This window comes from Gouania willdenowi, chromosome 4 (assembly GCF_900634775.1).
Source record: "Gouania willdenowi chromosome 4, fGouWil2.1, whole genome shotgun sequence".
Classification (NCBI taxonomy): domain Eukaryota; kingdom Metazoa; phylum Chordata; class Actinopteri; order Blenniiformes; family Gobiesocidae; genus Gouania; species Gouania willdenowi.
The window spans coordinates 30,846,873-30,991,051 of record NC_041047.1 but is presented as its reverse complement, the minus strand read 5'-3'; the positions used below and the strand labels follow the sequence as shown (position 1 = coordinate 30,991,051).

The 144,179-nt window shown below is 38.8% G+C and overlaps 4 protein-coding genes across 6 annotated transcripts; 2 read left to right on the top strand and 2 right to left on the bottom strand.

Moving 5' to 3' along the window:
* Window positions 1–644: 644 nt before the first annotated feature.
* On the bottom strand, window positions 645–43,349 carry reps2 (RALBP1 associated Eps domain containing 2). 2 transcript variants are annotated; one of them, XM_028444449.1, is made up of 19 exons: window positions 42,979–43,349; window positions 34,493–34,616; window positions 33,224–33,402; window positions 31,388–31,496; window positions 31,113–31,219; window positions 29,354–29,495; window positions 29,223–29,286; window positions 26,193–26,361; window positions 26,053–26,106; window positions 25,792–25,867; window positions 23,833–23,907; window positions 23,385–23,433; window positions 23,151–23,287; window positions 21,008–21,069; window positions 20,866–20,934; window positions 8,085–8,171; window positions 7,702–7,835; window positions 4,959–5,064; window positions 645–1,177 (listed from the first exon to the last, which is right to left on the bottom strand). In XM_028444449.1, exons 1-19 carry the CDS (start codon window positions 43,162–43,164, stop codon window positions 1,109–1,111), a joined length of 1,998 nt encoding a protein of 665 aa, XP_028300250.1. In that variant the 5' UTR covers window positions 43,165–43,349; the 3' UTR covers window positions 645–1,108. The 2 variants fall into 2 exon arrangements, with proteins under 2 accessions (XP_028300250.1, XP_028300251.1); XM_028444450.1 differs by lacking the exon at window positions 26,053–26,106.
* Window positions 43,350–49,885: 6,536 nt separating this feature from the next.
* Window positions 49,886–58,420, top strand: cltrn (collectrin, amino acid transport regulator). Its single transcript, XM_028445319.1, has 7 exons — window positions 49,886–50,057; window positions 53,099–53,169; window positions 53,474–53,532; window positions 55,396–55,481; window positions 55,648–55,764; window positions 57,582–57,776; window positions 57,845–58,420. Exons 1-7 carry the CDS (start codon window positions 50,044–50,046, stop codon window positions 57,957–57,959), a joined length of 657 nt encoding a protein of 218 aa, XP_028301120.1. The 5' UTR covers window positions 49,886–50,043; the 3' UTR covers window positions 57,960–58,420.
* A 1,943-nt stretch (window positions 58,421–60,363) lies between these two features.
* Window positions 60,364–65,412, top strand: LOC114462271 (homeodomain-interacting protein kinase 1-like). 2 transcript variants are annotated; one of them, XM_028444985.1, is made up of 7 exons: window positions 60,364–60,843; window positions 62,436–62,602; window positions 63,039–63,230; window positions 63,720–63,901; window positions 64,015–64,252; window positions 64,342–64,431; window positions 64,759–65,412. In XM_028444985.1, exons 1-7 carry the CDS (start codon window positions 60,804–60,806, stop codon window positions 65,296–65,298), a joined length of 1,449 nt encoding a protein of 482 aa, XP_028300786.1. In that variant the 5' UTR covers window positions 60,364–60,803; the 3' UTR covers window positions 65,299–65,412. The 2 variants fall into 2 exon arrangements, with proteins under 2 accessions (XP_028300786.1, XP_028300785.1); XM_028444984.1 differs by lacking the exon at window positions 60,364–60,843 and having other exon boundaries at window positions 61,972–62,602.
* An 8,852-nt stretch (window positions 65,413–74,264) lies between these two features.
* On the bottom strand, window positions 74,265–138,213 carry cdh24a (cadherin 24, type 2a). Its single transcript, XM_028445053.1, has 14 exons — window positions 138,167–138,213; window positions 125,643–126,347; window positions 114,513–114,807; window positions 104,300–104,419; window positions 103,764–103,931; window positions 92,473–92,654; window positions 90,894–91,150; window positions 89,398–89,534; window positions 89,133–89,254; window positions 79,562–79,679; window positions 79,145–79,453; window positions 78,808–79,000; window positions 78,325–78,724; window positions 74,265–75,535 (listed from the first exon to the last, which is right to left on the bottom strand). Exons 2-14 carry the CDS (start codon window positions 126,174–126,176, stop codon window positions 74,819–74,821), a joined length of 3,552 nt encoding a protein of 1,183 aa, XP_028300854.1. The 5' UTR covers window positions 126,177–126,347; window positions 138,167–138,213; the 3' UTR covers window positions 74,265–74,818.
* Window positions 138,214–144,179: the final 5,966 nt, after the last annotated feature.

Sequence of the window (144,179 nt, the reverse complement as noted above, 5' to 3'; positions counted from 1 at the left end):
CTCTGCATATCATGAACCCTATATTTACGCCTTGTTTGGCAAGTAGTGTGTGAATGGATGATGGTGTAAAGTGCTGAGGAACTACTAAATTAGTGGTTCTCAACCTTTTCAGCCCGCGACCCCAAAAAATAAAGATGCCAGAGAGCGGGGACCCCCACTGTACCTGAAGGTGGTTGAACACAGACATAAACATTGAAGAACAGTCATGTGGAGACAGGGTCATCTATAAGGGGGAATAAAGGGGAGATATTTTTGGGGACCCCTTCATGAAGTCAGTAAAATGATGGTCCATTGTCCGATGAATCTGTGATAACCACATTTATTTATTTACTGTATCTGAATAATATTCACTTTTTAAAGGAAGTTTATTATTATTTGTGCCATAGTATATAGTCATCTTAAATATGTAAATCCTTGTTTTAATCAGAAATAAAATGGGTTAAAAGTGACCAAAAATGATGGAAAAGGTGGTGAAAGGAGGTTTTAAAAACCACATAAATTGGTTAAAATTTGCAAATTTAGTGGCCAAAAAAAGTGGTAAAAAGGGTTCAAAAATGGTATAAAAAATTGTGAATGTGGTTAAATTGGCAGAAAATAAGCATGAAATATGGTGAAAAGAGGTTAAAAGTGTCAATAATGGTCAACATATGTGACATTAGGTGGGAAAAGTGATGGAAAGGGTTTATAAGTGCCGAAAATGTCTTGAAAGTGGAAAAATGTGCAGAAATGGCATTGAAATTTGATGGCAGGAATGGGAATAATGTCGCCAAAATGCATTAAAAGGAGCAAAACTACGGTGAGAAAAAGAGATGAAAATAGGTTAAAATATGGCAAGTTTGGTGGAGTTGCAGAAAAAGGGTAAAAATAAGCAAAAATGGGTTAAAATTGAAATTATTCTTAGTCTATGAAGGTATCTGGCGACTCCATCCAGTTTCTTATGAACCCAAATGGGGTCCCGACCCCAAGGTTGAGAACCTATACTAAATGATGATAAAATAAATAAAGTCTGTCCATTGGTAATCCTGATTCCTACATTCATTTTTAGTGAACAAACAGCAGCTGTGTCCCAGAGAGCAGCAGGTCAGCCCTGACCAGCGTTCCGGTTCAGTCATGTGGAAGCCAGAGGTCGCACCAGATCCAGCTGTGACTCCAAGGTGACCCTCTCCTGGTGAGCCACCTGTGGGAAACACAGAGGAACGTCACCCCATGATGGCTCTGAGAGGGAGAGGCTTTGCCTGGCATGGGGATGACATGGTTCACACTAAGGTTCCAACCCTGCTGCTGGTGCACACATGTCACAGTGCTCAATGTGTTGACAAATATTATGCACTATTCAATAATTTAGCCATCATGTAACTATTGTATTATAAAACAGCACTGAAGTACCAAACATGGGTTGCAAACAATCATTCATTCATTTGGACACAGATTAAGAATCTTGGGCTTGATAGATTCATGCAGTTCCACTTATTCACACTTAAAATTAACTTTTCTTTAGCACTTCCAGACAGAATAGATGATCTAAAGCAATATGCTCTATGGCAGGGATGAGCAACTATGTCACAGCGGGGGCCACAACCCTGTGATTGTATCTGATCCGAGGGCCAACATTATGTCAGCATTAACACAGGGGAAAAAAACGCTTTTACCTTTTTTTTTGTCTTCGTCTCTGGTTTTGTCAGTTTTTAGCCATTTTGTGTGTTTTTGGAGTCATTATGTGTGTTTTTGTTATTCTTTTGTGTTCTTGTTGTCATTTTGTGTATTTTTCTGTCATTTTTGTTTCTTTTTGGGGTCAATTTCTTTGTTGTAGTTTTCTGTATTTTGTGTAATTTTGTTAACAGTTTGTGCTTTATTGTGTTGTGTTTTTGTGTGTTTTTGTAGTCATTTTGTTTGTTTATGTGGTTGTTGGAGTTTTGTGCACTTTTTTTTTTTTTGCATTTTTTGTGTGTTTTTAGAGTTATTTTTTGTATTATTGTTGGTTTCATAATCCTTCCAATTTTTAGAATTACAATTATGGAGAATTTGCTTTGGGGGCCGCAAAAAATTCCACATGTGGCCCCCTGGCTACAAGTTGCCCGTGTCTGCTATACAGCATTAGACTCACTATATAAGACGCCTAAATGTTAAAAGTTAATATTTACCTCTCTCGCGTCACCACGTTGCTTAACCATTTAACATGACTTTAGGAATGCTTCCAGTAACACAAAGATCAAAATCATTACTGATTTATTAAAATGAACAGTCATCTGCACTAGGCTGGAGGTCAAATCTTAATTTGACAATAAAGAAAAGTGATAAACTCAGCACATTTCTTGAATCCTACCTGGATGAAACTCTGTGGGGTCATTCAGTGACCAACCCGACATAAAGTTAAGAGATAGAGTTACATTTTATGAAGATTGGTCGATTAGCCACCCAACATATGATTTTTTATATTTATTGATTTATTTTCACAAATGATGTAAGGGATTTTTGGATTTTTTTAAGTGATCCAGAATCAGTATATTGATCATGATCCCCTACAAAATTGAATGTAAACTTCCATGATGTGAGGTCCATCTTTGATAAAAACTTAATCTAAATCTGTAACGTTTTGACATAATCCTGCTAACAAGCAAACTAATAAACAAAAAGCGGTGAAAATATGATGTCCTTGGGGGAGGAAACAATGACGTGTAAGACAAGAAGAAAGTGTCTATTTGTACGGTTGCTGCACAGACAACCCCCGGTGCTATTGGTACGGTTACCGAAGTACACGTACGTAGAGGGTTAGGGTTAGGGTTGGGTTATAACCCAATATCGCAACAATTGTTAGGGTTAGGGTTAGACTTAAGGTTAGGTTTAGGATAAGGTTTAATCTAAGTCACGTGACCTAAACTAGCCAATGAGGGGCGCTGCGTACGGATAGAATGTTGTTTATATTGATACGGCAACCGTACGGATAGCCACTGCCAAACAAGAATCCCTTGCACAGGTGTTAAAGGTAGAAAAAGAGAGCAGGTTTGGGGTCAATAACAATTGTAATTGCATAATTGTTGTTTTTGTAATCGTATTAAAATTGTAATTGAGTTCAGGTAATTGAATTTGTAATTGTAATTGTCATAGAAATTTTATAAAAACTGTAATTTAAAGGCAAACCAGGGGCACCATGTTACAGTTCTATGACTTACATAAATGTAGTTAATTATTCAAATGTGTTTCATACCAAGTTTACCAGTTAGTTCTCTTGAGGATCATTTTACCATTTAAAAATAATATAAATAGAGCGCTATACTGACAGAAAACCGCCCACACCAGAATATTAAAATCTATATTTTAACTGATACGGAAACCTAACAAGGTAACCAAGATATGAAAAACAAATTAGATGATAGATAATATTTTTTGTGTATTTTACAGCTTATCAAAAGAGATGCTAACAGAAAGCTAACACAAGGAGAATGATTTGTTTCATGGAATTAACTATTAAAGGCTCAGTAATTATGATTAATTGTAATTAAAAACATAATGTAAAATAATAATTGCAATTGATAAAAAAAAAAGGTTATTCAACGTAATCATAAATGAGCTGTAATTGAACATGGATAATTGAAGACCCAATTGTAATTCAAAAAATGTAATTGACCCCAACCCTGCCATCCGAGTAGGATTAAAACAGGGATGAATAATCCTTTTAAAATCATTGTCCCAATTATTTGAGGATTTTCTCTGCTTTGTATGAATTAACAGCTCCTCAGGACAAGGACAGAAAATAAATCTGCATCAGTGAACAGTTATTATCACTCAGAGGATTTAGGGTTTAAACTAAAGTTTGGATCATTCATTTAATTAATGAGTGAGTGAATTAATTACACTATAAATGAGGATTTGTCATGTTAAATGTGAATACATCCTTTCCCTCTTCACTTGACAATATAAGAGAAAGGTGAAGATGGGGGAAATAATATGGCCATATGGCAGAACTGGGGACTGCTACAGTACAGTACAGTTACCCACATACAGTCTCCTCCACTGCTCTGTGTTATGCGTAAAAGCCAAACTACCAGTTTGAATTAATGGAAACTTCCAACATTTTCCTGAATTTTGTCTATTTAACTCCAGTAAATCTCCAGCCATTTACCTTTGCCTGCTCACACACCCTGTTGTAGTTGGATGCCTGAGAAGCCCAGGCTCCATTTAGAAAGAGACAGTTGTGAATGCCAAAGGCACTATGGCATTTCAACAAGGCTCAAGTCTATATAAAGATACATGTGCCTTTCTCTGCAGAATTCCACACATGCTTTGGTTTAGCTTTAATTCAGCCACTTTGTCAAGCATGTAAATACCTTCCAAGGTGCTGATGGGGCAGAAAACACTGAACACTTAAGTCCTGGTCAGCGTTATTGTTGTAAGTGGCACAATACAGGCCGAGAGTTAGCAGCCGCTTCTTTTAGTCTTTGGTCTCAGTTGCATTCAGGCCATATGAGCGTGAAGGTTTCACTCCTGGGTCGTTTTCTAGCAGAATGACAGGCATGCAGCATGTGCTCCAAATGCGTGTGTGTGTGTGTGACACAGGCAGAGCCCCAATGCAAACAGCCAAGTCTTTGCCATTAGTTCAGCTATGAGTGATGAAGCAGGGCAGCAAACGGTGGAGCTTGAAGCGTTTCACCCACTTGGAGCAGCAGGAACATTTGCTGTTGGTTTGCATACAAGAAGAATTCCTCCTCAGCCATTCAAACCACAGCAGCAGCAGGCTCCAGGGGATGCAGGCTAAACGCTAAATGTAGTTTATCTTGGACTGAACGCAAAGGTTATAAACTTCCTAGTGTACATCAAGTCTGAACCCTTTGGATGAAATGTTTGTTGCACGGTCAGCGATCCCATTTCACAGAGTCAGAGGAGAATATCAGAGGAGCTTAACAAACGCTCATATGCACTAACTTTGGTTTGCAGTGTTAGAAAACAGACACCAGACTAACCTTGAGTTGTTGTTGGAGCTCACTGTTCAGACGAGTCAGCACCGCGTTGGTTTCCTTGTTCTTACGGATGGCCATCTGGATCTCCCTCTTTTGCTTGGACAACAGCCTGGGAGAATAATGTCCAATTTTATCAGCTTTGAAATCAATTTAGACCATCAAAACATAGAATGTACACACATGCTTTTACATGCGCTCAGATATCAGTGTTTATAATAAGAAAAAAAAAATGGATTCCTCTCATAACACAATATCCCATGTAAAAAAGGTTAAAGGAATACCCTCTTAATGTGCCCTGGTTTGCACTTACACATATAAATGATATAGAAATGATAAAGTACGTGAGTATTTCAGTCCCTGCACGATCTTTACTTAAATTTCCCTGATTTTAAGAGTTTGGGGAAATTTCGTGGAATCATTTTAGGAAATTTTCTGGAAGATTTTGGAGAAATTGAGAGTTCCTTACACGATTTGAGATTAAAATGACTGCTGTCATGTGACATAAGAACTGGAAAACTGAGCTCTGCAAATATTGTCATTTTTAATTGAATTTTTGCATTTGGAGGGGCTGAGATATCTACAATAATAATTTAGTTTCAAGTTTTTTTTTTTTTTTACTTTCTCGAGCTGGCCGAATTCAACGTTTTAAAGGGGCAGTGTTATGAAAAATTCACTTTATAATGGTTTTCCTACAGTGATATACATTCCTTTAGCCTCATTCAGAGGGTCAAAGTTCAAAAAGTTCTGTTTCCTCCTTCCCTTGTTATTCCATATTTCGTAAAAAGTCAGCTCCAAACTGGCGACTTGGATTTTTCCCACCAAGTGACGTCACGTAGCGGAAACTCCTCCCCTTGACAATCCTGGCTCCTCCTACCCTATAAGAATGTGAGCTCCTCCCCCTCAAACTACTCACAGGTAAAACAAACACTACAGTTTAATATAGAATATACATTATACTTTATTGTCATATATGTAAGGCTACATAAACAAAATGTGTTCTCTGCATTTAACCCCTCCCTGAGGAGCAGTGGGCAGCCACGGTGTAGCACCTGGGGAGCAGTTACAATCAGTTCCATTTTTAGAAAGAGATGATCTGACATGCAGCAGTCAGACTATCAGATGTGCAATCTGGGGGGGGATATATGGGAGGGGGAGGAGGGGATGGAGCTTTGAGAAAGTCTTGCTAGCTGAAATCATGCTAGCGTTCCAACATTGCCAACTGCATCTTTAAGTGTTCCCACCAATCAAAGGAGCATTGTCACTTTAACCTCCATTTGAAAAAGAAAAAAGAGAAGATAAATACACACTTGACATAACTTGTGCACGTTTTTGACCTGCATATCTAAAGTTTTCAAAAACGTTTTCTGATACCTTGAAGCTCTGAAGCCTACTGGATTCACATCATTGTTATTTGCACATATTTTGGCACATTTTATGAAATCAAAATACAAGATTAAAAAAAGGATCAAAATATTACAGTTTTAAATAATCATGACCTTATTTTAATTTTCTCAGTGAATGTACATAAATTACCTCAAATACACCAAACAGGGGTTCATTTCATTAGATAATGACATTGTGAAGGCCTCATAGATCAATAAATCAATGATCATTTGCTGAAAAAAAGATATACAGTAAAAGGTTAAAATTGCCACTTGGAAGTTCGTTTTCATCCCCTCTGTATACTCAGAGGTTAAATAACATTGTAAGAAAAGTTTTGCGCATTGCATTGTGGGATGTGTGAGGTGTGTTGCATGACGGGGTGTAGTAGAAATGTTAAAGTGTTCAGACGTAGCTGACCATTTTCAAGGATTATATCACAAACTTTCCTGCAATGTTCTGTGCAAATATAATACCTATGATTTCCTTTTACCAATAGGTAGCGCTATGACTATGAATGACGATTGGGTTAAACCATAACTAATTTTATTGGCATACAAATGAAAGCTACTATAATTGATTAGCATCTACTGAGCTCTACAAACTCTTAATAACTTCCATAGGTGTAGCACATCATCCAAGTGAACAGGCTGCTAAGAGGAATACTACAATCTATAAAGATTCAACTTTATTGTCAAGATTGTTTTATAACAAAACCATATAAATGTGTATGTATATTTAAAATAAAAATATGAATGAGTGAAGTACTTTAACAGTGCAGTGTTGGATGCAAGACGTATCTCTCTATAAAAGCAAGGAATCTCTGTCTGTCTGTGTGTGTTGTATTAATGCCACTAAAGGGGGCGCTATTGAGTTATTGTGCCATTCACATGTGCAATTTCCCCAAAATATCAAATTTTACGCCTGTCCCACTATGCGTTCAAATTTTCATGAAATTTTCATGAAAATTTTAACCTGTTAAAGTTCAAAAAACGCGATTCACTTTTTTGTAATAATAATAATAAAAAAAATGACTTGCATTACTACAATAGGGTCCTAACTATGATGTGTCATAATTGTAATTAATTATGCGATAACAGTTATAATTGTCCCAAACGCTGGTAATTTCAACGTTTTACTTGCTTCCTGGCAAATAATCATTTAGTTATTGATCTATGAGGCCTACACTACGTCTTCATCTGGTAATAAAATAAAAATGTAGGTACATTAGAATGGATTGGATCAATTGTAATAGAAGAGTGACTAAGCATAAACTTTATACAGAATAAGTCACGAGGTATATGATACAATAGATCCCTGACATTATGATGTGATATTTGGGGTAACAGATGAAGGTTTGACGGACCTCTGAGTGAGCTTGTTGGGAGGAGGAAACTGCACAGCAGCTGGAGGCACAGCGTCTGGATTGGGAGTCTCTGGGTGGTATTTTCTGCGGGCTGGTTTCTGTGGTGCCTGACTGTGGGAACCAGCAGGAGCCTCCTAGAAAAGAACATGAAACATCTTAAAACTAGCATGAAATTTCTACACAGTTTTTTATTGTGACAAAAATAAATAGTTTTTGTTCTGCATTTTTCCTAAATACAACAAGGAAGAGTATTACAGAAAGTGAGATGCACCACAACAATTATCTCTCTAAGAATAAATTAATATACCACAGTTGCATTCATGGTTTTGCAACAAATACATATTTTCTGACAGCAGTGACCACAAAAAGAGCAAGGCTCAGACCTGTTTGTAGGGATTTGTCAAGTCTTCAGTACTTGGTCCAAATCTGGAGCAAAGTCTTTGTTCATCGGGTTTCTCTGGACTCTCCTCCTGCAACATAAAGTCAAAGTCATGAGCAGCCTTTACCTCAGACAGATCTCACTGACTTTTTCACTGTGGAGAGTTAATAATGAAGCAAAGGCTATTGGAATATCAAAAATCAAAGCGATGCAGTCGGTGGTCAGGGATTGTCATGAACGAGAAACCTGCGTTAATACCACTTCCTTGCTGCCCTCCACTAATGTTCTCTCATCAAATTACTTTTTAAAGCACATGTCCAACTCCAGGCCCGGGGCCATATCCGGCCCTATAGAGCAGTGATTCTCAACTGGTGGGTTGAGACCCAAAAGTGGGTCGCGGACCTGTACCATGTCGGCTATAAACTGAATAAATAAAAATAAATAAATCATGCAATTTTCCTCCAAATGTTCTACAAAATTTGGCCGAATTAAGTAGAAATTGGTCACAAACTTAAGGAAATGAAAATGTAGATTGTGCAGATACTGATATATGTCACTTAGTGCTTTGATATTGTTGGTACCTTACATACTTTACATGTCATTTATACCTGGAAGTGCAAACTAGTGTTAAAATGACTTGTTTTGCTGACCTAAAGGCCCAATCTGTGGCCCACCTTAGATCAAACTGCTCCGTATTTGGCCCATGAACTAAAATTAGTTTGACACCCTTGGTTTAAAGGGGCAGCATTATGAGAAAAATGACTTTATAATGATTTTGCTACAGTGATAAACATTCCTTTAGCCTCATTCAGAGGGCCAAAGTTGAAGAAGTTCTGTTTTCTCCCTCCCTTGCTATTCCACATTTTGTAAAAAGTCAGCTCCAAACGGGCGAGTTGGATTTTTCCCCCAATATTACATCATAAGGTGGAAACTCCTCCATCTGACAATCCTGGCTCCTCCTACCCTATAAGAATGTGAGCACCTCCCTCTCAAACTACCTCATACGTAAAACAAACACTGCGGTTTAATATAGAATATACATTATACTTTATTGTCATATATGTAAAGCTACATACACAAAATTTGTTTTCGGCAACCCCTCCCTGAGGAGCAGTGAGCAGCAACAGTGTAGAACCCAGGAAGCAGTTAGGGTTAATATAAGGGACTGATCAACATCCCACAGTTATGGACCAGGTGAGCATCCCTAGTCCCTTTATCCACAGATAATATCTTCACGTTCGGAATATAGATTATCCAGTATATAGATAACCCGAAGTGCAGAGTGAGCACTCACAATCAGTTCCATTTTTAGTAGCTGTTATACTGTCTCATATTGCCTTTGAGTTTGTGAGCCAATGCGATGCAGCGGTTGGACAAAACAATGGACTATTGTCTTATATGGATTATTCCTGTAGTCAGAATATGTGAGGATGGCAAGAAAGTGACGTAGCAGCTCAGGTGAGTGTTTGAAACAGCTGACAGACACCGCTGCTGATGTGACAAACACACACCGTGGAGCAGCGTTTGTCAAACTCACAATCACAATAGGCACTTAAATAGCCATGTGTTTTGCTGTAATGTGCAGTTTTTTGGCTGAAAACAATAACAAGAGTGTATGTGCATATGCATGAAGGCCTCAAAAACAGCCTGTTTTTAGAAGCGTCAATAAAGTGACTTCTCAGAGGCCTAAAACTCCAGAAATCAGGCGAGTTTGGGAAAATGAACCTCAAATACTACAGTATGTTGTTGGGGTTCTTAGAACAAATGGAGAGAAGTGAAAAATACCATAATATTGGACCTTTAAAGCATTGCAGAGAAAGTCAAGACAAGCCTCACACAATAAGGTCCTTATATTTCCTTACCAGTACTGAAGCGTAGTTGTTCTAAAAGTGGGCTGTGTTTTTTTTTTCTAAGGCAGCACGGCGTCTCCCATCTGTTAATGTTGGATTAAGAGAATTTGATCCACTGATTTCTATGGACTGTCGTCTCCGTTGTGGTGGCAGAAACGTCTGAGCCCTCCTGATGAATTGAGCAGGCCATTGCTGTAAATTGCACCCAATAACCTCACAAGTGCATTCAGCTCCAATGAATGCAAAGGACTCCGTTCTTCTCCACGCCGCTGGTTGTGAAACACAACCGCAGAGTGGAAACAGTTTAAAGACGGAGTATTCCGTCAGTGGTAATAAACCACAGGATCCCCATGAGCAGCGCGTGTGGTCACGTCAGCCGAGGGTCACGGCGTTTCAACGTAAAGGCTGGTGTAACAGTAGAGCAGGATCACTGTCGGGTAGGGAATCTAGTCTGTACAAATCTTGGAAATAATTCAGTTGTTCCAGTAACACGTATAAAACAGTTGAAAATGATCTGTTCTTCCCCTTATAGAATTTTTGTCTGGTGTTTGCAGGGTAAAAACAAAATGTGCCCGAGGCCTTCTGAGTCAACAGCATAGGCATGTCGCTAAAATCAACTTATTAAATGAAAACAATATTTCTGATCAACCAGGAACTGATCGTTCAGTAACAAATTCTGGGAGCTAAATAATAAATTCTTCCTTTCGTACACAAAAGCGGTCCAAATGAAAACAGACAAAAACATAAAACACAGCAAAGACAGACAGAAATCCCCAATAAAAAACAAACAAACAAGTTCAATAGTTTAATAACTTCAATAGTCATTTGATGCAAATCAAATCATACCTGTCAAGTCTCCCGTTTCGGCCAGAAAACTGACATATTTTACCCCTCTTTCGCACCATCCTCCTGTATTAGTATTATCTCATAAATATCCCGTAATATAATATAACAGCAGGAATAAACCCGGAAACAACTCAGAAGATAGATAGATCAAAAAACAACGAATTCGTGTAATTACCTTGGGAAATGGGACATAGAGTTTACCTTCCTAGAGAGGTTTAGGATGGGACACAGTTCTGTAAGATTAATAACTAATTTTAGCGTCTCCAACAGCAAAAGGAACGAAGCAAGTCAGCATGAAAAATCAGACAAGCACAAGCGCCACAAATATACACTCCTTCCCAAAAACTGTGTAAAGGATGTAAAGTCTGTTTAATAAGTCATTAGTGAATGCCAGAGAACTACATCAGTGAGCATGAGAAATTATAAGAAAATATGTAATTAAAATGTACTTCATTTACCCTTTTATGTTTTCATTTAGGCTGTAATTATAATGTAGGAATTGGGGCTGGGCGATATATCGAGATTCAAGATATATCGAGTTTTCTATTTTGGCGATATAGAAAACAACAATATTGCATATATTGATCAGTATATATATTATAGCTTATTTTGTATCAAAAACTCATCTTAGGAGTCGCTGCTTTTACTTCTCAGAACAACATGTAAAGCTCAGTTAGATGTATTTCTGAGTGCGTCCTAACCCAGACCAACAAGTCACACAACAGAACTCACTCACACGTGCTGTCCCTTACAGGAGAAAAACCCAAAAGTGGCACATATTGTGCAGCTGTTTGCTAATAAATGTGCCTGTGTGATATTTTGCATCAGTAAATTTGATTCAGAATTGTCTTTCTGGTCAGACTTCATTTGAAAAAAAATGATTGAAATATAGATATTAATGTTGTATACTGCCATTTTGAGAAAGAATATCGAGAAATGAGTTTTAGTCCATATTGCCCAGCCCTAGTAGGAATGTCCACAGCATTTCAATGTCAACAAAGGTCGACCTACCAGATTCTAATCACATAATTGTATTTAGTAAGGGGTTGACAAGTGGCTATTTTAGAATTTTTGTACACCTGTCTTAAAATATAAGGGATACCGGAGCTTGGTGGGGGTAGTGGGACGGCTCGTAGCGGGCACCAGAAAATTTCTCATATTTTCAAATCGAAAACTTGACAGGTATGGTCCCAATGTCACTTTTTCACTTCCAATATAATATTGGTATTGCAGCCTTGAGTATTGGCTGATACCGATATCAATGCGATACTATATCAACACTTATGTGTTTGTGGAGCAAATATCTCCCCGACACGATATGAGTTCAACCTGAAACTTAGTCAACGGCTTCCAAATACCCCGAGTGTGTACATCTGTTATTTTGGAGTAATTTGGTGTTGCAAAACGTTCATTTCAAGATTACAGCACTCTCGGTAATGTCCACGGAGTCCACTTCCTCCTCCCTCTCCATCTCTGTGCCATGCTATCGTTAGCGTCTCAAACACGAGGCTCTCTGAACAGATATTTTACCGACAAGTTTCCCATTGTTTAAACCATATAACTGTCCGTGTAATTGCTCACTAATGCGCCGTTACACTAGAGTCAGTATTGAACTCAACCAGTTCAACACTCCATATGGAAAAGTGCAGATTCTCTGTGGTGCCACGCTTGGAAGTTAAGCTCTTATCACTCGTTTCGAAGGTAAACAATGACTTTTGTTTTCAAAAAAAGACAGCCGAATTGTAGATTATACTTTAATTTACTTACTCACTCCTGGAGTTTAGAGCTTTACATTTTGTTTTGCGCAGTTTTGTTACTTTTCTGATTGGCGCTACAATGGTTATGGAGTTTGGTCATCAGCGTCTCAAACATTTCACAGGAACACACACACACACACACACACAAAACTGGGAATATTCTCAAATTAAATAAAATTAATAAATAACCCTGTGACCCTGGAAAGGAAGATAAAAATAAAATACAAATTATAAGAAAATGACTTCAATAAATCCATAAAAAACAATGTATATGATATAGGATATTTTATATGCAGGCCAATGTAATCAGATACTCGTTTATTTTGGTGATATTGGACCAATATCATTATCAATATCGGATCAGGACAACCTTAGTAAATAGTATTTTTTTATCAAAATTATAAATGGTTTCATTGCAATTCACATCGTCCTAAATCATTTTGATTGTAAGACGAGAAAGCACAGCGGAGTTTAACCCTAAAATGACATTCCATCCATCCATAGACTACAGCCCTGAGAAACCGACACATGCTCAGTAAGAAGACGTCAACTCTGACCTAAAGTGTTCTGTGCCTGCGTGGGTGCAAACACAACATCCCATAGAGTCAAAGAAAGGCCAGTGAGTGAGACAAGACACAAAACAAGCAAAAATCTTCATGACGCTAAGTAAATACAAACAACTTTCAGAGACTGGAGCAGAGAAAACAAACATTTGCTATCTGTGCATCCAGATTTCTTCATTTAATTGAAACTTAAGACAGCACTGAGAAAATGATTTCCACATAAAAAGCAGAACTTTAGTTCAGTAACTTCTTTCTATGCTGATGCACTCTGATCTAAACTCCAAGCCATGGAAGGATACTTCCTAATATGGTGTGGGCGCATGCTTCCCAGTTTAGACTCCCCAATGGGAGAAAAAAAGGAAATGTAGAAGGTTTCTCATCCACCGTGGTACAAAAAAAGACACAAGGGGAAAAATAGGAGTTAATTTGGATAATGAAAAGTTTAAAAGGGTTCAACTGTGTGTGACTGTAATCGTATTTGTGAATACGGCCCACGGGTGTATGAATATATGTTTTAATTTTGTATTTCATTTTGGTTATTTTATTCAATATTTCCATAGATTTTTTTGGGACCTTTGTCTATATATAATTTGTCCTCATATCTAAGATGAATTGTGCATTTTGTCTCCTAATTTTATGTTCCTTACGACCACACGATTGCAGATCAGGAGCTGGTCGTGAGGTGTTCATCGCTTCTCGTGACTCCATGTATACTACACGATGCACGACACACGATTTAACTGAGACTCGCACGATCCCACAAAATAGACGCACGAGTCGATAATCGGCTCAAAATAGGCCAAAAATCTCAGTGTATGCCCGCCTTTAGAAACATAAATATATGTTTTTGGGAGGGAACTGAAGTATCGGGGGGAAAAAAACAATGCTGACATGGGGAGAACATGCAAACTCCTTAAAGACATCCATCCGAGAGCAAACCAACCTTCTTGTAGTGAGGTCAGACCCAGAATAAGTATGAAAATATGTTAAAGCCAAATAAAAGCAACTTTTTTCCCCCCATTCATTTTCCCATCCACTTCATGGCTGTCACCAGCCAATCACGAGCCAGTAGAGGGAAGTGCTCCCCCCTGATTGGTGGATGACGTCTCAGGTACTCCTGATGAAGTCTCAGGTAGTGTTAATGAAGCCTATAATTACTGGTGTTTGATATTTTTTTTCCTTTCCAAAAATATTGCACTGTATCATTATCGCCAACACCATTATCATCTATCGTATCGTTAACTCAGTGTTTGTCCCACCCCTAATTATTAATATGCACTTTATTATTTATTATATTGTATTTATTATTAACATGTATCAATTTTTTATATGTAATATATATAATAATAGAATTTATATGTCATATCATGTGGTATTGCTAAATTTTCCCATGACTACAATAACTTGTTTATCGTCAGGCTGGTCGACACATGCAAAAACATTGCATGTTGTAACAGGACACAAGCACACACTGAGGCTGGGGATTTGCAACATATCATTTCAGTCATAAATAATCCTGCAATGCATTGGTTTGCCTTCGTTTAGACACTGCTGTCATAAGTGCTCACACTCACCTTCCACTCAGAAATCAACATGAATCCAAAAAAAGTATGATTTTATGAAATTGTTACATTTATGCAAGATATAGGCCTATGTTGTAGGCATACACATGTACAACCTCACAAAGCATTCCTAGGTCATCTATATATGTTGAATGCAACATAATGGGGCTAAAAATGTCTCTTTTATATATTTTTCTTGAATGACAGAGTGCTCTGGAGGGGGTTGGTGCTTGTAAGTGCAGTTCTTGTGCCCTCCGCAGTTTTCTTAATGCCCCCCCCCCCATTTAATAGTGGCTGGCACTGACTGATTGCATTGGTTACATGCAGTGTTGGGTACATTACTTTGAAAAAGTAATTTGTTACAAATATAACAGTTACATTACTCAGTTACTGCCTGAAGAAAGTAACTCTTTACATTACTTTTGGATTACTTCCTTTTATCACAAAAAAGAATCAAATATATATGTTTTATTAAAGCCATTTAAATAAAGGCCAACTACAAAGAAGTTGTTTAAAACTGTCTCAAATGAGAAAATTAAACTAAGGCAATTTAGTCTACAAAACATTTTTTATTTATTTCAAGTTAGGCAATAAAACAAACAAAAAGGTTGTTAAAAAAAACAAGGAAATACATTCAGTGCAAATTAAGTCTGTAAAATAAATGTAAAATCAATAATCAAGGGCATTTTTCTGCCTCAAGGAATCAGCCCCAACCCCCACCTTGAGGCACCCCACCAGAACCGGGCCAGAACCACCGAGGGTAAGCCCCAGGGCAAGGCCCCCCGAAAGATCATGGCCCCCCACCCCCAACCCTCAGACTAGCTGCCATCCAGCAGGGCTGCACAGCCCCAGATGGCGCAAAGAACAGCGACACAGGTCCCGCCCCCCACCAGACAGAATGAGTGCCAATGCAACACCCCCCACCAGTGCGCAACTGACTGATAGCCACCCCCACGAGCAAGAGACACACAAACGCACGCAACCGAAGTGCAGCATCCCACTCACCCATCAGCCTGCAGACAGCAAGACAGACCTATCAGGTGACCGACAGCACCCCAATAACGACCAACAGCGGGCACCATCCACTTTTTCACAAAGCTTTTCCATAAGTTAAAAATGTTGAAATCCAAAGCTGTGAAGAAGAGATCAATCACTACTCTGGAGATAAAGCAGCAGATACCAGAGCAGGAGGTTGATGCGCACCTTGAGGGAGAGGCTGAAGACAGAGGATTCACTCAGGACAGGATGTCCATCTTACCCTCATCTTCAGACGCATCAGTTTGGTGGTAGTAGGAAGACCATAAATCCAAAGACCTATTTAAAAAAGGAATCCTCTTGTCATCACCCTGATGCCATAAAAATAACATTCGACCACACTTTAACTTTCCTGAGCAGCAGCGAGGAGTTCAAAAGCAGGTACAAAGAAGAGAGAATTCTCAGTGAAGGTGGATTTGGACGTGTTTACGCTGGAGAACGTCGATCCGATTCTAAACCTGTGGCCATAAAACACATCCCGAAGAAGTTTGTGCAAGTAAACTGTCAGGGTATCGTTTACGATGAGATCTTGGATGTGGTCCTCATGGATCAGGCGGCCAGTCATCTCTGCGGCGGAAGTTTTGAAAACCGTGCCGTGATTGGCCTCATGGACACCTTTGAACTGGAGAAAGAGGTACTGATCGTCATGGAACGACAGCTGGAGTCAGTGGACATGTTTGATTTCTTAAAAGTCAAACTTATACCAGAGGGCCAGGCCAAGGTTGTCTTCAAACAGATCGTCAACACCACCTTGCTGATGCACAGAAATGGCGTCTTCCACCGGGACTTGAAGATGGCTAATATCCTGGTTCATCGGAACCAAGGAACTTCTGAGGTCTGACTCATTGACTTCGGCTGTGGGAATTTTCTACAACAAGAGCCCTTCAGGTCCTTCACTGGAACTCGAGAATTTGCACCGCCAGAATTTTTTTGTGCAGAAACTTACAAGATGGAGCCGACCACCGTGTGGCAAATCAGAGCCTTGCTGTATATCGTCTGTTCCATGGTCAATTTCATTACAAAGGAGTTCATGAAAACAAAATACAAGGTACTGGAAAATGTATCACAGGAGTGCAACGACTTTTTGGGCCAGTGTCTGGTCCTGAATCCAGAACCCAAGTGGATCTACTCATCCATCCCTGGCTGGAGTGAAATGGCCCCCACGAACCCCAAAGTCCCCCACCCATACTCTCATCTTATCACCAAATCCCACCTTCATTTTTGAATGGGTGACTGTGGATCAGCTCGTCCAATAACTAAAGGGTTGGCAGTTTGAATCCCATTCTCTCCCAGTCTTTGATATCTACCCACATTGCCTCGTATGATGCGTAAGGATGTTGGTGGGAGGGGCAGTAGGACCCAGCCCCACATTAAATCACTTACCCCCAATTTCCACTGGATGCGGCTCCGCTGCGGAACGTCACCGCCGCGTCACCGGAGCTGATAGGTTTCCATTTTAGTCTATGTGATAATTTCCACCGGGTTCCCTGCGGTGCGTGTCTGCTCCTTCCCAGATGCGGTAGTCCGGTGCCCTGCACCAGATAAACGCAGGGCTTCTATTTCTGGCGGACACCGGAGCACGACGCATCAATTAGCACAGAGCAAATGAAGCTAAACAGGAAATTAAGCACGTACTCCGCAATAAAATACCGGGTTACTTTTCAAAATAAAACAGTTAGTTCATGTTTTTCTGGTGCAGTTTTATCTCTTCTCTGTTGGCTGTTGCTAAAAAATGTGTCTATGACAAATCCAGAGTCCAACCTTCTTGTTCTCCTTCGTTAGGAACACTGACCTGTTTGTCTGTTTATTGTTGCGTTTATAACACATACATTTAACTGCGTTCTTGCGCAATTATATAAATATCGTGAGAACTGATCTGTCTCGTGACGTCACAGTCGTTCAACCGGAGCACACTCCAAATGCAACCGGTGTGAATTACCGGACGGTGGACAGCAGTGAAATACCGGATCGGTGCTGTGTGCGGAGATGTATCCAGTGGAAACCCCGGTTACTGACTGTCTTTTCTCTGTTTAATAAAGTTTAATAAACCTGTATTCTATATATAAACTTTTGTTTCATTAGCATTCTGTCAATCTATTTCATAAATAATAAATGAAAAATAAAAGTAGATCAATGTTACGTGTGCTACAACTTAAATGTGTGCACAGCACACTGCTTTTATGCTATTTATAAATATATAAATATTTATCAATTTCCAATCACATCATGCATATCCTATGACTTGGTTTGCTTCATAAACTAGCCAGTGGTCACCAACCTTTCTGAAATTGTGAGCTACTTCATACATACTGTATAGTCCGAAGGGCTACAAGTTTAAATACTAAATGTTCACAGTTTCACGTTAATTAGCGGTAATCTAAAAAGGTATTAATGTTTAAGTTCCAACGTGCAACTCTTGATTTCTCTTAATTTATGCAATTGTTTCATTTTCATTACATTTCGTAGAAAAAGATAATCTTCCTATTTTACGAGCTATGAACAAACAAATTTTAACTAATTGCATAACATTTGTAAAATGTAACAATTACAGTATATCATATTTATGAAAATATACCTTGTGTTTTTAAAAATAGATTATATATATCATATTATACATAACATACCACTCACCATAAACCAAATCTGCAACACTTAAAACATTTGTCACAATGTTTCAGTGAAAATAAAGATTTAAAAATGGTAATGTAATACTAAAACTTCATCACGTGCAGCAGTATTTAATTTTACTTAGTACTAACTGCATCTCTCATATGTATTTATCTTTGCGATTTTGAATCCTGGAAAGTAAATCAGATTTTAGAAGGAGCTCATTGGTGACAAGAGCTCCAGAGGGCACCTCACATGGTCCATGAGGGCTACCTGGGGCCCGCGGGCACCGTGTTGGTGACCCCTGGACTACCCAGTGGGTTCAAAACATTTTTTTCTTCTTCAGATGCACTGAGGAATTTTGACGATGTCATAGATGACTTTGCTGGCATGGAAAACCAGGAAAATAAACTTCTAAAGCTGGACTGAATGACGAATGGTTTGTTTTTAGCTTGTGTTGGTTAATGCTGCTTTATAAAGCACCACCAGAAAAATTACACTATTTTTGCTAAATAGTTTCTCTGTGCAATATCTTAGAAAAGAATAATAAACACTGAAGAATGAAAGAAGAAAAAGAAAAAAATACATCATTAAGTAAGACCTTTGATTAAATAAAGATTAAATACAAGTGCACACATTAAAGGTAGGGTAGGTGATTTTCAAAAGCTAGCATGATTTTAAATGTAGCTTCCCTGACGGCGCCGCCTTTAACCCCCTCCCCCCTCCCCTCTGTGCTCTGTCTCACTCACATGCATGCGCACAGCTGCTGCAGTAGAGGACCCCAGCTCATCGCTTGTATTATGTAGAAACTTCGTTGTCTCATGTCTCATTCAGCAGTAAGTAAACTCTGCTTTAACACTGTCAGTGGTGACACTCTTTCAGTATGAGCTTGTACATGCAAGGGATCGAGAACGAGCAGGGAGACAGGGAGACGTGATTGGTTTAAAAACGATTTGTTTTTTTTACTTTGGCCGAAGATATTACAGATTTACAGCTGCTACAGATGATTTTCTTCGTTCCTTTTTCAAAGCACATAAGATTTCTGTCAGGACATAAAGACAATTTCAATCAAAACCTTAAAAAGTGTATCTGGAGAAAATCACCAACCCTGGATTTAAGGTAGAAAAAATAAAATAAGATAAAAATAACTAGAATATTTGCATTTCTTGAAGACAATGCGAGTGAGGATGCTGGCCTACATCGCACTGCATTAGCTTTATGTTAGCATTAGCATAGCATTCCATTAACCTAGCATTAGCACTAACCAAACATTAACATCAGCCTAGCATTAGCACGAACCGAGCATTAGCATAAGCTTAGCATTAGCATAAACCTAGCATTAGCATTTGCCTGGCAATAGCATTAGCTAAGCATTAAAATAGAAATAGCTGAATATTAGAAATAAGTTTGAAATGGGCTAAAATTAGTTGAAAAAAGTTGAAAATGGTTGAAGGAACTAGCTCCTAGTTTCCCAAAATGGTGTACGCAAATTGACTTAGGGGGTACGTGAAAAAAAAAATTAAAATTAAAACAGCATGACATCATATAAAACTAGAATATAAATAGAGCAGCAGTAAGGAGCCTCCATGCATCGCTACACATTACACATTGCACTCCATAAGACTGGACTCTAGTGGTGACAGAAAAGCAATCTATGTATGTATCTACCTGTAATGCAAGTACAAGTATGAAAAACAAGTGTTTATCAAATTGTCAAATTCTGATTCTGTTAAGTTGTTACATTCTTTTAAAAACGTTACCACATACATCAATAAAAGTGCCCAGTATGTTTTATGAGAATAAAGTGCAATCAACTTCCAAACTAAAATGCAGTGAGGAGTGAGGTAGTTTAACAAGGTCTGATGTGCTTCACTGACACCTAGTGACCGGGAGTTTACATGTTATATGTTTAAGCAATTAAATGTTTTTTTTTTCCTTAAAAGACAAGATTAAAAAAATCAATTTGTAATTTTGTTAGATTGGTACATTAATTGCACAGTGAAATATTGCAACATGTCGCCAAATCGATTTTTTCTTACACCCTTACAGATGACTTTTTTTAAAATTATTATATATTATTCCTCAACAGGATAGGTACAATTCAAAGACAAATTTCACTGTAGGGTTACATTGTATATGACGTTACATTGTGTTTTTCTGAGTTTGCAGGAATAGCTTCAGGTTTAATGTCTAAAGCGGTACAGGACTGTGAGTTTGGAAACCACTGCTCTAGCTGAACATGTTCAGGGTTGAATGGTCAAAATCAGTTGAAGAATGGCTGGGGATGAAGGGCTTAAAAGTTGAAAAAGCTGACATTTCCAATAGAAATTAATGGGAAAGAAAAAAATGTAATAGGTCAAAAGGTATGATAAAAGCACAAGCATAAATCTTGTGAACTTTCTGATTGTCAAAATCAGACAATAGGAGGAGTTAGCAATGAGGGAAGGAAAAAATAACAATAGTGAGGATGCCTCCTGTATCCTCACTAATAATAATACAAATATACAAATAAAATGCAGATATATACAATAATCAAAAATGCTGAAGCAGAAAAATGGGACAAACCTCCTCTCTGAAGTGGGTGAAGTCTGCAAAGTTGGGCTGCTGAACTTTAATCTGCTGCGTTTGAGACACCTGACAAGACAAGAGCAAGAGACTGATTCCCCAAAATAATAATAAAAAATAAAGACATGGCAGAAAGCTTTACCTGTGAGGTAGACGGCCTTGGGGGGAGGGCTGGAGGATGCAGCAACCATCCACTCTTTAGCCCTGAAAACCAATGAGTTACCATGTCATACAATGTGATAAAGATGGAGTTATATCAGTGCTTTAGGGAGTATTTGTGCTCTGTAGCTCATGTTGGGTTTTGTTTATCATCTTTGTTGTATTCTGTTGTCAGATACAATGAGACTGTGCAGCACAGAACAAATGAAAAAAATATTCTTCATCTGATGGCATTGAGAAAGCTTTGATGTTAGCTTCAGTTCAAGTTACTGTACTTTTATACAAAGAGCTTGACCTGCACTGTGTGTCTGCACAGAGAACCGCCCGTCCCCTGTTCTGCTTTTGTCCTCCTCTGAAAGTCCTTCATAAAGAAGCACAATACCTCAGCTAGGAAATAGCCTGTGGCTGTTTGAGTTCAACCTACAGTTACAACGGTGCCTACAACGGTAATTTAAAGCTATTCCTGAGAAAAACATTTTTGTTTAAGTCTTAAGTATTTATTTTTAGACTTAATTCTGTATTTGTAAGGAAGTCGACAAAAATATTCTGCGACTAAATAATAATAATAATAATAACTAATTTTTCAAAATGCTGTTCAAACCACATCATGTCCCTCCCTTTAACTCTGCTCTGTCACTAAAAACAAAAATATTAGTACTATTAGTTGACAAAATGACAATTAATTCAGTCCAAAAATTAGTTGCTGCCGATATTTTTATATTCAATCACAGTCACGGAAAATGTTAAAGGGTACTCGTCATAAAATGTATTTAACAAAAGATTTATTTAATGTATCACCAATATACAAAATATGTGCACTTATTTATATATAAAAAAAACACATTAAAAGGACATTTCAGATTGTAGGACCAACATCCATTGGTCAACAGTGTATGAACAATGGCGGACTGTAAAGCCAATGGTTGCTATAACAACAAGAGACAATCCCCACAGAAATATTTATTTTGCATATCTAAGCCAATTAACAACACTAAGTCAGAGTTATCTAGATGTGGGATCCATAATATCAGTACAGGATACACTATTAAAATGTTCCTCTGGCATAAACTCTCCATAGTTTAGCCAGAAGGTATAAAATCATTCTGAAAAGTCCTTTTTTTTTTTTAAAAAAAAAAAGGTGCACATATTTTCTTTATTGGTAATACATTAAACACATTTTTTGTTATATACATTTTCACTACAGGTACCCTTTAAAGCAGAACTAAGTCACTTTTTCACCTTAATAAATCCTTCTCGTAGTCCCTGTGATGGTAATACAAGTGTTTATGGGGTGATTTCTAATCTCCCTCTGCTGTCTCTGGCCAGAAAACCGTACTTGCAACTTTCCTGCCTCCAACCCGGTGGCAAGACGTACTGCTTTACAGCAGCCCAATACAAACTAATGCTAGATTATGACCAACCCCATGACGGCACACGGTTGTCTACAAACTCACTTTTCTTAAACTTATATCGTGGCAGAGCCAGCAAAACAAAGGCAGAGAAGACCTTTGTCCGAGGAACAGAGCAACTCCACGCAGTGACAGCTCAGCAGCAACACACACAGCAATCACACACACTATTGTCATGGCAAAAGGCATGCACACACACTCATAACCCAGCGCTCCATCAGGCAGCACACACACAAATATCTATCTATCTATCTATCTATCTATCTATCTATCTATCCATCCATCTATCCATTTTCAGAGCAGCTTTGTCAGCTCACAAACAAACACATCACACACATTTCCACACTCCCTTCTGTATTACTCCCACATCATTCATTTATTTTACTTGACTCTCTTCCTCATACTGTTCATGGTCACATGGGACTATATGTGTGAATGCACCCTTAGTGACACTGTTGTATTAGGATTTTTCAGTGATCGGTTGCTGCCGTCTTGGGAGAGCAAAGGTGCGCATGTAGCTGTGGCGTGGGGCGTGGGATGTGGAGTTTTCATGACAGTGACATAACCAAAAGGGACTTTTAGGGGGAGCGCTAAGCGCAAGTCACTTAGTTATGCTTTAAGTGATGTGGATGAATGCAATGGTTAAATGTATTAGTCGTCACAATAGCTGCTTCCAATGATCAGCTGTTGGGACGAGGTTGTGGGTGTGGTTAGTACCTGGAGCGCCTTGCTGGAAGAGCTTGTTCAGGTCCAACGAGGAGGCCCTGGAGTGGGTTTTTTGTGGTCGGGGTGGAGGGGTGGGTGGCTCCTCTGCCTTCTTCATTGCATCTTCAATAGAAGTGCTGGAGTAGGATCTGCAGGTGGAGTCACACAGGTGACAAAACAAATGTGCATCAAACAATATCAGGATCATTTTGACTTATTCTCATACAGGGGTGGCATTAGTTTCACCTTGGCCTAGTTTTTGTCCTCCACTGTGTGTCCAGGTCCTGAGGCGGTTCTATGAAAATGATTACATTGAATAAACAAAGGAGCGTCCAGCTTTTTGCCTCGATTGAGCACTAAACAAGCTCCACTCCCCTTCAGCGACAAGCCATAATGCCATTTAGGAAAATGGACATTCAGACTCAAATACATAGGATTACAAACCTAAATACTTCCACATGCTTGGACAAACTCCAAAGGAGGCACAATCTCTGCTGAAACACATCTCACGCGACCAGCGTCACCAAAGAAAAACAGACCCAGACCAGCAGAATTACTGGGAGTCATTGTTTGTGTATTTGTGGTGCATCAAGAACACTGCCTCATCCTACACTGGCACCACATGATGTGCTAATGCAAAGAAACAGAAAGGTCACTGAAAACATTCCCACAGTAAAATAAGTCAATGCTTCACCCGGCCTCTGAGGAAAAGCAGGGAGCCGGAGAGTCAGGGTCTCTGGAGCAGGTCCCGCTCTTACTGACGCCGTATCTGTGGATACAGTTATTCAAGAATTCAGACAGAAATAAAGAGATATTGGTTTACTTTCATTTCAAGCTTTATAGCATTGCTAAGCTGATATATGCTTTTAGATCCAAAACAGAGGAAAGTTGTGTTCTTCATCTTAGGGTGACCATATTTTGATTTCCAAAAAAAGGAAACTTGGGGCGCACCCGGCAGTATTTGACATTTCTTGAATCTACCTCGCAACGGCAAAATACATTAGAGTAGATAAATAAGTTGTTATTGTCCATAATCTGTCCTTGAAAAATCTCATATAAACCTTCTTAAAATCTCCATCATTAAAACAACGACAAACATATCCTCCTAGAAATTAAAACTCTAACTAAGAAAACCACAAGGTTTACAGAATATTAAATAATCATTAAATATACAATTCAATAAATAACTGTAATCATAACTTCCTATAGGATACGTTTCTCTGAACCTCCATAAAGGTTATATCATCAAGGAGGGTTTTGCTGCATACGTTTTTTTTTTTATGAAATCCACCAGTATTTGGTCTCTTTCAGTCTCTCTTCTCTCTGAGGCGTGTGTCGTTTTTGTCCAAAAATTCCCATAATGAATTGTAAAGTGCAACTCTTTAGCTTTCAGAAACTGGTGGCATTTCTCAGATATTAGCGGAGTTACGGTCTCTTAAATTGGAATGTGTCTATTTGTACGGTTACCGTACGGACAACCCTCGGTGCTATTGGTACGGTTACCGAAGTACAAGTATGTATCGTCTTAGAGTTAAGGTTAGGTTATAACCCAATATCGCAACAATTATTAGGGTTAGGGTTAGGTTTAGGGTAAGGTTTAGTCTTTGTCATGCGCCCTAAACTGACCAATGACTGACCTATCACGTGACCTAAACTGGCCCAATAGGGGAGCTGCGTACGGATAGAATGTCGGTATCAGCCTTTAAATTAGTTTGTTCTTTGAGATGCGTTCAGGGTCCCAGGGAAACCCAGACATTTTCATCTATTTATAAAATTTATAAAAGAAAAGAGGATATGTCCAGGTAAATCCGGATGTATGGTCACCCTATTTCATCTTATATCTGCTCTTAATTTCCTGCAATAGAGTATAACGACAGAATAGACTAATAGTCAAATGAACGTACGCTAATGTAAAGCTGAATGTTCTAAGTAATTAAATAGATGAAGTAATTTATATTCAAAGTTATGAAAAAGTTCTAACTTAATTATGTGAAGCATGAATCATACATCCTTTTTTAAAATTAATAAAATAATAATAATGACTTATTTTGTAGTGTGGAACGTTAGAAAAGGCTTGATAAAGTGATGTTACTCAAACAGAGAACAATAGTCGGTATGAGAAAAACTGACCCGTTTATTATTAACCAATTAGTTATATACATTTTAACCTTCAACATAATATCTACAGTGTTCTACAATTGAATAAAATAAATAAAAAAAATACATTTTGGGAAAGAAAAGAAAATTCAGAAATTTGAGTTTGATATCCGATATTCGTTTTCAGGCTGATATCGAACCGATATCCAATATTGATATCGGATCAGGACACCCCTATATAACATTTTCTTCCCTTTTCAGTAAATTGAACCATATTTGTTTATAAGTAAGCATCTTTTAAACACAACTTAAGTACAACTTCAAAGAATTAAGTTATTACATGCTAAGAATGATAAAGTCCCGTTATTTCTGTTGTTTCAAATAGAGATTATTTAAAACTAAACTTAATTCATATAGCACTATAATTTAACTGTTATCAAAAAAAAAAAAAACAAGTAGCAAGTCATTCAACCTTTTTAGTTGCAATTTAAAAACTTGAGGCAATCGATTTCCTCAATTTTCATAACAATATCTTTTCCCCAAATGTATACTTGACCTTGTTGACTTGACTCTTCTGTCTTATCTTGAGTTTTTGTGGTCGAACCCGACTGGAGCTCTACGATGCTTTGGTCCTGCAGAAACCAAAGACAGAAAACACACATCACTGCATGCAAAGGCCACAACTCTAAAAGCTTTGTGACAATGTCCAAAACTAAAGTCATGCACAACATTTGGCCTGAGTTTGTCTCTGCTCAGCTGGTTAGCTCCATCTACAGGATCACAGTTGTATTACATGCAGGGTATGGATTTGGCTCACCAGTTTACTGGGCCTCGACTCTTCATCCTCAAAGACAATTAAAGGCTCTATACTCTGCCAAAAATGGAGCCTATTTTAAAAAGCTTAATCCTTGATGAATCACTCAGAGCAACCATAGGAGAGACTGTTGTGTTTCTTACTTCAGGCGTGTCAGGGATGTGCTCTTCCTGCTGTGTGAGCCCTGGCTGCAGGCTCACGGGGAGGCTCTCTGGAAGAGGGTAGCCATTCTTACGCGCCACAATCAAGTGAAAGGCCGTGCAGAACTCTGAGAAAGTGAGCGCTCCATCTCTGTCCACGTCACTTAACTCCCTTTAAAATAAGAATGGGAGAGATTGAAAGTAATACAACAACAGTTATGTGAAACAAGATGAAAACACAGAATGGGTGTCTTTTCTCTAAAGGATTATGTATGAGTATAAGGCTGGGTTGGGGTCAATTATATTTTTAATTGCATTATTGATAATTAGAGTAGAGTAGAGAGTATCTGTATTAATCCCACACTGGGGAAACGACATGACAGCTCAAAGTGCGATAAAAAAGACAGAAAACCCAAAAAACACCAGAAAAATACAATAATAGAGGATACTGTATATCTAAATAGAAATAGAAAAATGTATATAAAAAGTATAAAGAATATATATATACACACACATATTTACAGGCGTTGGCAAGGAGAGATGCCCTAGACTGTTTTATTATTTCATCAATTACAATAATGATGTTATTATTATCTATATTGTAATTGCATTTGAAAAAATCTGTTCCAGTTGTAATCATAATTGAGTTGTAATTGTATTTGACTTTGTAATTGTAATGGAAATTCTTTTATTATTTTTTGTATTGTAAATTCTATGAAAACTGTTGGTGCCAAGGCATAAAAATAAAAAAAAAAAATTCTGAGAGAAGGCTTTAAAACCTAGACCTTAAAAACTAGTGTAAATATGATGAGCACACTTAAACTGGGGTGAAAGTTTTACCGTTGTATGGCTCACACATACGGAGTTAACAATCATTAAAATATGTTTCAGATCAACTTTCCCACTACCTGTCAGTTCTCTGCTCAGACGCCCACAACAAAAACATTAATACCAATATTTTAATGAAGGAAGGAAGGAAGTCTAACAAGGTAACCAAGAGATGAAAAACACATTAAATGATAGATAACATTTTTTTGTGTATTTTGCAGCTGATTTAAGACATGAGTCAAACTGATATAAGAGATGCTAACAGAAAGCTAACACAAGAGGAAGGTTACGTTTTATGGGCTTACTGTATTTATTAAAGGCTCAGTAATTGTGATTAATTGAATTTGAACTTTAATATTTGGGAACATAATTGCAATTGACTTTCAGGGGTAAAATATAATAATAATAATAATAATAATAATAATAATAATAATAATAATAATAATAATAATAATAATAATGGCTTAGATTTTTATACAGTGCTTATTTCAAGGAGACTCAAAGCACGTACAAAAATCATTATTCATTCACACCAGTCACTCACATCAGTCATACCGGTGGTGGTAAGCTACAGTGTAGCCACAGCTGCCCTGTGGCATACTGGCTGAAGCGTGGCTGCCATTTTGCGCCTACGGCCCCTCTGACCACCACCAACACTTCTGCACAATTCATACACAATTCATACACATTCATACGAAGCAATGTGGGTAAAGTGCTTTGCCCAAGGACACCATGACTTGGATAGAGCGGGATTCGAACCCCCAACCCTTCGGTTATTGGACGACCTACTCTCATGTAATTTTAATTGCAATTAGAAAAAATGTCGGTCATCGTAATCATAATTGAGTTGTAATTGAACATGGATAATTGAAGACATAATTATAATTGAAAAATGTAAGTCTGTAGTTCCTATGTCTATACCAGGGGTCTGCAACCTTTACTCTCAAAGAAACCATTTAACCTCATCTCACCTGGATTAAATTCAGCCGAAAAAATACCTTCTTAATGAAGACAATAGTGTATTAAATTATATACAGTTAAAATTATATAGAATGTTTGATTTAATTTGACTTGAGTTTTATTGATCATGTAAACAGCGACTTAAAAACACTTTAAAATAAACTAAAATAAATTGACATCAAGAAATAAAACAGTATTTTGCATCTTCAAATTCTTACACATCTCAGTTTACATGAACACAATGTTATATAAAGAACATTTTTTTAGTTAATGTATTTAAAAGTCTACAAAAAGTACCTTGAATTTGATAACATGATCATGTGATCAACACATGCTAATTGCTAATTTCTTGCCACACATAAAACATGCATATTTAACCAGCACATTAGTGGTTAAATGAATCTGTTCCCACACAATTAAAATCTCTATTTTCTTCCAGAAAATAGTGTTTTTGTTGGTTTAGTTATTTTACCAGGGATTTAAAACTTAAGATTAGCCACAGGCTCAGGAAAGTTGATGGTCTGTAGATGAAGTAGGAAGGTGCTGAGTCATTGCACAATGTGATTTATTATTAGGTTAACAAATTGTTGTATCTTGATTTTATTTGTCATTAATATTAATCATTAATAGCCTCTGTAAAAAATAACTCTTTAATTCAATAGTTTTTTTTTATAAAGCTATAGGGAGACATTGCATAAGAGTCAAAGGGCCACATTAGGCTCCAGAGCCGCAGGTTGCAGAATCCTGATGTACGTATATACGTCTGCAAAAACAGAAAGAGTTGCCAGCGGAGGCAGAGGCCCAGTGACAGCGGTAGCAGCACATGTGATTAACCCACTGTTGTGATTGTGGATTGCACGTGAACACCGGCCCTCGCAGCCCAAACATCAGACCGGCCCACCGGGTCCTCCTGATTAGCCATACCAGGCCAGATGTACCTTTTATGTTTTTATGTTTCTAAATATTTTTTACAGTCTTTCTTTTTTTCTGTTCTTACATGTACTAGAATCTTTTTTTTATGGACCTCCTGAAGATTAGCAACTACCACGGTGGAAGCTAATGGAGATCCAATGAACAAATAAACACATAAATAAACAGCAACAATTCAACAATAGCTTAAAGTACATTGGAGTTGGGTTTTTAGATTCAAAGTTGAGTCCTGAATTCACTAAATCTGATCAGAGCAACAGACCCTGACTTAACAGTGATTAAAACAATATCACATCCCAGTTTGACTGCACTCACCAAATGTGGGAGAGCTCTGGGATTGGGAGCTTTGACTTTGTAAAGAAATGTTTAGCCACAGCGCCTGAAAGAGAAAACGTCAGTTGTTTTTGTATTTTAATAAGCATGTGCAGTGTGTGGTGGTGACTTACCAAGTATCAGAGCACCCAAGTCAGGCTGCAAGCTCTTAAATTGATTAGTGTAATACTCTAGCTGTTCTCCTGTGATCCTCCACGGGTCCTCATTACAGTGATAAACTACTGCCTGCTGGTCCAGCCTCTCTACTGAGGAAGCCTGACAGTGAAATAAAATCCATTAAAACACAAACTTTAAATTGTGATAACGAAGCACACGTACGGGGAGTTTTCCAAAATTCATTTGAAAAAATACAATTCTTAATGATGTACATAATATACAATTATTTTAAGTACCATAAAACACATTGACTGTACAAAATAAAAATTAATTCATTTGTTGTTCTTTTAAAAATACAAGTTTTTTTGTGACGCTCGAGTCATGTGACCATCACCAGGCAGTGTCAGCGCCCAATCTCTCCACGGGTCTGATCCTTTCAATGCATGCGCTTGGACTACGTCACTTCCTTCACTCACAATCTTTACCATAGTGATTCTGGGACGTGATATTTGAATGTAAACCGACCATATGACGTTTGTTAGTACACATGTAAATATGTGACTGTTTTGTGGTGTTTTTAATTCCATCCATTCGTTTCCAGACCCACCTGTTCCTGTTTTTTAGGGTCGCGGGAATGTTTTTCATTGTTAATTTTAAATAAAGACAAAAAGACAAAGTTTGTTAAATGTTTTAATAGTACACATGTAAATATGTGACTGTTTTGTAGTGTTTTAAATTGTTAATTAAAAAAAGACAAAAAGTCGACGTTTGTTAAATATTTTAATTGTACACATGTAAATATGTGACTGTTTTGTAGTGTTTTTAATTGTTAATTCTAGAAGCAAGACAAAAAGACAACGTTTGTTAAATGTTTTAATAGTACATATGTAAATATGTGACTAATTTCATGGTGTTTTTAATTGTTATTTTTTTTTTTAAAAAACATGACATTTGTTAAATATTTTAATAGTACACATGTAAATATGTGACTAATTTCATGGTGTTTTTAGTTGTTTTTTTTTTTTTAAAAAAACATGACATTTGTTAAATGTTTTAATAGTACATATGTAAATATGTGACTAATTTCATGGTGTTTTTAATTGTTTTTTTTTTTTTTTAAAAACATGACATTTGTTAAATATTTTAATAGTACACATGTAAATATGTGACTGTTTTGTGGTGTTTTTAATTGTTCATGAAAAAAAAGACAAAAAGGAAAAACCTTGACAATCAAAAACTAAACAGAAAATAAAATAAAAACCAAAATAAATCGGAATTCACTCAAAACATAAATTTAAAATTGTCTTTAATTAGCAGGGTTTCAACTTTTTAAATAGTGCTCCAACTGTCGTAAAATAGGCCAACCGGATGTAGACGCGTTTCGCGTATGCGTTTAAAGGATCCAAAAGGATCAGGCCCGCAAAAGGATTGGACACTGAGGTTGGTTTTTCTTCTGTTATGCAATTCTTCTTCACGATGTAAACTGTGAAAAGACACTGCGCCCAGCAGGTCATGTATGGTACTGCAGCAAAAATGAAGCAGAAAGCGGCCGTCGGCCTGATTTTATCATGGATTTACAACATTAAACGGTGCGTCGATGCACATTTTTGTAGTCAACATTATCAGTTATGTTACTATTGTTAATGTTTTTGGATCATTGTATATGTTACACACATTGTGGTTGGTGCGAATCTCGAGATGGTCTGTATATTTAATGACCCCTCAGCAAGAATCTCAAACTCCACCTATGGCTGAACAATAATTATCTGGCTGTACCTGAGCAATAGCTGAATGCTCCATGGTGGGTTTGGTCCCATAGTTGCTGGGTGAGGAGTGCTGCTCCAGCTGTGCTGTCGGCCTCGAGGAATGTTTGCTTTCATAGGCTGAAAGTTAACGGAGAGAACAGAGCTTTGATGGAAAGCTGAGCAACCTGAGAATGACATGGAATGATTACACGACAGAGAACGCTCATCAAAGGATCAAAAGCAAAAAAAATTAACAGGTGTTGATCGTATGATGTAGCGACGATACATTAATGGGAATGTCCTCACTGGTCTGTGCGTCCAGTCCGTTCCTCTGCTGGTTGTAGGGGTAGCTGTGGTAAATCACTGGAGAGCGTGGAGGTGATGCACATGGTGATCGCGGAGGAGACCAAGCTTCCTTCAAACAGAGGAACATCAGTAAAGGCTTCCATATTCATAAGCCTACATTTATAAATAGCTGCTCAAAGAAGATTTAAACACTTATTGGCCTTCATTTATTAACCATCGGTGCGATCAGATCTGAGCGTACGACGTGCGTTCATGCAAGCGTCAGTATTTATCAATTGTGATGCGAGGGTACGATACGATCAGATCTCACATCAGGTCTAAGGTCGTGTACGATAATCTGAGCGGATTTGTGCTGCAGCACAGCAAAATCTGCTGAGTCTGAAAATAAATGATTAAACTAGCCTCAGCTGTCATTTACAGTAAGTATATGCAGACACACGTTGTGAACAAATCAAAACAGATGATTTCTTTGGCTTTCTCTAATGGAATACTTGATAACCCCACTGACAAATGCTGCAACCGGACATTAGCGCAACACACACCTGGATCACAGGAGCGCTGCTTTGGTTCTGTGTTAGACCAGCAGGGAGACGCTGCTGTATACCACAGGGGAAGTGTATGAGGGTGGGGCTCGTGCTCGTCAGCCTGACTTGACAACTTGTTCTTGATAAAAATATAAAGAATTTTTTAATCAAATAGCAGGGATTTACGCTTTTAGCCTGTGGATGAGTAGAATTTCATTTAAACCACCATTAGGCAATGGTTAAGTTAGTGTTTGAGATTTGAATTCAAACTTCAACCTGAGTCCGTTTCAATACGTAAATGCTCTTCACTTCCTCTGATATTCTCTTCCACAAAGCGTTTCATTGAGCTCGTTTCATTCCAATCTTCACACTACTGAAAACACCTCAGCTGTGAGGATGATGATTTTCATCTCATAAACGTTTATTTCCTTGACCTCAGTGGGCGGGGCCTCCAAACTTAGAATATTTGAGGGCGTAACGTGTAAATGACGGTCAAAATAATCGCCGCATTTATCAACACCTGATCATTTGTACGTTGGGATTGATCAGATATAAATGTTTCTTAAACCACTAGGGGTGTGACGATACACTCCGCTCACGAGACGAGACACAATATTGGGTTCACGAGAAAGAGACGAGACGAGATTTTAAGAAAACTACAATTACAAAATATATGACTGGACCAACAGACTTTTATTGGTTAGAGTTGCACGTGCATTTTGAAATGTTTTTTTATAACTCTTTACATGCATGATGTAAGCATGAGCTTTTAATAAACGTCTTCCACAAATTGAAACTAAAACTGAAATTTATGAAAGTTAAAATAAATTATATATTTCTTTCTTTTTTTCAAGTGCAAACAATATGATGTGCAAAACCAACTCAAAGTTCTACTCTGTCAATACAGAGTCAATACAGAGTGCAAATAGTGCAAACAGAGCCTGACCAAGTATGTCATTAATATGCTGAAACTACACAGCCATGTTCTTTTAACTGTTAATAAACTTCTTCTTCCACAAATTGAAACTAGAACTAAAATGTCCTCCTCCTCCTCCTCCTCCTCCTCCTCCTCGCAAAGGCGCATTACTGCCCCCACAGGTCACAAATAGAAGTTTGAATAGCTCACCAAAAAAACAAAAAGAAACTCACGAGACACATTTTTAACGCGACAAGAAATCTCGTCGAGTTTAATCTTGCACGATCTCGTCACACCCTTATAAATCACACGTTGGTCCTGTCGTACGACACAGTGTGCACTCAGATTTGCAACCGTCTTCACGCATTGCTGATAAATGAGGGCCGTTTTGTCTACCTTCTTTTCTGTGTTGGTCTCCAGGGGTCTGAAGGTTCCCCCCCTGTCTGCTGGAGTCCAGGAGGAAGACCCTGGTCCAGAACCACATGGAGCCCCTTGGACGTCAGCACCAGGAGGGATGGTAGAGTACTGCAGCTCCGGTTCAATCTGCAGCCCAACAAACCTGGGCAGAGGTAGATCTGACATGACAAGGTCACACTATTAGATGATGTGAAGGGAAATCTGTTGTTACATTATTAACATTATCACACATTAACCTAACATTTTACCTATAGTTGGTAAAAACATTCCATTTCCTCCTCATCCTGCATGTTTTCTGCCTGATTTTGTATTATATTTATTTCAATTTTACTTTTATTATTTATTCCTATCTCTTATATGCTGCAGGCTTCCTGCGTGTTAGCAATAAATATAATTATTTATTAACCCTAACACTCAAATTATTAGATGAAGGTTCTGTTGGATTTTATTCAACATACTGTATATCAACCACTGATCTATAAACAGAGGTGAAAGTAATGGATTACACTTACGTTACTGTAATTGAGTTGCTTTTATGTGTATTTCTACTTTTTTTTAATGTATTTCTAAATTAGTAATTTTCTTTGTACTTAGGTACGTTTTAAAAGAAGTAAAGTAATTTGTTACATTTCTACAGAAAACCGTTACTGAGTAAATTATTATTTTTTTGGTTTTTGTTCATTGCGAAGCCTAAAAAATTAAAATAAAGAAATTTTTTATTATTGAATTCATTGGTGTTATTTAATTGGAACATTTTTTTTTAAATATTTCATACAGATGCCTTTGTGGAAAATAATTCAAGTTCCAATTGTGTAAGATTTTTACTCTTCCTTTTTAAGTTTATACATGAGATGTTTACTGTATGCAAGGGAGCCGTGGAGAGTTTTAAAGATTTATGACTAAAAATGAATCTTGAACGTATAAGGAACCTTTACTTTGAGTACTTTTTAATTGAGCTACGGTACTTTGTACCTATACTTGAGTACAATTTCAATCAAGGAACAGTACTTCTACTTGAGTAGGATACATCAGTACTTTTTACGCCTCTATTATTATGGAGAAAACACATTTTCTCTTCAGTCAAGTTCCAACTAATGATGTGCTCTTGTAAATAAGGCCAAACACATATTAGTCCGGTCCACGCGACTCCTCTTTTATCCAGATTAGACCAAATCCTGCAATGCTAACATAATCTCCTGATCCCTTTTTGCCTCCGTGAGACACCTTTTCTCAGAGCTGCAGACTTACTGGTTGTCACACTATCCAGGCGGATGGGCAGCCCAGACTGGGCCGCTGCAAGAAGCTTGAGCGCCACGTAGAACTGAGTTACGCCAAAGTAACCCAAACGCTTGGCACCACACACTTCAGTCACCTGACAACAAAGGAAAAGTAACATGTGAACACACTCAACCAAAATAGGTAATAAACTTCTAAGTTTACCATATTGAGTTACGTGTTTTTTTCCCAATTGCATCATCTTTACTGCTTGTAAGGTTTTCCCATTCTTAAATCCAACCCCCACAGGCCAACAGTAATCTTCAGCATGTGATTATTTCACAGCCTGGTTTAAGACACTATTCATTTGAAAGAATAAAGCTTGGAGGAAAAGTGTGTAGGATAAGCACCACAGTTGAATCCGTTTAGCCTGCACTCTTTTGATTAGTGGTACAATGACTAACTCAGTGTTTCTAAAGAAGATTAGGATTTAACTAGAACAATCAAGAAAAATAATCCCTAAAGAAATCTAATAGAGGGTTTTTGTATTATTTCAATTGTGTTTGTGGCACAAAACAAATTTTGAGTCAAGTTTGGCGTGTACATGAAGTATTCACAAAAAATCAACTACCTTCAAGGGGTGAAACGTTATCTAGAATTTCCATTCATTTATCAACATACTTCTATCCCGACATAAGCTGAAGCAGAGCATGACCGGCACTTATTTGATTGAATCCAGCACCTCATTTTTAATTTTTTTTCTCCAGGATCTCATTTGCTTTTAGGTGTTTTGATTAATGTTTGAAGTAATATGTTCGGACAGCTGTCTTTTATTGAGTTGAAATCAATGGAAATTTCATTAAACACACAAAACTGAATGTAAAAACCGAGTGAGGAGGCGAGGGGAAAGTCAGGCCACGCCCACGCTACGTCTAAAGTGTGATTTTCCGCAAAAAAATTGTCTTGTCAGCTTGGAAGACTGTAATAAATGACAATAAAAAAGGCAGTTGGATTCAAAGTGGTTTTTAAGCCAATAAGTGAAGCAAAGCTTTTGGTAAAAAAAGTCTGAGGTTGTTTCTGTCGAAATCGCAGAGCAGCAGCAGCAGCAGCACAGCAGTTAGCGTAGCAAGTCGCAGCACCGAATAATTAATTCCAGAAAGAAATAATGTCGTTAAATGCTGTTTTTTGCACTACAATACCAGAAGGGAGCCTGCTGTGCTTGGATGGAAAACAAAAGCCCAGTTGTGCACAAATTGTGCAAGAAAGAGTTAGCTAACTTAAAAAAATGATTTTTTTCTTTTCATTATTATTATTATTATTATTATTATTATTATTATTATTATTATGGGTAATGTGGTTTGTATTGAATGTTCTGTATGGACTGTTTTCTATGTCTGTATGAAAACAGACAATAAACACAGTGAAAAAAACAAAGAGTTTGCCAATCATCGGAGCTTTGAACCTCCCCTGGTTCGTGCTGGGTAGATGTGTGTGGGGGCGCGGCCGGTGGCTCCTGTTCTGGCGGATCCTGTCCTGGCGAATCGGGGTCTGGAGTGGTTGGTCTGCTGGCTGGGGGCGCCGGGCCACGTGGGTGTCGTGTCTGGGTGAGGGTGTCCCGGGGGTGGGTCTTTGGGTTCGGCGTCTCCCCGCCGGGGGTGTCTTATGTCGGCGAGTGGGTGATTGGGAGTGGCCTCCGTGGGGGGGGGGGCTCTGCTGGCGACGTTGGTGTGGGGTTGCGGTGCCTGGCTGGGGGTGCATGGGTTCACCTGCCTATCGTGGGGGGGGGGTGGCCCTGCGTGGGTGGTTGGTGGCGTCCTTTCTTGTCGGGGGGGCCGGGGCCGCCCATCTGTGGAGGGTGCTATCTCGTGGTGTCGTGCAGGCCTGTGCTGGCCCTGGTGTGGGAGCTGGCCTCCCTCCTGCTCGGCCACCACCTGCTTTGGCGGGGCGGGCCGCTCTGGGCCGGCTGGCGGCGGGGGTCGCCTCCTGGACTGCTGGGGGATGTGGCTGGTGCCTGGCTCCGCCTGGGGGGGGAGGGGGGGTACCGCCGTGCTCCGTATGGCCGACATGGTTTGGGGGGGTGCCGCGGGGGGTCTCCGGTTGTGCCGCTCAGCGTGTCCCTGTGGCCCACAGTGCCGCGTGCCCGTCTGCGCCATCTACCCTCTCCGGTGGCCCGCTATGCGGACGGGCCGGGCTCCTACCAGACAGGCCTCCTACATGGACACTTCACATCACACACTCCCAGCTGGTCTGGCTCACCCACTTGTTACACCACACTCACATACTCAACCCTTGGGGGGCTGGATGGTGGGGCTGGGGGTGGAGGGGGCCGCCGCCTGTGCTACTAAGTAGTGGCAAGGGGGCGGCACTCCCACCTCTGGCTGCCCTACTAATCCCTCCAATTTTAATTACACCTCAACACACCACCCCCGGAGGGTGGGACCACCACTTCCACCCTCCGGAGCTATTGTACCACATACACATATATACACATAGGCTGGATGGGGAGCACCACTCCCCTCCATCCACCTCTTGCTGGGTTGTGGCCTGTTCGTGGGCTGAAGGTGGCGGGGCGCCCCCACGGGGCTCGCCCTTGGGGGTTCCCTGTCCTGCGGTGGTACTCTTGGGGTCCGGCGGGCCTGGCCGGCTGGCTGGGCCGGTCCTGGCGGTGGTCTTCCGGCGCGGGTGGTGCGGGCCTGCGGGTGCGGCACCGGGTAGCCCCGGCTTGGGCGGCGCCCTGTGAGCCTAGATCTGCGGTGTGGCTGGGCCCTTTGGTGGGGGGGGCTGTCTTAGGCTCATCACGTGGCCGCATCAAGAAAAGGCGCGCGCTTTGGGGTGCTTGGTCGGTGCGCCTGGGGGCCGGCGGCGCAACATGCAGCATCCCCTTGGTGCCCTCGGCGACTATTGTGTCACAGGAATATCTCCCACACCTTCCTCACTTCGACTGGTACAACAGCTATTTCAGTCCAAACATCATTCATGTACAACATACCACTGTGTTAACCTTAACACTAACTTACACACCTGAACTGGAACTTGACCAATGAATCACACATTTAGACTCATTTTTTCTACTCAAAAGTGACAAGTTTGTTAAAATCCACCTTTACTGTATTTCTACACAGTGGCCCTCATTTATCATTATTGTTCAGATCTGAGCGTACGATGTGCGTTCAACCAAATTCATGCAAGCTTCAGTATTTATCAATTCTGACGTGAGTGTACGCTACGATCAGATCATAAGTCAGGCATGAGGTCGTGTACAATAATCTGAGTGTGTGAATTTGTTGTGCAGAACAGCGAAATCTGACTGAGTCTGAAAATAAAGTATTAAACAAGCCTCAGCTGTCATTCAAGCATAAGCAGACACACATTCAGAACAGATCTAAATGGTTGATTATAATGAATTAAACAAAATTAAATGAATTTTAAATACCACTTTTTTGGTTTTTCCTTCACTGAATACACTATAAACAGGCTAATAAACTGCGACTGAGCAGTTGGGGTGTCCTGATCCGATATTGATATCGGATATAACTGCATCTAAAATCTCCGATATCATAACCGATATAATAATTTATTTTTTATTTATTTTATTACATTTTAGAATACTGTAGATATTATGTTAAAGGTTCAAATGTATGTAACCAATTGGTTAATAATAAATGGGTCAGTTTTTCTCATACCTACTGTTGTTGACTATTGTTCTCTGTTCGACATCACTTGATCAAGCCTTTTATAACATTCCACACTACAAAATAAGTAATAAAAGTATGTATGATTCGTGCTGTTATCGTATCAGATCCATATTGGTATTGGCCAATACTCAAGCCTGCACTATCGGTATCGGATCAAAAGTAAAAAAGTTATATCGGGACATCCCTACTGAGCAGGAGCGCATAGGTTCACACAGTGTGCACACATGGGACGCGCTGCTATGCTCTGCCATGGTGATGAGGTCCTATTTCCTCCGTATGGCACATGAAGTTGCACACAGCACACACAGAGGGGCAGACTTCTCCTGTTAGGTAGCTGATCCTCTTCCAGAACGTTTAAATGCACTTCTTTAATTTCAGTTTTCACACTGACAAAAAGCACATCTTTGTTTTGCTCCAACTCAGATGTGAAGATGCCAATTTTCATCTTGGATAAGCTTCTTTGCTTGTTTGACTTCAGTGGGCGGGGCCTCCAAAACAGGAGGGCGTAACATGTTTATGGCAATCGAAGTCAACTAACGAATTTATCAACACCTGATCATTTGTATAGGCTGGGATACGAATGTTTCATAAATCACACGTTTGGTCCTGTCGTACGACCAAATGTGCACTCGGGTTTGGACCCGTTTTCATGCAAGTTTGATAAATGAGGGCTAGTGAGTGAAACAATCAGTGCAGTAGAAAGAAACATTTAACTTTCAATTACCTCCTGTTAAATGGAGTGAGAAAAAAAACTTTTATTTCAAGATAATCTAAAAGACCATAAATCAGTGCCCAAAGGACATTTCAGTGTGTTTCTAAAAAATGTCCCCATTTTTCATAGAAACCAAACATGTGTGCTAAAGGATAACAGAGCATAAAACTCATCGTGGAGTAAAGAGGAAACACATTCTGTGACACCGGGTGACACAATGACCCACAAGTCATCAGTGAGCACAGCAGGCATCCTGCAGAACGACACACGCACACACACAGAGAAAGCTCGGAGTCAATACGTCCCGGCTGGTGGCGGGGGTCCAGACCTCACGGGAAGGAAACACAGTCCTGTGCCAAACTTCCTGACACACCATAGGTCCCATGCAACACGCTGCATTCAATTCAGCTGGAAAAATGAACCTATAGCTCTGTGAGGGGTCAATAAGAGCAACACAACAAGAACATATGGATTATCTGACATCGGACCCCAGTGTGAACGTTTGTATGAATGTTACGGAGCCAACACACAGAGACCATAAAAAATAATCACACTAAATTGCCCCATTCAATCCAATGGGCAATTTAATGGCTTTGTTTTTAGAAATGCAGGAAACCAGAGTACCTGGAGAAAATGCCATGGAGGAGTCAGGAGCACATGCAAACTCCACACAGAAAGACATGGGTGGGTACTCCCTCGTTGGCCTACAGTCAAGTTTTAAAGAAATGTCATCAGGAAGGTATGAGTCTTCAGGAATCACAGGGTTTAACATTGAAAGTGTTGTAAATGTGTGGTAAAAAATAAAATAAATGTGATCAAATGTTTTCAGCATGTACAGTATTTGTACAGTATTGCTACTTTTTGGATTATCCTTAGTCTGGCCCCTAAACCATACTAGGGGTGGGACGAGATCTTGTGATATTGGTTTTAATTCCCGTTTATTGTCATATGTTCTACATTTTGTTCCTGGTGTCCTTAGACAGCTCTCTGGTCTTGGCCATGGTGGAGGTTGGTGTCTGACTGTTTGAAGGTGTGAACAGGTGTCTTTTATACAGATAACGAGTTCAAACAGGTGCCATTAATACAGGTAACGAGTAGAGGATGCTTCTGAGGCCTTGTCCACACGTAGCTGGGTATTTTTATAAATCTATATCCACCCTCCATTTTAAATAGAAGTTACCTCCACACATCATCGTTGTTGGCAGCTTAATGCTTTGGGGTCCCAAGTGGATCGTTATAGTAGAAGGCCTGTCTTGTGTGAGCCTAGCCCGTCCATACAGCAGGCCACCAAAGAGGGTAGATAGCGCAGACGGCACGCACCGAGCTACACGATTGGTAACCCACCCCACGGCACCCCCCAAATCCCACCAGCCCCACGGAGCACGGCAGCACGCCCCCACTCCCCTGGCGCAGCAGGGAAACCCGCACCAGGACCAGCACAGGCCTGCACGATACAACAACGTCCACAGGGAGGTGGCCCTGGCCCCCCCGACAAGAGAGGACGTCATCAATCGCCGAAGCAGGGCCACCCCGTCAGCCACAGACCGACAAGCAGGTGAACCAAAGCACCCCTAACTAGGCGCCGCTACCCCATAAAAATCATACAATGTAATTTCCTGGGAGGACGTACCTCTTGAACATGTTTGTGCCTTTAAACCGTTGCTTCTCCACCTCAGCCTGCCTATTTCCGCTTGATTTGCCGTGTAACTGTTGTGTCTAATGCCGCGATGGAGACTTCTGCTGGAACATCCATCATTGCACTTGGTACGTGAACGCGCCTGACTTCACTAGCAGCCAATAGTAATGCTCAAAACAGCCCATGGAGCACACATTTTTGTAGAAAAAATTCTGATTGGCTGAAATCCAGCATCTGGCTCCTGGATTCCTAAACTTCATTTACAGGGCCAAGAGAAGGAGAAGAGACTCACTGTCTACTCAGAAAATTTTGGATTACAATATGCTCAAAAATAATAATGAATTTTTGACCAAATGAAGCAAAAAAAAATTACATACTGCAGCTGTAAGGCGCTGTGACCGAGCCCAACCTTCGTCGGGTCCCTCCTGGCTAAGGTTGGGTATCTATACTCTAGTCCACATGTCCATAGTTTATGGTGCAGTAGACAATGTGGAATTCCTTTTTTTTTGTTGAAAGGATGTGATGATGATGATGATGATGATGATGATGATGATGATGATGATGGTGACAACGACGGTGACGACGACAGCCTTATTAGCTGTGTGGTTCTAGTTTCAGACTATGAAATGTAAGTGTTGTACTCGTCAATTATCAGAGGTACTTAGGTTTTACTTTCACATTTTATGTTAATTTGCTAACTTCACTCTGTGCTCCTTTATGGGGTGTCACCCTTCCTGTAGCTGGCAAAGAGGGAGCATGGACGGAGGGCCAACAAAGGCGTTGAAATATAATCCCTTCGCTTCATTCTGATACAGTCAAATGACGTGTGACAACCTTGAGTAGATCTGGTTCAGAAAACAAAGTTCCAGGTGGTGATGGGGAGGAGGAGGAGGAGAAATGGAGCATCTTTCTGCATAAACATCTTGGTGGATAGATGAGACAGCCTTGGACGGCTGGCTGGAGGAACCAATTATGATAAGCGATTTGTTTTCGGTTTAGGCTAGCACAATTTCAATAGGTTTAAGTCGCTGGGGGCATGCCGTCAACATCACGCGGAGGTTGTCCGTCTTGTTATGCGATTGGCCACCCTGCCGCTAGGGGGTTGTGGCTGTGTGTTGTTACAAATTTGAAAAAAGCCCTAGTTTATCTTCCGGTCACAGAAAAATGTGTTTTATGTCTTTTAAACATCTTGAAATGTAATTTATTTCTGGATTATTACTTACCTACTGTACCTAACTATGTGTGTTTTGTTGGACATAAACATTAAAACAATGGTTTCAAAACGTGCACTTTATTATTCAATATAAACATAGGTAATTCGTAAACAAAGTAAGAAAGTGTATCGAGCTGACTGTCGACTGCTCCGGTCAACAGTCACGCCGGGGTTCAGGAGACCCAGACCCCGCCGTAGAGCGGAGAGAGAGTAGCGAGGTAACCGGGTCCACAGCCCCTGGGAAGCGGGATGTTGGAGTGGGACAGTGCTGTAAAGATCACTTTAAACATAACGTTATGTCTCCTCCTCTATCAGCCTCCACACCATGTTGGTCATTGTTTACTGTTAATGAAACACACACACAAACACACTATAGGTACAGAGACTATTGGCGGTGCTTCACATGCTGCAGCCATGAAAGGAAATAATCAAACTCTGGCACTTTTAGTCCGTCGCGGTTCTCTCTGTGACTCAATTAATTGTAGAAACAACTCTTGTATCGCTCCACAAAAAGTTGAAACATGGCGGTGTGACTAGAAAAGGCAGAGACCGGGGCTGAGGTTTGGAGCTGACCAATCACAGCTCTAGCAGGAATTTTGGGAGGTGCACGTAAGGTTACGGGGGAGGGGGTCTGAGTCTACGTGCGTCTACGGCGGGGGATTTTACGCAGAACCTTAAATTAGGCTTAAACCAAACCCTAAAAATTGTTCCGATATAGGGTTACAACCTAAACCTAACCCTGAACTTAATCCTAACCCTAAAATGCTACGTACGTGTCCTTCGGTAAACGTATCAATAGCACCGGGGGTTGTCCGTACGGCAACCGTACAAATAGACACTTTCTTGATTTTTATGGCCTTATTCTTGTCTCGGTTTGTCTTGGTCTTAACTCCCAAAAGTCTTGGTCTCGTATGCTGTGGTCTTGAGCACGACGCTCATCATTTGTCTAGTTCCTTTTCAAATCATCATGGTGAACTCATCGTCCCACCCTAGGAGCAGGTGACTATTGTGCCAGAGTGCATGAAAAAATGTGTGTGTGTGTGTGTGTGTGTGTGTGTTCGGTCATGTGACAGTAAAAGCATTCTATTCTGTGTTCTCTGTAGGTTTGTGATCTGAGATCAGTGGAGGCAGGTCTCTGCAGTTCACACAAAATCACATGTGATGACCAAGCACACACACACACGCACACACACACACACACACACACGCACACACACACACACACACACACACACACATACACACACACACACACACACTCACTTTATGCAGGGTTTCTGGAGGCAGCTGAGAAGCCTTGAACAGCGTCGCCACTTTGCAGGAGGACAGTGTTCCAGTCCCTGAGCTGTCAGCCTGACACAGCGCGTGCAGCCCGGAGTAAAACCCGTGCTCGCGCTCATTGAGGGGGATGAAGGTCCCCGCAGACGCAGCACCGGATTCCTGCTCCATTCCCGTGCTGACGCACTGAGGATCCACCGGGGACGCAGAGACAGTCAAACGGATCAATGCATCCTGCTGCGTGCAGCGGCTCTTGTTTCAGGGCGGATCGGTAAACAGTGACGGAGACCAGACGGTGTGAGCAGAGCTGCTGATCCCAGTGGAAACAGCGCCTCGTTTACTCCTCCTGCCTATTGTGGATGGTTGTAGCAGTACTACGATCTGACTGCAGGGGGCGACACAACGCAGAGCTACCAGGAGCTGACAGCTACAGTATATATGAGTGTATAATTGAGTCATCTCTGAATAAAACAGGACAAAAATACGAACTCATTACAAAATGAGCTCAATGATTTGATTTTTTTCTCACCTTGTCTGCACATGTTGTCAAAGGTCAGCACTATACATGTAGTCAGTGCGTAATTTTTAGATCATCAGGTCCCCGAACACCGGCCACATGTTGTTCGGGCAGTAAGAGAAAGACAGAATTGTTACAGAATAAAATAATAAAAAAAATATTTAATAATAGAATGATGAATCAGCCTTAAAGGCGCAATATGTAAAATTTAAAATATGTCCAAATGTAAATTTGAGTGTTAAGAAGCATGTCCATAGCTGTCATGCCATATGTGATTTTTTTTTAAACTACATAGTTATATCTACATTAATACCTATTTTCCACCGGTTGGGTGAGTATAAGCCTATTTACAGCAGAGCCGTCCCTGAACTAGGCCATCTCTGGTAACGAACATCCATCAAACAGATAAACAGTGCGCTTAGGTTTACAACTAACAAACAACTGCTTAAACATATTCACTCGTGAACGCATCACACATGTAAAGCTGGCGATATACATCGGCCCGCGTGGCCCACCGAAAACATTTGCCAGGTGTAGCAGAGAATATTGTCACCTGTACATTCAAGTGGTCAGGACCGGATAGGGCAGAAGTGTCGGTTTTACTCAGTAATACGTCACCTGGTGGTGGCAGAAATTGCTTGCAAATCTCACATATTGCACCTTTAAAGAAGCACAGACAATCACCCGTTACGGAGCGCTTCGTCTCTCACACTGAGTGACAGCTGTCAAATCTACCACGTTTCAGCACCAAGGACAGCGTAAAATCACCACTAACATTACGCGCATAAGGCCACAACTCCTCTAATGAATCAGCAGCACAGCAGAAAATCAAAATATAACGCGTGCTTACCTGCTATTTGTCAAAAAAGTGAAAGAAAACTTTGTATCCTCGCAACTTTTTTACATATTTTACAACCGAGGCCTGCCTTGTCTTTCATAAGCTAATAGTAGCAGCTTATCTGGGCTTTGAACTCAGCCTCTTTCCTGGTCTCAATGTCCATACCAGAACTTTCCGTTGTCTCCTTCTCATGTCCCCTGGATAGTTCTCCTCCTGTGTCCTGTCTGTTGGAGTTAGGTTCTCCTGCATTAGCATCATCACTACAGGTGCTGCTATTCGCTACGCTAACTGTTGCTACTTGCTATGCTAACTGCTGCTACTTGCTACGCTAACTGCTGCTAATCACTACGCTGACTGTTGCTACTCGCTACGCTAACTGCTGCTACTTGCTACGATAACTGCTGCTAATCGCTACGCTAACTGCTGTGCTGCTGCTGCTGCGCAGCAATTCCCACAAAAACAACCTTGGACTTCTTTACCTCGGACTAAGCTTCAGTTTTTGCCTTAAAAACCTCTTTAAATCAAACTGCCTTTTTTTTTTTTTTTTTTCCATTTTCTACAGTCTTTCAAGCTGACAAGACACCATTTTTTGCAAAAGATCACACTTTAGACTCCTCTTTCTCATTCGCGCTTCAGTTTTGTGTGTACAATGACATTTCCAGTGATTTCAACTCAATAAAAGACACAACTGTCCAAATGTAAAACTTCAAAATTTAATCAAAACACTTAAAAGCAAGTGAGATGCTGGAAAAAAAGGAAGTGCTGGATCCAATCAAATGAGAGCCAGTAAAAATCTGGGAAATGCCGGATCTTGCTCCCACAAATTAATTGATCCGGCCCTAATTGTGACCATCACCAGCCCTCCCTAAGGAAGGGTGAGAAACAAGTTATTAAAAGGAGAATATATAAAGGACGGCAGTCTTACACAGGTGAGAGGGAAGGGAACAAGGAAGGGGGAGTCGGGGTGGGACGATGGAAGGAGTGCCAAAGAGTCAACTTTTTTTAAGGTGGGAGTGCGATGTGATGTTATAGTTGTGCGTAATGTGTTGTGTACTCAGCAGTGATGTGCCGTGAGCACTAGGGTTGGGTAGGCAGGGTGTTGCACATCGAGACCACCAATGTCAACACCAATGACAATTCCATATGTTTCTGCTGGCAAATGTGAATCTAACAAAATCAACATCGTAAAACACCATTAAAGAAACATAAACAATTATTTAATATTGCCTCCATACTCTCCCAACAAGATATATCTCATGACCGTTGTTTGTGTTGGAAACAAAGAAACAGGGAGAAAATGACAACAACAACAGCCCAGTACAGACTCAGTGAGGAGCATTCACAAAGCCAATCCTTCCTTTTGTACCATTCACTGTGGAAAATATGAACAATTTTCTGACCTTACCTTTGCTGAAGCTCTGGTAGCTCAGGTGTTGGTCTCCCATCTTTTAAAAGCTGTCGTTTTTCCTCAAAATAAACTTTCTTTATTGTCTCTAGCGCTGTCATCCTGTAGTGTTATCCCGCCCACTAGCAAGAGAACGTAGCAGCAGCCACGCTGTATCAATTCACTAATGCACTGTGAACTTACGTATAGCATTTAGCATAGCAAGGTTACGTATAAAGGCAGCGTAGAGAGCTGCCTTTATACGTAAATGGTTTTCATCTTGGGGAACTGACTGCACATGCACAAACACATAAAAACACACTATGGGAACAGAGGCAGAGCAGTAATGTGCTTTTGGGAGGGGGTGTGGCCACCTCCTGCCTTACAGCGTCTCTGCCGTACCAGGAATGTTTAGTCATTTGGGCTATGAAAAGCCCAAAATGCTGACACTTTCCAACTTATAGGTACTGTAGGCTATCGGAAATGGAAAAATTAATAATTAATAATTATATTTTATACATTATATTAAACAAATAATCAAAATATCAATTCACCCTTGGGTAGGCACTGCCTACTTTGCCTATACTCTGACTGCACGTCGCTGGTAATCAGTCATTTGGAATTTTTTAAACAGAAATTACTTGTTACAATCCAGTCTTTTTTTTTTTTTTTTTTATCACGTCATTAAATTATTAGTCTCAGAAACACTTATTTAAAGGCCTCAGTTTTGTCTTTTTAGAATAAATAAACAAATACATAAATGAGAAACTTTTAGCAACAATTTTATTTTATACAATATAGATTTTTGAGTAAGGACAGACTGAATATATATATTTTTCAGCTGTTATTTCTACTGTTATACAGTATCTACTGTTTAAACAATGATATTTTAAGTTTTTGGGAAAGTATTTATTTTATTTTACTTTTTTTTTAAACTATTAGAAAACAAACATGTTAATTCTCTATTTCAAACATTTACTCAGGTGTACAGACCGTACATCATTCCATGCAATAGCTGAACTGTGAGTGATTTTCTCTATTCCTGTTCTTTTCTAGGTTCTGGAATTACGAATAAACGTAATACAAAGTTTAACAAGAACAGTAATTATTCAAAACTGCAAAGTAATACATTTTTACATATAAGTACTGTATATATTTATTGACACATACTCTTTGACAGATATTCTTTGGTATAGCTATGCTCCTAAATGTACATTAACATTAGAATTTCACTGACACTAAAACTGTGGGATGAAGCCCTTTGGGAAGACCCACTATAAGAAAACATGAGATCTCAGCACAGATGTGGCTGTGTTTATTGACATTGTTTCCAACACATCCTGATTAAAATGTGTTTCTTTGTTTCCTTTATTTCCTGAGCCAATGCTGCCATCACCTGGAAGGACATGCAGGCCCAGCTTTAACAGGAAACCATGAAGGAGGAGGTCTTTGATCAGCTTTCAAACAGGATATTGTCATTAATCTTAGACATTTAGACGACATACAGGTTATTTTATGACCCGCAAAGGTTACACATTTTTCTCAGGAAGTTGGTCAAAGCACGTCCTTGCATGTGGTAATTATTTTTATTGGATTTCTTTTATAAACTTTTTAGTGCAGCTATATAATCTGAGCCCTTTGTCCTCTAGGTGTGACCTGACATCATATCTCTTCAGGGAAAAACCAAAGACTTCTCCTTTGATTAATACAATTTCCTGACTATTTTATCTTAATTTATTTATTCATTTATTTTCTCATGATCAATTTATAAATATTGATTTTTTTCTAAACATATGTTTACAATCCAACTTACATTATTTCTTTTTGTTAGGGTTTATCCAAAGTATTCGGTTACTGTTACTACATTCAATATGATAAGAACCCATATAAAACCCATATAATCAGTGACGTGCAATGACACATTTATGAACCTAATAGAAGCACAAATGCCTTTCTTTTTTGACATGTCATTTTACATTTGCACATTTGTAAATGTGGAGCAGCTTATATCTCTTTTACTAAATACAACTTTAAATCTTGAACAATATTTTCTTGAAATTTGGAGTTTGAGGGTCTTGTTTAGGGACTCATGGTGGGGAAGGCAAGGCCATGACTACTATACTGGTGTTCTCAGTGTTAAACACCGCTGGTCTGTGCCTCCTCTTGCTGTTGTTCATTGGATTTAAATAGAAAATGCGTAAATTCAGTGATTTTGACCATAAAAATGTTGAAATCATAATTTTGTTTTTTTTTTGGAACAGTCAATTGGACAGTTTTATTTTATTTTTCAATCACTGTTGGCATTTTGCATGACAGGTGTGGCTGTGCCTCCCCTAACTGCACACTACTGAAGTTGTTTGTCTAACCCACAGGTGTCAAACTCAAGGCCCGGGGGCCAAATCTGGCCCTTTAAAGCTCCCAATTTGGCTCAGGAGAAATTTAAAATAATAACAAAAAACATGACTCATTGTTTAAATCACCAACTAATTCAGTGTAGATTTCTCAGTCCCTCCAAATACACAAAGTCATTGAATTTGCACAACTTTTTTACAGGGCTCAGTTTTCCCATATCACATGATGGCAGTCATTTTTAATCTGAAATTGTTGTAATTACTCTCAGTTTTTCTCAAATCCTACATTTTCCCTCAAATTATTTCCCAAACATTCCCAAAATGAAATAAAAATGTATCATAACATCAAGAAAATCTAGGTGAAGATTCTGCAGGGACTGATTTTTGTCACTTATTTCTTGGATATTGATACTTTACATACTTTGAATACTATTATACATGGAAGTGCAAACTAGGGCACATGAATGATAAAATTGCTGATTTTACCGCCTATAATCTGTGGCGCACTAGAAATTAAACTGCTCCATATTTGGTCCCTGGAATATGAGTTTGACATCCATGGTCTAACCTCTTTAATGTTACATTTGACTTCCCTGAGCTGTTCTTTACACAATGCACAGTTTGTCTTTCAGGGAAGTGTTCACCATTGTCAGCATTATATGTTTTATGACCATTTTATTTTTTACAAAAGAAAATCACGCATATATCCTTGGATTAATACCAGTAGTTGTTATTTAAATTTCAATTTTTGCTTCTGACACGCATCGAGTTGTTGTTTGAAATCTGTGCTCAATGTTGATGATGTCAGAGGGGGAGTTTCCATCTCAGAAGCAATTTACATCACGGATTATTATACCTATTCATTATTCAGTGAATTTAGTTTGAAGAAATTAAAAGTTAAAAATATTTAAATAAACATGTTTGCTTAATGATATTTATAGTTGTGCCAGGAGAATGCAACACAAAACAAGATATAATAATAATATCTTCTTGATAAATGCCAATTAATGAAATCTTAAGTTCCTCACCATTTTCACTGCCTTTTTACAGTCAGATCCTGGCAGTAAAAATAATACATACTATATATATATATACAATATGTATTACACAAAAATAAACCAGATCTGACATAATATGATTAATTTTAAATTAATTTGAAAAAATGTTCTATGTTTTTCTTTGTACAACAGAACATCTTTATTTCTTGATTAAATTAATTTGTATTGTTGGAATTGATAGATCAGATTCTAGTACTGGGTGTGTACTTTAGTGTGTGTTTATACTGTTTACTGAGGGTGTTTTTATTTTTATTTCTAAGAGTAAAATATTTAGAATTGTTTGACAGCAAAAGATTGTTTATTATGAGCTGATTACTCAACTTGATGTGAGCAGTGATCGTTAGACTTTCCTCTGTCACTAACCTACTTTGGTGTGTGTGTGTGTGTGTGTGTGTGTTTAGTTTCTTTTAAACTGCTGCAACAACAAATCTTAATTACTTTACTACTGGTTGAACAATTAACTAAACAGCTTTTGATATAGAGACGACTGTGTGGGTGTGTGTGTGTGTGTGTGTGTGTGTGTGTGTGTGTGAGTGTGTGTGCATACGTGTGTGTGCGTGCGTGTGTGTGTGAGTGTGTGTGTGCATGTGTGTGTGTGTGTGTGTATACGTGTGTGTGTGCGTGTGTGTGCATACGTGTGTGTGTGTGTGTGTGTGTGTGTGTGTGTGTGCATACGTGTGTGTGTGTGTGTGTGTGTGTGTGTGTGTGTTTGCGTGTGCGTGTGTGTGTGCGTGTGTGTGTGTGTGTGTGTGTGTGAGGATGAGGAAAGAACTCTGGACTCAGAGACAAAGGAATGATTGGAGCGTTTAATCCAAGTCTTGTTTGCAGTGCACAGGTAAACAGTCAGCGAGAGCAACAGTACAGTTGGACGATCTGAGAGACTGAGACCTTTAGAGGAACAGATGATCATGCACAGGTGAGTAGTCAGACCAGGAAACAGCACAGATGGATTATCCCATGTGCAGATACCAGGAAACGGAGTGAGGGGTGAGGGTCATACATAGCAGGATCGTTGTGGAAGCTCTATGAATCTGATACACATGTGCGGTGTAAGGGGCCGCGACATGTCTCCACACACGCTGGCAGTGCCGCACTAGCGTGTGAGCTGATGGCACCCCAACCTGTCTCTCCAGACTCTTAAAAAAAGGGAATTATGTGTTTACTCTACCCAGCCGATCTACTTGCTCCATCAAGCTGGGTTGAGAAATACGAGGCAGCACTAGGCGTTTGGTCTGGCAATTGGACTGTGGGTGATAGTTGGATGACAGGCTGACTGATGCTTCAACAAGGGCACAGAATTCCTTCCAGAATTGAGAGATGAACTGGGGATCTCAATCTGAAACAATGTCTTTGGGAAAACCATGCAGAGAAGCACCACTTGTTGCAGCAGAACCATGGCTGTTTCCTTTGCAGAAGGTAGCTTAGCGAGAGAGATAAAGTGTGTCATTTTAGAGATAGTGGTCTTACCTCCAGAGACAGGTAGACCAGTGATGGAGTCTAGAGAGATGTGTGACCAAGGATGCTAGGGGCCCTTTGAGCAGGTGCAGCAAGCCAGCAGGGCATTGATGAGTATCCTTGTTCGGGGCACAAACAGTTCATGCACAGACCGACTCCCCCACCTCCTTTTCCATTTGAGCCACCAGAAGCATTGTGTTCTTTATTTCCGGGTGGCAGGCAAACCTCCGTGTCTGCCCAATGGATGAAGTCAGAGCGAAAGGAGGTGGGCTGTAAGTCAGTTATGAGGACACACTGCTGGCTAGGGGTGTAACAATACATCGAACCATATTGATACATTGATTAATTGATCCAACAATCCAATTACATCAGGGTTGCCGGACTCCAGTCCTCGAGGGCCGGATTCCTGAGACTTTTAGATGTCTCCCTGCTCCAATACACCTGAATGCTGAATGCTTCTGCAGAGCTTGGTGACAACACATTAGTTTTCTAACGAGGTTTTTCCATCCCTACTGCTGTGTAGGGTATCAGTGTGTTAGCACAGGGTGCTGCGCGTAGACGTGACCAAAAAATAAATCTCACCTGAGAGTGAACTTTTCAAACTTTTCAGTCCATGGCCCGTCTCAGCCTCTGCTTAGATGATGATTTAGTGCTCAGATGGTTTGTAAAATGGCCGCTACAAGCACACTTTGGTTCGTTTCCAGACAAGCGTGTGCTCACTGCTGTATTTTCAACCAATGGGGCATCCACTATCTCTTGTAAACACTAAGCTGCTATGGCAAGCAAGAAAGTCAATTGTCATTTATTTTTATTTTTTTTATTTATTTATTCAGTTTATTTTCGACATGGTTTTTTTTTTGTACATGCCGAAAAAGGAGACGAGAGAAGAAAATTGCTTATCTAAGTCCCGTCCCCTGTTTTGAACACAGAAAATTTACATCAAAGCTTGTCTCTCTGGTCAAACATTCTTAGGTTGTTCTGTTGATAGCTGTATTGTATTTTCCAATGTTAGAATTAACCCTTTCTTGTGTAAACACATTACTATGTCTTAGTTCATAAGCCGTTTGTTTGTATGTGAAACGTTTTTGTATTTGATATGGGAGTGTTTTAAGTGAGGCCCTAAATGCGAGAATTTGTGTGTTGTAGTGTATTATTTCTCTTTTTTTTTCCCTCTTAGGAGATTGTTGACTTTGTTTCTGTTTTCAATATTTTGTCTTTAAGATACTTTTTATATAATGTATTTTTTTTTTTTTTCATTGCATTTGCATTTTTCATATATTGTAGTTATTGTGTCTGTGAATGTGTCACATGCAATGTTCACATCTTGTTTAGTAAAAACCTCCTTCCACGTTTCTGTTCTTATCCTTTTTTAACCATTTTTCTTTTCGTCTTGGGCCCAAGTTTTCTTTCCTCAGGCTGTTAATCTCCCAAGGTCGTGTTGTCGGAGCGAGTAAAATCATGTCTGCTCTCTCCGAGCAGATCAGATAGACGATTGTGTCATCACTCCCCTTCTTGAAACATATTTTTTTTACCTTTGATTTTTATTTCACAGTTTTTTTTTTTTTTTACACATTCCTAGTTGACACCAGTGGTGGACTGGCCATCTGGCATAGCGGGCATCGTCCTGTTGGGCTGTCGACCCATAAAAAAGGGTCGCTTAAATGGCCGAAAAGGGGCAAACAATAGTGAAAAAGGGCAAAATGTGTGACAAAAGAGGCAAAATGTAGGGAATTTATTGGGCGAAAGTTAGGTTTTTTGGATGAAAAGTGGCAAAAAAAAAGTAAAGAAAGGACAAAAATTTGATAAAAGTATGAAAAAGAACTGGCAAAAATGGACAGAAATTTGAAAAAAAGAGATATTTATTGGCAAAAGATAGCTAAAGTCTGAAAAAAGGAACGCCTTTGCAAAATGGCCAAAGAACAGGTAAAAAGGAGTTAAAAAAGTTTATAGGGTTTTCTGGGGAAATATTAATCAAAATGAAGACATAAAGAGCCACATGTTGAGCTGCACTGACTTAATAACGACTTGTACGTGGTGTCCTCTGATAATGTAGTGGACTGGTCTGGACAGAAATTTTTGTCCCAGTCCACCCCTAGTAGACAGTTCATCTACTGGATTGTGTTTCTGTAACAGTGGGAGGAACCACAACAGCTATTAATTATCAAGTGTGTATGGCCGCTGAACACAAACACACACAGTGGTGTGCCGAGTAAACACAAGCAGTCTGAGCCCTCAGTGAGACCGATCGACCTCTCTCAAGTCCAGTAGAGTTCTCTGGCTCCTCGTGGAAGCTTGAACAAACAAAAGCCCTTTAACCACTTCTCAGTCTCCACAGAAAGCTTTAGCTGTTGCCATATTTTCCCTCTGCAGAGGCAGGGTTAGTTCAGGTGTGTCCACTCCCAGCTTAACTATTAAACCCAAACCTATTCCCGTCAACTTCCTCGTGCTGACCTCCTCGCAGCACTGAGAGTTTCTCTAGATCATTTTGTTTTTCCTGATCAGGGAAATGCTGGGAAGGATTTCGCTCCTGCTCTGTTTGTCGGCTGCCTTGGCACAAGACCTTTGTAAACAAGGTAGGGTGATTATTGGTTTATTTTATGTATTCACATTCAATCTCTTGTTGTGTTTCAATCAACAAAGCCTTTGTTAATGTCAAAGCTTGGTTGGATATTAAGGATTGTTAACCCTACAGTGTTAGTGTGGAATGCAGCTTTTACTGGACCAGCACGAGACACCGTGTTGACATTGAGCCTTACACACAAAGCCTGATGATTTTTTTTGTTGCTTACTACGGATCAATATTTCATTGTTGCCCCATTTTTTTCAAAGCAGGTTATGAAGTTTAACATGTTAATCATGTATGTTTTGTCCGAACAGATGCTGAGCACGGCTACAAAGTACGACTCAGCATTAAAACTGCTTTGGGAAAAGAAGCTGTACGTATAAAGTCAAACAATTTAAAACAAACTAATAATACATCATTTATACATGTATGTACAATTATTGAAATGATAATTCTGTAAATTATTATAGGATATAATTGTATATTTTCACACTACAAGCCCTTGAAAGTTAATTATTGGAATATGATAGTTTTTGGAGTAGTAGTCAAGACTACAATTGTATGGAAACAGCTTAATGGGAACAAAAGGTGTATGGGTCAAAAAAGTGATCTTACATAATGCAAGCGTATGAAAAAGGGTTGACTTTTATGTTGTATATGGTATAGTAAATCCAATTGGACATTGAAATTGTACTCAGAAATACATTTGAGGCAAATTTGCTTGTTCTGCAACTTTCAGAGTAAAACAGCAAACTTACTGCCTTACATTTAGATCAGAGATGCTTCAAAATATACAAAAGTAGCCTTCTTCACGAAAATGTAGTTGTAATTTTAAGAATTTAAACCATTTCTCTTCTATATTGTACCATTGGCAGGTGTCAGGAGAGAAAGTAATTGATCATACGTTATTTGAGGTTTCATATATAAGGCTGACATTACACTGTCATTATCTGTCATTAGCATGAATAAGGTCATTAAGTGTTGTTCGCTAAATTATGACACCTTTGGAGCTACGTTGGCATTTTTGGGTTAAGTATCGGGATCTAGGGGGGTTAGGTAGGATTAGGGTTAGGGGTTAGGGCAGGGGTCACCAACACGGTGCCCGCAGGCCCCAGGTAGTCCTCATGGACCATGTGAGGGGCCCTCAGAAGCTCTAGTCACCAATGAGCACTATCTAAAATCTGATTTACTTTCCAGGATTCAAACTCACAGATAGACACACATGACAGATGTAGTTAGTTCTTAGTAAATTTGAAATACTGCTGCTTGGATATAGTTTTAGTATTAAATTTACCATCTTTAAATTTTATTTTCAGGGAAACATTGTGACAAATGTTTTTAAATGATGCAGATTTGGTGTACCGGTTGTGGTATGTTGTATATAATAATATGATATACAGTAAATAAAATATATTTTTTTTAAACGCAAGGTGGATTTTACAAATGTTACATGTTTTACGATTAGTAAAAGTAGTTTGTTTGTTGCTAGTAAAATAGCAACATGGGGATGTTCTATGAAATGTAGAAAATTAAACAATTGAATAAAATTGGAGAAATTAAGTGTTTAATGTTGAAATTTAAAAATGTCCTACCCTTTTAAGTTACTGCTAGCATTCCTTCCATTATCTTACCATCTAATTAAAGTGAAAACGTGAAAATACAGTATTTAAGAAGCTCTTTTTAAAAATGGTAGCGCTTCTGATTAAACAGTAACTATGAAGTAGCTCACATTTTCTGAAAGGTTGGTGACCCCTGGGTTAGGGTAACGAAGGGTTAAGTTTAGGGTAACAAAACACTTAATGATGAGGCATGTCATATTCATGACAGCATAATGTCAGCCTTATATATAAAACTTTAAGTAAAGTGTTACTCAGTAATCAAACTGTTTATCTCACTGATTCATTTAACCTCATTTATTTCAACACAGCTGGTCTCTTCACATACAGGCTTTGTAGAGGATAAAAATTCCTCATTTGGATGGAAACACCCCCTTTCTAATTAGAAAACAGTATTTTAAAGGATTTCACACTGTAATAATAATAATTTATGTATATATTATTTAGTAAACACAAACCCTCTTGTGAATAAGGTTTTCATAAAATGGACACATGGAGTGTGGGGTTGTGAACATTGACTGGTAATTCCTTAAAGTGCATGTCAGGACTTATTGAGAGGACAAAGTCTACCGGACTAGTTAACTGCCCAGTTTAAGATGTTGTTTTTGTGTACTTTGCAGTATAACTGGACAGAAAATGAAATGTTCCTTTTTCAATCCACCCTGGCTTTTGCCATGAGGAATCACCACAGGGAACACAAATTTGAGTAAGACTTTTGTTTTTTCTGCATCCTTTTTACAGTGCAGAGAGTGCTGAGTGAACACTCCCACATAGAAAGCACAATAAAGCCTTTTTATTTTGCCATAATGAGATGAGTGACTCATCTTTTACGATTGTTATGTGGTCTTTATTGTTATGTGGAAAATCACCAGAGTGTCAAACATCATCGTGTGTGAGGAGACTCCCAGAGTTTCCTTCTGGTTTGTGGTGACGGCGCCTGGAAGTAACAGCACTCTGGTGCAGAGGGGAGATGTGGAGAATGCTATCAGGTAATGACTTTAAAACAAACACACTGAAGCTTTTCTGAAAGACAAGGAAAGGAACAAACAAGCTAATGTACTTACAGGTCAATGAAAGAATAACAAACCATTAAACAACATGTGTCATGTATTTCCATCTTAGTGTTTTATATACTAAACCTGAAAAATGTATTTCCTTGTTAAAGCCATTGCTGAATGGCAGAGGTTAACTCTGTGTTTGTCAGAAAGTTAAGAATCACAGAAATCCTGGCCTTGATCTTCTTGGGAGGAATTTACTCATTCTCTCTCAGCACATTCCTGAAGCATGCAGTACAGTGTGTTTTGTTCATTAGAGTCTCTGGTCAGAAGTAGGCCTGAATGTGTGTGTGAGTGATACAGTGATGGACTGGCAGTCTGTACACTTACATGATGCTGTTGTCCTCCATGAGTCAGCTTATGATACAGCAACCACAAACCTGGGCTGATTATTATGTACAGGAAAAACATTGATATACATTATGTATCATAAATATGACCTTCAGAAAAAGGGGAAGGGAGGGGATGAAGGGTGATCTGGGGTGCTCGGTCAGTGCGCCTGGGGGCCGGCGGGGTGACTCGTAGCGTCCTCCTTGGTGCCCTAGGCGGCTGGGGATGTGGTCGTCGTTCCTGGGCAGGCTGCTACAGGTGCTGCTTCTATTCCAGATCCTTCCGGCCTGGGGTCCGGACCCTGCTGGCTCTGGGCCCGACGGCTGCCCATTCGGCGTGGCTCTGACCATCTGCTGGGCGTGGGCCTTAGCTCCTCCGCTAGGGTCACGGGCTGGGGGCTTTCTGGGCCCTCCCCTCGGGGGGTTGGGTGCGGGGGTGTGGGTGGGGGTGTAAGTAGTAAGTAAGTAATGTTTTTTATATAGCACCTTTCACAGAGAGAGGTCACAAAGTACTTTACATATCCACCCATCCACACTCACATTCACACACCAATGGGACAGAGCTGCCATGCAAGGCGCTAGTCAACCACTGGGAGCAACTTGGGGTTCAGTTGCCCAAGGACACTTCAACACATAAACCGGTATAGACTGGGATCGAACCCCCAACCTCTCAATCAGAGGACAACCCTTCCCCACCCTTTCCATTTACCACCTCAAGTCTCTCCTCCCCTGTCCCCCCCCGCCCCCGCCCCCTCACCTAGGTGTAACGCTGCCCTCTCTTTTGATATTCTCCTTTTAATAAAGTGTTCTTACCCTTCCTTAGGGAGGGCTGGTGATGGTCACAATTATGCAATAAAATACATTCATTTATTTAATTGCAATAACAAAACATGCATTGTCGTCTTAAAAAGATTGCACTTTTTGTAGTGTTGACCTTTGACAGCATGTGCAGACAAGGTTTAAAAAAAAAAATCACACAAGTCACATCGCTTGAGGGGGGATAACTTGAGGTCGCGTCATTTACATTGATTTTAATGTAATCCAGTCGCTTCAGTCACTTCAGTCGTGTTTGGTGTGAAAGCACCTTTTGCCCAATGAGTATATCCGAGCCTGTGGTCAGGTGACTGCCGTAAAGTGATACATTCTCCAGGCATTCTCCTGGTCACATGACCTGGCCAAAGAAGGTCCATCTCTCCAAACTTACATGGTCGGTATTTCAAGAGGGAAGCCCCGCTTGGAGCATTGATACTGTCAAGAGCTGTATATTGGCCTGAGGAATCATTTAAAATAACTAATATGGGTCAACTCTTTAGGTCAAAAAGTCTGCTGTGTGCCTTTAAGTATAAGGTAATCAGGGAGATGGGCTTTAGTAGGTCATAACTCTGTGTTGTGTATTTTCTTGTGATTGTTGTTTTCCATCAGAAAGTCCAGGAGTCGTATCAACAGTGTCTTTCTGCTGAGCGATGAAACCCTGGAGTTTATCGGCATCCATCCCACCCTAGCTGCTCCAGTCACCTACGACAGCCCTCCTTGGCTCATTGCTTTTGGGGTGGTGATGGGTTTGATCGTTGCTGGAATCATTGCTCTATTTGTGTCTTCTGCAGTCCAAAAGAAACGGTGAGCAAACAATGGTGAAATAGATGATTTAGACAGAGTGATTGCAATGATCCGTCTTCTCATTATAGCAAAAAGCAGAGCTACGAGGAAACTGAAGACAACATGTGGATAGAAAATGGATCAGCACGTGATGGTGTTCGAAACATGGCGTTTGTGGAGGAGGATAAATTCACGCCGATGTAAAACAAACATTGAGAAATGTACTTCTAAATTCTTCCATTTAGTAGATGAGGGATTGTGTTGCACTGCACTTCAGCTTCAGCTCCATGTGAGCTGGGCTTCACTTTGATTGTAAATGAAGCCGTTTTTACTTTGTTCTTTGAGGCTAAACTGGTTTGAGGTCATGTTGATAAAAGTTTTTTTCTTTGGACCCGATCTTGTAAAGTGAGTAAAATAAGCTAAAGGCTGTTTACTCAGTTCTTGTCGTGCAGTGGTTTCAAACCTTTTTTGTCCCGTGTACCCTCTTTGCATTTTTATCAAATCAGGAGTACCCCATTTTCATATCATAATTTCATATGCTTCTGTGTATCTGAGCTCTCCTCAACTCCTTCCTGTGTCTCCAACATGTTGCCTAAGGCTTATCCACAAATTCAGAATAACAAGTGCATTGAAAGAAATAAAAACAACAACAACAATGCAACCTTCATGTGATAACTTCATTACTAAGTAAATACTGTCTTTTTTATAAAATATAGCTAACTATTATTGTGATTAGATGTCCTCTACTGCATAAATCAATCTTGTTTCATAAAATCACAAGGAAGGACAGTATTTTATTGAGCAATATTATTGTTAGTTTGTGGTTAATTCATCCTATTATTTTGAAATTGATCAATACATGTTTGAGTATTCCCTGCAATATCCTCCATTTACATGTACATGTACCCCTTTTTGGCAATCACATTGCACAAGGTGCTGCAGAATAGAATAGATACGAGAATATTTGCATTTCCCGGAGAAAATGCAAGTGATGATGCAGGTGCTGGTCCGCGTCGCATTGCATTAGTTAGTATCAGCTAGTATTAGCATTGGCTAGCATTAGCAATCATATTAACATTAGCTAGCATTAGCATTAGCATGTTATCGTTAGCATTAGCTAACATTAACATTAGCTAGCATTTGCATTAACCTAACTTTAGCATTAGCCTAGAATTAACAAAAACCTAGCATTAGCATTAACCTTGCAATAGAAATAACATAGCAATATCATTAACATAGCATTAGCATTAGCCTAACAATAACATTATCCTAGCATTAGCATTACCCTCGCATTACCCTAGCTGTAACATTAACCTAGCATTAGTATTAGCCTAGCTAGCAATAGAATTAGCCTAGCATTAACATTCTCCAAGCAATAGGATTATTCTAGCATTAGCACTAACCAAGCATTATCATTAGCCTAGCATTAACCTAGCATTAACCAGTGGGTGCATACTGTAACTGTTCCCACTTAACGTAACTTCTTGAAGCCAAAATACGGCACTTTAGGGGCATTTCCATCTTGCAAATTTGACTTAATTTGGAACCAAAGTCTGCGCAGTAGGGTCTGGTGGGAGGAGCCCTGGTAACATGCCCCGCCCATTTAGCGTACTGCCCTGAGGACTTTACGTAGCCCAGCCTACGCCAAGAACATTCTGAAAATTCTACCAACATCTTGTTCAGATCATAGAGGTTAGTATAAAACCACCAGATATTTTAACTCTAAACGTACTCTAAAATGAAGAAAATCACACGCCTCGGCTTTCCTTCACAGCGTAACTGCTATTCGCAAAGAGAGCTAAGCAAGATCTGCAGCTGTCAATCATCGTCATATATGATGTAAAATCTCATTTTTCCCAAACTTCACTGAAAAATGAGCACTTGGGCAATGGGACAATGACAGGCCATACCAGCCTGTCATTGTCTGATCCCGTTAGAGCTCAGAAGCTAAGCAGGTATGGGCCTGGTTATTAGTTGAATGGGAGACCACTGAGAATTCCAGGTGTCACAGTGGGGGGCATTCACCCCACTGGTATCTGTCAATGGGCAAGACACTTTACCCACATATTATTATTATTACTTGAACACAATGTAGGGTGATTAATAATCACAGCAGAGTTTAGGTTTGGAAAAGAATTATGTGAGGAGTATTTCAACTTTACAGTTTAACCCACATCCCATCTGTTATCTTTGAGGAGGCGGGGTTTATGACCTATATATATATATATACAGTATATATTATTATTATTATTGTTATTTTTATTTATTTTTTATTTTTATTTTTATTTTTAATAGTGCATGAACTTTACATCACACATTTTTTTAAACATCAACATCATAACTTTAATTGTCTGAGTTATTCTATGGAGGACCAAACCTGCCAAAATTGTAAATACTTAAATAAATGTATCAATAAATATTGGAATAAATATATACAATAATGAATAAATAAATGGGTGAATAAGTGAATAAAACGAAAAAAAACTGTTAAATAAATAGAACATAAATAATTAAATGTCCTAAATTTATTTATACTATTATTTATTTATACTTTTTTCAGGTTTGGTCCTCCATATTATTTAGTCTTTTCACTCCGGTTTGTCAAGCCCCGAGAATAAGCTCCGCCTCCTTTTTCTTCTTCTACTGTTTCTCTGTGAGGTTGATTTAACCTGAGGTTGCACTACTGCCCTCTACTGGAGGAGAAAAGAACTAAAGCCTTCGCCTATGTGTATTTGGTTAGATTATTGAATTAGAACGGGAATAAACGGAGAATAAGCACAGATAGATGTCACTACATTACACCTACTATATCGTATGCACTTCAGAACGGGGCATTAGGTCATTAGCATAGGGCTTCTCCATCACAACGTGATTGTTTTTTAACCGATGAGAAGTCGTATCTGATTGGCTGCAGAGGGCACTACGTCCTCAACCAATCAGGAGCAGGTATGAGATGAAAGCGAGCTGTCAGTGAAGACAGAGCAGTTGCAGTTAGTGAGCATTGTGAAGACAACTGTTTATGTGACTTTTAAAGCATCTGAGTGGAAAATGTCCCAATTTCTGTTCTCTGGAACTTCAGCTGCTGCAAGTAAGAAAGACTCAATGACAAACAGGGCTTTTATACTTTAGAGAGGGCCTTTAGACTGGAAAGTGTGTGTTATTACAGTGGTGTAGCAGCAAGTATTTATGTCTCCTCATAAAAATAGTTCCTGTATTTTATTCCTGAGATGGATAATTAATCAATATCACACCAGAGGGAGTGCTGGTGTGCTGAAATATCAGCACTGGTGTAGATTTGATTGTTGTAAATATCTGTATCTATCTAATCCTTCTTTTTAACAGTCTTTTACTTAATTACTGTATACACTTATTTAACGTTTATTCTTTCTAACGTTTATTCTTTTATTTGTGATTATTTCTTGAGTGGCTGTAACAAAAGTCATTTCCCCCTGGGATTAATGAAGGAATTCTGATTCTGATTCTGATAATCATACCAGTTCTGATATTTAACCCAACAGCACCACCTCAAGTGTGGTATTAGCTGTTGCCAGGCAACACATAAACGTTTCCTAACTGACCGTTGACTAATGTCTGTATAAAGTCCCAGTGCTGTTGTTGATCTATATCAGCAATTATGTTTTCAATTACCCATGTTCAATTACAATTAAATTAAGATAACAGTGAGCAGCATTTTTTCCCAATCACAATTAAATTACAATTATTTTTTATCCTCAGAAAGTCAATTACAATTGTGTTTTCAATTACTAAAGTCCAATCACAATTACTGAGCTTGAAATAAATAACCTAATAACATTGAACCTACCTCTTGTGTTAGCTTTCTGTTAGCATCTCTTACGATAACAGGTCCTAAACCAGTTAAAACACACTAAAAATTAATTTCTATCATCTAATTTATTTCCTATCCATTGGTTACATTGTTAGAAAATATAAGTTCTAATATTTTTGTCGTGGGCATCTGAGCCTTTTATGTGTCAGTGTACCCCTCAATTTTTAGATTTTTTTTAATGGTAAAATGTGGAAAAGCTGGATTTGAAAAATATTTTAATAATTGTTAACTACATATGTGTAAAACTGTGCATAAAACTGTAACATGGTTCTTTAATTTTTGTGTCAAATTATAATTGACAATTTTTATAGAATTTACATGGTAATTACAATTACAAAATTAAATTTTCTGAATTCAATTACAGTTTAATTACTCTTACAACAGCAACATAATTTTTCAAATGCGATTACAATTATAATTACACCAAAATTGTACTTAATTATCAATTACACGATTACAATTTTAATTGACCCCAACCCTGATCAGCACTCATGGAATGACGTCTCTTTTCCAATCAAATTACTAACTGTTGTATGAGTTGCATTGAGTCCCTTCCAGGTACCAAGTCCTGTTGGAAAATGAAATCTGCATCTTCATAAAGTTGGTCAGCAGCAGGAAGCATGAAGTGCTCTAAACTTCCTGGTAGACGGCTGCGTTGATCTTGGACCTAAGGAAACACAGTAGACCAACACCAGCACATGACATGGCACCTCAAACCATCACTGACTGTGGAAACCACAATACAATTATGGAGAAAATATGTTGTCCACTACAGACACATACACAGACTGAACTAGTCTATACTCACCCTCTGTTCTTTCTTTCTACTGCAGCAGCTGAACTTCAGGTTCTCCACAGCAGCACTGTGGATTACTCCATCCTGGAGTGTGTTGGTGAAGGCAACTTTGGGAAGGTGGTCAAGTGCCAGAACCTCAGCAACAATGAGACGGTGGCTGTAAAAATAATCAAGGAGGGCTTTGAAGAAGATCTTGAGCATGAGGTACTTGTTTGTACCTTCTATCATATTTGAGGGCTCAGGTTTTGCTACTTCTAAACTCTATGAAGAATATTTTTTGTTATTAATGTGTAATTACTTCAACATAGCAATGTACATTTCAGGACTTCTGTTCTCTTCAATGCAATTTTGGGAATAAACATATCTATTTTTATTTATTCATAACCTAATATTCCATGTACATATCATATCAATATACATGTAAATGTAAAGCTGATTTACACTTGTTTATATAGCTTTTGTACCTATTACTTTATATATTTATTCATATCTAATCCAACATTGAAAAAAACTTTGTTACCATTTGCACTTTTTTGATATTTGCAAAATAACAATATAAGATTATCTAAGACCTGTTGGAACCAGATGATGTATTTTAAATCAAACTGCATTCTTCTTTTTTTCTATTTTTTTTTTACAGATTTCCATGCTGAAGTTAATCAGTGTCCTTGATGCTGACCGCACAAATTTGCTCAAATTTTATGAGCATTTTGTGTACATGAACTACAACTGTCTGGTATTTGAGATTCTGGACGTCGACCTTTACACTCTAATGGAAAACCGAGAGTGGGAGTACCTGAGTCTGACTGAAATCCGTTCTATTGCTGAGCAGGTATGGTTTATAACATTTGTTGTCAGAGTGTGCGTGTGTGCGTGTGTGTGTGAGTGCGTGAGTGAGTGCGTGCGTGTATGTGTGCGTGAGTGCGTGCGTGCGTGTGTGCGTGTGTGTGTGTGTGTGACCTTTTAACCACAAATGAATGCAATATCATCCGACCAGCAGCAAAAAGGGTCGTTTTGGTTTGTAAGCGGGTACACCCCCTTTAAAGGCAGATACACCCCCTTCTTCTCATTCATTTTTGAATTGTAACTTAACGTCTGGTCTTGATCGGTATTTCATCTGACCAGCAGCAAAAGGGTTAGGTTAGGGTTAGGGTTACTTCTACTTCTACTTAGACTATGACGGAAGTCAAGTAGCGGAAATGATGTATTTTCAAACCTTATTGGTTGGTGAAAGGCCGATCAGATTAGTGTAAAGCCTAGCTCATACAGCAAACAGACAATGTTTATTCTAATCCTGTGTCTTCTGATCTTGTTTCTGCAGCTACTGGTGGCTTTAGATTCCCTGAAAGACCTTGGAATCATTCACACTGACGTAAAACCTGACAATGTCATGGTGGTCAGTGGGAAGATCCAGCCATTGAAAGTCAAACTAATCGACTTTGGTCTGGCTATTACAACTTCCAGCATGGAGCCTGGCCTTGACATTCAGCCTCTAGGATACAGGTAGGAGGATTTCTCCTCACATGGCTTAGCTGTGGTTATGACAAACCTGTATTGTATTGTATTGATTTGTTGGTCACAGATTCTCACTCTTAACTCATGTCCTTGCTCCTCAGGGCTCCTGAAGTCTCCATTGGCCTTCCCTTCAGTGAGGCCATTGATGTGTGGGGCCTGGGTTGTTTGCTCACATTCCTCTACATTGGAGAAAACCTCTTGTCTGTGTCCTGTGATTACCAGATGATGAAGCGTGTTTCAGAGCTTCTTGGTCTACCAAAGGACGACCAGCTCCAGGCCGGGGTTCACACCAGGAGCTTCTTTTGTGAGGCTGAGGGAAGCCCAAAATGGCGATTGATGGTAAAACTGAAGTTTTTTTTTCGGCAAACCTGAGTTCACCAAAGTTTAACTTTACAATGAACTTCATGACACTCATCTTGTTTTCCCAGACACCAGAGGAATATGAAGCTGTGAACAACATCGTACCTGAGGAGCAACAACGTTTCATTGAGTTCTCTTCTTTGGATGATCTGGTTAATGTAAGTTTTGAATTAACATTTTCTATTTCAACATTTGTTTTTTGTCAATTTAAAAAAAGCAAGTTTTTAAGTTTAATAACTCTTAAAACATGGATGACATAGATTACTGTTTAAATATTCTAGATCATTTATTTGGAAAATGCTATTCCTGATGAATGAGAAATTTCCTTTAAACAAAATCTGATGTAAATTCATGCAGTGTCCAAATCTATTCACTGTCCTGTTATTAAGTCTTGACTGCCATGAAGCTTGTGAGATATCCTGACCATAAACTACTCACTGATGTGTGAGCTTGTGTAATAACCAGTGTCTTGTATTAAAATGCAGGTTCATCCAGGAGAAGAAAGTGGTGAGGCTGAGGACAGAAAAGCCTTTGTCGACCTGCTGAAGCAGCTCCTGCGCTTGGATGGAGATGAAAGGATCTCTCCCTGTCAGGCTCACTTTCACCACTTCTTCACCACATCCCACCTCAACCAGCAGGAGACCAGCAGACACCATCAACCCTCCTCACAGGTTGATAACACAACCTGCCCTGCATCTGGTGAAGAGTCTGTTCTGGATCAAGCCTGTGTGACAGAACCAAACGATGGTGACAGACTGAATTTGGCCGCTACATCCTGGGATATGTTCTATGTGACTCTGCCAGAAGAAGACCTTTCCCTCTCGTCAGTCAGTTGTGATGCCTTGGTTGCAGAAGCTTCACATGATCTCCCTCCTGTAACTGATGTGGACCTGGTTTCTGTTCCCACTCCTCATACAAATGATCAAGTTCTGGATCAGTCTTCAAGTGGAGCAAAAAACCGTTCTTTGATGAAGAGGATTCGAAGGCTTTTCCGAAGAATCAAGACTTTTTTTGTTAAGAAGTGAATCCTTATACATGTAAAAACATATATGTTCAATAGTTGGTTTTAGATCATTTGGACTTTCACAGATATATTTTATATATTTTTTATATTAAACAAATAAACATGTAAATATTTATTCTCTTGTTCTTGTTCCATGTTTGTGTTGTAGTTTAAGAGCCTCTTAATTTTATATAATAAGTGACTTAAACTGGAGGTGATCAAAGAACAGGTGGAAAACGCTAGAACCTTGGTGTTCTGATTGACTCAGATTTGATCTAACTGCTTATTGTTAGATTAAATCAAAAACAGCCTTCCACCACCGCTGCAGTTGGATTTGCAGGTTTGTAAATTCTCTTTAAATTTTTGTTAAGAACTAATACTGAAACACACGCTAACACAAAACAATTCAATCATAAAATTGTGACCAGTGACACCTGCAGAAGGGGCGGAGCCACGGTTGCCCTGACTTCCTGTTGTACTGGTCGCACTCCATCAATGTTGGGTGGAAATATGCCTGATCAGAATAAATGATAAACAAGAGCAAAACCTACACCAAGACCTAAATATCCTCTTTGTCAGATATTTGTCAGTTATCTGTATCAATGATCCTGATCATGGTACCATGATCATTCACACACTATTCCCATTAATAACCATACAGTAGGTCCAAATGTATGGGCATTAGGGCTGGGCGATATGGACCAGTACTCGTATCTCAATATTTTTTTCTCGAAATAACGAGACACAATATAAATCTTACCAAAAAGACCATTATAGGTTAAATTTGCTGCAAAATGCCACACAGGCATATTTATTACTAAACAGCTACACAATATGTGCCATTTTTGGCATTTTTCTTCTAGGAGAAGCTAACAAGCTAATGTTAGTCCGACAGCAACATCACTGTAATATAACATGCTCTGTTAAAAGCATATTACTGCAGCACTTCTCTCTCTCTCTATGTGCCACACACCTCTACAGCAGCAGCAACAACAACATGTCACTTACAGCAGCCACACGGAGGCTGCTGCGCACACATGAACAACACATGCACTACAGAGTTGTACTGTAACAATTACAAATCAGACAATGTAAATCAAGCAGCAGTAATTACCTTTCAAGCAGGAAAGTCACCAATTCCATCTTCTACTCTTCCAGACCATACACTGACGCGCTCCAGCCCCGGGAAAGGGGCAGGAACTGTGAGCAACAGCTGATCAAACACAATCTTGGCTCTGATTGGTCCTTTTTGCTCGGTCGCGGTGCATTTTGCCAAAGGCTGCAGGAGCAGCAGGGGGAACGCAATGAGCCTGTTGTTTTACACAAACTGCTAGTTTCATGTAAAGCTGTCCTTACATACTGTAGTGACAGCTTTAGCAAATATGACAAAAAGTCACTTTTATAAGAGTTGCAGACTGCACCTTTAAGCCTGTGACGTCATCCACAGGGTTATGGAAAAGTGGATAGGAAAAGAGATAAAAGGGACTATTCGGATGCATCCTGCATCTCAGTGAGTGATGAAAGGGAGTGAGGGATCACTCCAAAAGGACAAAGTCGAAAGAGCAGTAATGATTGGTGTATGGGCTGCACATCAGCTGAGGGAATGTGTAAACAACTTCCCATGATTCACTGCTGCTCATTAGAATCAATGCACTCGGAGCTCTTCTTCTCTCCTTAATGGCGTCTACACGAAACAGCAGAGTGGGAACTGTCGCACCCTGTGGCCACAGATTTTTTTGGGTCACGGTTTTATTTATCATCTCTCAGTAAACAAAAGAGGTTTACATTGACTTTTTAAAAAAGTTTTACTGATTGCTAGATCAACCCAAGTTGACATTTTGACTGAAAAAGCTGCTAAATGATCCTGAATGCTTCACCTCCCATGGAACTCAATGGACTAAAAGGGGCTTATCACGTCACCAATGACGTCATTTCAACATGGCGGAGCACGGGATAAATTGCATTTAAAATGAATACCATACTTACTGTGGGTGTGACATTTTCAACACTCAACACAACAGATATGTAGAAAATAAAATCACATAATTCTTAAAAATAAATAAAATTATGTATATATATATATATATATATATTGGTCCTATACTGCAGCCAATCAGCAGGCGGAGCTCTAAAAATAAAAGCTTCACTTCCCCGGAGAGCTTGTCCTATCCATTTTGTCTAGTCTACGACTTTACCACTAACCTAGCATTAGTTAGTTAAGAAAGGTTGAAATGTGTTGAGCGCATTAGCTGAATATGTTAAAGATTGAATGGTTTGCATTTTGTTTGCAAATATTTTAAGATTAAAAACTGGAGCAGCTCCACTCTAACTTAATGAGCTGTAATAATGTAATAACTCAAAAAGTTTAAAAGTACAAGCATAAATCTCTTGAACTTTCTGAATATTTTGATAGCTTACTTGTCGGACAGTTTTACTTAAAAGTAAGAAGGAGTGTTTGTTCTTTGTTTTGATTAAAGTAATAGCAGATTTGATTTATGAGCAGCTGTGTTCATTAGCGGTGCCATAGATGAAAAGTGTTCAGCTTGCATTGTTCAGAACTGATGCTGCTTAATAACACATGATCACTCAGGTGGATGTATCATGAATAGCTTTTAAAATTCAAACACACATACTCCCACTTTGATATCATACTATTTACATTCACATCTTCAGCTTGGAGGGTCAGGGTCTCATTTAACTCTGAAAAACAATGAGAAAATATATCTTAACTTCAGTTCATTCATCAGATCTATCACGGGCAGTGTGGATGCGTGACAACTCAATAAAGTGTTTTCTCAGGATTTGAGGAAACTTTAGTGTCTGGAAAAAGTTAAATTAAGTCATGTCAAATGTGTCACAAACGTGTCAAACTCAAGGCCCGGGGGCCAAATCTGTTCCTTTTCAAGATTCTAAAGTCAAAATGATTGTGAAGACATGAATCATTGTGTAAATGACCAAATATGGTAGTGGATATCTCAGCAGGGTTGCAAAGGGGTGTAAACTATCTGGCAAATTTCCAGGGGAACTCAAACTCAAGAATTTTGACAATCTTTAAAAATAGAAATTTTATTATTTGATTAAATAAATATAGTCGCTACCTGTCACCTATTGGTTGGATATTGTCGGTGCCTTATATACATGTACATACTTTTATACTGTACCATTTATGCATGTAAATGCAAAGTAGCACTAATGTTGAAGTTGTTTAATTTTCCACCTCTGCGGCCCCCTTGAGATCAAACTTATCCGTATTTGGCCCTGAACTAGAATGAGTGTGACACCCCTGTTTTAAGTAACTAGTACAGTGCCCGTCGGAAGTATGTATTCATGTAGTGGGAGCTTAAGTAGAGTTGTCAATTATGGACAAATGAGCATGTGTTTGAAGGTTGGATGTACAAAGAGGTGTACACACTCTGTACTCTGTAGTGTTATAAAGGGGTTTATTTGCAGGTGCAAAGTAAAATAGCATGTGCAATTCTATGGGACATGTGTATATTAAAATGATAAATGAAGTTTGCACCAATGTTTGCTGGACTTAAGCAAAAGGATAATAAATGTCATTCCCCTGTCCTTAGACCCTCCTTCGGCAAAACTAAAAAAAACAGTGTGAAAATTAATTACACACAACGTACAAACATGTCATGTACATCCAAGGTGCGCATTAGGTTATAAACAAGTGGTGAAAATATCAGCTTTTATAATGACGTGTTCGCAGAGAAATGTGCATGTTTCGCTGTTCGTTGTGTGCACAGCCGCTGGCATTGCGCGCAAATAACTTCCGGGAACTATTTGAGTCTATTTTGAACTTCCGTTGTTGCAACTCTCTCTCTAAACGGCTCTGTGTGCGTGCGGCATGTACATGCAAGGTGTGCATTAGGTTATAAACACGTGGTGAAAATATTAGCGTTTATAATGCTGTGTTCGTGGATAAACGTGCATGTTTACACGGACTTTGCGGGCATGTGTCACAGTACAGAGCCAAAGAATATTGCCCCTCCCCCTCTCATGTTCGGTCTTACCCGCGTTCAAAATAAAATTTAAATAAACATTTTTCAACACCAAATAAGTCCAAAATAATGCATGCACACACTCGGGCTATGTGCAAGCTGTTAAAAAAGTTTTAGCTCGATCAGACACTGCATCAGGGAGATATGCACACTCACGCAGACAGAGATGTATTGCTTCTATAGAGAGATATTTTGCTGATTTGTTGTCCTTCGTACATCCAGGATATAGTGCCCTCTATAGGTCAACATATGTATTGCACACATAGGGTGAGTGGTACACATGTGCTAAAATCTATTTTTACGTCCTCGTACGTGTTTACCAATAACTAAACCACCATGTTGGCGGATGCACATTATTTGGTTGCCAATGTTTTTGCCTATTAAGTTAATACCAATTTAATTGTTGACATTTGGAAATAAATGTTATACACTGCTAAATAAATAAAGGAAACACTAAAAATGTATGTAAAGGTGTATATCTGTACTGTACTATATATATATACTGTATATATATATATATATATATATATATATATATATATATATATATATATATATATATATAAGTAGCTTATAGATAAATTGGTTGTACTGGTTTTAAGAAGTGTAGGATTAAATAAGTCAGACTTCATCCTACTCCTTTTTTGAACGTGCAAATGTTTTGTTGAAATCTTACTTTGTTTTTTGACTTGTTTGGAAACCCCCCTTTATATCACATGAATGTAATCATTTTAAATTGTAAATTGTGGATAGAACTCTGTTTTTCCACAAATCTTGCAATTTCTCACAAACAATTTCACAAAATTCCTCTAAATTACACAAAAATTGGTGACAAAATCAATAATTTTTTAAGTGAATTGAACTCATATTGAAAACTAGGGTCATCACAAGACATCCATTAATTATGATTTTAATTCTTGTGTTATTTTGTTCTCAATGCATTCCATTATATAACTAGAAAGCACAGAGCAGTCCCCCATATTGCATTTTCACATTAACGTTAGATTCATGATAAAATATAATCACTTATTGCTAAACCCATTTCTTTCCTGAAAATCTAATTAAAATCTATTCATTAGTTTTTGAGTTCGATCACAGACAAATAAGTAAATAAAATAACACTGGCAAAAACATAACGTCTTTGGTGGAGGTAATAAGTAAAGCTATTCATCTTTTCTTTTTCAACAGATGGACAGCTCAACAAGTCTAGACATAATCTGTCAAGGTATAGAATTGATCCTGGTGATATATGATAAAGGCTGAGTGAGTCAAACCTCTGCTGTAAACAGTGAAAGTGGATTTCAAGGCTGTAAAGCTTTGTTCAGCTTGCTCTGTGTAATAGCTGTAGAGTTATTAAACTAACCTTCTGTAATAACTCAAAGTTCCCACCGTAGACATATAAACATCAAACATGCTCCATCAGGCAACAGGAGAACGTGGGCTACCATAATGATTCATGTTATTTTATACCATTCAGGCTCCTGGGTGCTTTGTAGGATCTGAGGGAGACGGTGCGTAGGCTGTGGAAGTTAAGTTCAATGTTTGACTGGAAAAACCTAAGGCGGGGCCTTGATGTGGGTGCTACTCTGACATTATACATAATAATTAACCATTATGACAAACCAAACACACAGGGTTGGGAAAGCAACATTTCCTGACAGCAACAAGTGTGTGCAGGCTGATCTCAGCTGGTTTAGATCCCATTGATCATTGTGGATGGAATAAATATTCTTGGTGGGTGTAAAATCTTCCCATAGGTGTTTTCCCCAACACGAAGTCATGTGATCAAAGTGAAGGTTGAGATCAAATTTAATTTCAAAGTCAGGATGATATCAAGTTTTTTTTTTAACATAGATTTCACAGGTGTTCACTTGCAGGAAAGACTACATTTCATAAGAAAACTTCTGATTCTCTCTGTGCAATGACCTCATCCACATGTGTCAAACTGAAGGAGAATGTAGAAAAGACAAAATAAACTACAAAAATTGTCTAAATGACCACATAATTCAGCTGTAGATATATCAGCCCTTTTAATTACACAAATTCTATGAAACTCCACAATATTTGGAGGATATATATTTTCCCAAGCTTTTATCACATGACCGCCGTCATTTAACATCTCAAATTGTTCAAATCACTCAATTTTCTAAAATTCTGAGAGAAGAGTACAATATTCAATTCAATTAATTGAGATTTTTGGCAACAAATAATATTAAAAAAAAGCTTTAGAACTAATTTTCTTCAATCATTTGCTAATATTGAAGTGAGGGAAAGAGTTGGATTAAAGTGGGCAGGACGTGAAGAGAGAAGTTTAACAAAAGTCGTCTCTGTGTGCAAAGTTTGACATGTTGATGACATTTATTTTCAGAAATAGAAATAATTACAGTGTCATTGACTAAGATTAGTGTGGACTTAGTTTAACTGAAGCCTGTGACCCTGAAAACAAGAACAAGAGGATCAGAAAATGAATGAATGAATGGTTATCTGAAGTGGACTAAAACACAAAATTATTATTTTCACTAAAATAGAACTAAAACTATACTAGCTAAATAATTTCTGGTAAAAAAAACAAAAAAACATTAACATTTTGACAGTTAACTGTTTCAAATATATCATGAATAAGGAGATGTTGGAGTGTTTCCGTGGCAATTTGTGCCCATACTTTTTGTGGATCATGATGTCAGGCACTGATGTTGGATGAGAAGGCCTGGCTTGCAGTCTGTGTTCCAGTTCAACCCAGTGCTGGATGGACTCAAGGCCAGGGCTCGTCAAAACATGTCTTAAGGTCACGTTTGAATAATAAAGGGCCTTTTCCAAACTGTTTCCACAAAGTTGTTCAAAATGTTTTGGTATGTGGAAGCATCAATGGCTACTCAACCCAAATTACAAAGACAGCTCAGCTTTTAGGAATGAAAGGTGTTTTAGAAGCTGCATGTACTTACCTGTTTTAAGGTGTCTTCCTTGTTCAGCTGGAAATTGTTCCTGGTCTTCTTAGGAATAATATCATAATGTCCAAAGAATGTAACTAAGCGCTGAAATGCCAGATTGAAACGCTATCTCTCCATAGACCTTCTATGGGAGTGGAAATACAAAGAAGAGAAAATGATTTGCCAACACTGATAGGTTGGAATCAGAAAAGGATAATACGTGTATTTAAACCCAAACGCTGATGTCACTAATTAGTGTCAGAATTATTGATGATATTTTTGTTTTTTAGCTTTAGACATTGACTAAAGTTGATTGATTTGATGGGTTGTGTGTCACTTTAACATTGTTCTTTACTGGATATTAGGGGCCCAAAACCTGAAAAAACAAGAACTTTAGTCCACGTAGTGTTTCCATAGGTGAATAGATGACAGTGCGCCTTTTCATTTCACTAAGGGTGACAGATGCCTTAACTCAGTGGTTCTCAGCAACTGGTACATTTTGCTCAAAATACTATGAAAAAACAACTATAGAGCATAATGATGGAATGAACGAGTGATAACGCACATTTTAAATCAACTCATTTTGTAAAAAAAAAAAAAAAAAAAGGAATAAAACAATTTTAGTGCCTCTTGAATCGATTCCATAGTTTTGAACATTTACAGTCTCTCCCATGGTGTGGAACCAAGACTGACTCTTGTATTTTCAGTTCATGTTGTAATCAAGATTATTTCCATCACCATCATTATTATGGTTATCATTTTTAACTAAAAATTAACATTTTAAAACCTCATATTTTAATGCTTTTATTTGGTAATTTTCCACTCTCTCTCCTTCAAATACTCCCTGTAGTGCCATCATGTAACCCTAGAGATATATATATAAGACTCATAACTTATATATGTGTTAAACATAAGGATAGCGGTGGATTGGACAATAATACCTTAAGTATTGATGTTTTACAAAAATGTTGATGTATAATCTATATTTGTGACTTGAAAAATAGAAATCATAATTACCCTTATCTACAAAATGAATCACATCGTACCAGTCTCTTTAGTAATAATTAGACTTATTATGATATATTTTCCATATGCACCGCTAGGGGGCAGTAGTGTATCGTCACTGTGTTTGAACACAGCTTCACAAAGCTCTTTTAAGTCTGCAGAATCAGATGTGCGGATGCAAAACATTCAAATTACACCATGAACATAACACCTCCTGTCTTATTTCGGTCAAACTATTTTTGGGCCCCTAATGGAGATCAGTTCACACACCTTAACTCTATATTTAGTCCCTCCCTGTTGATATGATCAGTGAGGAAACTTGTCACTTGCATAGTAATTGTGTATTTTGCATTATTCAGGATTGAAAATGTACCCGTATGCTGATCAAAGTGGCAGTTTGTCTTCCTCCTAAAGCTCTGTATTTAATTCCCTTGCCTGAGGACTCAATATATCTCCAACAGCTAATTTTCTCCTGTTGCCAAACCATGATTTTGTCAGTTCCTGATTGTTTTCAATCCTATTAAAACAGAAGCTGATTAATACCTAAATGCAGATTATCAAGCAGGTGTCAACTTAATAATGAAAACATTGCCAGGATTTTAATTACTGCTGCTGATTACTTTGGAGGGGTTGTTGTCAGACGAGAGATTGCTTTGGAAAAAACATGACGCAGTTGCAAAGTTAATGAATGATTGGCTGCTCGTCACAAAACCAACGTCTGCCAGTTTGTGGGGCACATAATGGGTCTCGTCTAATTTTGTCTCTTTAAATTGGGGAGACAAACAAGCCACGCACACACAAAATAGTGGGAAAAAAAAACAATCCGATGTGTGCCTTGTTTAGTGTGACTTTGTTCATATGACAACCGTTCAGACTGGATTTATTTTCTGAAGGAGGATTCTTGTGAACATCCATCTTCTTCACACACTCAGTAATAACCACAGAAGCCAAAGTGAAAGTTAATCTACATGTCTTTTTTTTTTTTTAACTGTACTTTCACAACAGTACACACATCTTAGACAGCCACAGTCAATATTTTAGTGTGCAGATTGCATAGTGAGTGAGCAGTGACTGGTATGTCTATATGGGACTACATGGTACGAATCCAACCAATCATGTGGCAGCGTGGGCCCACATCACAGTGCTTTGGTGAGTTGAAAAACGCTGTTTCAGATGTTAATGTATTTAAAATCTGACATAAATATTAAATATCACAATATTAGTCAATATTTAATGAGGCCTTTTTTTCCTACAATATCATTGTTATGACTGAAAATCAATATTTAAAAAAAGTAAATCTTTAATAAGATTAGCTTGGAAAGCCCAAGTGCGCTAATAATATCGGTGACAAGACCAGTGAGAGAAGTGACAAGTTCCATATGCATTGATCTGAACACAGTGGATGTGAGAACTATACGCTGTGCACCGATTGCACCACAAATCTGCACATTTTTGTCAGCCAGCCCACAAGTTTCCTGGCAGGGACAAAAAAAAAAAACAACCCAAGAATATTTCTGTCAAGAGGCCACACGACACCTTGGCGGTGTTTCCGATCCATCACAGTGAGGAAACTTCCCCTCAACTAACTTTTCTTTATTGCACTTTAGAAATCCCATCTCTGCTGTTCTTGTCCCTTGTCCTCGCTTTGTTTATGACTATCAATCAGCGAAACATCCGCATTCTGGCCTCCCTCGGCGCCTCCGGTTTCCCCCGCTCGCTTCTTCTCCCGCTCCCTCTCTCTGATGATCTCCACCAGCTTCTGAAACTTTTGGTTGAGCTCCTCCATTCCTCCCACCACCCTCCCACTGTCCTTCTCCCCGTCGCTTTCCAGCGAGCTGAGCGACTCCGCCCTCGAGTCTCGGCCCTCAAACTCATAAGTCTGCAGGGAGTCGTATGGTGGCTGCGACAGGTCAAAGGTCACCTGGTCCAGGCGGATTTTCAGGAGATCCTCCATCTGCAGGGGCTTTGGGGTGGTGGTTTCAGTTCTTGGAAGCTCTGCCCCATGCGCCCAGCTTTTGCAGTTACCCAGCATTCCTCCAGGCAAGGGCAAAGACTTCCTGTGGAGTGTGTTTGTGTTGAGCATTGACATTCCTCCGGTGTACAACCCACCACTGTTCATCCCATTCACACACGTCCCTCTGCTCTTTGGGTTTAACGAGCCCACAATACTGTACGAGTCTCCCTTCAGATAAACAGGAGGCTTTGTGCTGCTGGTCTGACTGCTGTTTGAAAAGTTCTGCTCTGAAACGGAGGGAATGGACGAGTTGGTGTCTGAAGGACTGTCTATGGCGTGTTGGGACTCGCTTTCTGTTGCTTTCATCTGGAAAAGATGACACATTTAAAAATGATCATAAACAAAAGTTGCATATTAAGAAACAACATCCAAAATTGTCATTTCACTCTTCGTAAAACAACATTTATAACCTTCACAAGTGATAAAATTGAGAGAGTTTTAATCAGATTGATTTAGATTCAGTCTTTTTGAAAGTCTAGATCTGTTGAAAAGTACAAGTAAAGAACACGATTGTTTTTATGGAATTATTCCAAAGCATGACCTTGAATCTTATTTGCACCAAAGCTCAGTTTCTGCTCATGCATACGGCCAGTTTGTCACAATGCAGCATTGTGTAGCATGGTGTGAACAAAAATGGGGTTAAGAACTACAGTAAGTGGATATGGAATGTAAATAAATAAATGTTATGTACTGTAGTAAGATATTATATTTGTTCTGTTTTCTAATAAATGTGTTTAAACACGCTGATACTGTATAAAACAAGAGTGGAATTTACTTCAAATCATGAATAACCACGATCATTGGCAATTTTAAGCAAAATTTAAACCAAAACCATTAGTTTGTGGAAACACTTTGTAATTCGGGTAAAACTTTAATTGAAGTTTAATACATAAAGGCTGACATACACACAGTGTCATGAAGGCTGTCATTAAGTGTCATTTGTTACCTGAACCGTAACCTTAACCCTAACCCTTCCTAACCTCACTAGATCCCTCCACCTTACCCAAAAAATACTAACATACTGTAGCTCCAAAGGTGCGCTAATTTAGCGAACAACACTTAAAGCTGCAGTCTGCAGTATGAACGATCCTCACCGGTCTTCTTGTGAACGCTTGCGTGCACATGCACACTGTAGAACTCTTTTTTGTTTTCTACATAGAAACTAGTAACAAATGTAGGGACTTTATCTTGTGTTATTGGAGAGTTTTCTGATGTTTTAGAGACATGAAAGCACGTATCGCTCACTACTGTGAGGACAATAAGAGGCTCACAGTCGCTCCTCACACACAGGCAGCTGAGCTGCAGCCGAGCTCAGATGTTCAGAGCAGACACACTCAGTCCACACTGCAAATGAATTACGTCTGTTCTCTCCACCTTATATAATGTTTCTCTTAGGTTTACAAGCTATTTATCCTGTCTGTTTTCTTTCCCTCTGATTCGCTATGTGGAGCAGACTGCGCACGGACTGAAAGCAGATCGCGCACAGTCCGCCGCGCATACCGAGAGGGACTTCCGCGGAGTCTGTTCCTCCCAAACGCATTTGTGCCTTTATTCTGTTGCTTCTCCACCTCGGTTTTCCGTTTTACTCTTGCTTTGCCGTGTAACCGCTGTGCCAAAAGCCGTGATAGAGACTTCTACTTTCTCTACTCTCAGATCATGAATGTGCATAAACTTTTGACGAACAGCCAATCGTAATGCTTAAAACTAAGGCAGAACGATTTTGAAAAACAATCTAGTTGCATTTTTTTTCCCTCAATATTGCGATGTAATTTGCGATTATTCTTATTTCCTCTTCTCATGTATTTTTCAACAAACATAATCAAGAAATCAATGTAATGTGTTCTAATAAACAATATCAGATGTATTATACATAAATTGTTCTTTCTTATAGGCTAGGATTATGTTACGAGAAAGGAAAATTATTATTATTATTTACTTCAATCACAAACTTAAATACTTTGACTTGCAGTCTTGTAAGCATTCCCCACGACAACATAACAAAATTCTCCCAAACAGAATTAAAAACTAAAGTGCGGGAAAAGTAAGGAGAACAAATATGTGCTAAAACAAACAGCACATTTTTTAAGGTAAATCAAAGTCCTAATAAACACAAAATAAACACAAAACTTTTTGAACTCTAATAAAATGATGATATTCACTCAATAACAGCAGCACACAACACACTAAACTTACTGATCACATTACAGTGAAATGATTTCCTCTGCATTTCACCCATATCTCCCTCACTGATAGCAGTGGGTGCTGCCAGAACAGTCCGGGAAGCAAATTGGGGTGAAGGAAGGAGGGAGAGAGGCACCAGCGGGGTAGCCGGTGTGGCGTCGGACAGGGCGACGACCAGCACGAGACTGCAGTGCCCGCTGGCGCAGAGTGGGGTTTAGGTATACTCGCACCCCCACGGACGCAGGTGCATCCCCCATTAGCGCCCACGGTGAGTCCGTCGTGTCCCTCAGAGCGGGCAGCGAAACGTGTCGCTTGGTAGGGGAGCACAGCATCTTCTTTTTCATAGCCACAATAATTCCACACAACTGACATGCTGCTCCTCTTTGGTTCTAAACTCTGCAGTGTCGGCGTCTGTCGAGCCTGCGGCCGTTGTGCAACAGGTTAAAGCAGCTTTTGCATCTCCATCCGCCTGCTTTGAACTGCTCTGCTTGCAAGTCGTGTGGCCATAACTTTGTGGTTAGGAAATCTTGCTTTATTAAATCGCGATATTATCACAAATGCATTTAATCGTTCAGCCATACTTAAAACAGTTTATGAATTGCTCTGTTGGTAGAAAGATCTCTGATTGGCTGATATCCAGCGTCATACTCCTTTATTTCTAAAGCTCATTTACAGAGCCAGGAGAAGGAGAAGAGATTCACTGTCCACTCAGAACACTTTGGATTACAATACGCTCAAAGATGATTATGGATTTTTGACCAAATAACGCCAAAAAATTACATACTGCAGCATTACTGACAGCCTTCATGACACCTTATTCATGCTAATGACAGTGTAATGTCAGCCTTATGTATAAAACTTTTAGTAAAGTTGTTAGTATTTGTTTAATCAAAGTTTAATGTGTGTAGTCTGACCTTTGCCTGGCCTTGGTTTTCCTTTCCACCAGCCGTGTTTGCTTCACTTCCTTCACGTCTCACTGCAGGTTTGCTCTTCATCAGCATGTGCTCCTCTCCGATAGCGCCAGAGCTCATCTCAGGAGAGCACAGCAGAGGCTCAAAGGTTCCTGGGTTCTGAGCAGTGAGGGAATTGCCCATTTGACCTGTGGTGAGGCCATGAGTCAGCTGACTTAGTTGCAGGCCGGCCTCCAGCGGCCCACCAGGATAATCTCTGAGAACAGGCAGCGTGTGGATGCCGTAGCAGAGGCGTCCGTAGAGCGGAGCAGAGCCAGGCCGCTGCAGAGGGTCCAGGCTGGGCTGCGGATGCCGACTCCAGCTGTAGGTCCTGGACCTTGGCAGATTCTGCTGTGTATACCATCTGTGCCAAGTGATAAATGTCAAAGAGGAACACAGCCAAGGGTACACTTTGCTTGCTTTTTTACCTTTTTGGGAACAACTCACATGTTTTGATTGTTGTGCAAGTGCTGAAATCTGTGCATGCTCTGCAGCGCGGTGATGTCAAACGCTGCTGTATCTGCTTCCCCTCCCCCTTCATCATCATAGGAAATGATGTTCTCCCTGACATCATCTTCCTCAAAGGGAGAGTGGGAGTCTCGTTTTTGATGGCGCAATGACAGCGAGAGTGCACACACCACTAAAGGGCAAAAAAGAGACACATGACCATGTAGTCTTTAGATGTTAAAGAGGCTGCCTGACACATCAGCTTAGCATCTCTCAAAAAGTCAACGACAACACACTTGTCAGAGTCCAGGCATCCCAGGGAAGCTAATCGACCTACCCAGCAGAGTGGTGACACAAGCCAACATCGCCATCAAGGTAACCAGGCTGAATATGAGGGACGGCGAGGCATTGGGGGCAGGCAGACAGACCACCTGTCTCTCCCATCTCTTGTCTTTGTCCCGACCCTTGTCCTCTGTGTGCATGCCGCCTCCCAGACAGGGACAAATGGTTACGGTGACCGTGCCAGTGTTGGTCAAACCCGAGGCCACGTCACGTAGCACAACAGGCACGTACAGGGTGGCTAAAGATGTAGAGAAGCCCGAGCGAGGCTCCAAGGTGGATTGCAACACCAGACTGGCTGTAACACCTGATGAAACAGCAAAAACAACACATGAAAACCCATCCAGACCACCACACATGTGCTGGTTCATCATTTTTCCGGCTTCTGTGCTGTGTGACAACAAATGCTTCCTACCACCAGATTCCCTGATGGTGAGGTTCAAAGCAGAGCTGGATTCTGGGGGGATGCTGAAGTGGACCGGTGTCTCTTGGCCACCTTCATCCTTGTCAATAGCTCGTAGGACCTGAATTACCTGCAGAATGTAAACATGCACATATGGAACATTTTGTTTATGTGGAATTTAGCTATGGCCCGGGTTGGGGTCAATTATAATAATAATCATGTAATTGATAATTAACTACAATTATGGTGTAATTATAATTGTAATTGAAAAACTATGTTGCTGTTGTAATCATCATTGAATTGTAATTGAGTTCAGGTAATTGACTTTGGAATTGGACATTTAAAAAAAAAACAAAAAACTGTCAATTATAATTAAATTAAACACAAACCTGTGGAATCATGTTACAGTTCTATGACTTATACAAACGTAGGTAATATTTATCAAAATTAGTTTCATATCAACTTTTCCCACTACCGTTTAACTTTTTCTTTAAAAAAAAATTGAGGGATATACTGTCAGTAAAAAGGCTCAGATGCCCAAACCAAAAATATTAATACCAATATTTTCATTGATTTGTAAGCCTAACAATGTAACCAAGACATGGGTTAAACTGGCCTGTGACCATAAGAGATGCTAAAACAAGAGAAAGGTTATGTTTTATGGGCTTATTTATTAAAGGCTCAGTAATTGTGATTAATTGCAATTCAACTTCAGTAATTGAAACGCAATTTACTTTAAAGGGAAATACTATATTTGTAATTTTATTTTTAATTGGAAAAAATGCAGATAATCATAAATGAGTTGTAATCAAACACAGATAATTGAGGACATAATTGTAATTGAAAAATGTAATTAGCCCCACCCTGGTTATGGCTGTTGCAGGGTCTGCATTTTCCCAAAGATAATGCTGCAGCTTCTTTGATAAATGCCTGAAATTATTGCAAAGGCTGCAGTTGAGAACCATTTTATCATCCAAGCCATGAACTTGCATGAAAATTGTTGTATTCATCAATGCTACAAGGCAATAAAGCAGACCGACTGTAATTGTGACGCAGCCACAGGAAACTCAGTCTGACCGCTCATTTATCTTTGTGCCAGACAGTAGATTAGTTTCAAAGTAAAGAGCATGAAATTAGATTGTTTCCACAACCAGCACAAGCCTTTTATTTACAAAACCAGTCTCACCGAGACACTGTCACCAAAGCAACCACTGAAAGATTACCTATAGTTCTTTTTGCACATTCCATCATTTGATTAAACACCATTCTTTATTTAGCTGTGTAAATACCTGTTGGTATCTTTTTCAAAAGTTGGCAAAATCACAATAAGTAACTGAACATTTAAACACCTTAAAGGGAGGAAGGATTGAGATGACACAGTGGGTCAATTCAAAGCACCAACAGACCAAACAAAGGGAAGTGGTAAGATAACCCAAATATTAAACCAAACATCACACTAGTAGAATTATCAGGGGGTGAGATGTTGGAGAAGCCAAACACAAGCTACAGTATATAGAAGGGGCAGGTAGAGGTTCAAAAATAAAGTTCATTTAATAGGAGTGTGCCATCCGTGAATGAAGCCACAGGGTTAAGGAAAGGTGTTAGGAGACTTCCTAAAGGAGTTAGGGAAAGGCCATTACGTTGTTTTAACAGTCAGATGCACTTCCACGAGGTGATCTGACTTAATAATCTGACGGGTTAACCCTAACCCTAGGTGAATGAATTATGTTGAATATGTTGACTGTGGCTAAAAATGTCTCTGATCTCTTATTCTTGAATGACAGAGTGCTCTGTTTTATGTCAGTTATAATCTGATAATATAGCATATCATATGATATGGATTTTTAGATTATTTAAATTTGTTCATCTTCGTGAGTTTCCGTGAACGCTCGAATGAGCAGGTCCCTTTAAATGTTGTCACTGCAAGAAATTGTGGGTCAGCATTCTCTAATCTCCTTTGTTAAAGAATGCATCAGTGTTTCCTATGCTAAAGGAGGTTAGAAAGGAAGGACTGAGCCTCCTTTCCTTAGTCTTTAGAGACTTGGAACGCTCATTATCATGGCCACCACTTTAACATAAGGAACAGTGGATAGAAAAGGAGATAAGAGGAACCAGAGCCGTATAGAGAGAGAGTAGTGACAACTCTGTTCACTCCAATGGTTTGTTTTTTTACAATAATGGAGGCTCATGGAGCCTCAATAGTTTCCCGAAAGTGATGCACTTTTGAACGGTAAGATGTTTAAATAATGAAAACTTCCTTCAACTAAACCATGACAAGATGGAGGTGATTGTCTTTGGTAACAAGGAAAAGAGGACTGCTGTCAGCAATTATCTTGAGTCTCGATCTTTAAAAGCTAAAAACAAGTCAAAAACCTTGGTGTAATGATTGACTCAGATCTTACATTCAGCAGTCAGATCAAATCTATCACAAAAACAGCTTCTACCACCTAAAGAACATCTCCAGAGTGAAAGGTTTAAAGACTCAGAAAGATCAGGAGAAACTGGTCCATGCTTTTATATCCAGTAGACTGGACTATTGTAATGGTCTTCTGACAGGAATCCCCCAAAACAACATCAAACATCTACAGCTGGTTCAGAACGCTGCAGCTCAGGTCTGAACCAGAACAAAGAGGTCAGAGCACATTATTCCAGTTTTAAAGTCTTTACACTGGCTCCCAGTCAGCCTCAGAATAGACTTTAAAGTTCTGCTGCTGGTGTATAAATCTGTGAATGGGTTTGGTCCAGAATACATCAGTGACATGTTAGTCAGTAGGGATGTAACGATTAATCGTAAGGCAGTTAAAAATCGATTCATAGATATCACGGTTTATATCAATTTTCTGAAAATTGAATCGCAGTACTTTTTTTAACCAGCAGAGGGCGCTATCCACAAGTGTCAAAATACATTTTCAGTTATTTATTTCATTCAAGATTTATTTTTAGTTAAATTGCATTGTTTTGAATAGTTTATCAAGGAATTCTTTTGACAATGAAAAATAAAAGGAAAATAGTACCGTATTTTCTAAATTTGTCTACAGTCCCATTTTGTAAAATAAATCGTGAGAGAATCGTATCGTGAACCCAGTATCGTGAATCGAATTGTATCGAGAGTTGAGTGAATCGTTACATCCCTATTAGTCAGGTATGAACCCAGCAGGTCTCTCAGATCTATGGACACAGGTCAGATAGTGGAGCCCAGAGCTCACAGTAAACATGGTGATGCTGCTTTTAGTTGTTATGCTGCAAAGAAGTGGAACAAACTGCCAGCAGAGCTGAAGTCAGCATCTAATGTGAACATTTTTAAATCAAAGTTAAAGGCACTTTTTTTCTCTACTGCATATGATTGAGAGAGAGATTTTTAGTCATGTTGTTGATGTAATGATGATTTTAATTGATTTTACTGATGATTTTAATTGATTTTACTGATGATTTTAATTGATTTTACTGATGATTTTAATTGATTTTACTGATGATTTTAAATGTTCTTATTGATTTTAAACAATTGAATGTTTTATCATGTAAAGCACATTGAGTTGCCTTGAGTATGAAATGCGCTATACAAATAAATTTGCTTTGCCTTGCCATATTGGATATTATTATTATTATTATTATTATTATTATCATCAGCATATATAAACCCTTTAACGTTGGCATTAAAGCATGTTAGTGGATTATCCCCCGCTAAACTATAGATGAATGGATCATTAGCACATAACAGATGAGGCTAGGATATGCTAGCGTCACTGGATTATTAATGCCATTTCATCCAACGATGTGGAATTAGAGAAAATACTTTTAAACGTGATTTATTTTGCTGTAGTAAATCAAATTGAATTAATTAATTAATAATAATTAATTAATGCCTGAAAAAGTGCCTGCAGAATAACTTGAGTTTACTTCACACACACAACTCAGTTTTATCTACCCACGTAGGCTACATATCTTTTTTTTATCAAACAGTAAGCTTTTCAATTGTGTTGTTTGTGAAAAAGTGCCTTAGGGTTAGGGTTACAGATTTTTTTTTTTTACTGTTATAATCCTGATTTATTTTGAGATTGCTCCTGCTGACTTTGGCTAAACATTTCTTTCTCCTCTCTGGTTCAGTTATGAAGCCACACATTTTTGCTCCTTTTTCAGAGCGATTGGAGCATCCCATGCAGCACAGCAAACCATGGTGGCAACTACATGCAAGGACACCACATATGAAAGGCACAGACAAACTGTAGGACAAGTTATCAATGTTTCTGACTTTGTTAGACATTTATTTAATTAATTCATCTTGGTAACTTTTATTTTTATATATGTATAAACATAATTTCAATGTGTCCTGTCTGGATGTGGTGTGTTTTTTAATAACCCTTTTTTCAGATTTCTGCACATGCAAGCTAAATATATATTTCTGCCTTTTGCAAAACAAAAAGTAGCCAGTGAAGTTATTCTGAATTTGTAAATGTTATGTATTCATCTATATAAAGTGTTAAATATATAAGGGTGACAAAGATTACATGAAATCATCAAGATTACATAAGCCCTTAATAACGTACAACACCAGCAGCTAGGGTCAACCTCCCACAGTTTGGTTTGGCTTAGGTTGGATTCAAACTGTTGACCTTCCGATTACAAGCCTGCTTCCCTAACCACCGAGCCACATCTTGTGACGTTACGACATTGGGAAATATAGTCCCAGCTCTACCATTTAATAATAGATCCCCAAACAATAGTGTAGGTGTAAAACAAAGATGATAAATAGTCCAACAAACTACTCAGCAAGCAACTGAAAAACTGACTGCTGGACTATCTAACTGGAAAAAAGGACAACACCGACTGACTGGGTGAGGGAAGACATCCCAGAGATACTTCTTAAGTAGTGCAGTGAATGTAATCAGGAGATGAGAAACACCTGAGTGGAAATAAAAAGGAGAAAAGAGCCTAATCATTCTCAGTCCATTTATACTGACACACGGGGGGTAAAAACACACCAGACCCAGGAACCGTAGACATGGACCAACTGGGATAACATAGCTCGAACTGCTAAGAGGCTTTAAAGCAAAAAAGAAGCACTTATATTATATATTTTGATTAATTGGTAATGAAGCATTAATGTTTCGCTGTTAGTTTTTGGTTTTACGTTAAATAAAGCAATGCAAGCCTTTTGAACGTTGCTTTTTTTGAGCCTGTGATCTGCCATTTTGTGTGAGATGGCAAAATTCGCAAAATTAGCAAAAAGCACGTAACGAAATATAACATTGGTCCTTGACCAGTTTGGCCAAACAACAACACCTGTATACAAGCAATTTAATTTCAAATTACTAAGAAATTCTTGTAATAATGCATATAATGTGTTAAATTGCTAACCTCGGTTTTGCGTAGTTGGAGTGAGGTGTGTGGAGGACCCAAATGCAGAGAGAGGCTACAGGCAGCAGTGTCTTTCCAATGATTAGTGGCATTTTAATGACACCAAAACTCAATACAAACTAATTACAAAACCAACTTAAAAAGGTTGAAACTCATAATTAAAAAAAGAGTAATAAATCAGAGTGGAAACGAGAAATCAAAACCAACCAAAATCGAATATGCAAAATGACCGGGAGGGAGAGAGAGTCCAGACGATGCAAAACACACTGTGCACTATTCTAAATAGTGAGGGAACACATAGAGCAGTGGTTCCTAATCTATTCACAGTCACATACCCCTTCAGACCTTTAACCTGAAGCCATGTACCCCCTACTTCTGCACACTTAAAAACAACACAATGATGTAATGTCATATACATACAATGTAGCCCGAGGGTGAAATTTCTCCCTGAATTTTACCTGTCCTGTTGAGGAATAATATACAATAAAAAATATTATTAATCTGTAAGCACACAAGAAAAAAACCTTATTCAGAATTATCACTTTTTTTTTGGCTTTATGAAATTATTAGCCTACTGGCATTTTCAGTGATAAACCAAATCTCTTTTTTTTTGTAAAGTGAATCTACCAAACATTTGTTGATTGAACATATAGCAGTAATTCAACATATTCATCACCCTGAAACGGTGAAATACAACTCACAACTACAACTGCACAGAACGCTTTATATTCTATTTAACAATGTTGTCACACTGTTTATAATTCACATTTACATACCCTCTATGAAAAGTAGCGTACCCCTGGGGGTACCCTTACCCGACTTTGCGAACCTCGGATATAGAGGAACTACACTTTTCTCCTTTTCTAAGAGAGAAAATCTCACTGCATTTCTAACACTGCTGAGACAGAAAAGCAAACAGCTTAATGTCACCAATGAGGAACAGGGGTGCCTGTTTCCAGCACCCACAGGGTGCCAAGCGGGGGGTATACCCTGTGTGCCAGTCCAAACAGGGCTAACAACCTACCCAAATAAACTCAAAGCACCACAGAACAAGTGAAAATAAACATAAAACAACCCACCAACCCCAGATAATGACGGTCTGCTCCAAAGCATTCATTTGTATATTGAATCTTTTTTATTATGCGCCTTCCAAATTCTGTTCATTCAAGTGTCGTCGCCCCAGTTTAAGATTACAGCCAATAATTTAGAGGTCAACTCCTTAATTGCTTCTGAAGAAGATATTTACAAGTGTGATTGTAGCTGCACGTAAGCAAACAATACCAAATGTAATGGTCAGTAAATATACCTGTAACTATTAATAATGTGGAAAAAATGGGAACCATGATGGAATGTATTTATTTCATTCATTTGTAACTTATTTAGGGTACAACTTGCATGCTTATATATGTTAAGTAAATATGTCTGGGTAATACGTAGATGTATATAGATGTAGGTGTAAGTAGAACACATTGGGCCAGGGGTGGTGATGGAAACTATTTTCTTTTATATTTCCAGCATTGTGTGTTGCATTTTATTGTACGAAATGTGTTGTAAAATACAAATTGAAGGCTCAACTACATTCTGACAATTTAGCTGAAGTTGTGTCGGTCCATCACTGTTTATTGCAAACAGCAGATGTTGTGTGTGTTCACACACTGTCCAAAACAACCCTGCATCACTTTCTTCAGTTCACTAAGGCTCACCTTAGTGAACCTTGGCCACACATGAACCTATTTGCTGGTTTATTGCCCTGTAATCCTTGGAGTAGACAACTCTAATTCGATACTGACCACTGTGTAGACAAAGCACATCTCACAAGAGCTGCAGTTTCTTCAAACCACTGCTTTGTGGTTACAATTTGAAGCTTTCATAAGTGTTTTAAACTTAACTCTTAGTAATTGTTCATTTTTGCACAAACAAACTCTCAGCCACTTCACTTGCTGCCTATTATATTCCACCCACAAACAGGCTGGTACTATAATATTGGGGACACGAGTGTTTTTTGGTGAAAATAATTAAAGTTGCAATGTTAACATCTATGACAAGGATGGGCAGCTCTAGCGCAGCGGGGGCCACAAAAATGTGATTGTATCTGATCCGAGGGCCACATGATCAACATTTATGTCAGCATTTAGAATAATACCAATCTGAGCATTAATACAGGGGGAAAAAAGAGGTTTTGCCTTATCTGTCGTTTTGATGTTTTGTCAGTTTTTAGTCATTTTGTGTGTTTTGGGAGTGATTGTGTTTTTGTTGTTTTTTGTGTTCTTGGTGTAATTTTGTGTATTTTTCTGTCATTTTCTGCATTTTTGGGGTCACTTTCTGTGTTTCTGTTGTTGTCATTTTGAAGACAGTTTGTGTGTCTTTGGAGCTATTCTGTAATGTGTTGTTGTTTTCTGTTTTTGTAGTCATTTTGTTTGTTTAAGTGGTTGTTGTGTCTGTCTTTGTTGTCATTTTATGAGTCATTTTGTGTATTTTTGGAATTCTCTGTGTATTTTTGTGTAATTTATGCATTTGTGCACTTTGGGGCGGATTCAGATTTAGGGGTATTAAAACGTGTGCAAACGTCACTCCACACGCTAATGAGGGGTACAAACACCAGGGAATCAGGACTGCTTGTCTTCTGCGCGTCACAACGCACCCACAATCCATTTAGCGCGTTTCCCTCTGATTAATAGGTAAAGTAGGTGGATCTCATGAGGGGCGCAAAAAAATGGGAGGAGGAAATGCAAATAAATTAATGTAGTGGGCGCAATGCAATTCATCAAACCAGAAACTGTTTGCCATGACTGTTTTCTGCGCCGAAAATCGTACGACCCACAGACAGGTGCAAACGCACATGCAGAGATCATCGCTGCACTGAATGTTGACACAAAACACAGCAGAAATGAACAAAAGTCTAGTATAAGAAAATTAAATAAAACAATAGTCAATATTAACAGCCACTGAATAAGATAAAGCAGAGTAAAGTTTGTGAAGGAGAGAAAAAGCTGCACACCTGCGGCGGCGCGTGTGGAGTCCTGTGTGGCTACGGTGCAGAGAGGATGCTGTGCACAGAGCTCCATGGATGTCGCTCCAGACACTCCAGTGAGCTCCTCTGTCTTTCTCTCCATGTTTTGACCGTAAAACTCTTGTGTTGCGTTGATGGCAGGAGCGTCAGGCCAGAATCAGCTGACCAGCTGCTTAATTTACGCAGTAATAGAACAAGGTTCACATACTGTATGAGTGTGCGTGACAAGCACCGCTCAGGAGCTCAGACCTGATGGATGATGGTCAGTAGATCATCTTCAAATGGTGCTGATGGACTGATTGACAGACTGTGTTGCTGCATTAAAACAAATCAATGGCATCAACAGATCAATAGGACGTTTATGTCCAAATCTGCCTGTTTTTTATGGACTGATCAGAGCAAAGTTACAGGACGTGGCGGAGCAGCCACATTAAACTGGGGGGAAAAATATCATTCGGTTTTAAAGCTGTTAAAAAAACAATTTGTTTATTTTGTTTTCTATATTATTACATGTTTGTGCAGCAGACAGAGAAGTCCATCTGTCTCCAATTGAACGTCTTCAAATGTCATTTTGTGCTTCTGTGCACTCACCTCTACATGTTGAACCAGCAAAATGTTCATTTAAATAGGGCGGTCTCAACCACGTCTATGCGCGCAGCTATTAACGGCACAATGTTAGTGAATTCCCCATAAAAACAGCGTCACCAAAGGATTTAGGAATGCACCTGGTCTTATGTTGAGCTTTATATTCATTCCAACTTCTTGAATTACAATTCTTTTCAGATTTGCTTTGGGGCCCCCAGACCACCAAATGCCCATTTCTGATCTATGGCATCAGTTCACTTGGTCACTCGGAACTTTATGTAGCTGTGCTGATCGCTGAGCAATCTTTTCCTTAATGGACCACCTGAGTTTGTATTTTTCTATGATGTGTAACCATTATGAGATCAATGCTACATTTAGCAGGTCCTATTTGCCTTTATTACAAACAAAAATGTGTTATATTAACCTGTCTAGAATCATTAAACAAGAGTTTTATTTCCTTGGCCTGTTTAAAAAAAAAAAGTAGTCCAAAGAATTTCAGTCAACAATAGAAATGCAGGAAATAAGGAATTCAAACATAGTAATTTACAGGAGCTCGAGGCAGGAGAGAGAAAAGAAGAAGAGCACAGTCTTAAGTCAAATGCAGCATCAGACAGACAGGGAAGAGGCACGGACCTGACCGGGGGCGCTGGAGTCACACACCGATGTTGTGTACTGCCTGTCCAGCTCGGGAGCGTTATCATTTTGGTCCAGTGTTTCTATGGCAACCACAACTCTCGACACCAGATTAGGATTGTCTAAAAGAAAAGGGAAAGTGACACTAATGTGGAACGTATCAGTGAGTTGCGATCCAACACTTTGTATTCTTATCTGCAGGCAGCTCTCTCACAGGAATGGGACTTAGTGCCTGAGGACAGGACTGAGGAGTGGGCTGACATACCCCTCTGTGTGGCGATGACAGTGATATTATGCCACTGCTCCTGCTCACGGTCCAACTCCATCACTGTGCTGACAACGCCTGTGTCAGAGGCGATGCGGAACAGAGCCTCAGGGTCTGACTGGGGATCGATAGAGTACCTGTGATACAGAAATGACCACTCTTTAAAAAAAAGAAGCATCATCAAGCAGTGATGATGACGATGATGGTGAGATAATCATCTAATGCTGCTGCTTCGAAACAGGGCTCACAACCTACGACTGACCAGACCCAAATATTACTGAAAGCAATAGATAATGTTGCTCTGCTCTAAAACATGTATTTGTATTTTGTTTGAGATTACAATACTTTATAGAGTAACTAAACCCCAAACCCACTTTTTTTTTGCTGAAAACATATGTATTTGGGTATTAAACAGTGCTGTTGTTGCTGATGTCAGAGTTACTGGCCACTAACGGTTGAATTGAATTTTGCTATTGGCTGAAACGGATTCCGGTGACAATAGTGTGTCAACAATTGTCATTGTTGGCTCCGCCCCATTTTTAATGTGGAACACCACTGCTGCCTGCACTGCATTCCAGCTGTGATGTTTGTGACTCTGTGCTTTTATAAAGAGCAGATTCTGGTCTAATCACAGGGTTCATCAAGCTATGTGTGTATTTACAGACACATTGTGTGTTTATCTCTGTCTGTCTCTGCGTGTGCGCCAACGTGCATGTACTTCTCCCTGCTGTGTGTCTTTATGTGTGTGTGTGAGGCCGTAGTGTTCTGAGGCTCATGGTAGAGGTAGAGCAGGAGATGTTTGTGAGTAATATAGCGTCTGTGGGGCTGTGTGTTTATATTTGTGGGCTGTATATTGTGTGTAGTAGTTGAGCAAGCGGTTTGTCACTGCCAGCACTGACTGGGCGTGTCTTACTGCGTCAGGAGTCACCCCCATAATCAAAGCATTTTTTTTAATTTCCCCCCTAGTGGCAGGTCAGCAGAAAACAGGGGTTTAGTTATTTTTAAGGTAAATTCCTTATTTTATTCTGAAGACAATATTTATAGGTGTGATTGTAGCTGCACATAAGCAAACATTACCAAATGTAACGGTCAATAAATGCACCTGTAACTATTAATAATGTGGAAAAAATGGGAACCATGATGGAATGTATTTATTTAATTCATTTGTAACTTATTTAATGTGCAACTTGCATGCTTATATATGTTTATAAAAATGGTCTAAGTGCTGGGAATAGATGTAGATAGATACAGAACATACTGAGCCAGAGGTGGTGATGGGAAACAATTATCTTTTCTTATTGCTGGCATTGTGTGTTGCTTTTTATTGTACAAAATGTGTGCTAAAATAAAAGTTAAAGTATCAACTACATTCTGACAATTTAGCTGAAGTTGTGTCGGTCCATCTATGTTTACTGCAAACAGCAGATGCTGTGTGTGTTCCCTGCACCACTTTCTTCAGCAGTGATGATGATGATGATGATGATGATGATAATCACCTGATGTTGCTGCTTTTTCCAGTGTCCGGGTCCAAAGCAGAGACCCGGCCAACAGAGCACATAGGTGGACAGTTCTCAGACACGTCCAGGTGATAGACGGCCTGAGAGAAGCGAGGCGGCTCATCAGCATTGAGGACCATGACTCGGACTGTTGCCTGATCTTTAAAGGGACCTCTCCTCAGGTACCGAGGATCCACTACCGGGTTTGCCACTTCGATGGAGAATGTGTAAGAGTTGCGGGATTCATAATCCAGTAGCTGTTGGGTGAAGAATAAAGCAGCCACATTCCGCAGGCTATGCTTTATTAAAAGGCTTTCATATATGATTAATATGTATATACTGTCTATTCAAATCCCCATACAATACTTAATAATTCATTTAAGATACTTTTCTCACTTTTTTCCTCTGTTTTTCTCGTCTTCCATTTTAAACGGTCTTTTCAGTTTGACCCAAATACATTTTGCTGTGGTTAACCATCAATGTCTTCCCACAGAAAACTCCAATCCACCTAGGATTTATTAAAAAACACAAGTTCTAGTACGTACACACTCTATGGCCACTGCTAAAAATCTGCCAAAAATCATTCCCAAAAAACCTAATCCAAGTTAATTTTTTTTTGCTCTAACAATGACATTTGGAAAGGGCAGAAAATTCCCAATCCAATTTTTTTGTTAGTTCAAATATGCTGTTTTGTGATCATTTCGCCTTCACAATCAGTGTATTTAGTCTTTAATCAGATGTAGATTAAATGTTCCTCCATGTCAGTAGGTGGCAGCATATTACAGGGTACAAATTATTTTAAATATATAACGGAACGACAAATCTCGTGACTTCTTCTCATGTAGACAGTTATTCTTCTGTGCACCCCTTGCCCATCTCTTAGCCTTTTGAGATCATTTCTAATTAATGTTATTGTTTATAAAGGGGAAAAAATCAACGGGGTTAACTATAAAAAGAAATAGATAAACATGGACAAATAGATCTTAATTCACTTTTTTAAAAAAGACCTGGAATGTAAGTGAGAAAATTAACAAAACAACAGAGTAGAGATAGAGATGCGTTGCCAGGTTGGATTTAGAATTTCTAAAGGAGGAGTTGTCTGTGAGATTTTGGTGGATTTTAGATTTTTAAGTTAAGACATTCCTTATGCATGTTATCTGCCTTTAAAAATTAACTTTTTGCAGATAAAAACTGTTTTGCATTTGTATAAAATAAAGTGAAATGAATAGAATAGAATTTTTGAGATGATATCATCACCCTACCATTTTGTACCAGAGACAGTGAGTGTAACTGAGCTGTATGAACACTAAAACTAAAATATTTGCAGACAGTCTTTGATGTATTTTTAACATGGAATGGGAATCCCAACTCTCTTTTATCTCAGACTTGTGTCATGCTATGGGCTTGCAATTATTTATCAAGTTTTTATTCTGGCTTTGTTAAGCCCTAAAAAAAGGCTTGATTTTGGTGTGTTTGGACACGCTACTCATGGATAAACAGTCACATGAACATTTCATTGGTACAACACAAGAGCTGCCAGCGATACAAGCTGTTAAGACTGTGTCTCCAGAGGTCTAACCTTGTTCAGCACAATGACGGCTTCTTTGTCTCTTCTGGTTACATTGAATATTTCAGCTTCCTCTCCGTCCATGATAGCAAATTCCAGCTGTGCATTCTCCCCCAAATCAGCGTCAGAGGCAGTGAGTCGGCCCACCTCCACACCCGGGGCGGCTAACTCTGACACAGAGAATGACCACGCACCTACAAGACAGCAACAACAACAACAATGAAGGCGACTGCTTAGGAATCCACTGATGATGACGACGAAAGTGGCTTTTTAAGAAAAGGTCATCCTTCACTTTGAGGGTTAGTAAATAGACTCCCAAGCTAAGCCTGTTTAAATCCACACTGAATTCTAAGAGGCTTCCAGTGGAGGGCTGGCACCTTGCATGATTTTCAGCTTTTTCACTATTAATGTGTGAATGTGACTAACAGTGTAAAGCACTTTGAGAGGTGCCGGAAAAAAACTGCGACAGGAGCAAAGTCCACTCATCATCCACTTAACAGAAAATAGTTCCTTGAAAATATTACACTGCATCACATTTGCGCTCACGGCAAAAATGATGGTAATAATTATTCCATTTGTTAATACAGTTTCTTTTTAAATGATTTCTTTAGTATGAAATACATTTTGACATCCGTGGATATCCTTGAAGAAATGCACTCTGAGGCTTAGCTGGAGCTAATATTTCTCATGACGACAGTATCTTCTAAAGCTACTGTGATTTTTCCCCCCCCCGTGCAATTTGTGCTTTGTTAGATTTTACATTTTCCTTCCTCTGAGCTGTAGCGTAAAAACTGCAAATGAAGGCATTTTAATGGTAAAAACAGAGTAAGTTTAGAAAACACCTTCCATCATTGACACCGTTTTAGACCTCAGCCACTTTTCACCAAAAATCACATGCCCATATCAGATAACGTTTTTCTAAGCTTTTACATGACCTACATGCCTAATTTATGTTCAAATTGAAGTAGGACCGTCAGTGGTTACAGATATTGTGAAAATTTGAAAATATATGATACTGAGTGACAATAAGTCATATTTTAAATACAGAAATCTGTAGCCCAAAAAAAAATATTTTAAAATAGAGATTGACATCAAATATAAAGTCAATTCTCATTAACGAAGGCTAAAAAAGCAGAAATAATTGAACTCATGTATGGACATTAACTGCAGCAAGTTTGGTAATAATAATAAACATTAGGGCAAAGATACAAATGTTTTTGTACAAAAAAGTTCAGGCGGAAGCCCACTGTGCCACAACTGTGTCAAAGTTTTCCACAAGTTTGGAAACAAGATTGTAACTGTAATATGTCAGTCAAATTGATTCCAATCATTGTTAGTCTTAATAAAAACACATCTATTTTTATTCAGATCTCTGCAGTGCCATACATAATGCTATTCTTTGATGCCGCTACATATGGATCTAGTTCAACAATGCTTTGACCAATCAGAATGTTTGACACTGCGTTGTAAACTGCTGCAACTCCAGTCACAAGACCATCACCCAGGACCTCAAATGGGAGCCAACCATCAGCTCCCTCATGAAGAAGGCCCAGCAGAGGATGTTCTTCCTGCTGCAGCTGAGGAAACTTAAGCTGCCAACCAAGATGCTGGTGCAGTTCTACACGGCCATCATCGAGTCCATCCTCACGTCCTCCATCACCATGTGGTACTCCGGCGCTACAGAACGGGACAGTAACCGACTGCAGCGCATTGTGCATGCTGCAGAGAGGGTGATTGGCTGTGAGGTCACATCTCTCCAGGACCTGTTCACCTCCAGGACCCGGAGGCCTGTGGGTCGGATCACAGCTGACCCCTCTCACCCCGGACAGAGACTATTCACCCCTCTCCCCTCAGGCAGGAGGCTACAGTCTATCCAGACCCATACCTCCCGCCACTTGAACAGTTTTTTCCCCTCCGCCATCAGACTCATGAACAAAAAACAAGTCTCTGTAGCTTAGTCACAGACTCATGGATGTAATCTGCACTTGCACTGTGTGGTGTGTTCACACATAGACCCGCTGCTATCGCTATCACTTAATCACTTTATATCACTTAATATCACTTTATACTCCTACACATTTGTAAATACAATCCCGCTGTTGTTCAATGTCAAATTGTTGTTGTCTTACCATATGTCACTTTTATTTTATCTTATTTAATATTTTTTATGCATGCCCCTATAGCCTTATAGTTTAAAGTTTAAAATTTTTTAGCTTATTTTTTATCTTAACTCTGTGTTATATGTTCTATGTCGCACGTTTGCAACGAGAAAAAATCCTAGTTTGTGAACCTGTTCTCAAACCATGGCAATAAAACTTATTCTGATTCTGATTCTTCTGTAGAAATTGGTGTTAACAAACACTTTGGGAGCGGCTTTAGCCCTGGCCAATAAGAGCTGGGTAAGGGAGGGACTGGCCATTTTAGAGCATCATTGGATGAATTTCTCGACTGAGAAGTGCTCAGATGTGTATAATGTACCCGACCTGTATATTCGTAGATTCACCTCGGCCTGTAGTTTCACGTAGGCTCTTGTTATAGAGCTCTGTGTTAATTCTGTGACTCACAGCAGTGGAAAAAGACTGAATTTGCTGAGTTGTCAACTTTTCCTTCTTTGAACATAATGGCCTGATACATGTGCTGTGGTCTTTTGTTCTGAATGTGGGTTAGCTACAGTTTTAGCTGAGTTTCTTAGGATTACTGAGAGGTATTGAATGTGTGACTTCATTCATTCTTTACAACATTTAGACCCATGAGAGTCACTACAGCTGAACCTGCCCCCGCCGGCGGGTCTGTTGGGGTTAAAGACGTTTTAAACATCTGCCTGACTCTGACTCTTTAATGGAGATTTAACCCTTACAGTTCTCTATTCACAAAGTCTAGGTCAAAAAAATAAAGCAATTCTCAGACCTCATGCTGGTCTCTTTGAACATTTTATAGCTTTTTTCTCAGCATTTCTTCCACATTTTTAGACAGAATGACTGATGATCAAAGCAGTTGCTTTCAGCTCTGGTCATCTGCGTTAATATTGTATGAATTACTGTTCACGATTCATGGCACACAGAAAATATAACATTCTCTAGGTTTTTCTCATATCTTTTTCACTTTTTTTTCATTATGAAGCTATTCACTAATTCACTCCTTAGCTTTGATTAGTTTCTAAACATAAAACCAACCTTTGGATTAAAATAAACATTTTTCTAGATGAATGTTATGGTTACCAATACATCAATGGTGTTAAAACCTGATTGTTTGGGTTAAAAAAAGGTGTATCACAATGTTATTCACACAATGTTGCAACACAGAGCCTCTAAAGTCTGGGAGAGAATGATTTTCTGTCTTTGTTGAGTTTGTGAGTTGGCTCTGTAATGAACTGACCACCTCTCCAGGCTGCACACAGCACCATGCACCCTAGAAGTGCCTGCTTTTGTTGGACTGAATAAGGAAATACATCATCACAGTGCCTTCACTCACACTTCCATTAGGTTTCTGGCTTGAAAGTTCATTGGGTGTTTTCTGGGTTATTAATCTCTGATAGTTGATGTGCTTTTCTCTCTCTCTCTCACTCTTTCTCTCTATGCCTCCAAGCAGGCAGAGGACTGTTATGAGTGATTAGGGCTACAGAACAGTGTGTGCTCAAATATTCTGACATTATGGGGCTTGTCCTTGGAGATACATTTAAAAATAATAAACAGATAACTATATCAGCTGTGATTGAAGAATATACATTTTTTATCTTCCAGTATTAAAGTATGGCTTTATTACCTTCAATATAAGGTAGTATTTACCACAATTTATTTATTATTTTTGAGACAAATTTTTTTTTGAAACAGGGAGATCTTACATGTTCCAACATCTTACCAACGTCAAAACATTACAGCACAACAGATATCCGTGTACACATATACTACACACATCACCCAACAACGCAAAATACATTTCCCCAAGTTGACCTGTCAGCCACTCCTCTTCCCCTCATCTTAAACAACACTTAAAACAATTGTATACATTTTTGAACCCAAAAAATAAATGAAATGAAATGAAATGTTGCTTAAAAAACACATTGTCACTCTCACTAACCCATTCATAAAGGTATCTTCTGAACCAGACCTTCCAAGGTCATTAAATCATTTGACTGTCAGAGAGAAAGCAAAGGTTTTATTTTGTCTACACCTCCACCGGCCCACCACCCGCCCCCCATCCACTCTGAGCCAAGGGAAGGTGTCCGTGGAGTGCCCAGAGAGGCAGCATGCCCGCGCCCCCCCCCCCGCAGCGGCTGCAATCCTCTTCCCCTCTCCGCCCTGCCCCCGCCCCCCAACACCCCTCCCCCATTTCCAACACCCACTGCCCCCCGCCTACGTGCTATGGTTTTCATGCTCTTCTGTGACTGTGTTTTTGCTTTGTGCATGTTCAATGAGGAGGTTTTTCCAAGCTTTACATTGAACTCCACAATACGAATTCAGTTTAAAACCAGCCTTTCCCCCCCTCACCTATCCTTCTGTTGTTACCCCTTTTTTCATCTAAATATGGGGCGCTGCTCTTATAACGACGCACAGTTTTCCCGCTCCTGTCTCCCCACGTTGGACGGGATGAAACTGAAATGAAATTTTGTTGCACTGTGACTTGTGCAATGACAAATAATGCTGATTCGGATATACCCTAACCCTAACCCTAACCCTTGGTGCATCTGGTTGTAACCACTTCTTAGTTGAGGCCTTCTGTCTCCCACAAGCAGTATTCTTGTTAAATATTTGTCTGCTGCAGATTGTGTATGCCACAATTTTATCCAAAGATTGACCTCACACCAAGAAAGATTCCATTACACTTTGAAGTGAATATGGATCAATATATTGATTCTGGATCACTTTCAAATGTTGAAAAATCTTTATCCCTCAACATTGGCGATCATGGTACTATGATTAAGATCAATGATCCAGATAATTGCCAATATCTGGCAACAAGGGTATTTGGCGCTTGGCGGAGGTTTGTGCTCTCTGAGCGATCGTGTTATTGGTGTTATGAAATTATGAAAGTTTTTTAATTCTGCAAAACATACACAGCCTCATAGTTCTATGAACTTTTCTATGAAAAGGGATTTGAGCGGTTGGTAAAGCGTAATTCTTCATTCATCTGTCCTACATTCCTCACTTTCTTTTGAAGTTGGTTCCCATCGGAGGGTGTGTTACCCACTAACCTTTGCTGGGCCCAAAAGTTTTCACATATTTACTAAGTGGGCTGTGGTATATTTTTCAGATTAGAAATGACTGTAGTAAAGTTTCATTTAGGTTGTTATATATCTTGAGCATAAATACAGATAAAAGAAGAAGACGTACATAATCATACAAATCAAGCATCAAAAAGGAGTAGATAAAAGTGAGACTTACAGTATATATTCCTACAATTTTTCCAATGTGTATTACATAAATGAAAAGATTTAACTTCTTCATGTAATAATAATAATAATAATAATAACGTATACTTTATTAATCACCATAGTGAAATTCTTCTCTGCATTTCACTTCACTTATAATCCAAAGAAAATTCATATAACTATCCCCCGCCCTCCTAAAAACAAACAGAACTGCTCTGAATTATTTGAGACCAATGTCCCACGGTGCAAAAATATTCTTTTTATCTTAAAAGCACAAAAAAGCAATATAAATTCACCCTGTCACGCAACAGAAACATTAACATGTTTACTGACTGCTTTGCTCCATAACAGTTTGGTTCAAAACATTGTGTCACCCAGTGTCACACCCACAACTTTATTTCCTAAACTCTCTCTTTTTTTTTTTTTTTTTTACATGTACCTTTCATTATTTTAATTTATGTGTCTACAGGTACTATATGGTTTCATAAGAACATACATTTAGTTTGGTTTCAATTCAGTGATACTTTATTCATGTCAAATTATTAATATTTTATTTGTGTTGTGACTGTCTCCTAAAGCCACTGAAGAATCTCCTCAACGTACAACGGTATTTGTGTCAACAGCAAACAGGTTCATTTATAACAAGTATTTACCCAACATGGCTGTAGAGAGGCTAGAGTACAACTGCATTATGACAAGATAAAAGATGATTCAACTAATAACCAGTACCAAAGTGAGGAGAAAGTAGAGAAAAATATTATTTATTTTGAGTTTTTGGATTATCTAAAGTGCAGTGGATGAAGAGCTAAATGATGCTTGGACTTTGAAAAGTAATTGAAATAGTTCACGGTCAGTTAGTGAACGTGTGAGCAGTTCCTGTGTGAGCGATGACATTGAATCGGGCTTGGGTCACGCAGGTTCCTCTCAATAATTCGATTTTAATTAATTCATTTCTCAGTTTTAAGCAGGGAATTTATGTGTGAAATGCATGGTAAAACAGAATACACTGTGGACAAAGACTAATTACTCAAACAAATAACCTCTAAACAGCAGAGCTGTTGCTATGTACACCAAGGACACAGTCACTAAATCCATCGCACAGAACAGAATTAAACACACATTACGGGACAAAGCCAGACATTATATCCATAACCACTCACTGAATTAAAAAACCAAAGGAAATGAATAGAAATCACTGAACAAATAACGGTGCCAGGAGACAGAAAGAACTAAATATCATGAGCACTATTGAAATGTAACGTAATCTATATGAAGTATGGTAATCCTTGAAGAGGGGACTGCCAGATGAAGAAAGGTGTGAGTAATAACATATATCTGTATAAGAGTATTACTGTATTGTAAAGTATCATCCATCACAAACAAGAGAAACAATAAAGGGAAGAATTTAAGCTTTTTCCTCCATCAAAATCTCCCGATCAGTAGAAGCTCTAAATCAATCTAATGCAAACCTGTATAAAAGTGCTGGGCAATATGGACCAAAATGGCAATATACAATATAAATCTTGATAATCTTATTTTAATTTAAGTCTGACCAGAAAGACAATTCAGGGTTAAATTTGCTGATGAATAAAACCACAGAGGCACATTTATAAACAAACAGCATGTGTGAGTGAGTTCTGTAGTGTGGCTTGTTTAGGGGAAGGTCTGGGTCCGGAGGCATTCAGTAATCAATCTAACTGTGTTTTTAATGCTGTTCTGAGAAGTAGTGAAAGCAGTGACTCCTAAAACAAATGCTTTAAAACAAAATAAGCTATAAATATATATATAGATATAGATATTTATCGTCAAAATAGAAAACGTGATATATCTTGAAACTCAATATATCGCCCACCCCTACTGTATAAACATAATTTTAAGGAGGATGTGTGTCCCCCCTGCTTTTTGTCAAAGGTAATTTTGTCCCCACTACTACACACAAATCCAGGGCTCTCAAGTGTCACATATTGAGTGTGACAAACACACAATTCAATGAATTCACATGCCACACATGACATTTCTCACGCTGAGAAATGGTAAAACTCGCTGCACATGGTCGTACCAAAGCCAAAGCACAGGGGCCTCACAAGTTTAGGGGCCGATCATGTTGGGGTCACATTATTCAGTAACTTTCCAGGTTTTCTATCAATCACGTCATGATTATTACGTATATGCTCTCACCATTCAGAATGCATGTGTGTCTGGTCTGTGTCCTACTGTGATTGAGTTACAGTGACAATGCAAAAAGGTTTGAGACCAGCACTCAAAATAGAAAACCAGATTGTGGGACAGAACTTCCAGAAAAATTGTTATTTCCCCCCTGAAAGTCAATTACAATTACATTCTCAATTACTGAAGTTCACAATGGAAAGAGTTCCTTTCGCCTCAGCCACAAAAATTGCTCAACAATAGGTCCATTTCATACTGCAGCTGTGACATAACCTTATATCTGATGTCCGGAGTTTCTGAGAAATTTATGTTTATATATCATTCTTTTGAAATCGGTGTCTGTCTGTGGTCATTCATATACATCAATGTATATAAGTCCCGCCTTCATCCTATAGACCCCTATACAGATTGCAAATTGCGCTGTGATCGCCCAGCCAATGATCTTCGACTTCCTGTAGCGGAGACTGTCAATCAAAGTGAATGCACGTGCGTAAACTGTGCACGGAAACAAGGCCGCGCATCACAAGAGCAAACAGGTGAATATGATTTATATATTGATATAGACCTATACCCGATGCAACCTTGTTATGTTCCACATTGCGCATGCACAAAAGTAGTGGCTTCGGTAGATTGGCAGAGGCAGAAGGAGGAAGTGGAGCTGTCATCGAGACGTTCGCTTTTCAAATTTCTCTTTCTCTCTTTTCATCCTCCGGATAATCGCTTTAATGTCATAGTAATAAAGAATTATTCTCACACCAAAACAACCTAAAAACATTCAGAATATGTTTATCTCATCACATGAAACCTTTCTAAATTATTTATTTTAGTGGCTGTAACCAAAGGAACTTTTACCCATGACTGACAAACAAGCGTGCGCTTAGTGCGTGAAAACAAGCCTGGAGCAAAATAAAGACGCAGACTTCTATACATCAGAGCGGCATTATAAACATCAAAAAAATATTTATCTTTGAAATACATTTCAGAAAGCTAACCTTGTATGGAATATGAGAATAATAATGTGTCGATGCTTGCTGTACAATCCTGTTCTATGAACATGTTTTGTCATGGTAACAGCATTTGATCTGATGTAATTCCAGCTGTGGTCCCAATGACCCTATAGGTTTATTCTTTTATATTCCAAATGGCTTAACCTGACCTTATTTGTGATGCGCGTTGAATCATTTGTTTACGTGCTGTCCCTGAGCTGTAAATCCTGTTGAGATGCAGGTGATGTATTTAACATGCAGATTGGAACATGAAGTTCACCAATGTTGGGAGTTGGTGTGATTCATATAGAAGTGTCGGCCTAGCTTTAGAGAGGTTTCTATTTAACACATGTATAATCACTTAAAACGTGAAAAAAGCAGTGCAGATGCATTTTATAGTTGCCGTACCTAAAGGAAAACCAATTATAGTCAAAGTCCCCCCACTTTTCAAAACTGACGCCCTTGTGTATAATCCAAATCCGTGTACTGTTCATTCTTTGGTTATTCCGTTTTAAAACCAAATCATAATTACAAATTAACAGCGTGATTATTTTGTTTTACTGACTTAAAACCAAAACACAAACACAGAAAAATCAAAAACCAGACAAGCAGCTTTTTCTGTTTTAAAATGAAATCTTCCGTTTGTGTGATACTTGGATATTTAAAGGAAACTATGGACGAGAGCGTCATGTTTTAATCTCACCATACAGAGGGGACCCACAGACGGGGGTGGACTTTTACTCCTGAACAAAAAACAGGAACAAAAGTCACATGACTGATGAACTGGTGAATTAAAATTGTTATTAATACATGAATGAATCCAAACAAAAAAGATGGACGTTACGTAAAACATGCACATTACGAATCCACTGGTGTCCCTCAACTCTTGTAATCAACTTCGGTGTGTGTTGATGGCTGCTGTCAGTGGCTCACGGTGTTAAAACGTGCACAATAAATATTTTTTACTGACCTCAAAAAAAACTATATTGTTTTTGCAAAATACATATTTAGTCCTAGTGTGGGCAGGGGTGCAGCGGACTTCAGTTCTGGTCCTGTTCGCTGTTTTCTCATTAATAATTTAATCTTATAACAGAAAAACACAGCCTATCTGGTTTCTGATTTTCTGTTTTGATTTTATGTCAGTAAAACTAAATAGCCACATTGTTTATGTGTTTTGATTTGGTTTTAAAATGGAATAACCAGAGAACGAACAGTACACGAATGAATCCAAATGTATAATCTATGATCGTCCGTGGTTCAGGTGATTGGCTGTTATACGTGGTCAGGGTGGACAATTGTAGTCAAAGAAACTTGGGGAGGGCTTGCTTTTGATACGTGTATGAAGAAAGGAATGTCTGTGCAATCATACAAAGAGTCTCCACAGAGTAAATGGCAAAGGAACTGATTTCAGTGCATATAATGTCTTAAATTAAATTAGATTAGGTGATAAACGCATTGGCAGCTTTGTCACCCATTATCTTCCATCTAAGACCCTGAGCCACATCTCCTTAGGATAATGACGCGTATCATGTGCTTCTACACCTTTCACAACTAAAAAGAAAGGCATGACTACAACTATCCAGAGTCTAATAAACTACAGCTTTAATTAACTATCTATTGTGAAGCACAATTGCCTTGAAATGTGCTGCGTTTATTAGACTGAGTGAAAGCTTTATTGAGCTAGTCTTTGTTTCAGTTATCGTCTAGCTCAAATTCCAGTCGGCCCTCGGAGCAGGCATAAAAGCACAGCCGGCGATCCGTGGCAGGTCGTGTCATTTCCTTGGCATCCCTAATCATGACTTCTGCACTTATTGTTATGGCTGCATAGCAACAAGCTGCAAATAGAAAGAAGCTTTTATTTTAATCAAAGTGCCGTCACCTCGCTGATTATTAATCCTTCAAATCCAGCACATAATGAAGAACATTTAGGAATCACGCTGCTCAAAGAGCATACTAAATGAGCTATTAGCCTGAGTTATGGCAGGATAGTCAAAGTGAAAATAATGACCTGCAATGAGTTGAGCAAGGAAGGGAGAAATAGTCAACATATTGAAAAATATATAACACACTGATGGCAATTGGGAATATTAAAAAGCTTTGAGATAACATCAGATTACAGCATAATATATCAACATTAAAGTGGATTTTTTTTAATGTGTAGGTGAATGAGACTGTCAAAAAGAAGCATTGTAAAAAAGTATTAGGAGGAAACAGGAGAAACGCAGTATACGTCTCAAAGTGTTGTACACATTTGGCAGTGATTTTACTGTCTATTGAAGCAGAAAGCACTGAACTTTAAGATCAAATATTAATGACATGGAACAGGGAAAAGCTCGGATAAGAAAAAGCAGACATGATCTTTCACTTTCTTTCACGTCAGGGCGTAGTCCATTTAAACTGCAGGGACCACAAGGAAGTGTTTGTATGAATGCTAATGGCCGGCTTTAGAGCAATGGCAGCTGTGTGATTGAAAATAACATTAAAACTTAAAAGAATTACAAACAATGGAGGAGGAACAGTGGATTGGCCAGATCATTATCTGGTCTTGGTCTAATCTGAAATCCGTCAAGGCAACGAGGTCCCAATGACGGTAAAAATATCAACACCTGTCACAAATGCCATTACAATATGTTTCATCATTGTATCTCTTCTAGACACACACACACACACACACACGCGCACACACGCACACGCACACACACACACACACACACATTCTACAAAGGGAAGACCTCGAAAGCAGCCAACAGTTATGTGGGGATCTGTTAACGTCAAAAGCTTACTTCTTCTGAAGCGAGGGGGGTTGTCATTGACGTCGCTTAGCTTCACAGTGACAGTGGTGGTCCCTGATAATCCACCCAGATGGCCCCCCATGTCTTTAGCCTGCAGGACCACCAGATATTCATCCTGCGTCTCCCTGTCCATGTCAGGGACGGCTGTCCGCAGGATGCCTGGTTGGAGAGCACAAAGGGACATAGAGCAGAAATCACACGGACAACAGATTTTAGTAGTGACACGTCGTCTCTCAACATTACCATCAAAGCGAGTCAGACGCATATATTTTAGAATTAGGCCGCTGCTAAGGATATGACTCCGGGCCACTTTTGTTTCTAAATCTAAACAGATCAAGTGAAACACAAGCAACTCCAATATCTAGCCATCCACAGTGGACATATGGCACCAGAGGATGTAACATCTTATATCTCAGAGCATCGCTGGGATTATCGCTGTTAAGTGTGATTAGGAACTGTCCAAGCTTTTTTATGAAGCGGCTTTAAAGGGTAATGTTGTAGTAAAAGATGCGGGAAAATGAGCTGACCTGTCTCAGGGTCCACAGAGAAAAAGTCCTGACCCTGAGTAATAGCGTACACCAGCCGGGCACTGTTTCCATATGTTGGGTCGTCAGCATCTCTGGCAGTGACCTGGATTATGGAAGTGCCTGTGAATGACAGGAAACACACGAGTGAATTAAAAAAGGCTTGTTAACAGCAAGTAGCCTGGCCATGAGAAGGGTTTAGTACCAAAACGCGGTTCCAATATGGCACCGGTTCCGACGTAAACTGTAGTAACCAGACCAAATAAAAACAAACATTTCGGTGCCCCCCCCGGTTGTTGATCGTGACGTCATTGCGGCTACTCAGCAGATTCAGCACACCCGTTGCTTATAACTGATAGCAAGAGAATAAAAGACCACATGGAGTTTACTTAAAAGCTGAACAATGCACTGTGTTTGATAACCTACGTGACCTGGAGCCAATCACATCAACAACAGCAGCAGCTGGTGTCGGCCTCCACGGACAAAGTGAAGTGAGTCCCGCTCCCAGCGCTGCCAGTGTGGCGGACATCATCACAGATGATGACATCAGTCTTTCCTCTTTGGGTGAAGTCGAGTAATTTAATGCCAGCTAATGGCAAGCTAGCAAACACCGTTGCCATTTAATGTGTGACAACAACATATGAGCAATGTCTATACTTCAATTCAGTGTCTGCTGACTTTCTGTTTAATGTTAAGCTCAAAACAAATCATGTTTGTAGAGAAAATGTTGAACTTAAGCTTTAACGCCACCAGATTTAAAAGGCGCAGTTTTGCATTTACATTATTACATTTGTTTTATTTGATATTATTTAAATGTTTTTGTTTATATTATTTCCATATATGTTTCTTGTATATATATTATTTAAGGCAATATTGTGTTCAATTTGGCCATTTTTTTACCGGTTTAAGCACTGGAACTGTTTAAAAAATACTGAGTAGGCACCAGTATAGGATAAAACCCAACCGATACCCAACCCTAGCCACGAGTTGTCATAATAAAACTTGATCTCAAATATAAAGTAGCTAAGAAGCTAACACCTGGATTTCCACTACAGCGATCAATAGTGTTACCACAAAGCCTAGGGGTGCATCGGAATAGTCTCTCCTATCTCCTTTCCTAATCCTACAAAAAGTCTCCCAATACCTTTCCTTAACCCCATGACGTCATCCACGGGGTTAAGGAAAAGTGTTAGGAGACTTTCTAAAGGAGTTAGGGAAAGGCCATCACGTTGTTTTGACAATCAGACGCACTTCCACTGGGTGACGTAATAATCAGACAGTGGTGAAGGATAGTGACGTCTGCCGTGGTGAAAAAACTATACATTTCCAAAAAAGAAGCAGATTTATAACACTTTCCCCTGTGCCTCTAACCTCAGATATATTATCAAATATCACAACGTTTGAATTGAAATCAAAGGGAAAAAGGCTACCAGGCAACAAGGAACAAAAGTAAAACACATTGGGAATAGTTGCTCATACTCACCTTCTACTCAGAAATCAACATTAATCCAAAATAAGTATGATTTCATGAAACTGTTATAATTTTGCAAAATATAGGCCTTCATAACGTCGTAGGCATACAAATGTACAACCTCACAAAGCATTCCGAGGTGAATAAAATATGTTGATTAAAACATAATTGTTTCTGATCCCTTTTTTTTTTGAACGACAGAGTGCTCTGCTTTCAGTCTTCGTGAGTTTCCGTGAACTCTCGGATGAGTGGATCCCTTTAAATGTTGTCGCTGCAAGGAATTGTGGGCCAGCATTATCTCGTCTCCTTTGGTAAAGGATGCATCGGTGTTTCCTAGGCTAAAGGCAGTTATAAAGGAAGCATTGAGCCAACTTTACTTAGCTTCAAGAGAATTTGAACACTCCTTATCATCGCCACCACTTAAGCACTTCCGGGGGTTAACGAAAGTGGATAGGAAAGGAGATAGGGGGGACTATTCGGACACACCATATAAGTATCAGATACTAAAACATCCATCTATCCATCCATTCATCCATTTTCTGACCCAGTTCTTTTTTTCAGGGTCACAGGGGTCTGCTGGTGCCCATCTCCAGCTCTCATTGGGCCTCCAATCAACCTAGCAGTCATGTTTCTGGATTGTGGGAGGAAGCCGGAGTACCCGGAGGAAACCCACACAGCACGGGGAGAACATGCAAACTTCACACAGAAGGTGTCTATCACAGGGCTTGAACCCAGGACCTTCTTGCTGTGAGGCGGAGGTGCTAACCACTACCCAACCATGTGTCCCTATATTAAAACATGTGGTATTTTATAAAAGCAAATAACTACTTCTCTACTGTCTATCTGCTTCAACAAGCCATAGGCTTGCTTTGCAAAATATCCAGTTTTGGTTTGGTACAATTATACTCCTTGAAGTGGAGCCAGATTTTGGGTGTTTATCTTTTCCTTTGCAAAAGCATTTCTAGGACACTGAAAATGGGGAACAGACAGCCATGAAGCAGCTGCAGAAATAGGTTTAGATCATGGTAGTACTCGCGGCCAGTCAGTGAGTTTGCAACGGCAACTTAAAAATAGACTTTCATTTTTTATTTCTACATTAAAATGTATCAAACAATTGTGTCATATGCTCCAAAATTGGGACTAATTAACATAAGTTAGCATGCTAACAGGCTCATGGTATCTCAGTATCATGTCCCAAGAAAAACAAATGCCTCCATTGGTTACACAGAACTTTTATGAGGACATAAACTGATGAAATTAAACTAAAGTATCCCATTGATTTTTTTGCATAAAATTTTTAAAAGAAGCTATTAGCTTTACTTTAGTCAACCAAATACATGTGCATATACACTGTAGATTTAGTAAAAACAGTTTAAGACATGATTTATTCCTTAAGAAAGTCACAAGCGTTCAAAAACCTGTAATAGAAGTAAAAAAGTTCTTCTTGTTTTGTTGAATTAAGTAAACTAGTACAGTGCCCGTCGGAAGTATGCATTCATGTGGGAGCATAAGGGTATAATTGCGTATTTTTGTATCTTTCTGTTGTGTTTTTGTGCATTTTTTGTATAATTATTGTTTTTGTTCCTCATTTTTATTTTTTTTTGTTTGATGTATTTTTCTGTAATGTATGTTTTTGGAGTCATTATGTGTATTTTTGTATCATTCTGTTGTCTTTTTGTGCATTTTTTGTACAATTAATGTTTTTTGTTGCCATTGCAGTGTGATTCTGGAATCTTTTTAAATCTTTTTGTAAATATTTAGTTTTGTGTATTTTGAGTCATTCTCATATGTTTGTTGTTTGGTGTATTTTTCTGAAATGTATGTATTTTGGAGTAATCATTAATAATATACAATATTAAATAATTATAAGGTAATATAATGATAATATAGCAATGCTAATAATACAATGAGAACACCAGTAACTAATACAATAGTAGTACAATTATACAATAACAATAACAAAATAATATAATGAAAATCCATGAACTATATTATAATAAAAACATAAAATAATAAGGTAATAGCAATAATAATAATACGATGAGAATACCAGTAACTATAAGATAAAAGAATATAATACAATAAAAAAGAATAATATAAGAATAGCAATAACAACTAGAACTGCAAGCAGTTATTAAAGGGGGCCAAGCCTTCCAGCGCGACTCGGCCCCCAGGTTTCGTGGAGCCCGTGGAAGTACGTCACGAAGGATGACGGGCTCGTGGCGAGCGTCAGGACACAGGCCAACGTGCCGTTTGCTGTGAACAGGTGGATATGAAGTTTTGGAAGATGTGATATAAAGTGTGAAAGTTACAGGCCATAATGCGTTTGCACCCATTATAGCACCACCTAGTGGTACACTTTTTGGTATGGGTGATCTGTGTGCTCTTCTATAGTTAACCTGTAAATTTCACAGCCCTCAACATATTACTTCAGCTGAAATAAAGGTTTGTTTATTTATATGTTATGATGTAATAAGTCACGCCCACTTTGACCAATCGTGAATACATTTGAGATATCGCCTCAGGAGGGACCCAAGATCATACCCACCAAATTTGGTAAAAATTGGTATTGCCATTTAAGAGATACAAATATTCCATTATTGCAGCGCCCCCTAGTGGCGTAATTTATCAAAATTTTACTTATACCCTTACAGTCACATGCCAACCAAGGATCTGAGATTTGGTGTTGTTAGCATTTATTTTGACTGAGATGTGCAACAGTTATGTATTTTTATAGCAAGCTAGAAAAATTTACTCAGTAATTATTCGCGTATATTTTTAAACAACAAAATTATTTTATCAACTTTAGATCAGGTCCAAATGAAGACCCTACATGCCAAGTTTCATGCTGATTGGACAAAACCCCAAAGAGGAATTTGAAAAAGTAGGTTTTTTATAGGTCGTGACTTACAAAAAGCAATGTGCTGTGGGAGTGGGCGTGGCCTATGTCAGTAGATGCGACTCTATGTAAGGAACATGTGGATATACATTTTTTGAAGATGTGAATTAAATTGTTAAAGTTAGATGCCAAAATATTTTTGCAATTATAGCGCCACCTAGTGGTGCAATTTTTGGTATGGTTGGACTGTGTGGTCTTCTATATCTACCCTGTAAATTTCACTGCCCTCAACATAATAATTCAGCAGTAATAAATCTGTGTACGTTCCCTATGTAGTGCACGCACGCACGCATGCGCATCAGCCGTGTGTGTGTGTTTGTTTGTGTACATTGTAGCTGCTAGCATCTTTCTTAGCACATAGAATAATATAAGAAGAAACACTCATTCCTCTGTGTGAAGAGTCAGAATGTTTGTGATACAATCGGCTAACGACCGTCAGCACAGCCACCGCCCATACTCATGGAGATGAAGGAGGAAGTGAAGTCTGTGACCCGAGATTTAAAGTAAGTTTGGAATCACGGGAATAATATTAAATAACCATGAAATATTAACTTTTTTTTTACCCAAACAAACGTCATGAAGTCGGAACCGGAAGTGGCGATAGATATAGATGGTGCGCTAGCGCCCCCTCACACCCTGAGGTCAAAAGTTGAATAGGTTTCATTTCGAGGCCCTCCAGAAGTGAAATAAAATTAAAATAAACATTTTGAAATGACCAAATTACTCCAAAATAACAGATACACACACTTGGGGTATTTGGAACCCGTTGACCAAGTTTCAGGTCGAACTCGCACCACGTCGGGGAGATATTTGCTCCACACACACGAACGCACGCACACACGCACACAGACCATCCTTGCTTTTATAGGGAGATAAAGACATCAAAATATGTGCTAGTAAATGTAACTGACAACCATCGTATTGAAAGATTTCATCTAATTTAAGAGGCTTTTAAAAGCTTCGCTAAGTGTACGAGATCCACATTACCTGGTTGTCTGAGAACATTGGATAAAACACATTTCTTTCCGTGCAAAATACATGTTTTGCTAAATCTTGATGACATTTAGCAAGTCCTCCCCAAATAGATTTATGCTTACTCTTTCCGATAAAATCTGTATTTCTTGTATGTTCATTATCAAAGTTCCCTGCACAAAATGTAAAAATAAATCATAATTCCAGTTCTAAATCTTATCTTTTTTAAATCCTTTTGTGGCGTACATGTTAACTTGTCAAAACAACTTCTCAGATATTTAAGTTCCCATACCAATTGGTCTCAGGGGATTTAGTGTGTGTGTTTTATGAATTATTTATTATTCTAACAACTCTGATGAACGACTCAATGTGTCATTTGTTTCTCAGGTTTACTCAGTTGTTTGCTGTAATAAAGCAATACTTTATTTCTTTTTATTTTTTCCTAACAAACTTTTACTCACATTCCTCTCGGGATTTCCACAAAGGAACAAAACACTTCTTTCCCACCAAAAACTGCACTATGCTTCGGGGGAAAACATTGATGGAAAAATAGCATCTGACCTTGTGGTTTTCTCCCATGACAAAGTAATCTATTATGCTTCTGTTGGATCACACAAAGAGCCCCAGCCAGCTTTTTTGATAAAATATCCACCTTATTCCGAGCTCACATAACCTGCACATATTATGGCAAAGACTTTACACTTCACTATTATATTTAACTGTTGCCAGTGAGTTAACAAGGTTAACAACATGATCATGCAAGCATGTTCTAGCCTTTTACACTCTATGCACAAAAAGATGATATGAAAAAGAACTCACATCCTGCATCCTTATCCAAAGTAAAAAACAGCAAAACTATGAACCATTTGAGAAGCAAAGACTTTGGCTGTCATTATAATAAATACACAGCAACTCTATCCTCCTACACCTAAAACCATTCCTGACAGCTGTCATTCCCTTTGAGGACACTGCGTTTTTTCCCCATTGCATTTGGTACCCAAATTTAAAATAAATAAAAATCATATAGCATGCTTTCTCAACCACATTATTCTGGCTTCCTTTGGTAAGGCAAGGTGAGGTAAGGTAAGATGTTAAAAAATACACCCGCCTAAAGGTAAGAGAGGAGAAGACTCACTTACATCACACCTTTCTGTGATGGAAGCTATCCGTCTTTGGAGGGTTCAAAAAACATTTCAATAACTGCATGTTACCTCCCGCGCTAGTCATTAGCACAGCCTCAAACAGCTACAGCACTCTGAAGGGAACGCCAGGTTATTAGAAGAGAAACAAACAAACAAAATAACTGAAGAAAGATTCATCACAGGCAGTTTATACAATGGTATCAATGAAATCATTATTTAACTTTTTCACCTTAATAAATCCTTCTCGTAGTCCCTCTGAGTTTAATACAAGTGTTTATGGGCTGATCGGGGGTCTTTCATTCCCCCCGCTGTCTGTGGCCAGAAAACAGCACTTGTAACTTTCCCTACCTATGCAGTCTTGCAGCTCTGTTCTCGCTACACCACATACTGCTTTATGACAGCCCAATACACACTAAACGCGACTGTAGCGACTACAGTCACTTCAATCACCAGTGATGAGTCGCTTGAACACAGTGGTGCTTTTTGGTCGCTTCATCGCTCCAGGACTCTGTGTGTGTGTGTGTGTGTGTGTGCGTGTGTGTGTGTGTGCGCGTGTCTGTGCAGCAGGGCAACAGGGAAGACAACTGGCTGATCACTTCTCTTATCATGAACAGCACCGTTTTAACTGTAAAAAATGATCAGCTTACTGAGTTACTAAAGGATGAGTTCACTCAGAATGTAAGCTTATTCAAGATTAACTGCTTTAATTTTGCCCCGGTATGTTTAGGAAACCTCCCGCTGCCCGTCTCACTGAAGCGGGAGGGAGGAGCTGCTGCCTCGGGGGTGCGGAGTCTTTACAACAGTGACATAACCAAAAGGGCCCTTTAGGGGGAGCGCTAAGCGCAAGTTACTAAGTTCTGCTTTAAAGGGTACCTGTCGTGAAAATGTATATATATAAAAAAAAAAATAGTTTATTGTATTACCAATAAACACAATATGTGCACCTTTTTATTAAAAGAAAAAAAACACATTAACTTTTCAGAACAATTTTATACCTTTGGGTATAAACTATGGGGTCGCCATTTTCAACAGTGTTCCGCTAGTCTACAATGGCGGAGTGTAAAGCCAATGGTTGCTATAACAACAAGAGAAAACCCCCACAGTAATATTTATTTTGCGTCTCGAAGCCAAATAATGACACTAAGTCAGAGTCAGCCGGACGTTGACTCCATAACATTGGTATGGGATACACACTTAAAAGTTTCCGTTCGGATAAAATTGGGTGATATGTTTTTTTTTTTTAATTTTGTTTATTGGTAATACATTAAACACATTTTTCTTGGACACATTTTCATTACAGGTACCCTTTAAAAATCAAACATCGTAACCTTCCCCAAGGAGGTTATGCCTTTGGTAACGTTCATCTTTATCTATTTGTCTGTGAAGAGACAAAATCTAATAAATGTATTTTGGCAAAATGTTCAGAAATATATACAAAATGGGATAAGGGACAAGTGCAAACATTTTGGTGACGATCTGGATCAATATCCTGAGTCTCGATCAGTTTTAAAAATCAAAAAACCCTATCATTCAACTGTTTGAGCTGGTTCTACAACACCTCCTGCTGGTGACTTTGCACATGATATGTGCCATTTCATAGCACAGCCAAGTGCTTGAAATGTCTTACAATGTTTTAAAGTGTGAATGATGATGTTACCAAAATCAGGATCAATGGTTCCCAACCTTCCTTGTCTTATGTATCCCCTTGAGCCTTTTTGTCATACCATGAGTACCCCCTCACTCATTCGTGTTCATGATTCTCCAAAAGTAGGACACAACACAACTGAATATTCAAAGCAAATAATTAACCTGCCTGTGTTCTGTTTGCTGTTGTTTGATATTGTAGTGATCAGCACATTGGCCTCACTGTATGAAGGTACTTGGTTTAACTCTGGGGATGGACATGGAGAATGTTGACCTGTCAGGGTTTTTGGCGCCTTGGCCTTAATGTAAGCAGTGCAAAGCTTCAGCAGACTCCCACGATAAAGCAGGCATAGAACATGAAAAAAATCAAATAAATCGATTGATTCACTATTAAATGGCCTTTTTCTAAACAAAATCTGAAAATCTTTGTTTCTGCATCAAACAAACCTAAGATAACAGCAATGTAGTTGTTGCATTGTGTAGTAATCTATGTGGACCATCTTTGGTACCATGGCAACTATAGGTTTAATGGGAAAGACAAGTAGGTTGTCATTTATGTCGTGTCACACACTCATTCACTGAGGCAGGCAATTTCCCCGGCTCCAATTACCCTCACACACACACACATGCCTTGGGACTGTTGGAGGATGCTGGTGTAATAGCGAAAAACACTGAAACTTCACACAGAAAGGTTATCAGAAAGTTGGATAATTGAACCTTGGCCTTGTTACTGGGAAGTTGCTGTAAATTATTTAATTACATAAGCATGATTTATTAATATATAATTGTAAGTAATCTGATGAAAGACATATTTTTATTCAAGTGTCAATTTGGGTTATAGAGAGACTGTCTTTGTCCTAAGTTAGTAGAAATCAATATTTCCATGTACTGGTATCTTTTTTAATAGATAGGTGAGCCCCAGTTGAGTATGTGGGACAAGTAGGGCTGGGTGTTATGGACCAAAACTCTCTAAATGGCAATATACGATATAAATCTTGGTAATTTTATTTCAAATTAAGTCGAACTTCAAAGACAATTCTGGGTTAAATTTGCTGATGCAAAATGCCACACAGGCACATTTATTAACAAACAGTTGCAAAATATGTGACAATTTAGTTTTTTTCTTCTTTAAAGGTGCAGTCCGTGACTCTCAGATCCCTCTCTCCCCCTCCCTCCCCGCTGCTCTCTTGCCCTGCCTCCAAACTTTCCAAAGTCTCTCCCTCACAGGAGCTAACAAGCTAACGTTAGCCAGACAGCAACATCAAAGTAATATAACATGCTCTGTTAAAAGCATATTACTGCAGCGCTTCTCTCTCTAAATGTGCACACACCTCAGCAGCAACAACACAGTGTCACACGGAGGCTGCTGCGTGCACACAAACAACACATGCACCACAGAGTTCTAGTGTAACAATTACAAATCAAACATAATGTAAATCAAGCAGCAGTAATTACCTTTTAAGCAGAAAAGTCACCAATTCCATCTTCTACTCCTCCAGACCACACACTAAAAAAGACGGCGCTCTAGCTCCGGGAAAGGGGCGGGGACTGTGAGCAACAGCTGTCAGACAGCCCATCAAACACAATCCTGGCTCTGATTGGTTCTTTTTGTTCGGTCGCGGTGCATTCTGGCAATCTGCCAAAGGCAGCAGGAGCAGCGGGGGGGGGACTCAATGAGCCTGTTTTTTTCACACAAACTACTAGCTGTCCTTACATAGTGACAGCTTTAGCAAATATAACAAAAAGTCAGTTTTATAAGAGTTGTAGACTGCACCTTTAAGGGACAGCACCTGTGAGTTTGTTCTGTAGTGTGGTTTGTTAAGGGGAAAGTCTGGGTTAGAATACACTCAGAAATGCACTGAGAAGAAGTGAAAGTAGCAACTCATAAAACAAGTATTTTAAAACCAAACAAGCTATAAAAACATATATTTATATAGGCAAAATTGTAATTTTCTACATCAACAAAATAGAAAACTTGATATATCTTGAATCTCGATATATCGCCCAGCCCTAGAGACAACATAACAAGTTTGGAAGGTCTTTTCAGTTTGAGCTTTCCAGATTGAAGTTTTTGCAATGTGCACTTACCTATGTGGGCCATCTCTGGTACCATAGCAACATAAGGTTCATTGAGAAAGACAGGTGGGTTGTCATTGATGTCCTGCACTCTGATGATGAACTCTGACGAGGGCTCCAGGGCTCGACCGGTCTCACGGTTGGTTGCCGTGGCGATGAGGCGGTACTGGTCCTTCTCCTCTCGATCCAGAGCTTTTGTGACATGTATGTTGCCTGTGTTGCTGTCAATAACAAAGACAGAGCCAACTCCTTCTCCCTCCAGGGTGTACTTGGTGTGTCCATCGCCTCTGTCCATGTCAGTGTGCAGCTGAAAGAATCCAATCCACACACACAAAGTTGATTACTGCAACACCTTCAATGGATCGACAGGCTCGGAGCTGAGCAGGAATCGCTCATTAACACCTCAGTTTGTCTGGCAAGCGCCTCGGACCTGATTATGTGAAACAGGGTGATTTATGTTAAGACGAGACGTGTTCAGTGAGTCTGAAATGACTGGCACCAGGTGTGGCGGATGCATTTGGGACCAGAATGACTAGTGATGCGAGGAGCTAATTAAATCATTGGACCAAACATGGCCACTGGGAGCTTTGTTGAGGGCAAATCCACATCACGGCAGCGGATGTCATACATGTACGCTCACAGATGCATCACACAGGCAGCATCCATCCATCCCTTCATTCTATCTCCTTGAAAAGCCATCTGCACCACTTCCCAAAACCTTTTAAAAGCCACCTATTTCACCATTCCTTATTTCTCTCTCTTACACAGTTTGCCCATCTGCTCACAATGGACTCCCCCACTCTGCCACTCAGATGATGTTTTGCTCTCTGGTGCAGAATACTGGTTCAGTATTTAATGGGAGGGGAGTAGTGAAAGCTGGATAGGTAAAAGGCCAAACTCAGAAATAGAAAGCTAAAGAGATTACTCAGCCTTCATCACACTCAGCTTTCTGACCAGTACTCGTCTCATCTCTTTATCCTTAAGGCACATCTGCACATGCTCATAATCCATGAGACTTGCTCACAACCTTTGCTGTGGACCCCCGATACACATGAGAACCAGAGCCTTGACTTTAACCAACAGCTGCAGCCCTGCATATTTACTAATGCACACAGCAGCTTCCTGTCATTTGTTTTGGTCAAACTAATTCATTTCGAGATGAAAACTCAACACATTTTTTATTGCTACCCTTATGTGATGCATTGGGTTCGTCCAATCATTAGTGTGCTTAAGACAGATGCCAACTTAAAAGTAACTACATAATCACTACATTCAGCAACGCATTTCAAGAACATATGTTCGCACAGCTGACACACTCTGCACAGCGTGCATGCGTCACCATAAGATTAGCTTATATTGTGTGTGACAAAGTGCGTGTATGGGCAGGGAGGATGAAGTTAGGGATTATAGAGACTCATGATAGCATACCCTACAAATTGCTTGATAAGGGACTCAACAGTATTTCTATTCATCCCTCACACTCGCACCCACTCCGTGCTTTCTTCCTTGGAGCAGGCTTTGAATTTGATCTGACACTTCACCACCAGAGATATCTTTGTTCAAGATGGAGCCTTTCCTCACTCCCTACTCCCCCCCATCCACACTTCACTCCCCTCCGCTTCCACTTCTCTATCCAGACCTTCTCTCCTCACTGTCTAATTGCTGGCACAGTCCTGCTGGGCTTCTTTCAGCATTGGAAAAAACTCTCTCCCGGCAGGGAAGAATGGAATCCACCTCGTCCAAACAAAGCAAGAAAAAGTGGAAACTGTCTCTTCTAATCCTTTTGTCACTTCCTCTCCCACTCTGTTAATCTCAATTTTCTCCTCCTCTCCATCATGCAGTACATCCACCTCCGGGTCTAGATCTGCTTTGCACCACTTTTCTTGTGACAGCCTTTCTGTCTTGCTTTTCCCACTGGTTGATGCACCTGTGATTCAAACTGTTGATGACTTGCCTCAAATCTTCCACTGGCCATGACTTTGACTTTGACACGGTCGTTTCTCAAGTTCTCTATTTTCAGGAAACAAAAGTATTCCTTCACGGAGAAGTGGCTGTGCTTATAAACGCCCTCACGATGCAGAGACTGTAACGCATAAATATCAATATCAGCATGTTGTGCATGCAGAGGAATGAACGCTCCCACGTGTCTACTGATTGCATGAACACACCCCACCCTGACTGTATCAATAACAACCAGAGAGGAAGATTAAACATTTATGAGGTGCAAGCCGCACTGGTAAGAATCCAATCTAAAGTGTCACTATAAAGTATACTGCTGCCTGTAAAGTGGCTGGCAGCATTCCCTATTAGCATTACAGCTGATATAATCCTACTTGGGGTATAGCATGGCTGCCAGCAGCTGCATTAGTGTGGAGTGGTTGACTATGGAATGCTACGAGTAAACCTCTGGGATTGGATAGCTCAGGTGTGGTGTGGATTAAATCATCTCTGTTGCGTTTTGTGTGGCGACATCGACAGCTGTTAAAGGTTGTTGTTGTGAAAGCAGAAGATTCATTACATGAGTGTGAGAGCTCACTTGGGTTTTATTTTTTTCTCCTCAGTGCAGAAAATGGTGGTTATAAATGGCATCCTTAAAAAAATGACTACAGAGCAACACAATTAATCTGCATTCTGAGATATTGAATGTTTTTGAATGCTTGTTTCTGAGCAGTTATTGAGATATAAATGCTAAAATTTTGGGAGACAAAAGGCAGAGGCAAAAACGTGAGTGAATGTTCTTATTTTTAAAGGGCAAAATCTGCAGATGGTCTGAAAAATGCAGAGGGAAACTTAAACGATGTGCATGCAGCAATGCATTTATCCAATCATTATTATTTTTTAATATTAAAACAAATGGATATCAGACACGGTGGTTTAAGTCTGTGGCCAGAGTTGGAATGGCTTGATTTGGTGACCCGTGAAAAATGGATGGAGCTCTATAATCACAGAAATATTATAATTAAGTGTTTTGGAGGAAACTGACATTTTTTAATAAATGTTGGTTTGTAGCATTGCTTACTTGCAGGAGGCTGCATGTCTATTACCCTTTAAATCATAGAGAATTTTACTCCATCAAACTAGCTTTTTCCTCCACATTTATGATATATAAAAAAAATAATTCCACACAAACTCTGCATGACAGTTCTGATTTAATTTAAGACAGTTGGACAAGCTCACAATGAAAAATCAATGCTGCAATGATATATGGAGCAGCACATCGAATATTTTCCCTCTAGTTACAGTGTTACTTTAATCCTGGTTCCATGAGAATCAATGAAGTATAGAGAAAGGCTAGCAGCCACAGAAAGCCCACACATGATTAGGTTAAAGTGTTGATTATCCGACTGCAGTACGAATGATTTACTAGTTTATCCAAGTTGATGGATAACGAATAAAGACAGGCTTCTTGGACAAGATCTGCTTATATATAATGTGTGATTGCAGGAATGGTTGTGGCCCAGCAATATTAGCAGCTGTTTGCATGTACAGTGAGATTTCAAACAGCTGTCAAAAATAAGAAAAAATATCGGAAAATACACACATTGCATCTAGACGGCATGGATAATTTGTTTTTAACAATAATTCATTGGCTCCATAAGCAAAAAAATTATGTTTAAAAATAATTTTTTTTGCAATGATTCCAATAGTTTGCATGAGTACAAAATTTGAAATGCTGTAGAAACTTCAGGTTTTAAAAATTGTGATATTTTTCAAACATCATCTACCAAGACTCCAAAATGTTGTTTTTTTGAAAAAAAAAAATAAATTAATATGCAAATATATTCATCGAGAGTTTGCAAGTATATATATTTACAAAATTGTTTACCTTAAAACATTTTGATGCCCTGTAGGCTCAATTTTTGATAAATTAAAAGCCTATGTGGATTGTTAGAGTTAGGGCAGTCTGAAGATGTGCTGTAGTGAGTTTGGTGTCAATCGAGCAAAATTTGTGGGAAGTTTTACAATTTTGAAAAACAAAAACAAAACAATGGACTTCATAATTAAGCAATATCACACAAGATGAAATAAACAAATAAATCATAATCTCTTGTAACTTATTACTGTTAACTAATAAAATACGCTTGTAGAACTGTTGTATAAAAGCAATTTCACACTTTGACCTCATGACTACAACCAAATCACCCCAGTGCTGGTATTTCAGCATAACAGCATTCCCTCACATGTGATATTGCTTTTATACAACAGTTCTAGAAGCACATTTTATTAGTTAACAGTGGTAAGTGACAAGAGATTATATTTTGTTTGTTTATGTAATCATTTGGCTTCGCCAACAAAAATAGTTCCACAAGTGGAGAGCACAGTGTTCTACAGTGTGTAACCCAAGATGTAAAGGAAATTAACGGTGTTTAGATCAGTAACATGATCCGTGAGACGTCCCGGTGATGTTGTTGCTCTATATCAGCACTCTCGGAATGTCTGTTTTCTAAACAAATTACCTGGTTGTAACTAAGGGGCGGATTCACTGAAGATTTAGGGGTATTAAAATGTGTGCAAACATCACTCCACTTGCTAATAAGGGGTACAAACCCCAGGAAACCAGGATTGAGCGTGTTCCACGCTCACAATTCATTTGCGAGCGTGTTTCCCTCTGATGAATAGGTAAAGTAGGTGGATCTCAGAAGGGGCACAAAAAATGGGAGGGGGAAATACAAATAAATGAATGCAGGGGGCGCAATACAATTAATCACATCTGGAATTGTTTGCCGTGACTGTTTTCTGCGCCGAAAATAATCGTACGACCCACATTCTGGTGCAAACTCACACACAGAGATCATCGCTGCACTGAATGTTGACACAAAACACAGCGGAGGTGAAAAAAATGCTTCTGTTAACCTTTCTAGTATAAGAAAATAATTTAAATAAAACAATAGTCAATATCAACCTCTCCACGTTGAATGAGCAAAATGTTTATTTAAATAGGGCGGTCTGATCCACGTCTACACATTTGTGCTGCAATGTTAGTGAATCCTCCAGGTGAGGAAACAGCGCCCCCAAAGGATTTAGGGACGCACCTGATTAATCACCTTCAATTTCAAACGTTAGTGAATCAGCCCCGAAGTGTTTTATAATTTGCAATACAAAGATCTCTTTTGTATTGGGGCTATATTTTGTTGAAAGTTGAAAATCCGTAGCACAAATGTTTGATTATTTGTGAATTCTACAAGTAATGAACTTTAGAGGGTTCCTGTAGCGCCACCTTTAGGACTGTTGGTCTGTTTTTGCAGCTGAGGCAATCTGGCCTGGGACTGGACCTTTGTGTAAAATTTTGCTATTGTTTGCACATGGGAAGCTGGATTTCCTTGGATAAAGATATAGACGATCCAGGATAATTATGGTTTCCTATAATTGGACACTTTATCGCTACACTACAATAGATTGAGGGGTGAGAACCAACCATGGAAGCAAGAGATGTAGAACTATGTTTCCCTCTTGGTTGGTTATTCTCTTTATCTATAGCCTGATTTTACTTTGCACTCAATAGCCATTTAGGAAGCGTAGATTGCTTCTTGCACCAAACACTGATTAGATTCAGAAAGCTTTTCAAGTTGCATAGAACATAATTACGTTTTTTAAAATCAGGAGTAAGCTGTGCAGCTTCAACTGTTTAAGTTTCCAGAAACCGTACATTCAAGCTTGTTCTTTCAATATTTTGATGAACTTTCCTGTCCGATGCACATTGATCTGCTCTCACCTGCTGCTGCTGGTTTGTGCCTCCTCATTGAACTGAATGCTCAACTTACACGCTTCATTGGCATCTCAGTTTATCTGTTGTCCATACAGTGCTGAGTCATGTTGGATGTAACAGACAAACAGTCTTATTTTCTACAAACTTTCATTGTATTCTAAAATAGATGATGCCATCCATGAAAAGATGCTTGTGTTACACAGCTGGATAATTGTAAAGCTTTAAATGTCGGCAACATTCCTAATTAGTCACAAAATTAGTCAGATGTGCAACCTGAGGCTTTCAGTGAAGAAATAAAAGCTAATATAGGATTTTGTCTGAGTATAATAATAATGATCTAAGCAAACCTACTAAAAATATATGCTTTAAAAACAAAAACGATGCCCTTGTGTGATCCTTTTTTACCATTAAATGTGATAAAGTAAATTCAGTTGAGTCCTTGATACAATAACAAAGTCAGACCAAATAATGTAATGCTTTAACTCAAACAACCAAGGACTTTTTACAGCCTCGAGGGTTTATTTGTGATGGTAGGTGTTAAAGAAGTGGATGGTTTTAAGGTTGAATTAAGCCCTGATCTCCAGTACTGTTGGCCCTTGAGCAAGGCCCTAAACCCCCATTCTGCACTGTGACTCCCAATACTGCACAGGAATGGGTTAAACACAGAGAAACAATTTCATGTATGTGTATAACAATAAAGTTTCTTCTTCTTATCATTCCACACATTGGAGCTGGAACCCTCCACAATACAAACTTTAAAGTTAAATTTGTTTCACACAATACTTTTCAATAATTGTTTAATTGAAATAGGTAAATGGTTTTGTAAAGTGTAGGATTATGAAGCTCTTTAAACGTTTTTGTTGGCACAATTTGGGGGTTGGTGTGTTTTTGTCTTTATTGTTTTAAATGTATGTGCAGTGGGTTGTATTTCAGTCTTGTTAGTTACTGTATATGTTGTGGTTTCAAATCAAGTTAGGGCCTTTTTGTAAGTCGGGTTTCATTTGCTTCTGTTGTTCCTTTTTGTTAGTCTTTTGTATGGACACTAGGGGTGGGCATCTAAGGAACCCCACGATTCGATTTGATTACGATTCAGGGTGCTACAATCAGATTAATCAACAATTATAGCAATATTAACAAATATCACAATTTTTAATGCATCTTTTTTCTTTATGTTTATGTGTCGGAATCCATTAATTAAAGTAACAAAAAAAAAAAATTATCACTATTATCAAATGTATCACTATTATCATTATTTATATCAAATCACCAATTCCAACAGTAATCATATTACAAAAGAAATAAATATAAAAACATAAAAATAACTTGTTTGTGTCAACTAAACAGTTTGCTGTGCACAATCAAAGCAGCTTTAAATACATAAAACCTACAATATCAGCTTTCATACTTGTGGAATTTGGGTTTTCAAATAATAATAATGCATCAATTTTAATAATGCATCAATTTTATGAAGCGCTTTTTTGAACACTCAAAGTCGCTTTCCAGAATTAAGGGATTATTCTTTCATGCCACACTTAGTGGTGGTAAACTACTATTGTAGCCACAGCTGCCCTTGGGCAGACTGACAGAAGCGAGGCTACCAAAGTGCGCCATCGGCCCCTCCGACCACCACCAACACTCACTCACACACTAGGCAATGTGGGTGAAGTGCCTTGCCCAAGGACACAATGACAGATACCACAGGGGTGACTGCCACCCCACTGTGGCACCTGGAATTTTCTGTGGTCTCCCATCCACCAACTAACCAGCCCCAGACCTGCTTAGCTTCCGAGATCTAATGGTACCAGGCAATGACAGGCTGGTATGGTCACAATAATAGGTGGATGAATAAAGCAACACAATTAATTATGAAATCGTGCCACTGCATGTGAGTACAGAGGCAAATGTGGAGCTACTCATCATTAGTGCTGTTTTTACTTTTAGGTTATTGTGCAAGAAAAGTATGATCAGTGTTGTCAAGACGGGTTGGGTGGGTGGCCTCTTGCGCCAACTGTCGTGGGCCGGTCCCCGCCCCGGGAAGTGATGGGAGCGGGGCAAGAGCCATCTTCGCAGCCGGACCCTTCCAGACCGACCTAGAGCCGATCGCAGAGGAAATGCGGCCAACGAGGACGCATCTCTCCACAGAAACACTGTTGCCAGGAATGCAAAGATACCTCTTGGTCAACTTTGAAATCATAGGATACATCACTCGATTCTTTCAAATGCTAGCTTTTAATCCGGATGAGTGAATCTCCCACTCAGTAATTGTAGCTAAAGAGTCAACTACCACTATCGCCGTCTTCATCTGGTCCGTTCCTCAGGTGTCTGGGCGGCATTCGCGACTGTCACTTTCCGTCCCGGGAGCGGTGGTCATCAGGGCTCGAGACTGCGACCAAATTGGTCGCATATGCAACTATTTTTTTAGTGTGTGCGAGTGAAAATTTTAACTTGTCGCATCCGTGGGAGTGCGTATGAGTGACCTTATGTGCCGAGTATAAACACCAATGCGCTCCTTTGGAGTGCGCGCGGTCCGCAAACGGAGCCAGGCATAACTCGTCCTTCACTGAGTGCACGCTCACATTGAGAACAGCAGTAAAAAAGAAGAACGTGCCAAGCTCATCAGAATCAGCATGGCGGGGTCAGAACTGATGGACTATGACGCCAGGCCAGATGTTCAGCTGTGGTTCTCCCAGGGCAGCGGTCTGCAACCTGCGACTCTGGGGCCTAATGTGGCCCTTTGACTCTTATGCAATGGCTCCCTATAGCTTAAAAAAAACTATTGAAATAAATAGTTATTTTTTTTACAACAACATCTACAGACCATCAACTTTCCTGCACCTGTGGCTAACCTTAAGTTTTAAATCCCTGGTAAAATAATTAAACCAACAAAGACACTATTCTGGAAGAAATTAGAGATTTTAATTGTGTGGGAACTAGGGACGTAACGATTAATCGTAAGGCAGTTAAAAATCGATTCATAGGTATCAAGGTTCACATCGATGCTGTGAAAATTGAATCGCAGTACTTTTGGCGGCGAGCGAAATCTGCTAATACTTTCTTTCTGGCCGCCTTCTACTCTTAAACATATTCATAAATGATTCCTTACCCCTTTAGCACCGAAAGAATATCTGTAATATTACATGAATATCTGTAAAAGTCACGTTTTTCTATTAGCTCTGCCTGCTAGCATAGCATCTCTTCTAAACTGCACAGAATATCTGCATGCCAACCGACCACTGGGTTACCAGCGCCCTCTGCTGGTACAAACAAATATCTGATGTAAATACAGTAAAATGACTGTTTTTTTTTTAAGTCCAATTGTTAAGTCACAAAATACATTTTCAGTTGCACTTTTAAAAATAACTATTATGCAGTTTTGTATTGTTTACTGTAGAACCAGAATTTAAATAATAATCTTCTTCATTTGTATTATTCCTTTATTTATTTCATTCAAAATTTATTTTTAATTAAATTGCATTGTTTTAAATAGTTTATCAAGGGATTCTTTTGACAATGAAAAATAGTGGTGTAGTATTTTCCCAAAAAAAATAAAGGAATATTTTTCAGTCATTTATATACAGTCCCATTTTGTAAAATAAATCGTGAGAGAATCGTATCGTGAACCCAGTATCGTGAATCGAATCGTATCGGGAGTTGAGTGAATCGTTACATCCCTAGTGGGAACAGATTCATTCAACCACTAATGTGCTGGTTAAATATGCATGTTTTATGTGTCAAGTTATTTTTGTAGCCTTTCAAATACATTAACTAAAAAAAATATTCTCTATATAACACTGTGTTCATGTAAACTGAGATGTGTAAGAATTTGAAGATGCAAGATACTGTTTTATTTCTTGATGTCAATTTATTTTATTTTAAACTGTTTTTAAGTTCCCATTTACATGATCAATCAAACATTATTCTATATAATTTTAACTGTATAGAATTTAATACACTGTATTGTCTTCGTTGAGAAGGTATTTTTTGGCTCCAGGAGGACTTTAATCCAGGTGAGATGAGGTTAAATGTTTCCTTGTAGAGTAAAGGTTGCAGACCCCTGACCAGGGGAAGAGGGTTAGAAGACCCCACTATAAGAGCTGGAACCTCTGAATTTAATTCCATAGGGTGAAGTAATGCAGACGCTAAGTTGGTTATGCTACTGTTAAGTTAATTCAAGTACAGCCTTTCTGCAAAATAAAAAAACAGAAAACATGTAACCTGTTGTTATGCTTTGCTGTTATTTAAAAAAAAAAAAATGTTACGTCTTCTTTTAAAATTATATAAAGTAAATGACCTGTTATTTCAGCCACTGCTTGTTGCAGAAAAACTTAATATTGACACTAAAAACATTTAACAAATATCTCAAGTCATTGTCAATCTTTACTTCAACAAAACTATGGTACGCCAGCTAAGTCAACTATTCATTAGCATGCATGGCTATGCTGTACACCCCCCGTTCAAAAAAAAAATTGCCACCACTGGAAAAGTTAGTGTAGAGCCCTGTGTAGTTCTTAGTCTGACAAGGTTTTTGAATTTTAATTAAATAAAATGTATATCAGACTACACTACCTAATGACAAGTTCTCCTTTTTGCTGCTTTCTACATTTTGTGTGTGTCTCAGTTTAACGTGGAGTAACTACCACACACACCTTTTAAATAAATGTTCGAGGCAGTTCTTTTATCTATGGTTCACTGGTAAATAGTGTATGTGCTTTATTTGCTTTCTATCTTAATAATACATATATTTAAAGGTAAATGACTCAATATTAGTGTGAAGGAGCAGCAAACTGTATTAACATAGTATCGCTGTGTATGTTTGTTGTCAGATAGGCTGGGTAATGCTTCACTGAGAGCTCGCTTTAATACTGCAGTTCATTTTTGTCTTTGCAGGATCCTTTTAATCATTAAACCTCGAAGTCAGACAGCTTTATCCAATAAGGAAAATTAAAGTGGGGTATTTTTTTAGGTATTTGGCAGCTTACTATCCTCCCACTGCTTCCAGCCCAATGATACTTACAAGTAATTTTGTTGGTGCCAGAACATCTGTTTAAAAAATGACTTCCCAATCTGCAGCTCTCTGATTAGTTGGCTTTGCAGCACTCTGTCTGCAAAGCTGAGACTACAAAGAGCAAAAGATACGGAAGGCAAAACAACATGAGGTGAGCATTCAAAAGGTTGTGAACAGCATGGAACATAGAATAATGGAAGAACTGGGGTGAAAGGGTTTATGAGGCTTACTTTAGTGGATGCAAATACACACATGTTGATAACTGAGGACTTTCTGTTTGCTCCACTCAGAGAATTCTTCGCATGAATGTGTTTTATTCATTTCAAATTATGTGCTTGTATGAGTTATGCTGTCCTAAAAATGTCACATTGCTCCTCATAAAAGAACCACACATATACACATTGAATGCCAGTGAGTCACCTGTGCTTACCCGCCCAATGAGCACTGGCTCCGGTCCTTGGTATTCCTCAATCACAAAGAACTGGTTCCACAGCCAGCTGCGACGGCGCCGGGATCGAGGCCACTCTACATTGTGGTATTGTGTGGCACCTATGGAGTGGTTGAGCGTCTCCTTGGGCTGAACGTCGCCCACACCTTTCTCTGCTGGCGGCTCAGGCAGAAACACCAGATCACCCTCTGATCTCCACACTTGGCTCTGATCAATAGTTACTCCTACAACGTCTTCAATAGTCAGATTCCTCCTCTTCCCATGACTCAGTGTCAGAGATAGTCTGTATTTGGCAGGAGATCGTGTTTGCTCTGCTTTAAAGGACAGATCATCCTTTACCTCGTGAACGTTGTGTTGTTCACCTAGGAATAATTTAAGGGGCTGTACTACTTGTAGCTTTGTAGCTGAGCCTTCTTTCAAATCATGATTTTCTACTGAGGATTCAGCAGCTAGTGAAACACTCTCTGCTTTGCCTTTGCAGAATAAAAGAAGAAGAAGAAGGACATGTGGCGCCATCGCTGAAGTCCAGGATTGGGTTTGTCTCGAGGAATTCTCTTCAAACGAATGTGGACCTTGTCTTCATCCTGCTCCCTGTTGGGTTTTTCCAGCTCTCTCTTTGGAGCACGGCTTCATTCTGTCTTCTCCTCTCTCAGATCTCCATGCAGGGCACATGCTGAGCAGGACCACCTGACAGAACACATGATTAGCGTGATGTTGATTGTACTCATTACAAAGGCAAACAAGTGCTTTGAAAAACTCAGTTAAACAACATTAAGGAGCTCACGTCTTTATAATTATCTTGAGAATGAACTCTGTATAAATGCTTTGTTGCTAATGGAAACTCCAGCTGCCAGCTGCTCTACTTCTATAGCCATGAGATGTTAATGGCATAATGGGAACGTTACACTCTGATAAGAAATGAACTATTGTGACGATTCTCCCTGCTCAGTGTATAGTCAGTGCTGTGATGCAGGAATCTGGTTATTGATCCAGTTCTCAGAGCGATAAGTGTGGCCTTGGGAAAGTTCCATTAATATCCGGAGGAGCCGGCGTTGAGGTGGAGCCCAGGTACTTTACGGCTCCGTGTCACACACAGTTGGCTGGATGGAGGGTGATTGATGCTGGCCCTTAAGAGGGTCTCCCTGCGCCTTGATGCCCAGTTGTGAAAGAACCTCTTTTGAAACAATAAATTTGGCTCATAAATAATTGAATCCATGACTTGTCCTCGTTTACCCAAAAGCCTAATGATCTGTGTTTTTGTCAGTATTTGAGCTAGTTAGAAAACCTCGGAGCATTTGGACTTTAATGCAGATAAAAGTGGCAACAATTTAATAACAACCAACAGTTTGATATCAACTTTACCATTACCTTCATACCTTCATCCATCCACCCATACCTTCTCACTCTCGTGATTTGCATAAATGTCTAAGGTCTATTATTTTTACTTTCCCTTTGAATTCACATGACACACTGGTTCAGATAACTCACATTAATATTTTACTCTACAGAAGCATTCACTGAGATCATTTGAACAGAAAAGGAAAACATTGCTGAGGGGATTTTCCAATAGTGATTAACTGAGCCAACGTGACTGAAGGCCTTTCTGATAAGAGTGATTGTACCCTCAGAAATGATCATATTTCAGGTCAAAAACAACATCCCCCGCCAGACTGGTTGTCATTATAACTCACAACCTTTTGCTAAATGTCCTGAATCTAAGAAAATATTATCACATCAGTATATACAATTACTAACTATCTTAAATGGTTTCTGAGAAAAGCTATCCCCTTTGAAGATAACTCGAACAGAGTAAAAAAACGGAACAAAGACAATAACTCCGGAAAAAAAATGTGCGCGCTTCTCATTTTCGAACTTCAAGGGTATCAATGTATTGATACCCTGAAGCTACACACCAAATTTGGTTATCTTATCTTAAACACTTTCTGCGAAAAGCTGTCCCCTTTAACGCGGACGAATGAACGCACAGACGCATGGATGGACGTACGCACGGACGGAGCTCAAGCTTATATCCCAGGATTCACTGCTGCTACTCATTAGAATCAGCAGTGAATCAATTGCTGCGTTGAGGATTCTGCGGATCCTGGTTGCCTTTATTTTCATGCACACGGAGCTCTTCTTCTCTCCTTAATGACATCTACGAAACAGAGTGGCAACTGTCGCCCCCTGTGGCCACAGATTTTTTCGGGTCACGGTTTTAATTTATCATCTCTGAGTAAACAAGAGGTTTACATCAAATTTTTCAAGTTTTACTGATTTTTAGAGCAACTCAAGTTGTCATTTTGACTGAAGAAGCTGCTAAATGATCCTGAATGCTTAAAGTCCCATAGAACTCATTGGACTAAAAGGGGCTTAACACGTCACCAATGATGTCATTTCAACATGGCGGCACACAGGGTAAAGTAGTCCCAGTTTTAAAAGTTAACAAAACAAATATGATGCAAAATTATGTATTTCGTTAGGCATAGATCTTATAATAAAGACATTTTAAAGGATTTAGGCCACATTTGTAAAAACAGTGCAGGATCCCTTTAAAATGATAACAGTGGCCATTATTGTTGGTTTTTGCGCAACTATTCCTTTATTTAGAATATTTTGGAAGGAGAAGTACCATTTATTTTGGGATATATATTTATTTTTTATAAATCTGCCTATACAGTGATATAACACTTTCTCCATATCGCACAGCACTAAGTAATATAATAGTAATAATAATGTCATATAATAATAAAAATGAAAACAACAATAACTGTCCATGTGCATTGTTTTCTGTCCCTATAGTGGCTGCAGTGCTCCATTAGTTTGGGACTTTCATTGTTAGTCCAGCTGTGTAAAGCTGCTTTAGCTCAGCTCTAAATGATCTCCTTTGATCGCTGCATCTTTAGCAGTAATAGATTTTTTGAGTAGGAGTCAGGAGAGCCAACACTACCAACGCAGGGCTGCTGGAAGGTGAGGCGTCGCTTTCTGTGGTCGCAATTGTTGTAGAAGCAATGATTTTCTCAATACCAACGTGACCCAGGAGCTCTGAGAAACTGCAGTGAGAAACTTTTTCATCAACTCTTCCAAAGAATGGAGACAGGGTTGAGGTCAATTATAATTGTAATAATGGATTTAATAATCAATTACAATTAGGACATAGTTATGATTGTAATTGTAATTGAGAAAATATATCACTATTGTAATTGTAATTAAACTGTGTTTGAGTTCAGATAATTGACTTATTTGACGTGTTTGCTATTGGAATGGAAATTCCATAAAAACTGTCAATTACAACTGAATTAAACGCAAACCTGAGGAACCATGTTACAGTTCTATGGCTTACACACATACATAATTAACAGTTATTCAAATATGTTTTATATCAAGTTTACGTGTTAGCTCTCTTGAGGATAATTTTATCATTTAAAAAAAAGGTATTTGAATATGGGGGTATACTGACAAACAAAAAGGCTCAGACACACACCAAAATTATTAATACAAATATTTTTCATTGATTACGAAGCCTAAATCAAGATATGAGAAACAAATTAGATGAAAGATCATATTTTTAGTGTATTTTACAGCTAATTTATTACATGGGTCAAACTGACCTGTTATCATAAGAGATGCTAACAAAAAGCTAACACAAGAGGAAGGTTAGGTTTTATGGGCTTATTTATCGAAGGCTCAGTAATTGTGATTAATTGTAATTAGGGCTGGGATAAACAATTAATCTAGTGATTATTTTTTTTCGATTCGATTATCGATTATCTCCCCATTAATTGACTAAACATTATTTATACATGTAAATTTACAAAATGAAAAAAAAAAAAAAAACATGAATTCCTTAACATTGCAATTTATGTTTATTGCTCTTCAACTCCAAATTCTAAAATAAAGTTCAAGCAAGAATATAAACGTAAAAGTACAGAGTCAGAGGTAGCATTCAATAAAAAAAATTAAAAAAGGCAGTGGGAGCCGCAGGCTGTCATGGTGTCCTTCATCAACCAACAGAATTTAAGATTTATGTTGAAAACACACAGGCCTAGCTTACTGAAAAAAGTGCATCTCTTAAATCTTCATTCACATGAAAATAACTTAAAGTGATACACTGCCACTCACATTTTTCTTAAACTCAAAATTCCAAATGTTAATACAGAAAGTGCTTTTCCAACAAAAAAATCAACTTTCCGCCATCTTTGTTTTGGTCGTTGTCCCGGCCCTAATTGTAATTTAACTTTAGTAAGTGAGAACGTAATTGTAATTGACTTTCAGGTGGAAAAATAATAATTTAAATTTTGATTGTAAGTGGAAACCGGTCATCGTAATCATAATTGAAGACGTAATTGTAATAAAAAAATGTAATTGACCCCATCCCTGGTTCCTGCATTAGTCATTCTATACTGTTATCGTTCACGAACATTCATCATTTTTATTCTCAAGTAAGATACATTATACAAACTTAATGGTAAATAGATTATTCAACTAAATAATGAATGAATTCATTCATCTCCTACGAGGGACGTTTCGATACAACTTTTTAACTTACAATACGATACCGATATTGCAGCCATGCTTGTTGGGCGATACCGATATTGATCCGATGCGATATCAGCATGAATCATACATACTTTTATTACTTATTTTGTGATGTGGAATGTTAGAAAAGGTTTGATCAAGTGATGATACTTAAACAGAGAACAATAGTCAGCAACAGTAGGTATGAGAAAAACTGACCCATTTATTATTAACCAATTGGTTACATACATTTTAACCTTCAACATATTATCTACAGTTTTCTACAACTGAATTAATATAATAGAATATAATATATATCGGAGGTTTTAGATGCAGTCCGATAAAATCCAGTATTCGTTTTCTGGCTGATATCGCACCGATATTCGATATCAATATTGGATCGTTACACCCCTATCTTCTACATCCTGGTGCTAATTCCAGCTAACATCAGGTTCAAGCCAGGCTACATGTTTAACAGCAGTCTACCAGTTTATAGCAGAGCTGCTTTCCTGATGTGAGGCATATATTTTACATGTCTACAGTGAGTCCTTGTGTTTTTGACATAATTATTGTTGCTTCAATATTTTCTCGTTTTCTTAAAATCCTTTTCTTTTGAACAAAGGTCTTATGCTCCAATCCTGCTTGTTTATTTTAAACTTTACACCTCACAGTGCAATCAAGGATTTTCAACCACACAAAGATCACTGCAGAAGCTTTTATGCTCGTAAATATTCTCCACAATAAACCATTTGAAAGCTTGGAATAGGAATGTTCAAGTGTAAACAAAAACAAAACAAAAACAGCGGCTAAGCTTTAAATTGAACCCTGAATTTCACTCACTTCACATTTAATGGTGAGAAAGAGTTTTTGGTTAGAGCATCATTTATTTCATTTTTCAATGCGAATCAATCTCATGACTTTAGATGCAGAACATTTTAGCTGCAGCCATAAAAAAATAAAAGAAGATATAACTATAAAGGCTTGAAAATCTATTAAAAATGCCTCCATACAAAAATGTGTGGAGAGTCATTTCAGCACCGCTGATTGTCCAATCGATTTGTCTCCTGATTAGAATCAATGTTCATTTTAACAGCAAACGTAGTCTTAGTCTTTTGACTAAAATGCAACAATAGTTAGTCATTGGAATTATAGTCAGGGCTCGAGGCTGCGACCAAAATGGTCACATATGGAACTATTTTTTCAGTCTGTGCAAGTGAAAACTTAATTTGGTCGCATCTGTGCGAGTGCGTATGGTGACCATATTTTGGACGGAGAGGCTGAGCGCTTCGTCACGTCAGGACTTTAATCCAGGTGAGATGAGGTTAAATGTTTCCTTGTAGAGTAAAGGTTGCAGACCCCTGACCAGGGGAAGAGGGTTAGAAGACCCCACTATAAGAGCTGGAACCTCTGAATTTAATTCCATAGGGTGAAGTAATGCAGACGCTAAGTTGGTTATGCTACTGTTAAGTTAATTCAAGTACAGCCTTTCTGCAAAATAAAAAAACAGAAAACATGTAACCTGTTGTTATGCTTTGCTGTTTTTTTAAAAAAAAAATTGTTACATCTTCTTTTAAAATTATAGAAATTAAATGACCTGTTATTTCAGCCACTGCTTGTTGCAGAAAAACTTAATATTGACACTAAAACATTAAAACATTTAACAAATATCTCAAGTCATTGTCAATCTTTACTTCAACAAAACTACGATACGCCAGCTAAGTCAACTATTAAATACTCCCCCCCTCAAAAAAGAAAAAAAGTAAAATAGGTGCGACCAAATTCTGTGCCGGTGCGACCAACTAAGAAAGTTAGTCGCACCAGTGCCACCACTGGAAAAGTTCATGTAGAGCCCTGATAGTGTAGATTTAGTAAACTAAATGACATTAGGATTTTAGTTTTCTAAATCTGTTACAGATATAGTCAACCAAATAATAAAGCATAAGAGTTGTGTCAGGGCAAAAATTGTTAGTTATGTTTATTAACATATTTACTCATAGACCTTATTCTTTTTAAGGCTTTAAGTTGAGACTTTTCATTTCTGCTGTCTCATGTTTTCTGCTCTCTTCTCGAGGTCAGCTTCCCAAAACACATCTTATCCCTCAGACACAGAGGCATCACACAGTCACATGCCTACACACAGTCACATAGTCACACATACACACCCAATACACATCCATTCATACACACAAACACCATACACGGACACACCTCCAACACTCACGACAATCAGGAGATACCATAGAACTGGTTGTTTTGACCTAAAGAAGAAACTGTCTCTTTTCACTCTCTTCTTTCACCTCCTCTGTCCTTTTTATCTCCTGGGGGGAGGAGGGAGGGGGACTGAGGGGGAATATACGTGATGAGTTAGAACTGTGGGCCACTCGATCATCGGACGTCTGCCCGGGCGGTCACTAATTTTGTCCATCTTTGTACTCTTTTTTACTTAGTTTTATAATAAACCTTTTTTATAAAATCATCAATGCCTCGCCTGGACTCCATCACTCAACCAGAGCAATAAATCATGTCTCCAAATGAGGTCAACCGCAAATTTGCCGTGACAGTTGATACATTTTTTAAAGTTCAATTACTGTTTACTAACATGATATGAGCTGGTATTATTAAGGCTTGTCCCACTTTCCACATAACAGGAATTTAGTTCTGATTGGTTTTTGTCCCATGTGAACATTATAGTTTAGTTTTTATTAGTCAAGGAAAACAGCAATGTATATTTATTATTTAGTTTTTCATCACATGTATTTTTTTGATTAGTCACAGTCTAGTTATTGCGGCTTAAAAAATGATAGAGGACAAAAACTGTTCACCAACACAACACTGATGACTGGGGATGTAACGATTCACTCAACTCCCGATACGATACAATTCACGATGCTGGGTTCACGATTCTTTTCTCTCACAATTTATTTTACAAAATGAGACTGTAGACAAATGATGACTGAAAAATATTTTCTTTTTTCTTTGAAAATAAAAATAAAACACTGTTCTTCTATTATCTTTTATCTTTCATTGTCAAAAGAATCCCTTGATAAACTATGCAAAACAATGCTATTTAATTAAAAATAAATTCTTGAATGAAATAAAGAAATTGTACAAATGAAGAAGAAGCCAAAATGCTTCCACACTTCTGATTTAAAACACGGAGGTGCATCCTGAATTTCAAATTCTAAATAGATAGCGCACTTTGCTGTAAATTTTTTTTTAAAGTACTGCGATTCAATTTCAGAGTGTCGATGTGAAACGTGACACCTTTGAATAGATTTTTAACTGCATCACGATTAATCTTTACATCCCTACTGATGACAATAAACATCTCATCAGTCAGTCAGTCAGTCAGTCAGTCAGTCAGTCAGTCTTTCACGGATCTAAACCACCCATGGCAAACAAACACAATCACACCTTTGGCAAAGCTGGAGTCCAACTGTTCTGACACCATTTCAGATTGTGTGATTATATGAAAAGTGTTTCCTACTTTAGTAAATATCAGCGACTCTAAAACCTCTGATTCACCATCAGTAAAATTACTAAAGATGTAATTTTTGAATGGATTTGTGAATGTTTAACCTACATAGTATTTAAACCTCCAATAGTATTTTTTATTAATATTTAAAATTAATATTTGCTGAACATTGTAAACCTAATTTCTTTCATTATGTCTCCTTGTTCAAAGGGAATGAAAGTATATTTTCCTTTGCTGTACATGATCTTCAGCGTGACTATATATATATATATATATATATATATATATATATATATATATATAATAAAATGAATGCGACAATTATAAATCCTTAGCGTGATCTGTCTGAATAACTGTAATGTACAGAGCAACATGTGCACTGATTCATTTAGAGGAAGCTGTAGATTAGCTTCATGGTACGCAGCAGTCTTTGATGGGACTGTGTAATGTGAACCATGACATTTTCTGATATATCCAAATAGATATGGCACATATGAAAGGAGAGATATATTTGAATAAAACCAATGTTCGTTTTTCCCCCACAAGTTATTCTGACCTACTTCAAAAAGCAGGTTTGTTTGAGAACAGAGCGGAGAGAAATACATAATTTCTATTTTCTTTTCCATCATCTTTTGCTCCAAAGGGAACCCATCTTTTCCTGAAAATATTCTGATTCAGGAAACTCACAAACAGCATCGAGTCATCTGCAAATGAAGCTTCATGTTCAGCCTGCTACATCTGTTTGCCAGTATTTATATAATCTATGAAAATACATGAAGTGGCTCATCCAAAAACACCTTTGTCTTCCTGCAGCTTTTGTGCACTAGCATAGACTGAGCTCACGGCTTACACTTCTCTCTGCCAGCTTCCTTCCCAAACCCACATTGCCAGCGCTACATGTCATTCACTGTTGTTTGAAGTCGTTAGGATGCGGGTGTGTGCGAGATGTGTGTGAAATGTAAGGCAAGGGGGATAGAGGGATGAAAGCGTGAGGACGATTTGCTGTTTGCCGGCTCAGAATGGGATGATGAGTGGTGACATAGCTCCAAATTGCAAATCGCTGTTTCAGTCTCACTTCACTCTGCAGTGAATCGCTTCACTGCAACAACAAGGCTATTTCGTTTTTTATTAAAAATAGCCTGTGCATGTCAGGCTTTTTTACATAGGGGAAAAATTGGAAATGGAGGCAAAGTAAAAGGGAAAAAAGGTGGGGGAGGATGTTGGCGGAAGTGCTACAGGATGGAGAAAGAGGGGGAGTGAGGGCAGCAAGGTTGGCTTTAAACGGCCACGACGACGAGGACAGACTCTGTTCCATTAAAACATCTCAGGCTCTGCCGTTGGTCTTAATGCTCCTATAGCCCACTCTCAGCCATCCTCAGGGCACAATGAAGTCCCTGAAGTCAAGTCCAAGTCCAAAGTGGGACAGTAAGAGGGCCCCACTGTACACAGCTCCACAGTCACCTCACTTCTGTCACGCTTTGACACTCACAGACACCACAGCCAATGCTACTGTGCAGACACATTTGTCAAAGCACTTTGAGGGCTTAGAGTGCGGGTGATCTAGACATCGCTCTGTAAACACAGAGGGACATTACATCACTTAGACACACACACACACACACACACACACACACACACTATGCGAAAATGCAGTTTAACAGGTTAATGCATCACAATAAAATGGCCAGAAATAAATGGGTTGAAAAGCATCTTAAATGCATTAATAGTAACAAATTATTGCAGCATTTGAAAAATGAAATGTTTAATGAACTTATTCTAGTTTACGTGTCAAATTCATGGCCTGGGGGCCAAATCCGGCCATTTGGAGCATCCAATTCGGCCCGCAGGAGAAAGAAAACATGAATCATTGTGGAAATGAATGCAGGTGCTCCTCACAGTTTTCCGTGTTTATATCGCATGATTACAGTTAATTTTTATGTTAAATAGTTGGAAAAACTCAAAATTCATAGAAAATCTTTTAATTTTCTTCAAATTATCACATTATATATATATATACACACACACATATATATGTATATGTACTGTATATATATATATATATATATATATATATATATATACACACATATATATATATGTATATGCATATATATATCTATATATCTATATATATATATATCTATATATATATATATATATATATATATATATATATATATATATATATATATTGGAGCATCCAATTCAGCCCACAGGGGAAAGCAAAAAACATGAATCATTGTGTAAATGAAACTGAAGAATATTTGCAGGTGCTGTGTTTATATCGCATGATTACAGTCATTTTTAATGTTAAACTGTTGAAAAACTCAAAACTCTTTCACAATATTTTAATAACCCTCAAATTATTATGTAATATTTCCCTTAATTGGATAGAAATTGGTCACAAAATAAAAAAAATAAAAGTGAAGATAGTGTTGGGACTGACATCTGCCACTTATTGGTTGGATATTGTTGTTTCATACATATTTTATATTTTACGTATACGTAGAAATGCAAACTGGGGCAAAGTCATGTTGAAATTACTCGTTTTCCCGCAAAAAATCTGTGGCCCACTTGACATCAAGCGGCTCCGCATTTGGCCCCTGAACTAAAATATGTTTGACGCCCCTGGGTTAATGCATCACTATAAAATGGCCAGAAAAAAAATGTATTGAAAAGCAATTTAAAGGCATTAATATTAACAAAAATTCCAGCATTTGGAAAAAGGAAATGTAATGAACTTATTCTAGATTATTTGTAGATGAAAGCCATCCTTTTCTGGTCCTGAGCAGTTCTCATATTCCACATAGATTATCTGTGCAAGTCAGATCCACTTCAAGTTTTCACATATTTTCATTAAGGCTAAAGAGGTTTGTAATGCACACCATGCACAGATTCCTGATCTGTAATCGTTTGAACAACCAGATAATATTTCTGCTCCTCAATCCAACAATGATCGTCCATTACATTAGAGACGAACGTGTTCTCCGACCGTCTAAAGAAAGAGTGTGGAAGACCTGACATCTGTGAACATGATCAGTTGATAGAGCTGATGACAAAAATAGCAATTGATAATATTAATAATGACAACTAGATTAAGTGCATTTCACAAAGAACATGCAATTGAGGATGCATAAGGTGAATCCCCCAGAGTCAGTATAACGCTCAGTACAACCCCATGCAGTCAGGATAACCCCTCATGATCAGTATAGCCCACCACGGCCCCTCCCCCAGTCAGTATAACACTGTGTTTGATATCATTTATGCTATTTATCTTCACTAATAATAATAATAATAATAATAATAAGCTTATAATCTCATTGTTTAAAGCTTCCTGACCACACATTAAAGAGTGTCATTTAAGCTCGTGGTTCCCAACCTTTTTTGGGTCGTGACCCCATTTCATTATCACATAAATGTCCCCCCAGATTCATTTTTTCTCCTAGAATTAGCTTTTGATCATGTTTATTAAAGTGTGTTACAAATACAGAGTAGATTAGTGCACAAAGTGAGAAGACGCGCCACCTCATATTTTTGTCCTGCAATATATTTGAACTAGAGTTATATTTGATAACGTTTAAGTATAGAATACAGTTATTTGATATTTATTGTGTCAATTTGAAAAATGTAAAATATATCATTTTCAGCAGTTTTTTTAATTAATTATTTATTTATTTTTTTTTACTAATTACTAGGCATTTCAGGAAACCCCGTTTTAATTCCAGGATACCCCACATGGGGTTCCGACCCCAAGGTTGAAAATCCCTGATTTAGCCTACAGAAGCAGGTACTGTAGATTCTAAAGATCTCAAGGCAGATCGATTCTTAGACCGTATACAGCATTATACATGATGGCTAACATTTGACTGAATAAAAGCTTCATTGTGATTCATACGGTACATGATACATCACTGGGATTTGCAACAAGAACGAGAGTAAAACAAATCATTCAAGATTATTGTTACATATGAAACTACCAGTGTTCCCTTCACATTTACAACCTCGTTACATACAACAAACAGCCCGGGGCTGACCTTGTCTCGTTAGACAAAGCTGAGGAAATGACCTACTTGATACATGTTGTTAATGTGATTTACACACTTGGACTACCTCTCTTAATGACTCCCTAAAATACTGCTGTTGGCAACTACAACTCCAGCTTCACCATTTCTGAGGGAAAGCGCACACTTCAGGTGAGAGCGCGCGCTCACATACGCACACACACACTAATAATAAATTAAATTAAATGAAATGAAATGAAATGAAAAAGTGAATTCCAGGTTAATATTTGCACCATCGGTCAAAGCCTGACAGTGGAGTCACCTTAAATAACGCGTTTTCTTCTCCAACTCAGCCAATCATGGTCATTTCAGCCAAATTGCGCGCACGTGAGCGCATTTTTAGTCTCTGCTCAGTCGCTTTAAACTGACAGTGAAGCGTTTGAAAATGTGAATTGGTTGGATAAAGTGCGACAACTTGTGATGGATGAATAAAAGCGTCACAGAGGAAGGCTTACCGTGCGTCCGCGCCTCTGCTCCGCCAATAGTGAGACTCGGACCAGTGCCGGTGTCTGTGCCTGGATGCACCCTCCCTCCCTCTCTCTCTCTCTCTCTATCCCCCCACCCTCCCCCCTCTTCCATCCATTACTCCGTGAGGAACGTAGTCACCCTAAAAGCCTTCTATTTCTGACGCATAGTGACCACTGAATACCACTCAGCTCTGAACAGAACTGCCTGATGTCGGAGAAAAATACCCTCTTTACTAAAAATCACAGCCCAGGAGAGTTCCTTTATAACCCTTCAGTATTATTTTGCTCCATGAGTTCTTCAAAGTCTGCCAGTACAGCACTAAAGCCAGTATGGTAGAAAAACATCGTCTTTATTCTCTGCTATACTTGGATGCTGAGATGAAGGAGGTTGTGAGTGGAGGGGATTATATACCAGGAAGAATATTACACCAAATTATCCATCTTGCATGAGCAGTAAGAAAAATCATTGGGACCAAATTGTCCAGCCCCAAGACATTCATACTCATGTTTGGAAGAAAGGCAAGGGGCAAACACCCCCCACCACCCCCACCCCTCACATATAGCTCCCCCAAGGCCAGAAATAGAAGAATTCACCAGCTTCCACCACTCAAGACTTATACACACACACACACACACCCCTATAGTATAACACCCCCTAACCTCCATCTATACCACTCAGACACACACACACACACTACAACCCCCCCCCCCCATATAACCATTTCCACTACTCCCAGGAACTCTCAGTACTTAACTATTTATAGTTTTTCTCTGTATTTTACACACCCACTATATTATAAACATTCCTGTACACGGCCTTTGTTTTAGACCTTTTTTGTATTTTCGTTGGATTTTTTCACGTTGAAAGGAGCTGTTGTTACTGTAATTAAATGTCATTGTTTAATTGTTCTGGATGCCGACAATAATAATGGATAGATGGATGGATGGATGATGGATGGCCAAATAAACAGAGTATGGATGGACGGACGGACGGATGGATGGATGGATGGATGGAAGGAGAAATGGACTGATGGATGAATAGATGGATGGATGGACAAAAGGTGCATGAACAGATGGGTTGAATGTATGGATTGGTGGATGAATAGATGGATGGGTTGTGGACGGATGGATAGTGGACGGATGGATGATGATGGATGGATGATGATGATGAAGGACGTTGATGGATGGATAAGTGGATGATGAATGGATGGATGAATGGATGATGTATGTATGTATGTACAGTATAGATGTTTGTATGAATGAATTGATGATGATGGATGGATGGATGGATGACGTATGTATACAGTCGATGTTTGTCTGAATTAATTGATGATGATGGATGGATGAATAGATGATGATGATGATGATGATGATGAAGGACGTTGATGGATGGATAAATGGATGGATGAATGGATGATGTATGTATGTATGTACAGTATAGATGTTTGTATGAATGAATTGATGATGATGGATGAATGAATAGATGATGATGATGGATGGATAAATGGATGATGAATGGATGGATGGATGGATGGATGAAGTAGTATTTCTACAGTCTTGGAGGTCACCCCTTACATTTAGACCTGATGTTGCAGATGGGATCAGTCTCTCTCCTCCACTGGGACCAATGATCGTGTGGATGGTTGGTTGTAGAATGTCAGTGAGATCAAACCATTAATCTTTGTGGACAATCCAATCCTCTGTAAAACACTCTGATCCAATATGTATGAAACTTTGAAAAGTTGGATTTGTTATTTGAAGAGAGGAACATATGTAAAATGCGTTATGTTGTCAGATAGCAATTAAATGAAATGAGCTTTTCCAATGTCGTCATTAGCAGGCAGAGGTGAAAGTAATGGATTACAAGTACTCACGTTACTGTAATTGAGTTGCTTTTATGGGTACTTGTTCTTTTTTAACTATCTTTCTAAATCACTAATTTTACTTGTACTTAATTTACTTGTGTTTTAAAAGTAGAGTCATTTGTTACATTTCTACACCCAACTGTTACTGAGCAAATGATTATTATTTGTTTAAAATGATCAACAGACATTGTGAAACTACAAAAAAAAAATGAAATGACCAGACAACAATCAAATGCATCACAACCAGATTAAACGTAATGCATTGAATGGAGGTTATTTTCTGTGTTGGAGTTTATAAATGTACAGTAGCTATACTTAGAGCCTGAGAATTTTTTATTTTGATTTTGAATTGAATTCACGAGTGTTATTTCATTTTAAAAAGGATTGTACATTTTGACAAACCTTGTATTTTATACAGATGCCTTTGTGGAAAATGAATTAAGTTCCAATTGTTCAAGATTTGGTCTCTTCCTTTTTAAGTTTATACATGAGATGTTTACTGTATGCAAGGGAACCGTGGCAAGATTTATTACCAAAAATAAATGTGGGGGATGAAAGTAACTTTTACTTTGAGTACTATTTTATTCAGCTACTTTTTACTTGTACTTGAGTATAATTTCAATCAAGTACCAATACTTCTACTTGAGTAGGATATATCAGTACTCTGTGTGACAATAGTCCTGTAATAGGTTTATGTGATTTAGGTAGAACACTTAGTGTCGCTGATGCCAGTTGGGAGGACTACAGTTATTGGCAACCACTAACTTCAAAGTCATTAGCCATTAGCTGCATAGTATTTCACTGATTCATTTCCATTGATTTGTGGATACAACAGTGACTGCCTTAATAAATGGATTACAATACCTGATCATGTAAACATAGTTTAACTAAACATGTAACATGTAGCGTGGTGTTTAGATTATTTACTATAGTAAACATCTTATCAACAGAAACTAAATAACCACAACGTCATCTCAGTCCATTCCCTCTGATTACATGTTTTGTGTATCAGCTGTTGTCTGTAAGTCGTAGCAGAGACTTTAACCATACCTGTCAAGTTTTGGATTTGTAAATAAGGGAAATTTTCTGGCGCCCACTACGAGCCGTCCCACCCGCCCAACCAAGCTCCAGTATCCCTTATATTTTAATACAGGTGTACAATAAATCTAAAATAGCCACTTGTCAACCACAATCATGTGATTAGAATCTGGTAGGTCGACCTTTATTAACAAACAGCTGATCAATATGTGCACTCATGAATCCATCTAACTGAGCTTTACATGCTGTTCTGAGAAGTAAAAGCAGCGACTCCTAAAACTAGTATTTTGATACATAATAAGCTATTATTTATATAAATATATATATGAAATATTATAGTTTTCTATATCGCCAAAATAGAAAACTCAATACGTCTTGAATCTCGATATATCGCCCAGTCCTAATTCCTAAATTATAAAACAGCCTAAATTAAAACATAAATGTGTATATGAAGCACATGTGTTTATTTAATATACTTACAGTTCATATACAAGTCAACACGTTGCATATTTACTGTTAATTTCACGTTGCTTGTCTTTAAGTTAGACATTAACATTTTATTTTTATTATGTATTTTCTGATAAGTTCTCACGCTCACTCATGTGGTTCTCTGGTATTCACTAATGACTTATTAGACACATTAGTTGCAGCAGTGACGTGCCGTGACCACTAGGGTTGGGTAGGCACGTTGCAAATCGAGACCACCAATGACAATTTCATATGTTTCTGCTGTCAAGTGTTAATTCAATTCAAATCAATTTTATTTGTATAAAGCAATTTCCAACAAAGTCATCTCAATGCGCTTATCAAAATATAAAATTCATAATAAGAAAGAAAAAACCCAACAAGATTCACATGAACAAGCATTTAGCCATCTAACAAAATCAACATCATAAACACCATTAAACACAGAAACACGGAAAAAATGACAACTTAGAACAGCCTCAGTGAGGAGCATCCACAAAGTCAATCCTTCCTTTTGTACCATTCACTGTAGAAAAGTATGAAACATGTTCTGACTTTACCTTTGCTGAAGCTCTGGTAGCTCAGGTGTTGGTCTCTATCTTTTAAAAGCTGTCATTTTTCCTCAAAACAAAGTTTCTCTATCATCTCTAGCGTTGTCATCCTGACTGTAGCGTTATCCCGCCCACTAGCTAGAGAACGTAGCAGCAGTAGTCACGTGTCATCTATTCACTAATGTACTGTGAACTTACGTATAGCATTTAGCATAGCGCAGTTACGTGCAAAGGCAGCTCTCTATGCTGCCTTTACGCGTAAATGGATGTCATATTGGGGACCTGACTGCGCATGCGCAAACACGTAAAATCACGCAATGAGAACAGAGGCAGAGGAGCGACGTGCCTTTGGGAGGGGGCGTGGCCTCCCTCTGCCTTACAGCGGAGCAAAAAAAAAAAAAAAAGACTGCAGCTGTTCCAGGAAATAGCGCTGTTTAGTAATTTGGGCTATGAAATGCACAAAATTCGGACACTTTCAAACTTATAGGTACTGTAGGCTATTGGAAATGGACAAATAAAAAATTTAGAATTTAAAAAAAAAAAAAAAAAAAAAAAAATTACCTACCTAATTGCCTACCTTGCCTACCCTGACGACACGTCACTGAGTTGCAGAATTTACATTCTTTAATACTTTTTGAAAGGAGTTTATATTTGTGACGCTTGTGATTGGCTGATTTTTCATGGTGACTTACGTGGTTCCTTCCTCTGTGGTAGACGTTAAAATCTCAGTTATTAATCTAACAGAACGTGCAACTGTATCACATCCTGCTGCTCTTTAGGAAGATAAACTCTTTGTCACATTTCACAACGTATTTACACCAGATCTTTGTTTTTTTTCACCGGAACGTCTTCATTCATCATCTCTTTTCTGAGTTGTTTCCGGGTTTGTTGCCGCTGTTGGCACTAATATCGCGAGAACTGCCACGAAGCCAGGCCATTTCACGTGGTAGTTCTCGTAAAGCTAGTGACGGCGTTCAGTTTAGTAAGGCATTTTTTAATCATTGTTACATTAAAAATACGGGACACTTGACAGGTATGACTTTAACAACAAGAAGACAGTCATCAACATCCCCCGCCAGATTTTCCATTAGTGATTAACTGAGCCAACGTGAGTGAAGGCCTTTCTGATAAGAGTGATTGTACCCTCAGATCATCTTTCAGGTCAAAAACAACATAGTCATCAACATCCCCCGCCAGATTGGTTCTCATTATACCTCACAACCTTTTCCTAAATGTCCTAAATCTGACTTAGATGTATACATAAGAAAATATTATCACTTCAGAATATAAGATATTAGATATATGACTATCTTTAACGTTTTCTAAGAAAAGCTATCCCCTTTGACGATAACTCGAGCAGAGAAAAATAATGCTGTAGGACAAAGAAAAGGACAGGGGAAAGAAAAGCAGTTCACTTCCACATACTCAGAGTTGGTCAGTTGAAGGAGTGCATACAATACATTTACATTATTGAGTTTATTATCTTCTAAAAAATAAAATAACTTATTTAAAGTGCCACTGTGTATTGCAAATAGCCCTAAGTTGCCCTTTTCACAAAACAAAAAAACAAACTTAAAGTGCCTAAGTGCATTGCACATGGCCCTAAGATGCTTCTCTCTTTTTTTTAAAAAAAGGCTGGCTTTCTTAAGCTCCACGTTGCCTATAACGACTCCATGAGGACACTTTTCATGCTCTTATGAGAAACCTGATGTCTACATTTATCCGATTGAGGAATTCTCAGAATTCCATCATCGAGCTGTTGACCCTGTCAACGCTCTGTGTTGCTTGTCATCTTTGTGGACACATTGGTAATGTTGTCTTTTATAATAACTGTTTTATAGGTATGTGCTTCTATCTTGTGAATACTAATTGTCTTTGTTTTTAAAATGGACTCCTGATGATGATGATGATGATGATGATGATGATGATGATGATCAGGGTTCTCACCAGGAATTTTTTTGAGGGCTAAATTTAGTGAAGTAAACCTAACGTTTTTTTTTTTTTTAATCTCTGTTACTGCCTTATTTTAAAGCCAAAAGTTATTTGTTATTACAAGGGTTATGATCATACAAGTGTATACAT

What these genes read in the sequence shown, in the direction of transcription:
- reps2 (XM_028444449.1), bottom strand. Translation starts at nt 43,164, where the DNA reads ATGGAGCAGGAATCCGGTGCTGCGTCTGCGGGGACCTTCATCCCCCTC. An exon ending in AGACCAACACAGAAAAGAAG is followed by an intron (nt 31,497 to 33,223) that starts GTAGACAAAACG and finishes CTCTGTTTGAAG; the next exon opens with GAAGCTTGGTCTCCTCCGCG. An exon ending in CCAGAGCTCTCCCACATTTG is followed by an intron (nt 26,362 to 29,222) that starts GTGAGTGCAGTC and finishes CTTATTTTAAAG; the next exon opens with GGAGTTAAGTGACGTGGACA.
- cltrn (XM_028445319.1), top strand. An exon ending in GATGTGGAGAATGCTATCAG is followed by an intron (nt 55,765 to 57,581) that starts GTAATGACTTTA and finishes GTTTTCCATCAG; the next exon opens with AAAGTCCAGGAGTCGTATCA. An exon ending in TCTGCAGTCCAAAAGAAACG is followed by an intron (nt 57,777 to 57,844) that starts GTGAGCAAACAA and finishes TTCTCATTATAG; the next exon opens with CAAAAAGCAGAGCTACGAGG.
- LOC114462271 (XM_028444984.1), top strand. Translation starts at nt 62,306, where the DNA reads ATGGCACCTCAAACCATCACTGACTGTGGAAACCACAATACAATTATG. An exon ending in ATTCAGCCTCTAGGATACAG is followed by an intron (nt 63,902 to 64,014) that starts GTAGGAGGATTT and finishes CTTGCTCCTCAG; the next exon opens with GGCTCCTGAAGTCTCCATTG. An exon ending in GCCCAAAATGGCGATTGATG is followed by an intron (nt 64,253 to 64,341) that starts GTAAAACTGAAG and finishes TTGTTTTCCCAG; the next exon opens with ACACCAGAGGAATATGAAGC.
- cdh24a (XM_028445053.1), bottom strand. Translation starts at nt 126,176, where the DNA reads ATGGCGCCACATGTCCTTCTTCTTCTTCTTTTATTCTGCAAAGGCAAA. An exon ending in GGAAAAAGCAGCAACATCAG is followed by an intron (nt 89,535 to 90,893) that starts GTGATTATCATC and finishes TCTGTATCACAG; the next exon opens with GTACTCTATCGATCCCCAGT. An exon ending in CACCATCAGGGAATCTGGTG is followed by an intron (nt 79,454 to 79,561) that starts GTAGGAAGCATT and finishes CTGTTTCATCAG; the next exon opens with GTGTTACAGCCAGTCTGGTG.